At 37.8% G+C, this 141,728-nt stretch overlaps 12 protein-coding genes, 1 long non-coding RNA gene, 2 other non-coding genes and 5 pseudogenes across 32 annotated transcripts in view; 10 read left to right on the forward strand and 10 right to left on the reverse strand.

Annotated features, from left to right (window-relative positions):
* Positions 1-591, forward strand: part of LOC137738660 (uncharacterized) — a 1,338-nt gene extending 747 nt beyond the window's left edge. Inside the window, exon 2 of the mRNA XM_068478134.2 lies at positions 121-591. Within this exon, the coding sequence (XP_068334235.1) occupies positions 121-231 (111 nt within the window). The 3' untranslated portion in view covers positions 232-591. The remainder of the gene's footprint in view (positions 1-120) is intronic.
* Positions 592-11,898: 11,307 nt separating this feature from the next.
* Positions 11,899-13,907, reverse strand: LOC137738756 (GPI-anchored protein LLG1-like). Its single transcript, XM_068478231.2, has 3 exons — positions 13,645-13,907; positions 13,488-13,550; positions 11,899-12,419 (listed from the first exon to the last, which is right to left on the reverse strand). The coding sequence occupies exons 1-3, from the start codon at positions 13,721-13,723 to the stop codon at positions 12,055-12,057; spliced, it is 507 nt and encodes a 168-aa protein (XP_068334332.1). The 5' UTR covers positions 13,724-13,907; the 3' UTR covers positions 11,899-12,054.
* Positions 13,908-16,538: 2,631 nt separating this feature from the next.
* LOC137738710 (uncharacterized) lies at positions 16,539-22,353 on the forward strand. The gene is made up of 5 exons (XR_015966266.1): positions 16,539-16,839; positions 17,809-18,043; positions 20,261-20,326; positions 20,935-21,037; positions 22,110-22,353. It is a non-coding gene; the product is annotated as an uncharacterized LOC137738710 (long non-coding RNA).
* On the forward strand, positions 18,074-20,251 carry LOC148694441 (thioredoxin M2, chloroplastic pseudogene; annotated as a pseudogene).
* A 14,667-nt stretch (positions 22,354-37,020) lies between the features above and the next one.
* Positions 37,021-38,912, forward strand: LOC137739726 (E3 ubiquitin-protein ligase RMA1H1). Its single transcript, XM_068479409.2, has 2 exons — positions 37,021-37,187; positions 38,013-38,912. Exon 2 carries the CDS (start codon positions 38,054-38,056, stop codon positions 38,828-38,830), a length of 777 nt encoding a protein of 258 aa, XP_068335510.2. The 5' UTR covers positions 37,021-37,187; positions 38,013-38,053; the 3' UTR covers positions 38,831-38,912.
* A 4,114-nt stretch (positions 38,913-43,026) lies between these two features.
* On the reverse strand, positions 43,027-45,966 carry LOC137740802 (pentatricopeptide repeat-containing protein At2g20710, mitochondrial-like). 2 transcript variants are annotated; one of them, XM_068480602.2, is made up of 2 exons: positions 45,562-45,966; positions 43,027-44,598 (listed from the first exon to the last, which is right to left on the reverse strand). In XM_068480602.2, exons 1-2 carry the CDS (start codon positions 45,829-45,831, stop codon positions 43,324-43,326), a joined length of 1,545 nt encoding a protein of 514 aa, XP_068336703.1. In that variant the 5' UTR covers positions 45,832-45,966; the 3' UTR covers positions 43,027-43,323. The 2 variants fall into 2 exon arrangements, with proteins under 2 accessions (XP_068336703.1, XP_068336704.1); XM_068480603.2 differs by having other exon boundaries at positions 43,027-44,591; positions 45,562-45,929.
* Positions 45,967-47,617: 1,651 nt separating this feature from the next.
* On the reverse strand, positions 47,618-50,505 carry LOC137740826 (pentatricopeptide repeat-containing protein At2g20710, mitochondrial). The gene is made up of 2 exons (XM_068480634.2): positions 50,112-50,505; positions 47,618-49,300 (listed from the first exon to the last, which is right to left on the reverse strand). Exons 1-2 carry the CDS (start codon positions 50,400-50,402, stop codon positions 48,074-48,076), a joined length of 1,518 nt encoding a protein of 505 aa, XP_068336735.2. The 5' UTR covers positions 50,403-50,505; the 3' UTR covers positions 47,618-48,073.
* A 1,633-nt stretch (positions 50,506-52,138) lies between these two features.
* Positions 52,139-55,586, reverse strand: LOC137739182 (uncharacterized). Of its 7 annotated transcripts, none has more exons than XR_015966773.1 (4): positions 53,651-55,586; positions 53,209-53,466; positions 52,762-52,992; positions 52,139-52,663 (listed from the first exon to the last, which is right to left on the reverse strand). XR_015966773.1 is itself a non-coding variant. In XM_068478718.2 (4 exons), exons 1-4 carry the CDS (start codon positions 54,758-54,760, stop codon positions 52,616-52,618), a joined length of 1,542 nt encoding a protein of 513 aa, XP_068334819.1. In that variant the 5' UTR covers positions 54,761-55,580; the 3' UTR covers positions 52,139-52,615. The 7 variants fall into 7 exon arrangements, 4 of the variants coding, with proteins under 4 accessions (XP_068334819.1, XP_068334820.1, XP_068334818.1 ...); XR_015966772.1 differs by having other exon boundaries at positions 52,756-52,992; XR_015966771.1 differs by having other exon boundaries at positions 52,756-52,972; positions 53,651-55,516.
* Positions 55,587-57,147: 1,561 nt separating this feature from the next.
* LOC137739497 (cell division control protein 48 homolog C) lies at positions 57,148-62,838 on the reverse strand. Of its 2 annotated transcripts, XM_068479083.2 has the most exons (10): positions 61,793-62,838; positions 61,032-61,648; positions 60,741-60,893; positions 59,726-59,842; positions 59,479-59,583; positions 58,539-58,604; positions 58,375-58,439; positions 58,068-58,269; positions 57,764-57,901; positions 57,148-57,621 (listed from the first exon to the last, which is right to left on the reverse strand). In XM_068479083.2, exons 1-10 carry the CDS (start codon positions 62,751-62,753, stop codon positions 57,562-57,564), a joined length of 2,484 nt encoding a protein of 827 aa, XP_068335184.2. In that variant the 5' UTR covers positions 62,754-62,838; the 3' UTR covers positions 57,148-57,561. The 2 variants fall into 2 exon arrangements, 1 of the variants encoding a protein (XP_068335184.2); XR_015966766.1 differs by lacking the exon at positions 58,068-58,269 and having other exon boundaries at positions 61,793-62,833.
* A 2,997-nt stretch (positions 62,839-65,835) lies between these two features.
* Positions 65,836-71,474, reverse strand: LOC148694442 (uncharacterized). The gene is made up of 2 exons (XM_088699406.1): positions 68,859-71,474; positions 65,836-66,800 (listed from the first exon to the last, which is right to left on the reverse strand). Exons 1-2 carry the CDS (start codon positions 70,881-70,883, stop codon positions 66,201-66,203), a joined length of 2,625 nt encoding a protein of 874 aa, XP_088555532.1. The 5' UTR covers positions 70,884-71,474; the 3' UTR covers positions 65,836-66,200.
* A 19,098-nt stretch (positions 71,475-90,572) lies between these two features.
* Positions 90,573-93,008, reverse strand: LOC137740888 (CAAX amino terminal protease family protein). Its single transcript, XM_068480693.2, has 4 exons — positions 92,734-93,008; positions 92,392-92,550; positions 91,639-91,857; positions 90,573-90,985 (listed from the first exon to the last, which is right to left on the reverse strand). The coding sequence occupies exons 1-4, from the start codon at positions 92,962-92,964 to the stop codon at positions 90,644-90,646; spliced, it is 951 nt and encodes a 316-aa protein (XP_068336794.2). The 5' UTR covers positions 92,965-93,008; the 3' UTR covers positions 90,573-90,643.
* Positions 93,009-93,085: 77 nt separating this feature from the next.
* On the forward strand, positions 93,086-93,167 carry TRNAS-GCU (transfer RNA serine (anticodon GCU)). The gene has a single exon. It is a non-coding gene; the product is annotated as a tRNA-Ser (tRNA).
* A 1,213-nt stretch (positions 93,168-94,380) lies between these two features.
* On the forward strand, positions 94,381-100,845 carry LOC137740188 (pentatricopeptide repeat-containing protein At4g21300). 5 transcript variants are annotated; one of them, XR_015966462.1, is made up of 4 exons: positions 94,383-94,578; positions 96,260-99,081; positions 99,725-100,150; positions 100,363-100,845. XR_015966462.1 is itself a non-coding variant. In XM_088699889.1 (2 exons), the coding sequence occupies exon 2, from the start codon at positions 96,481-96,483 to the stop codon at positions 99,001-99,003; it is 2,523 nt and encodes an 840-aa protein (XP_088556015.1). In that variant the 5' UTR covers positions 94,381-94,578; positions 96,260-96,480; the 3' UTR covers positions 99,004-99,258. The 5 variants fall into 5 exon arrangements, 1 of the variants encoding a protein (XP_088556015.1); XR_015966463.1 differs by having other exon boundaries at positions 99,725-100,013; XR_015966461.1 differs by having other exon boundaries at positions 99,725-100,845.
* Positions 100,846-103,576: 2,731 nt separating this feature from the next.
* On the forward strand, positions 103,577-106,083 carry LOC148694443 (uncharacterized; annotated as a pseudogene). The gene is made up of 2 exons (XR_015966465.1): positions 103,577-104,503; positions 105,329-106,083. The product of XR_015966465.1 is annotated as an uncharacterized LOC148694443 (transcript).
* A 59-nt stretch (positions 106,084-106,142) lies between these two features.
* On the reverse strand, positions 106,143-108,747 carry LOC137740277 (UPF0481 protein At3g47200-like). 3 transcript variants are annotated; one of them, XM_088699892.1, is made up of 3 exons: positions 108,400-108,747; positions 108,235-108,331; positions 106,143-107,934 (listed from the first exon to the last, which is right to left on the reverse strand). In XM_088699892.1, the coding sequence occupies exon 3, from the start codon at positions 107,899-107,901 to the stop codon at positions 106,417-106,419; it is 1,485 nt and encodes a 494-aa protein (XP_088556018.1). In that variant the 5' UTR covers positions 107,902-107,934; positions 108,235-108,331; positions 108,400-108,747; the 3' UTR covers positions 106,143-106,416. The 3 variants fall into 3 exon arrangements, with proteins under 3 accessions (XP_088556018.1, XP_088556017.1, XP_088556016.1); XM_088699891.1 differs by having other exon boundaries at positions 106,143-107,937; XM_088699890.1 differs by having other exon boundaries at positions 108,235-108,747.
* LOC148694444 (pentatricopeptide repeat-containing protein At4g21300 pseudogene) lies at positions 108,413-113,267 on the forward strand (annotated as a pseudogene). The gene is made up of 5 exons (XR_015967035.1): positions 108,413-108,424; positions 108,632-108,653; positions 108,820-110,401; positions 111,698-112,252; positions 112,631-113,267. The product of XR_015967035.1 is annotated as a pentatricopeptide repeat-containing protein At4g21300 pseudogene (transcript).
* A 9,752-nt stretch (positions 113,268-123,019) lies between these two features.
* Positions 123,020-124,259, reverse strand: LOC148694445 (uncharacterized; annotated as a pseudogene).
* A 2,696-nt stretch (positions 124,260-126,955) lies between these two features.
* On the forward strand, positions 126,956-128,153 carry LOC137738637 (Acyl-CoA N-acyltransferases (NAT) superfamily protein). The gene is made up of 2 exons (XM_068478115.2): positions 126,956-127,320; positions 127,753-128,153. Exons 1-2 carry the CDS (start codon positions 127,059-127,061, stop codon positions 127,980-127,982), a joined length of 492 nt encoding a protein of 163 aa, XP_068334216.1. The 5' UTR covers positions 126,956-127,058; the 3' UTR covers positions 127,983-128,153.
* Positions 128,154-133,088: 4,935 nt separating this feature from the next.
* Positions 133,089-133,161, reverse strand: TRNAV-UAC (transfer RNA valine (anticodon UAC)). The gene has a single exon. It is a non-coding gene; the product is annotated as a tRNA-Val (tRNA).
* Positions 133,162-137,755: 4,594 nt separating this feature from the next.
* LOC137740723 (tetraspanin-19 pseudogene) lies at positions 137,756-139,402 on the forward strand (annotated as a pseudogene). Its single transcript, XR_015967036.1, has 3 exons — positions 137,756-137,869; positions 137,978-138,075; positions 139,148-139,402. The product of XR_015967036.1 is annotated as a tetraspanin-19 pseudogene (transcript).
* Positions 139,403-141,728: the final 2,326 nt, after the last annotated feature.

Genomic DNA, 141,728 nt, shown 5'->3' on the forward strand with positions numbered 1-141,728 from the left:
TTGTTTGTCGACTCCACTTGTCTTAGGAACTGTTTGTTAATTTTGTGTGTTTAAATAATATTATTCGACGTGTTTATACAATACTGTAATTAAGCAGGGATAAATCTATTGATTTTGTAGGAGACTGGGTGCAAGAGAAATCAAGAAAAATCGTCGGCTTCGACCGAGAAATTTGCGCCCAAGTTCGATGGGTTGAGATTTATTGAAACGCTGGTTACTGCTCATAGATAAGATTAGGCGGCCTCTATTTTCTATATGTTGTAATCTAAATATTTTTGTCTCCTTTGATGATTTGATCCAATCTTCCATCTCGAGAAAACAACTTCAAGATTGGATTTCGATCCTTTTGGTAATGGGATGAAGTTAGTACTAAGAACTACTACTTACATGGTACATGAAAAATATTAGGTTGCGTGTCAATAATACATTAGATGAGAATAAATTTATTTTGTATTATTGACATAAAACGTTAAGATGATAATGGGTTTATGCCAAATAAATCCTCTTAGAATTAAAAGAATTGTAACTGTACATTTTCGGGCTGCCCTTATATATTTACGTGGAAATTAATATAATATTTTTGACTTTGTTTTTCTAGTCTTAGTAATTCTAAAGTCATTTTTCCATTTGATTTTTTAATACAAAGATATCCTTACACTAAAAATGAGGGAAATAAAATTGTTATCCAACTCGTTACTTACATAATCAAATTTAAAAAATTTCATTTATTAAAAATTAAAAAAAAAAACTTTTAAATTGAAGTACTAAGTGTCACTAATTGACTAATGATTTGATGTCAAAGGATATGTGGTGTAGCTATTTTGATTTTTAATGAAATGATGTGGCAGAAGATAGTGTATGTATTTATTGGTTGTATTCTTCCCAATTCATCCCATTCTATTTGGATTAAGACACAAACTGTGGGCAAAACATTATCTATATTTTTATCCCCATTGGACATGACTCATATGTCACCATTTCCGGTGCAAGAAATTGCGTCGATCACCATCATTGTGCCCGAAGTATTTATCCATTGGTCCGAAAATTTCAAGTCATTGTTCAACAGCGACTTAAAAAAATAATATGCAACTTTTTCATCTTTAGTTTTGTACTGTTGTGTGAGTGATCATATGTTTTTTTTACATATATACACACAGTAAAATTAGAGAATTTTGAGAAAATTGATCGGACATGTTTATAGTGTGAGTTTACAATTACTCAATATGTTTTTTTGTAATTTTTTTTATTAAGTTCATTGTTGTACAGTGACACTCAAACAGAAAAATTTGACCGGCTAGTTGTTGGAAAATTTGGTCAACCGGTCTAAAAGAAAAGTTGGTAGGTCAAAAAAACGTGGTAGGATTAATTAGTGTTGATCATGTAAATTATTTTGAATTACAGTATGTATAGGATTGTTTTAGTTGACTTTTACATTAGTACCTAAACTAAAAACATAGTATTTTAGCTAAAAAATTTCTTAACCCATAGTCCAAAGCAGCTGTCAAACTAAAACTGAGGAAGTTGTTTTCATGTGATATATATTGGCAAGAATAACACTCTCTTAATATATGGACCACGTATATGCAAAATATGGATGAGATGCATCGTACCAACAAGTGGTGTCATCAATTTCATGTGTTTTAGTATGAATGAACGGTATAAAATTATATTTTAAAGATATATAATTAATAAATAGGATAATATTTGTGTTTCCTTTAGACTAACTCCAATGGTGGGCTAAAAGCCAAATTATCCTCCAAAATTCCCCCCCAAACCTACTCCAACCCAAGGGGAAATTTTGGGCTAAATGCTAAATGCTAAACCAATGCCAAATCCCCCCCAAAATTTAGCCCAGAAATCAAAGTGGACTCCACCCAATATTTATCGGAATTTAAATTTTTTTAGATTAAAATATTCATAAAATTAATTTACGATAGTCTACATATTTATTTAAAAAAAATTAATTTAACAAAAAAAAAAGCCTAAATTCATTCTTTAATAATCCCGGGCTAAAATTTTAGGCTAGAACGGTTGGAGTAGAAAAGCTATTTCTGGGCTAAAAGCTAAATTTTTCGGGCTAAAAAATTTGGTTTTTAGCTCAACCATTAGAGATGGTCTTATAGGGAACTTACTTGTTTTCTGTATATGATTAACATCTCTTCATCGGACAAACATGATAGCATCCATATGGTGGCTATATGTAAAAAAAATATCCATTCATTACGAAGGTTCTCTACCTTAGTAAGGATAGGTGGTGTAGGTTATCGTGCGGCCAATTTTCGTCAAATACTATTTGTGTTTAATTTTAAATAAAAAAAATTCAAATGATTTATGATCTTACGATGCACGATGAACGGTTAGGATGTGAGGATCCCTAGGATCCCCACAAAGAGGATCCTCATCCAATCAGAATCGTTCACTGTCTTTATTATCATCTAAAGATCATATCTGCAAAAACTCATTTAATTTAAAGATTCTTTAGCCATTAATATACATCAAACAGATAATGATCAATCATAAAAAAAGCTATTTGATACCAAAATCGCCAATCTCACAAAACAGGAGCTAATTGCAAAGTGCACCATTAAAATTTGGTGTCACTTTCACAAAAAAGAACACAACTTATTCAACTAGTTGTATATTGATTCATTGAATGACCATTTTTTTTTTTTTGAAACACCATTGAATGACCAATTTAGCGTGAGGTCATGCCACGTTTAGCCAACATTTTCTTTGTGTGAACCCAACAATCCTACCTTTTGGAGATCTGCTTTGCTTATTGCAACTATTAGGTATTTGACCAGGCATGCACCGTCCCATCCGCTTTGCATTATATTTTTAGTATTAAAAAATATTTTTGCACAACTTTTTTTCTTTTTTAATTATTGAATTGAACTGATCAAAGAAAAATTAAAAACAAGCTTTATCAAGCATGTTCTTATTTTAAGAAAATGCAAAGAATTTCTCTTGCTTACTTAGTACAGTTAATTCAACCATCTTATTAAGTCCTTAACACATACAAGAAAAAGAGAAAATAAAAAGCCGTAAGTTTCTATACCAGCGATTTATAGTCTTATTTTAAACTTTTGTTTTAACAAGATCATCCTGGTAAAAAATATGGATAAATGCAAATTAGATATTTAAATAAAAACTCTTGAGCAACTAGTGTGTGATCAAGATGATGTGCTAAAACGGGCATATTGCATTATTTGAAAGTAATTTCATTGACTAATTAATACTGAAGGAAAGTATAATATTGGTTACCACCAAGCACCAAAATCTGTCACCTTTTGGAAGCAAAGGTATAAAGCACTTTAGGTATTGGAGGCTTTGGAGCTAAAGTTTGACATGTAAAGTATATTATTGGTTACTACCAAGCACCAAAATCTGTCACCGTTTGGAAGCAAAGGTATAAAGCACTTTAGGTATTGGAGCTAAAGTTTGACAAGTAGATTAGGGCTGGAAAAAAATCCCAAATTACTTGAACCCGACCGAAAATTCCTGAATTCAAAATCAAAAAATCCTGAAAAGTTCGGTAACCCATATCGAAAAAATCCTATGGATTCGGTACGGGAATTGGGACTTGGTTTGCAGATGTTCGGTAATCCCGAACCGATTTGTATGCATATTATACATTTATTTATCATATATTATATATATTAGAATAAATTGTAACCGTTGGGTAAAAGACCTCACTCTCTCTAATCTTTCAAATGTGTCAGCACTTCCTCTCTCACTCAGACGGCCTGCACTCTTTCTCTAAACTCTCAAATATCTCCGTACTCTCTCCTTTCCTCCTCAGCTATGTCAACAAACTCAACACTCTCTTTAATCTCTCGAATTGTCTCTACATTGTACTCTCCTCCTCCTTCTCCCTTTTTGAGCAGACTCAGCACATCCGACCGACCACCACACCTTTATGACTCCTCCATATTCCAGATCCAGGCTTCCATGGTTCCACCTCGAACGACCTCCAAACCGAAGCTTCTCTAATATGATAATGAAGGTGCCAAGATTCATGAAATTACTGGACCTTGATTTTGATTTGGATTCCAAAATTGAGAAGGTTTTGAACTTTCAATTTGGAGACTTAGAATTAATGAAAATCCCCTTATTTCAATTACTGCTTGATATCTTTGTATTTGGCTTTCTGCTTTTGAATTTTGATCGAGGGCTTCTTCTATCTTTGTATTGTTGACTCTTTGAATTTTTAGGGTGTGTCTGCAAATTTGGGATTTGGGATCTGTGTTGATTCGATCTTCTAAATTAGGACTGCAGTCATTCCCTATCCCGAATCGAAAACTGAAACAATTTCAGGAATCCTGAAATTCGGGAACACCAAAATTTTAGTACGGTTTCGGGTTTAAGAATTGCATCCCGAAAGGAGTTGGTTTGGGATTTGGGCTTTGGGTTTCGGTTCGGGATCCCAACCCGAACCAGTCCTAAAGTAGATGACCAATTTTAGATTTTCGTTGAGGAATTTAGCCCTCACAAAAATATTCCAAACGCAACGATATGCAGTCACCCAAAAAGGATGATGAAAAATTGCACTCGATTTTTTCCACAAATATTTAATTCGTTTTTCTTTTGGTAAGATATTATCTCGAATTCTTGGCATACTTTTATTGAATGCAGACTACACCCAGTTTATGGGGTTTTATTTGACTGGACTAGAACTGGGTTCGACTATTTAATACTAGTCTCTATTTTTTTTTGAACAAACGATATTATCTATAGGCTTAGCTTTACAATGGGCTAGCAATAATGTAGCTTAAATTCACCTTTAGTGAGGATTGAACTTAAGACCGCTCACTTACAAGTGAAGAAGAATACTACTAGACCGTAATACTATATGACATTTAACAATAGCCTTTGAGTCTTGGACTAAGATTAGGTTCATTAACTGTAAGACATATACTCAACCCAGTTCATAGATCACAGATATGCCATTGAATCACGAAATATAAGAACAATGTTGCAATACAAGGATAAGGAGAAAACTTACCTGCAGATCTCATTGCAGAAGACGAAGCCATTGCAGCTTTGAAACTATTAGCCTTCTCCTCTTTGACAAAACACAATTGCTCTCCAAAGAATAGGTCTTTGGAACGAAATAAGCAGAGAGATTGCAAAAGCAGTGCCTAATGTTCATACATATACACATCGAATGTCTTCCTAACATATTCTCCTATTATAATCAGTATAGGAGATAATCTTCCAAAAGATATCAGCACAAGCAAGAACTTCAAACCAAATACAAGGTTAAGTCCGAATCCTGAGACAATTCTCAATACTAGTAATCCCAAATAGAATAGGATTACTGCAAGCTTATCAACAAGACTTTTCCATACACTATAACCGGTCCAATATGTCAAACTCATACTCACACTTTAACATTCTCCCACTTGAGTATGTGAAATGACAACTAGTCCTTGAAAAATGGAAGTGATCACTAAGTCTAAGTTAATCAAAACTTGAACTCACATTCAACTATACCTATGCATCTCAAAGCATGGAGCTCTAGAATCTCATCTGCACATCACATAACTAATTCAAGAACCACAACATACTCAATTTGCATTATGCAATCATGTGAACAAAAAATTCCAGTAATGTCCAAAAGCATTACTTCCACTCATTTAAGCCTATCTCAACACAACAAAGTTAAGACACTAGCTATTAGTAATGAATATCATCAACCAACCAATCTCACAAAAGAACAGAAAAATGATAGCTTGAAAGATGCTTCAACAAAATCACAAATCGATTTTCTAGCAAATAAACTGTCATTCATAAAATCATGTCTTCTTGAAAAAATTAATCACCTCAAAAGGAAAAATTGAATAACTAAAGAAAACCAAAATAAATTAAGCTAGAGAACTGACTAACAAGATTAAACCAGCTTATTAAAAACCATACAATAACTTATCTTCTCAGAACTGGTACTTCTTCAAAAACCATAACATAAGAAGCATCGTCAGCAATCCCAAATCTTCAATAGCTTAATCACTCCCACTGATCAAAAGATTCCAAAACTCCCATCTTGCCAACATGGCCTTTGAATACATTATTTGGAAGTGCCTTGGTTAAGGGATCTACTATCATTAGATTAGTTGATAGAAAAAGTATCTCAATTTCCCATTTCTTTGCAACTTCTTTGACTTTAAGGAACTTCACATCCATCAATCTAGAAACTAAGGTTCTTTTGTTATTCTTCGAGAAGAACACAGCTGCACTATTATTACAAAACATCTTGACAGGTCTCTTCACATATTCTACAATCTTCATCTCGGTGACATAATTCTTGAGCCAAACAGCTTGTTTCATACCTTCAAAACATGCTACAAACTCTACTTCACAATTGTTTGTTTAGCACTTTTCCATGAAATAACCTCTTTAAACAACATGAAAATATAGCCACCAGTTGACTTCCTCTCATCTACATCTCTTGCAAGATCCGAGTCTGTATAGCCTGTTATTTCCAGTGTATCATTTTTGTCATATACCAACATGTCTCTTTATTCTCTGTAAATACCTCAAAACCTTCTTTGCATAAACCCAATAAGCCTCACCTGGATTTGCTTGAAATCTTCCCAACAAACCAAAAATAAAGACTAAGTCAAGTCTGGTACATACATTGGCTTGCATAAGACTACCAACCAATGAAGCATAGGGCTTCATCTTCATTAGTTTAATCTCATGTTCACTTTTAGGACATTGATCTTTACAGAACTTATCACCCTTGTTGCAATTTTCCATATTAAACTTGTTAAGTACCCGATCAATGTAGCCTCTTTGTGACAAACCAAGAAGCTTTATGTTTCTATTTCTCACAATTTCAATTCCTAAAACATAATGAATTTCTCAAGATCTTTCATTTCGAAATTAGCACTAAGAACAACTTTTGTTTCCTTTATAACTGAATATCATAGCTTGCAAGAAGAATGTCATCAACATATAGGATCAGAAAAATGAATTTCGATCCTTTGAACTTGAGGTAGATGCAATCATCCATTTTATTCTCAACAAAGCAATATGCAATCATTACTTGATCAAATTTAAGAAACCATTGTCTTGAAACTTGCTAAAGTCCATAGATTGACTTACTAAGCTTACATACCATACTTTCCTTCCTCCTTTCAACAAATCCAGTAGGTTGAACCATATAGATATCTGCCTGCAATTCTCCATTCAAAATTGCAGTCCAAACATCCATTTGATGCAATTCTAAATTATAAGTGTTATTAAAGCCGTGATAACTCTCATGGAATCCTTGGAAGAAACTGGGAAAAATGTATCATTGAAGTCAATGTCTTCCTTTTGAGTGAAACACTTGGCAACTAATCTTGCTTTGTATCTTTCAATTCTACCTGTAGGATCCCTTTTGGTTTTATAAACCCACTTATAGCCTATAGGTTTAACTATTGAAGATGAAGTCACCAAAGCCCAAAGCTTATTCCTGTACATTGAATTCAGCTTTTCTTCCATTGCTTTCTGCCAGAGAACCATTTGTGCATTTTGCATTGCTTGAGTATAAGTTATAAGGTCATCTATGTCTCCTAAATCAAACTGTCTTTTGTAACTACACATAATCTTGTGAAATAGCCAGCTTCCTAGTTCTACCAGATTTTCTCAATATTGGCTGAAGTAGTGTATGGTTTGGTTCTTAAACTTGTTGCTCTTCATCTTGTATAGGTTGAACATTATTTTGAATAACTGTTTCAGAAGCTGCCAATGAAGTCACAATCTCATCCATCTCATGACCTGAGTCATTATTGGATACTGGTAGATTAGGTAATATTGGAACACATCCATAATCTAGATGTGATGAACTGTCATGTTGGTGATCTATTTCTTCAAAATTGAAACTGTCTTGGACCAAATCAAAAACATCATCTTGCTCAAGGAATGCTGTAGTATGGGTTTCTTAAATTCGAGTGTGTGCTCGAGGACCATAAAATTTGAAGCCCTTTGACTTATCAGAATACCCAATGAAGAAACAAGAATTGGTATTGGAATCGTGTTTTCTTTCATTAGGGTTGTAGAATCTGGCTTTAGCCTTACATCCCCAAACATGGAAATGATTGAAACTAGGTCTTCTTCTAATCCGCAATTCAAATGATGTTTTAGGCACAGCTTTGGAAGGTACTCTATTCAAAATGTAATTGGCAGTCTTCAGTGATTCACCCCAAAAGAAACCAGGTAATTTTGATCTCGAAATCATGTTTTTTACCATCCTTATCAAGGTCCTGTTCCTTCTTTCTGCCACCCATTCTGTTGTGGTGTACCTGGTGTTGTGTATTGGGCCACAATGCCTTGTTGCTCAAGAAAACTAGCAAAAGGCCCCTTCTGTTGACCTACTTTTGTGTACCTGCCAAAGTATTCTCCTCCTTTATCTGATCTAACAATCTTAATTACCAAGTTTAATTGTTTTTCAACTTCACACTTAAAAACCTTAAAACACTTAAGAACTGCAGATTTTTCACTTATAAGGAAAACATGGCTATGTCTAGAGAAGTCATCAATGAAACTCACAAAATATGAATTACCACAAATGGTTTTAATTGGAAAAGGTCCACAAACATCAATGTGTATGATTTCTAGTAGGTTTTGACTTCTTTTAGCATCTAACTTCCTAACATTAGTATTTTTCCTTTTAAACAGTCAACACACTCGGATGCATTTTTGAAATCAACAATAGGAATCAAATTTAGCCTTGACAACTGACAAAATCCTATCTTTTGAAACGTGTCCCAATCTTTTATGCCAAAGAATAAAAGAGTTTTCAAAACCATACATTCTTTTGGTAGTAATGTTCAAAACATGCAGAAGATTTTTCTTTATTGTGCATTGTAACTTCCATAAGTTGTCATTCAAAAAAGCTTTTCCTATTAATGAACCCCTTTTGAAAAACTTAATGCAGGTTTCATCACCAATGAAAACATACTTTTGACTACTTTTGATGCAGAAATCAAATTTCTTCTTATGGTGGGAAAATATAGAACATCATTTAATTGCATTATAAAACCAGTGTCTAATTTGAGTTTAACTACCCCAATAGCTTCAACATGCACTTTTGTTCCTTCCCCAACATAAACATTAAACCACCAAGAATTAGTTATATGGACTAATGAACCATGCAATGAATTAGTTATATGGACTAATGAACCAGTATCAAACCACCAAGAATTGACATGTATTTTAATGAGATTCGACCTCCTCACAAATATAGACATCAGTTCTACCTTTAGCGCTTAACCATTCTTTGAAAATCTCACAATCATTTATATAGTCACAATTGGTTTTACAGTGGTGACATCTAACTTTTTCAATGTTCTTATTTTTCACATTAAGGTTGTTAACACTTAGAGGAGAAAGAATTCTTAGCAGGCATCATAGATTTATCAACAGGTTTAGATTTAGAAGATTTACAAGGATGGAAATTCTTCCCTTTAGCAGATTACACGAAATTGACAAATTTAACTTCCTTGCCCTTCTTTTGTTTTTGTGAACTTTCCTCTTGCACGCATTGAGCTATAAGTTCATCCACTATCCAGCATTTGTCCTGATTGTTATAAGATACTTTTAGCTTACTATACTTCTGAGGTAAGGCTTGCAGGATCATGAAAACCAACTACATTTCACCAATTTTGACATCCATGGAGTTGAGTTTTTCGGCAGCATCTGTCATTCTCATTATGTGATCCCTGATTGAGATTGCTCATTTAAACTTGTAAGTAGTGAGAAGTGTCATATATTGTGCAATCTCATATTTCTGTGACACCTTGAATTTTCCCTTAATTGCCTTGAGATAATCAGATGCTAAGTCACACTTCTTGATGCCTTCACGCACAGTCTCAATCATTCCACTCTCCAAGATTGAGAGTGCAACCTTGTTTGCTCTTTTCCACCTTTCAAATTCAACATTTTCAGCCTTTGTGCTTTTATCATTGAGAGGTGTAGGTTGTGGAGTGTCCATTGCCATATCGTACTCATTAAGTGTCAAAAGTAACTCTATTTCTCTTCTCCACTTCTTATAGTTACTTCCGCTAGTGAGTATTGGCACATAAGACAAATTAATGGATTTGACTGAAACTGTAGAATTCAATAATGAAATCAGCAAATTGAATCTTGAAAGATCGATTTTCTTCCATTTCACCCCAAACTTACACCATGAATCAATTGAACCATATATATGACAATCTCTTTAAGAATACATGTTCAAGAGGATGGCCAAACAATCACATCACATGCAACAAATTCTGTTTAGTTTTTAGCATAATATTTTTCAATAGCAACGGAAGCAATTTTATTAGTTAATAATTGAAAACTTTCAAGTTGATTCAGCAATATTCGTTTGTAATTATGATTTTCCATAACTCACATTTGTCTAAATCTTGCTATCTAACTCAAATCTTTAATATAACAAACACAATATTTGAAAATATAAATTTTATAAAAACATACCTCTCTAAATCAAGCACAAGGATTTTCAGTATCTGATGAGAATCAATGGAAAAGAAGAAGATTTGTAGCATTTCGCAAAGAATGAGAAGCATGAAAACTTCCCAGCCAACACAACTGAAAAGCAAAGAAAGAAGAAAGCAAAGTGCATAGGCTGTTAACAGTAAAAAAATTTAAAATTTTATAATAAGCAACGACTCTTTTAGCAAAATGGTGTCGTTTATATCTTTAATTAAAATGATTTAATTAAATTTTTTATTTTTTATTCTTTTCTTGGGTTTCGACAGTTCATGATGAACACCCATGTATTACTCATCAATTCTTGAACAAATTTTTCGAATTCAATAGCGACTATCAATTAGGCTCTAATATCACATGTAAGACATATACTCAACCCAGTCCATAGATCACAGACATGATATTGAATCACGAAATATAAGAACAATGTTGCAATACAAGGATAAGGAGAAAACTATTAGCCTTCTCCTCTTTGACAAAACACAATTGCTCTCCAAATAATAGGTCTTTGAAACGAAATAAGCAGAGAGATTACAAGAGCAGTGCCTAATGTTCATATATATACACATCGAATCTCTTTCTAACTTATTCTCCTATTAGAATCAATATAGGAGAAAATCTTCCAAAAGATATCAACACAAGCAAGGACTTCAAACCAAATACAAGGTTAAGTCCGAATCCTGAGACAATTCTCAATACCAGTAATCCCAAATAGAATAGGATTACTCTAAGCTTATCAACAATACTTTTTCATACACTATAACCGGTTCAATATGTGAAACTCATACTCACACTTTAACATTAACAACATGTTGAGTTGGGGTTATCTTTCCCTATCTGGGACAATCTGATGTATTAAACGTGCCCTTAAAAGTATAATCGTTTGAGGAACTCAATTAACAAAATGACTATTTAGTTTCCACTTTGATAGTTAAGTGAGTTCTCATTTTTTTGTTGACTTCAACAATTTTGAGTTGACCCCTCGAAGTAACACCCTTACTCTCGACCTGGAATGCAAGAATGCACAATCTCTCGACATGAATGAATTGTATGCACTGATACCATGAAAATAAATTAGGGGAACTTGACGAGGCTGAGAACATTATATATTGTAGTCAAGGATTTACATTCATTATATGAAATATATTCTCAGGACTTGGGGTCCGTTTGGTACACATGATTTGATTGGAATGAAGAACTCTCAAATTTTAACTCATACTGAAGGTGGAAGTGAGTGGTTTTTCATTTGGAGGGGACTAGAGGATGATTAACTATGAAGAAAATCCAATCATATGTACCAAACGAGCCTTTAATGTGATCTCTCGTGGATTAATGGAAGTTAGATTTAAACTTGAGATGTAATTTGGGTTTTTCATATACAATGGCAATTATGCATCCTATAGGAAGCAAAAGAACTTGTTTCATACCAGAATTAGTGATAAACTGCCAAGTATATAACAAAATTATACTATTTGGGCAGTTTTATAATTAGAGATAAACGTTCAAAGCATACAAATTTTGGGGGGGGGGGGGGTCAGGTAGGGTTCTTTTCACACTTGACTTGACACCAGCTCAGAACCTATAAAAGGATGATAATACAAGCAAGGTAGCAGTTAGTGTTAGCATGATGGAGTGAGTAGCTGATATGTGACTTCTGCTGTTCTTCTGATCAGATTTCGGTGCCTCAGCGGGACATGCGAGACCTTCTTTCCCTTCGCGGCATTGAGATGCAAACAGACCGGGAGGGTACTTCCCGTAAATGTTTATGTAGCTGAACATGGTTGAAGCACAATCATTTTTCAAGTCATTGATTTCATTGGTAAAAGGACAAGCAAAATCCTTCAAAGCATCACAGCAGCTCTTTGCTGGGTAGTTTGGTCCTTTGCACTTGCTTGTAATGATTGTGTAGTTCTGATTCTCAAAGTTCACAGGACAATCTGCAGATAACCCAACAGAATACAAAACAAAAGAATGATGACCGCAACTTATAGAATGCCGATGAGACATGGCATGGATTTTATAATAGTACTAATCCTCATGTGTTGTTAGGTTAAAGAAGGATTATAGTTATGTTTTTAGTGAACCAAGGTTTTAAAATACAAAAAATTGTCAAATTTAAAAAGGAGATAAAAAATGCTTGATGAAATTATTTACGTGAATAGTCAAAAAATTACTAGAGAGTTTGCAACTTGTTTGTATTAGATATATCTATCATCGCGTAATGTTTAACGTACAATTGTTTAAGACCTTCTCCTAACATAAAATTAGGAATGGGAAATAATCCATGAATACAAGATTTGAAAAATCTCTCACTAGCAATATGGTAAGAGCTAGTTTTCATACTCAAACACCGATAATCAACGATTTCAGTGAGATTTTCAAGTTTGCAACGACTCCGATACTAAAAGGAAGAGAGAGATTCTTATTTAAGATTCCAAATAGAACAGATAACAGGACAACTAAAATTCAGTGAGATTTATTTAATGCAACAATGAAGCTAGTGCCAGTCTATTTGTTCTAATTGTATTTTGTTTGATGAATTGTCGTGTGTATTTTGGTTATTAACTAGTTATCTTGATGCGGAGACAAATAATATCACGAATACATACAAAATTGAACGTTTCTTGGTTATGTAATGTTTGTTGAACACAAAAGCATAGTTATTTATGCTTATGTTCCAACCTTATCTTCTGCAATAGACAACCACATTTTCGTAACCTATATATTCAACTAAAATTATGCATGAGGTGACAAGAACTAAGAGAATTAGAACATCCAACTCAAAACCAATACGCAATCAGTTACATTGGTTTCTCCGACGTTGGATAATACTCTTGACAAGACAGACGAAAAATATTAGCAAATTTATCAACGGTCATATACAAACGCATTTTTAGCACATTGAATTGATGGGCATGACGAACAAATTAATTATTTGAAAACTAAAGAAAATATGATAACATAAAATAGGTAATTAAAAGGAGAAATTAATTGTAATTACTTACTTTTTTGGGCCTGAAGAAGGGCACGTCCTCCGGTGGATGATCCACCTGACTCGAAGATATCATCTGCAACATTTATACAAAAATAATTAGATGAAATTGAATTGAATAAGTAGAAAGGAAATGAAAGAAGAAAAAGAAGAAATGAAAGGGGAATTACAAGAGAGAAAGGTGGTGGAGGAGGCAAAACCCAATACAAGGAACAAAAAGAAGAAAAAGGGTTGAGATGAAAACGCCATTGTAATAATAATTTCAGAGACCGCAGCACCAATGACCTATGTCAAGTGGTCGTCGTCGATCTCCTGCCTCTGGCGCCTCTCAGTCTCAAGTCTCAGCCCCACTTTTCCCCCCTTCTTTTTTGGTTGATGGTTTTGGTTCCCTCTATTTCTTTCTCTCTCTAGGTTTGTCTGTTTGTTTAAGGGAAGAGAGAGAGAGAGAATTGGAGGGAGGAGAGAAAAATGCTGCATGAAATTTTGGGGGGGGGGGGGGGGCGCAAAAGTGGCAACATACACCACTTCTATAGGTTGTTTTTTTTGTTGTGACAGTGTTCTTTCCATTAAGGCCATCTCAAACTAGGCCGGTCAAAGGATCATAACCTAAAATATAGCCATTTTGACATAAAATCTCCAATAAAATGCTGGGCTAAAATCCAGCCAAATGGCCACGGGTTGGTCAAAGATAGCCAGCCAGTCAGCCCGAAAAGTTAGGCCTAGCTATGCTGTTAGTTGACGTTATGTAGCTTTTTTTTTAAGACGAAATTAAAAAAAAAAAAAAACAATTAAAATCTTTTTTTTTTTTCCAATAATTACCTAAGCCATTTCTACACCCCTTCTCACATCTTTTTCACCCTTCAATACTATCTTACTTCATTTTAATGTCTAAGTTGTTAAGATGCAAGCAAAATTAAAATATTTATCAACATGAAACTTAAAACAACATTTAGTGATAAGTGACACTCAAAATATGTCCGGAAATCTTATTTTAATATAGTAGTTTAATTCAATTAACCAATAAAATTAAAGAACAAACTTAAAATAATAGAGGGTAAATTACAAAAAACTACCTCAACTATGGGTCGAAAGACAATCTCATACTTCATATTTGAAAAATGACAGTGTCATACCTCATCTTACAAATTCGTTTCAATGTCATACTTCGTTAGTTTTCTGTTAAGTTTGACTGTTAAGTTATGAGCTGGCAGGTGTGGGAACCATATCCTTACCCAACTAAATTAAAAAAATTAATTAAATACTAATATATATATATATATATATATCTATATCTATTTCAACAAAAAAAAAAACTAATAAATATAGAAATCATTTAAAAAAATTATTAAGAAAATGTGGGACCCACCCTCATCCCTTACCTTTTCCTGTCCCCTACCTATTTCCTTCGAAGATCTTCGACCTAAACAGAGGCCCAAGACCTCTCTTCCTCCAACACCCCATCCAAACCCTCACCCACTCCTCTTCTGATCCCTGCCAATCCCAAGACTCTTACCACCACTGCTCTCAGCCACCCTTAACTGCATCCCACCTCTGATGCTGACGTCATCCATGTCCTCAGCTATTCCAGTTGGTTTTCGCCGGACCACATCCACCACTGTGAGGTCCAATTCCTCCCGAGTTCTTCGATTCTCAATCCTTTTCGAAAAACCCTAGCCTCTACAAGTACTACCACAACACCATCGTCGCCGAATCCAAGGTCGTCAACCCTTCTCGGAAGCTTACCTTCACAGAGGCCCGCAAGTCTCTAGTTGGCGACATCAGCTTCGTTTAGAAGGGTTTGATCAATTACATTCCTTCTACGCTCAACAAACCCCTCAAGTGGGAGGACAACAGCAAGGCCGCCGATGCTTCTTCTAATGAAGGCGGTGAATCCCCCACCGGCGGTGCCAAGGAAAGCCCCAAGAAAAGGACCTGCAATGGCTGCAAGTCTGTTTGCAGCATTTCCTCAACTATGGAGATTTGAAATTGCCCTAAGAAGAGGACCTGGAATTGAGGTTTTCTGTTTGAAATTGGCTTGGAGATTTGAAATTTAGGGTTAGGGTTTGGGGGGAATTGGGTTTTTCTATTTGAAATTGGGGAATTAGGGTTAGGGTTTGGGTTGAAGAAGAGAGGGGGTTTTGAAACAGAAAGAGGGACAAAGGTAAGGGACAAGACGAGTGCGAGTGGGGAGAGGGACAGAAGAGGGATACCACATCCCAAATGGCTTGTGGGCCCCACTAGACAAGAAAGGGCCAAAGGGCCAACCAAGCGGCCCAAATGAGCTAGCCAACCGGCCCCGAGCTGGGCTAGAATTCAAAAAGCAACGGTCAGTTAGTCGTTATATTTGAATTTTTTATTTTTAAAAAAATTTGTTTAATTATAGGCCTGGAAAGTATGTTTGGTTGAATGTTTGGGTGTTCTTTTTATAGGCTTTAGCCGATGTGGGACTCCCACCCACTTCCTCTTTTTTTTTTTTTTTCTCTCTACTTCATCTCCCACACCCAATGTGGGACTTTCCCACCCACTTCCGTTTTTTTTTCCTACTTCCTTTTTTTTCTCTACTTCATCTCCCACACCTAATGTGGGACACCTAATGTGGGACTCTCCCACCCACTTCCGTTTTTTTTTCCTACTTCCTCTCCCACAGCCTATGTGGGACTCTCCCACCCACTTCCCCTTTTTATTATTATTATTTTTTTATACTCTAAATAAAACCTCTCACATTTGACTTGAAATATATAAGTTGTGTTTTTAAAATTTAAGTTGTTGTAGTTTTTGAATTTAAATAATAAATTATATTTAGCCCTGTAGCTTTTGGTTGGATATAGTTTTTAGTTACAGGGTTAAAACGGGTCATATGACTCTCGGTTGGAGATGGTAAGAAATATGACCATGCACTATTTATTAAAATAGCAACTTCTTGAAGAAGAACTAGAAGGTTAAAACGAGCCATCAGGTTAACCCTCGGTTGGAGATAAACTTTAAGTTTTGCTGTTGGGCCGCTCAAATATGAGAGTATAAAACGGTATTCTCCCTTTCCTATCCCCCGTCATATCATCCAACACTTTCCTTTCATGCCTTACTCAACACACTCCCACATCCGACGTTCATCTCTCTCCAATGTCGATCCACACATTTCTCTCTTCAATGTCGACCATAAATGAATCAATCGCTATATATTCTTCGGCTCCAACTTCATATTGCCGGACGCCGGTCATGTCACGGTGGGTGCGTTGCCGGAATTCATGGGCTTGAGGGCTGACTGCCTCACAAAAAAATCGCTCGCTTCCTCCATTTTCTAAAAGCCCGGCGTAATCCATCAGCTGTCGCCATTGTTTCCCACGCTTAGGACACCACTATCGATGGTAAGCGTCCCCCTCCCCCCGCGCGCGCATTTAAGTTTCCTATTAAAAATGTTGATTCTTTTAGTCGTGTTATTTTGGTTTGATGGTGTGTTATGGTGTTTTGGAAGTAATGTAGCACAATAAAAACAAGAAAGAAAATTGAAAGGGATTTTAGGGATTGATATTAGCTTTATGCGCTGTCGTTTTGCTTGATTGGCTGCATCTTTGCTCCATTGTCCATTCCTAAGCGCTGCTAAATGGACCTTTGACAATTTTATGTCATTATTTCTATGGATAGTTCAATTAAGTGGCCCCTATAAAACATACAAATTATGGGCTGATTATCTGTACCTAAACAAAAATGTCACCCCCATTTCATAAGTTGTAACAATTTTCAATATTTTCACCCTTGCTTCGGACCATAAAGTGGAGCAAGTCGTGATCAAATGAAATATCCGATTGTAAGTGTTATTATCTAAAGTTGATTGCGTTTGAAGAATTTTCCGCTTAATAGTATCAATAGTAAAACAAAATTATGTATCGGGCTTTGATACGAGAGTGTTCTCTTATTATGTTTGATATTATTGTGCAAGTTTCATAATTCCTATCTTTTGACAGATTATGAATGATAAGCTATTTTCAACCCTTGCCAACTTAGGAAGCAAACAGAGTTTGAATACTGATGTATTGTCCCAGTCCTTTTTGTCAAAATTAGTAAATCTAGATAGAGGTGTTTCTATGCATTGGCATTCCTTAATCAACGATAAGTTAATATATATATATATATATGTATGTATGTATGTATTATGCATATATCCTTCTGTCTGTAGAGAATGCAGAAACAGATAAGAAAGGTGCATGTAACCATACGTATTTTTTATGTACTATGCAACCCCCAAACATTCCCCGAACCAGAAAAGGTCTATTTCCATCCTCTGAGATTTGTCTCTTTCCTAAGTTGTAATGGAAATTGCGATAACTCTGTTGTAGGACTTCCTCAATGGCTGAGGCAAGGATCACTTGGGCAAGTTGATGCTCAAAGACCAATTCAAGTCCAACATTTGGGTCAGGCAGGCTGTGGGCCAATCCAACTTACCTTCCTTAGGTTTGTGTCAAATAAGAGTTGCGAAGGTTGGAAATAAGTGGATGCTCTCATTGTCCATGAGAAAATATGGGTTTGTTGGTAGAAAACCCCGTGGAACTTATGTCTCCCACTTCGCTAAATGTAAGTATTCTTTCTCATTAAATAGTCATGTTTTGGGTTCCATTTCAATGCTACGAGCATTGAATGGTCTGGATTCATGGGACCATAATAAAAGCAATAACCCAAACCAATCCAGGCCATCAAATGCTCGTAGCATTTAATGCTACATAGCATGGAAAATTTTCCATGTTTTGATGAAGATGTGCATGAACGTTTTATCACTAAGATGACCATGTTAAGATGAAGATGGTGTTTGAGATCATTTAGGATCTTAAAGAGATTAATCCCATTCACTATCCAAGAGAGTCTGTAATAGGGATGGTCCTTCATGCAGGTTGGATTAGGAACAAGCAAACCATTAGATTTTGGGGAACCTTAGTCATTGAGAGTTTAAAGTATATTGTCTGCTTCTTAGAACTGCCAATAAATGAAAGTATCGGTAGAGAAACTGGCCCGAAAATACATACTAGTTAGTACAAACCCACACATAGACAAATGATTCTGCTTCCATTTGGCAATTCAGATCTTTCCTTGATGGTTGGTTTAAAGGAAGCATTACATGTAAACTTTTGACGTTCAAATCTGTGTATTTCAAATATACCCTGAAGTTATGACTTCTTAGTTTCATCAATCAACTGGCTTAGTACTTGTGTGATGCATGTGTTTAATGATATTTAAAAAAAGCTAGCATATATTATGGTAAATTCCTATTTGATAAGATAAATGTGTACCATTTACATGCTGGAATTTTTTTTTTTAAAATATAATTTCAGTAAATTTCTACATAAAAAATTTAATGTGCAATTGTGCATACATTGATTTAGTATACATATATTTTGTATGTGCATTTGTGTAGCAGATGCCTTACATTGCTTTCGCAGTTTTTGGAAGGCATTGTATGCAATCGATTTCTCAATTTATCAACTTTCCAGTGGGTGTTTCTAGATGAAAATTTCTTATAAGTTGTGTTGTCTTTGTCCTACTTAATCGGAAGCTTCTTTTGTCAAACATATTTCCTCATTTAAAATCGATAGCCTCCAATCAATTCCCACAATGCAACCTGACAAAAATATTTTCTACCACTGTGCCAAATGCAATAATTAGCATGTCATCTGGCCTTTATGGTGGTGAAAAGTCATACTTGTTGGGTTTAAAGGACATGAAAGAAGATGCGGTTGGAATTTAATCTCTCGTGATTATTATATATGAGTTTGAAGTCATTTGATCAAGTATTCAAATATATGATGAGTTGTTCTCCATCAAAATTTATCTCATCATTTTTTAACATATCACATCTCTTAAATCACGGTACCAATAAATTCGGAATTGAATTTACCCTTTGAAATTTTCAGCATCACCTGATCCATTGTAGAAAGTCAGAGGTCTCAAATTAATTTTTACAGGTCTTTAGACTTCAGATGAAGTAATGTGAGGTTTGTCACACGTGATTTGTTTAAAATTGCAAATTTTTACACTAAAATGGTGAATAAATGAAAGAAAGGGTCTCAAATTTATTCATATGTGATTGGAAATGATATTTTGTTCTTATTTGATATAGTGACATGTGGAAAAAAACTAATACATGTCCTTATATTATTGGCATGGGACGCCATGTGGCGGTGAACCCGTGCCATGCAAGTCCTTCTCCCAAACATGGCATTCGGAGTGCCCCAACTATCATGATTTTCATCGTCGGTGAGAGAAGGGACACGATAATTGGTGCTGCACCTAAAATCACATTAACTAGCACCATAGAGAAATTTTTGTAGAGCTGGATACGGAAACCCTTTGCAAGATTTCTGTTTGTAGTATTCTTTTCCTGTTGTTTTTCTTGTGATGGTTACTACTTGATTAGTTTGTCAAATTCAGAAGCTTCTTTTATCTCGCTTTTTGTTGATTATATTATGTGTGTTGATCATCTGTGTTAGTATGCATCTCAAACTTCTCCAATAATATAGCCTCGCAGAAAAATTCTTACCCCACTAAAGTAGTGGAGATTTTATAGGGTCAACTTCTGCAACTCTGAAAATTTTCCACATAAGACCCTACTGTGACCCGGGTCCTGCCTTTATAAGCTGCTTTTTTCATATTTTCTACAAATCTAGAACTTTTGAACTTTGACGTTTCTTTTGAATCTAAAAGCTAAAACTGAACAGAGACCGTTCTTTTGAGTCATTGTTTATACGCACGTTGATGTCTTTGATCCGAAGACTAAGACTGTTTCTCTTGTATATGTAGATTCAATCAAACTGAGGACTTGATTCCTATTGGCAGCTGAATTATAAAGAGGAAATGGGGTGGAAGGTACTAGTTGGTTTGTTCTCAAATATAAGAAACAGGAAAGAAAGTCTATATGAATATGGAAACAACACCAATGAATCGGTCTCTGTTATTTAATTTTATTTCTAGCATCTATTTTGAGAACCATTTATCCTATTGCAGTCATTTTGTCGTTCATTTGAAAGTCTATAAAACTACAAATATTAATGTCATTTAAATGAACTAAAATCCCTAACGTGGCGTGCCCGATTCTAATGGAAACATGAGGAACCCTTTCAATTTTTCTATTAGAGTTGGAGACATTGTGTCTGGCACACCAAGCACATTTTGCTAAATAGATTGTGCACAAAACTAGATCGTTCTTTTTATCAAATACTAGCAGGTATGGGTTAGGAAAGGAACATGCATTATTACTTTGTTTTTTCTTTTATTTGTATTTGATCGATTTTCTAATCTAATATATACTGTGGGGAGGGGGATTCGAACTTGGGTGTAGAGAGGGAAGCATATTGTTGTAGCTAACTGTGACTATGGCCAAGTCTTCTATTACTTTGTTTGCTTTGAGTATGCCAAAAGTAGTCAAATGAGTCATATGTAAAATTACTAAGGTGCGCCTTTGTGTGATGATTTAGGGAATTCTGCCATGGATTTTACCAGTGGATTGCTATCATAACTGAGAAGCCATAAGCTGCCTCCTTTTGCTGGAAAGAAGAGGACGTTGTGAATAAATCACAGGTAATAACAAGTTGTTCAATTTTTTTTTCTTTCTCCTCTGGTAATGGGGAGGCATCTCACATATTTGAAAATTGTTTGGGCATACATCACAATCACAGCCAGTCAGCCTTATCTTGAAAGAATTATATAGAGATAATAATAAAAGTAAATCTAACAATGTGGAGACGGCATTGATGTGCCGGAATTAATTAATCGATTGATAATCTTTCCTTTATTAGAATTTTTTAATTGAAACCCCATATCTGAATACGTGCAACTTAAATTGTTGAATGGCATACCTTGTGACATCTTACCAAGTCCAATGTCAGATGACTAAAATGACGTGCGACCTCTAATAATTCTCTATTGATTTTGTTGATTAGTGCATTTAGCCCATATTACTCTTACGAAAAGAACCACTTGGATGTCTTGTCTGTTGATTCTACATAAACTCTAAACAAAATATGAGTGTTGCTGAAGCTCACTCGTTTAATTGGTGGTTTGTGTTTGCAAACCGAGAAAAACTTGTGTAGGGGCAGCCGGTTCACGTATACTGCCCTACTGCAAATTAGAAAACTTTGTGTAGGGGCATCAGACCGTGTGCAAGTCTCACGAAGCACACAATCACTGTATTTTGGTAATCCCATCCGACCTCACTAGTCTCACCCCCTTAAGAGCCGTCCAAATGCGGCAGCCCTACTGAATATTTTCTCGTAAAATCTGGGCTAGATTGATTACATTACTTGCATTTGTAAGTAGCCACTTGGATTGCACAAAACTACAGGCTAGGTTAAATTTCATGGAAAAGATTAGCACTGCTTTCTACTGTTTGAAGCCGCATCCGCTTGTGTATTAGAAAGCCAGCTAACTAGGTAGTAGCACCTTATCTGTTTTTGATATATATACATATACAATGTGTTGTGTGGGGGAAACATTGACAAGCCATGCAAAACCCAAAACCCAAAACCCAAAGAAAAATTAGTTTAACGTCAAGTTGTGAAGTTGTTGATTGGTCTATTCGATTAACCATTTAGAAAGACTAATGCTAGGTCCTATATAACAAGCTAACGTATTTTTTGATATTATGATGCAGATTCACAGTACAATAACGTAACATGTGGACCCATTGAGCACCATAATAGGTTAAATCGTTCGACATGATTATTCGGGATGCTGTGAGTTTGAGGAGGAAGGTCCTATAACCACCAGAGCATTCCACTGCTTGCGATACAAACAGATAGTTGCGTGCAAAAGTTCTTATATTCCGAACGAAAAGATAGAGACAACGTTGTTAACCAACTTTGGAATGAAAGGGAATGAATGATTTTGCAAATCAAGTGACGCTCTTAATCCTATAATAATCACATGATTGTCCATAATTAAGTGACTTATAAATTTATAATTCGATTCAAATACATTCGTATACGCTATGACGTCCCTGGAACTTGGATTGGAGATGTGGCGCTTCATTTTCACCACGCAATGAGCTTATCAGGTCTCACCAATATGTCTTTTTCCAACGAGATTGAGGGATATTTTACATGTTTTAATTACTCTCCACCAAATCCAAAAACTAAAATTCAAACATTTGTTGAAATTAACTTTTAAAACAAAAAGCCACACGGATGGACTCACAAAATGGGAGATAGGAGGCCGGCACCGGCAACGGCAACGGCAACGCACCGGGCCGATGGTAACATTTCATTGTGGTTTTTCCTCTCTTTGTTTACACAACCGATGCTTTATTTATTTTTTTGAAGAGAACTAGTTGGTGGCAAATTTTTTTTTTTTTTTTAAAAATAAAAATAAGTTCTTAAAAATATAAAACTCAAAATAAAACAAAGAAAAAGTTAATAAAGGATCAAAATCAGTATTTAATATTATACCCAACTTTAGTGAAAAATTACTTATTTAGGGATTATAATCTAGTTTCCTAAAAGAGAATCTGAGTTTGTTGCGTTTAATAATGGAGTATGGCAGAAAGGGTATTAACTAATAACTACCGGCCGGTGATGAGTACATTACTGTATTCCTTCACATAATTATATAAATAATCTGCACGTTAAAGAATAATAAAACAATTCCTCAGAGTCAGCCTCAGAGTGCAAGAGAGAGAGGGAGGAGGAAAGGATATTCAGCTGGGTCGGCGGCATAATTTGGGGCGGGAGTGGTGGTGCCACTGCCACCTCCTTTCCCAAGTCCCTACCTCGTGTAAATCCCTGTATAGTAATATTATAGGTGCAGAGAATATGTCCCCATTATCATACATTAGTGAATGAATCATGATTGAGTTGTTTGAAATCAACTTGTGAGTTATGATTAACATGTTAATTAAGTATTAACACATTACAGGCTAAAGACACTTTTTCAAAGTGAGACTCTCTAAGAACTTAATTTCTGCTATCACAGTTTAACATTGCTTTCCGTAGCAATGGTGCAAAAAAAACATAAGGTAACAAAGAGTTCATAAAAAATCTTAATTTTGAAAGAATCTCTTTAGAATTTTTCTTCTATGGAGTCAGTGAATCATGTGAGAATCAGTTTATTATATAATTTATTTAAATGACAATGTTATGTGTTGCATGTTATGGCTGCAGTAATCCGGAATTATTGCTTCCAATTGTCGTTTCGTCCATCCTTGGAGAAATAAATCTTATATTACTATTTACATTATGCATTGAATACAAAATTAATAACCATATATCTAGTTATCCTATCTTTTTCATAGAATTGCGGTCTGGTATTTTTTTTTCTTTACTCATATGTAAAAGGTCTTGCGTACAACTTGCATCAAAGTTAACATATTATATTTACATTGAATTTGAATCTAATCAGAATGAAATAATATGTAAATTTTTCAGTGTAGCATTTCGTAGAATAATCGGTGGGCTGTAGTTAGAGTCTAATTGCATAGTTATCAACAGATGTCGATAACTTTTGAGGAAGTATGTTGACATCTCTCTGAAAAGGTATGTCAACAGCAGCTTACGGATAGGGGCTGCCGGGTCTCAATTAGGAATTTTGTAAAACAACTTATATGCACAACTTGGTTACGAATAAGATAACATTAAAAAAAAAAGGATAGAATAACAATAAGGTACATTTATGAACAAGGCAAATGAAGGAGACAGAAGAGAGACATGGTCTGCAGTTTAATAAAACTTCATGCATGAATGATGGTCTTGGAAACACGACGAGTTTGCATTGCAACCGCAACAAATTATGGGATAATCCGGTTAATTAAGGGAAAATTATAAATAAATGGAATTTCATTCCTCTGGTTTATGCATATTTTAATTAGCTTGAACAATGGCTAGAGAGTTGCAACTTTTTCAAGTCAAACAAGTCAAATCAAGTTGCTCGTGCTAATGCTCTAACAAAACAACGAATATGAATCAAATTGTCTTACGATTCTGAACTCAGCTTGGATACCACTTTAGCGGCGAATGTGTTGAAAATAAATCTCATATCGATAAGATGAGGGATTTTGTATGTGCATATAAGTAGTTGGGCTACTATTTATATTATCATTTGGTTTTATGGTGGAATCTCAACTTTCTTTATGGTATCTGAGTGTGTTGTCACGCATGTGAAACCTAACAACCATACGTACTTGATGTCGCCCGAGTTGACGGCCATACGTACTTCATGTCACCCGAGTTGTGTTATCCACATATTAGGCTTGAAAATTTACCACATATAAAAAGACGTGTTGAGAATGAATCTCACATTGATAAGATGATAGACTTTGCATATGCTTACAAGTACTTGAACTATTCCTTATATTACCAATTAGTTTTATAATAAAACCTCAAATTTTTTAAGAATATGCCAACTATTAGAACATACAACAAGCCTAGTTGACAATGAGTTGATATTAAGGTGTCAGAATCTTTCCGTCAATGTGAGCTCTTGAATAAGACGAGCACGTTGTTCCTAAAATATTTTTCAGTCGGCAATGCCGGATCACTAATGCCGACACCATCCATTCGGCACTGCCGGATTCGGATTAAGAACCTCGAGTTCAGTTGAACAAAACTTACCCGCAATTTTGTTTAGGATGATTTTGGATGATGTAGTTGTCGTTGGGGTTGGTGCTGTTGCAAACAGGTGGGCCCTCGTCAATGCTTTTAGGACCACCACCAGTGTCATGTCCACATGTATTCTTCTAGACTTTCAACTCCAACACACAAAAAGTAACAAATGAGGAGACATTTTTATTTCTGTCTTCCAGAAGGTATTCAAGATTCTCGGCTGATCTCTTGGCACGTGAAACTGACCTCCACTTCTGGAATTGAGGAGCAAAAATTTGTTTCCGGTTGGTTCAAATTAAAGCGATTGTCAATAAATGGTCTGCTCGATCATTAACTTTTGAGTGGTCCCATCTTCTAGAAAGTCTATTTTATTGAAGCAATTTTTCAAATTTGTTTCGTAGTCCCTTTTACTTGGTTAATGTTTCCTTCTACTCCATTTTTTATTTTTATTTTTTTAACAATAAGCGGTATAGTGAATTTGTAACACATCCGGTCCTAGTCTACATTCCCCTACCTTGTTTGTTGTCTTCTCAATACACTTATCTTTACACAGTTCGACACCCTTCATCGAATTGAATTTGAATTGAGATCACCTTTGGTGACGACTTGGCTAATTGGCAACGACTTCTAGGACATCACCATTAGCATTTACGCGATCAAAATTCTCACAACCTTAATCTTAGAGAGCTTGTTCGGTGCTTCATTGGTGATTTGGTGACTTAAAGAATGGAGAGGTCTATCTTGAGATAATGAGGTTATAACCGAGTTGCGTCTATTCTTGGTTGAAAATTATTTCCAAACCACCTCTTTGACATTGGTTAAGCCTTGTGCATTTGAGAATTTATGGAAATGATATCTATACGGAGTAGTTCTTACTATAAGAAAAAAATATTATATTGTGCAAAAAAATATTTAGACAATTTTTTTAATTAATTATCAAACCTACATCAGTACAAAACAATTTTTTTTTTACAGAATTGTAGTGGAAGAATCTTATTGATTTGAGACACCTATTTTCAAGGATTACATTCATCGATTTTCAATTTTTGGGACCATCTTGATGGTGTAGTCAATTTCAGGGACCATTTGTGATAAAAACCCGTAAATCTTGTGGGACCCATTTATGTGCTAATCAGCAATTAACAGAATTTTTAACAGAATTGTGACAGAATGGCCACATTGATTTGCAACACCTATTTTTAGAGACTACATTGATTGATTTTTATTTTCATGGACCATCTTGATGATGAGGGTAAATTTTAAGGACTATTTGTGATCAAAACTCTTATCCAATTGAATTAAAGTTGAGAGATCATTGCTACAATTTATTTCATTTGTAATAAAAATTCGGAAAAGGATCCAGCGATGATCATTTTCCTGGGAATCTCGTGATTGTGTCTGTTTATCATACATCGTGCAGTTAGAAATCATGTAAAATTTAAAATTTAAAATGAAATATAAATAATACTTAACAAAAACTGACCGTATGATATATAATGAATGGACACGATCATTGAATCTTCCGGATTCTAAGAAAAAGAATCCGGCGATGATCATTTTCCTACAAATCCAAAAGAGTCGCTTGTCATGGATCTTTAATTGCCGGATGACCAAGAGACCCATGGACTTTAGCAAACACTGGTGTCGATGCGGTCAATTTGGATCCTCTCTTGAACTAGAGGATCCTCTTGACCAATCATCGTGGGCCGCTGAATTTTTATCCAACGGCTACAAATAGGGAGTTCCTTTAAAGTTATAATGATTGTAATCGTTAAATAAAAATCTAACGGTCCACGATGATTGGTCAGGAGAATTCTCTCTATTAGCTCAGGAAATGATCCAAATCCGTAAGTGACTAGTTGCAGACATGACACATGGTCGTATAAGTCCATCCTACACTATAGCATGGCACCCATTTCCACTTAAATGTAGTGCTTCTTTCTTGGTGATTTCTATTCCCCAGCCACTACCCCAAATTCCAATATTATATATGTCTAAATCATCTAGAAGGGCCAATCACATCTTCACGGATTCCTGTTACCTGTCGTGTTCTTGTATTGGTCTCGGATGTCGGTTGTACTCTGCTGCTACGTGTGGCTGTGATAAATAGGAACTCACTTTAAAATTTATAATAACTTCAACTGTTAGATCAATTTTTAATAATACGAATTTTATAATTTGATGGATTAGGAATTAAGAATCTAAAGAGGATTCCTTTCCCCTTTTTTTTCCTTTTTTTTTTTTTTCTCTTCTTGATATCAAATCATGCAACAAAAAGAGTAAAAACCAAAATAGTAAAAAGCGTAAAAAACGTTAGGTGTTCGTTGGACCGTAGATAGAAGTGTAGCTTTTAGGTATTTAGATGGAAAAAAAAAAAAGACAAAATAAAAGTTATCTATTTTTTTTAACAAAAGATAAGGAAATGTGCTTACAATTAAACTGTAGTACAAAACAACAAATGTTATTGATTTTTTATCTAAATAAAAATCATAAATTAAATGAACGCCTAAGCAGATTTAAGTTTGTTTTAATTTTTAAACACCTAAAATGAACCCTCGATAGCTCGCCTAAGTGAAATTTTTTAAAATAATGGTCAAAACCCTTATCAGACAAAAAAGAAAAGAAAAAAAAAAGGACAGAATCGGATAAATAAATAAAAGATAAGGGTAGAGTGGGAATCCCGATTTTCGTGTAGCAGTTACGTTAACGGTTAGCAGCCCCCCTGGTTGGTCTGCGGCTGTGATCTAGCCTCGAGATTTGATCTACGGTCTAGGTTTGGTCATTAAGAATAACACTGTATAAGGGCGAGTCTCACCTCTATTGAGCAATGTATTAAGATTTAGATCGTCTCCATGATATATGCATATCATAAAATTGTAAAAAGAGTCACGTCACAATGTTTAACGTACGTACGTTGAAACCATATCAGTCTTTCTTTTGGTGAATAGATTCAAAGCTCTAATGTTGATAGGGTAATGTGAAATTATTTAGTTGATTAACATTTACGATTTTTGTTTTTAAGGAAAATTAATGAAAAGAGCTTGAAAATTTTAAGTTTTAACGATAATGACAAAATAAATGGTAAAGTGAATAATACAAAGATTAATTTTTTAATGTAAAAATATGATTTATCGTTAAATTGAAAAATACCGAAGCTTTTTAGTAAGGTTCTTTTTCTTTTTTTAATGGCTTTGAGAAAGAGAAACAACGGTATAAAAGGCGTTGTCTTGCTTCCCCGGCCCGATGACATTATATATACACTTAGCACTAGTACTTGGTCATCAACTACTAAAAAACCCCATGCAAAGTAGTCAACTACGTGGAGTTTGCAAATTGTTCAAATTGTTTTCTCTTCTAACCGCGAAAACGATATCACTTGGCGTCCTATTTGATGCAACTGTGCATGCAACATGCAGGCAACAATTGTTCGACTTTATTTCTTAATTTATTTTGTATAGAGGAAAAAAGCATCGTCCGAAATTCCCAGTTGTGCTTTATATCGGTTTAGCGATTTACTCTTTGCGATTCATGCAAAATAATTCATCAACATGGTTGGTTGTACTGCGTATTTAGACTGGTATTTACAAAGTCCATAGACATGGATACGGAAGCTGTTCAATTGGAAGCACTTTAATAAATCCTAAAACTGCTTTTATATATACTTCTTCTTCCTACTCTTCGTGTTTTTCATTTTTTCCTGACCCTACAGGTTGGTCTTGGCCCTTGCCCATTGGGGATTGATGGGTTGTTTGTTTATTTATTTGTTTTGTCCTCAGAGGTGAATGATGATAAAACACTGTAAAAGTATCCGAGAAACTCCTTTGTATACGTACGTATTATTTTATATGTAATAATTTTTCCTTGCTTCTAGATGATCGGTGCTAAAGAAGTCAAGTTCCATTTAATTATTATTACGTCGGTGTACTATAGTTTATTCATACAAATATTAAACTGTTTACCAACTACAAAAGTAAAAAGCTTACGAAATTGAATCCTTGGGAATTAAGAATAATTAATACTGAAACAAATCAAAACTTGAACTTAGTAATATGGTAGATGAGTGGTACCGGCCGAAAGAAAAATTAACATTGTCACATAGATCTTCAAATTTGCATTTGATATTTTTCTTTTAACATCTCCATTGGCCAAAAATATGCCTTTCCTATAATTTTAATGTGCTTAATTGAATTAACGTTTGGATTTAAGTCTCAGACGGATCATTAAGACCAAAAGATGTCATATCCCAACCATTTATAAGGGCTGAAGTTCATATGTGACATTTCTCGTTGACCTAAACCTAATTAATAAATAAAAACTCGTTGACCTAGTCTAAAACAAAAATTAATTAACTCTTGATATATTCCTAGGTACGAAAGATTATATTGATCTAGTTTGTTAAAAAAAAATAAAAAAAAAAGTTTATATTGATCTTAAACTAAATTATTTTTCCCCCTCAAAACAATGAATATCTCAAACAACGATCCGAACGCCAATAGGTTCAAATGCTCTTGTATTTTTCCAAAGGAAGATGGTTTTATTAAGAGCAACTCTAGCATATCAAGGCCCCCTAAGGCAACAGGCAATTGAATAGCCTCCAGTGAACAATAACCACCTTAATGAACAATAATTACCTTTTGTATCTCCACCCCTAAACTGAATAGCCATGACAATATGCAATAAAATATTAGTATTTTTTATTGTCTAAAATAATAAAAAATAATTTTATTTCAAATTTTGGATATGATGTTTAATCGGTCTCATTGTATCACGTTTCATTAAATAAGAAATTACAACCCAAAGTATTTGAGAAAATATAAAATTATGGTGTAAGGTGGAAGATAATGATAAGATATTTATAGAAAAATTAAATTTTTTTCAGATTTTTTTATTAATTGTTTACATTTTTTTAAAATTTTTTTACATTTGACGTCAGCCATGCATCACAATGGCCTTAGGCTCTTGGGCCACCGATTTGAGCCGAGCCTCTCACTCGGGCCCCCCTCCCTCAGTCCAATCGCCCGCATGGGCTGGAGTAGGGAGAGGGAGGCAATTAGATGAAATCCTTGCCGGTCCATCGAGCTATGCACACCGGTGGAGCTGCTCTAAGTACATTTTATTTGAATTATAGGTAGTCTGTTCAAAAGTTTTTCTGTCAAGGAAAATATATCAGCATAAAATATAAAAAATGTGTCAGTTAATACAAGTGAGAAGCCAAATTAAACCGTCATTTAGATGAAACATGCATTTGTTTTCTTTTTAAGAAATATATGCCACGAGGTTTGTAGTTCAGTTGTTTAGTATCCACCTTTGTTTAACAAGGTTTTGGGTATAAGCAACTTTTTGGTGTGTCTAAAACATGATTATGTGATGTTACTATGTCACTCAAATTATAACATGTGTATTTGATTTTATTAATATCTTTAAAAGTGAGACATATTAATTACATCGTCTACTCTTACTATAATACGTAAAATAACATAACACATAACTTGTGTTCATGGTACTCTTACATTTTTTTTCCCGGATTCTCAATCTTCATTTTTGCTTATATCCATACAGCTTCGAGGAACTTTCGGGTCCCAAGAAAATCTACATTAAGAGTTAAAAGTTGAAAGGGATGTGCTATCCACACATCTTATTTTACTTCTCACACATCCCTTAATAATTTATATCCGTTGATCTTCTTCAATTCATCCGATTAGACGGTTGAAAATTAAAAATATATGTGAAAAGTAAAATGAGATGCTATCACACCCCAAGTTGAAAACATGTAGACTCAAGATTTCTTTTGTCACGTTGAATATTCTTCTTCTTCCTTCGTCCGAGTGAGTGGACAACTTTGCCACTTTTGGTAACACAGAGGAAATGCTCAATTGATGTAGACAAATCACCAACACAAGATGATTAAAAAAATAGAAATAAACAGATAAAAATATGCAAGATTACTTTCTTAATTTTAAATTAATAGCTCTAAATGTTAATGAGTTCTTTCGTGATTTTATTAGGGATATTTTGGTCCAGTCAAAACATTCAGCTGCTTTCGAATTGAGTACAATTTCAATTTCATTTGATTTTTTGTTACGTCAGTTTTGATCTTGAAAATAAAATATATTTAAAATTCTTACATTTAAATTTTAAAATTTTAATCTTTAAATGCCTTTATCTACAATAAATCTTATAGAAAAAAAAAATTTTAAAACTCGTTTGCAACAAATCTTGTAAGTTCATCAAAACTTAAAAAGAAACATTGTTTGAGGTAGATAAAAAAAAAAAAGTGTATGTAGTTAGATATTATAATTAATCTATGACAGAGGTAGATTATAAAAGAAATGTGACATAGATAGATCAATAATTTGTGTTACTGGTAGATTATGAACAAAAACATATCATATAGATCTGTACATGAGAGATGGATTATAAAAAAAAATGGTGATATGTAGGTAGCTAAAATACAATAATATGTAATAGATTTAGAATAAAAAAAATATAATGGTAAATTAATAACAAAACAAATTGTGGAAAGGTAGATTAAACCTGTGATGGGGTTAGAATATACAAAAATTAACTAGTTCGAATAAAAATATTTTCCCCTGCACTTATCAAATGATAGTAGTCAACATATAGCAATGATAAAAGAGGAACGACCATCAAAATTAACACAACAAAAACAAAGAAGAAAATTATAGGCCTTCTCAACCGAGTGGATAAGTGTGCAAGCCTTATTCCTCTCGGCTTCATCGGAATTAGCCGACATGTGGTTTCGTTCTCGGAGTAGTTTGGTTTAGCTAATTTTAATTTAGTTTAGTTCTATCGTCTCGCCTAGCAAGGTATTGTGTGGTTGGATATGGTTTTTGCATTTGAGTGATGTGTGATGTGGTGTCGTCTACCTATGATGACTTTATGTGGTTTTGCTTTTGCGATGACTTTATACGGTTCGCTATTTGGCGGTGACCTTTTGCAGTTGCCGATACAAGTCTGTTATACCTACTACCATCTTGTGAGCCTATGACAGTTTTTGTATGGGTGACATGTAAAGTTTTCGTTCATGTGGTAGCCGTTTAGAGGTTTACTATTGTTGTCATGTTTGAGAAAATTCACCTCCAGATTATTTTCTTGGTTAGTGTAATATTATACGCACTTGGCACCTATGTATTGTTTGAGATGATTAATAAAATACCATCCTATCGTTGCTTGTAAAAAAATATAAAAAAATTCTCATCTTCCCAACCGATGAACTCAAACAATCTCTCTCTTCTTCTATGCCATTTCAATACGACATCTTTCTCTATATTTATTTATAGATTCTTGAAGAAATGAGGAATTTGAACCTTTGAACTTGCTTCTTGCTGGAGAATGTTTCATAAATTTTTAATTGTAATTTTCTATGAGAATCTATTCAAAAAGTTGGTCCTCTTATGGCCGCCAATGGCCATATAATCCATGGTTACCGACTGGAGTTTTTACGATTATTGCCTCTGAGTCCATTGGGCATCAGAGATGAGACATGTAGAGAAGAAGAGAGAGAGAGAGAGAGAGAGAGAGAGAGAGAGAGAGAGATTGTTTGAGTTCATCATTCATCGTGTTAGGGTTAAGAGAGGTTAGAAAAGAGAGAACAATTTCAACATCTTTACTTTTATTTGAGTGGACCCAAATAAGAATATTAATTGCAGGATAAAAAGGACATGTGTTCAGCAAGACTCGTTTTTGAGACGAGTCTACCTAACATTTCTTTTTAGTGAAACACAATTCATACACAACAAAATTACATTAAACTTGTACATGTAAGATTAGTGTAATATTATAGCGTTGCATGCATATATGATATATCACATATTTATAAAAGTAAATTATGTTTCATATGACTTTTATCCGCAACTTTTCTATTATTATGTGTCACTAAAGCCCTACAATCACACAAAAAACCAAATACTCATATACATTCATATTTTGTTTTGTTTGCAATGCTTATTTCTTTGAAACGACTCAGAAAAAAAAAAACAATGAGTTCAAATTCGAATCACTAAAGAACTACAAACAATAAGACAATAATTTTTATTTTTTCCGTTTGACTAAAGAACGGTAAATTGAGTAAAAAAGCATTGCTTTTGATCTCTTTTATATCTATGACGTTGTTTGAACCAAGAATTGTAATTAATTGCTATGAATAATTCATACATAAATTACAAAATTGCATAAAGGAATATTCAATTTTTTTTTCCCCGGATACTCAATCTTCATTTTTGCTTGTATCCACACAGCTTCGAGGAACTTTCGGATCCCATGAAAATCTACATTAAGAGTTAAAAGTTGAAAACATCTAGACTCAAGAGTTCTTTTTTCACGTTGAATATTCTTCTTCTCCCTTTGTCCGAGTGAGTGGACAACTTTGCCTCCATTGGTAACATAGAGGAAATGCTCAATTGATGTAGACAAGTCACCAACACAAGATGATTAAAAATAAAAATAAAAAAATAAAAATATGCAAGATTACTTTCTTAATTTTAAATTAATAGCTCTAAATGTTAATGAGTTCTTTCGTGATTTTATTAGGGATATTTTGGTCCAGTAGAAAAATTCGGCTGCTTTCGAATTGAGTACAATTTCAATTTCATTTGATTTTTTGTTACGTCAGTTTTGATCTTGAAAAAAATATATTTAAAATCCTTAAATTTAAATTTTTAAATTTTAATCTTTAAATGCCTTTATCTACAATAAATCTTATAGAGAAAAAATAATTTGTGTTACTGGTAGTGTCACATCCCCGCCCGGGTAGGACCGCTTCCCTGACCCGCTCCACCACCGTAGCACGATATTGTCCGCTTTGGGCTTACCATTCCCTCACGGTTTTGTTTTTGGAAACTCACGAGCAACTTCCCAGTGGGTCACCCATCATGGGATTGCTCTAGCCCCCTTCTCGCTTAACTTCGGAGTTCCTACGGAACCCGAAGCCAGTGAGCTCCCAAAAGGCCTCGTGCTAGGTAAGGATGGGAATATACATTTAAGGATCACTCCCCTGGGCGATGTGAGATGTCACAATCCACCCCCCTTAGGGGCCCGACGTCCTCGTCGGCACACCACCGCCAGGGTTAGGCTCTGATACCAAATTGTCACATCCCGGCCCGGGACGGTTCATTTCCCGGGCCCACTCCACCACCGTAGCACGATATTGTCTGCTTTGGGCCCCGACCACGCCCTCACGGTTTTGTTTTTGGGAACTCACGAGCAACTTCCCAGTGGGTCACCCATCATGGGATTGCTCTTAGCCCCCTTCTAACTTAACTTCGGAGTTCCTACGGAATCCGAAGCCAGTGAGCTCCCAAAAGAACTCGTGCTAGGTAGGGATAGGAATATACATTTAAGGATCACTCCCCTGGGCGATGTGGGATGTCACAATCCACCCCCCTTAGGGGCCCGGCATCCTCGTCGGCACACACGCAGCCAGGGTTAGGCTCTAATACCAAATTGTCACATCCCGGCCCTGGTGGGACCACTTCCCGAGCTCGCTCCACCACCGTAGCACAATATTGTCCGCTTTGGGCTTACCATTCCCTCACGGTTTTGTTTTTGGAAACTCACGAGCAACTTCCCAGTGGGTCACCCATCATGGGATTGCTTTAGCCCCTTTCTCGTTTAACTTCGGAGTTCCTACGGAACCCGAAGCCAGTGAGCTCCCAAAAGGTCTCGTGCTAGGTAAGGATGGGAATATACATTTAAGGATCACTTCCCTGGACGATGTGGGATGTCACAGGTAGATTATGAACAAACATTTATCGATATAGATCTACACAAGAGATGGATTATTAAAAAAAAATGGTGATATGTAGGTAGCTAAAATACAATAATATGTAATAGAGGTAGAATAAAAAAAGGTAGTGGTAATTAAATAACAAAAAAAAATGTGGAAAGGAGTGGAATATACAAAAATTAACTAGCTCGAATAAAACTCTTTTTCCCTGCACTTATAAATTATAGTAGTCAACATATAGCAATGTATAAAAGAAGAACGACCGTCAAAATTAACACAACAAAAACAAAGAAGAAAATTATTGGCCTTCTTAACCGAGTGGATAAGTGTGCAAGCGTTATTCCTCTCGGCTTCATCGGAATTAGTCGACATGTTGTTTCGTTTCTGGAGTAGCTTGGTTTAGCTAATTTTAATTTAGTTTAGTTCCGTCATCTTTCCTAACGAGGTATTGTGAGACTGGATATGGTTTTCGCATTTGAGTGATGTGTGATGTGGTGTCGTCTAGCTAGGATGATTTTATGTGGTCTCATTTTTGCAATGATTTTATACGGCCTCACTATTCGACGGTGATCTTTTGCAGTTACCGATACAAGTTTATCATAACTACCATCTTGTGAGCCTGTGATAGTTTGTATGGATGACATGTGAAGTTTTCGTACATGTGGTAGCCGTTTAGAGGTTTACTATTGTTGTCTTGCTTGAGCAAATTCACCTCTAGATCATTTTTTTGGTCAGTGTAATATTATACGCACTTGGCATCTATGTATTATTTGAGATGATTAATAAAAAAACCAACCCATCGTTCGTTGCTTGTAACAATATATATATATATATATATATCTCACATCTTCCCAACCGATGAACTCAAACAATCTCTCTCTTCTTCTCTGCCATTTCAATACGACATCTTTCTCTATATTTATTTATAGATTCTTGAAGAAATAAGGAATTTGAACTTTTGAACTTGCTTCTTGCTTCTTGCTGGAGAATGTTGCATAAATTTTTTATTTTAATTTTCTATGAGAATCTATATATTCAAAAAGTTGGTCCTCTTATGGCTGCCAATGGCCATTCAATCCATGGTTACCGACTGGAGTTTTTACGATTGTTGCCTCTGAGTCCATTGGGCAGGAGAGACGAGACATGTAGAGAAGAAGAAGAAGAAGAAGAGAGAGAGAGAGAGAGAGAGAGAGAGAGAGAGAGAGAGAGAGAGATTGTTGAGTTCATCATTCATCGTGTTAGGGAGAGAGGTTATAAAAGAGAGAACAATTTCAACATCTTTACTTTTATTTGAGTGGACCCAAATAAGAATATTAATTGCAGGATAAAAAGGACACGTGTTCAGCAAACTCGTTTTTGAGGCGAGTCTGCCTAACATCTCTTTTTAGTGAAACACAATTCATACATAACAAAAGTACATTAAACTTGTGCATGTAAGATTAGTGTAATATTATAGTGTTGCATGCATACATCACATATTTGTAGAAGTAAATTATGTTTCATATACGACTTTTATCCGTAATATTTCTATTATTATGTGTCACTAAAGCACTACAATCACACAAAAGACCAAATACTCATATACATTCATATTTTGTTTTGTTTGCAATGTTTATTTCTTTGAACAACGACTTAGGAAAAAAAAAAAAGACAATGAGTTCAAATTCGAGTCACTAAAGAACTACAAACAATAAGACAATAATTTTTAATTTTTCCATTCCACTAAAGGATGGTAAATTGAGTGAAAAAACATTGTTTTCGATCTTCTTTATATCTAGATCGCTGTCTGGACTAAAAATCGTAATTAGTTGCTATAAATAATTCATACACAAATTACATAATTACGTAAAGGAATATTCAAATTTGAGCTAGAACAGAGAACCAATGCTTTAAGCTAGTTCGACCAAATTCATACACCAACTACAAAACAAGGTTAACAAAAAGAGAAAAACAGACAATAACATAATTCAATGGAAAGAATGAATAATAAAAAAATTAAAAAAATAAAAGAAAAGATTTTTAAAAGAAAAAGAAAAAAAGGATCATGGATGGGTGCCACGTATGTGAGGGAAAGAAGGAAAGGGGAAGGATAAGGGAACCGCGCGTGAAGAGCAAGGTGGCTGGTGGATTTTATAATTTTTTATTATCAAATAATGGTTTCTCGAAGACGCTGTGTTTTGTCTCTATATATATCCCTCTCCCCTCCCTCTTTCCTCCTCATCTTTCACCTTCCCATTCCCTTCATCCTCCCTCCCTCTCCAGTCTCCATATTCCAAGACCCATTACTCGCAGCGCTCTCTCTTCTCTCTCTCTGTTTCTCCATCGACGCTGTGCTTCCAAAAGCTCACAGAGAAAAGAAAAACCTCCAAAAACCACCTCTCGCATCTTGCTGGTATGCACTCAACTTCCCTCTATCTGTTCCTTGTTTTGTTTGTGGGGTTTCCTTCTTTGAATGGTTTTTCCTCTTGGGTTGTTGTGTTTTTGGATTCTCGATCTGATTAATCGCCCAGCGATTTCAGCTCAAGGATCAAAAGGGATTCTGGCCTCTTCTTTTTTGCTTTGGGTTTTTGTTGATTATATGTAAAGCTGGATTCTGGAACTCAATTACTTGTACAAGAAGAGCAAAAAAGTAACACAACTTGCATAAAGCATTAGCTACTTTGATCTGTCGTGTTTTAGGCTGCCTAGTTCACGTGTTTTCTCAAACAAGATTGTCTCTACTAGTCAACCTTAAGCATTGGCCTTTCTGTTCGTTTTCGATTACGATCTGGTTTCTGAACGTTTCTGCTCCATGAACATGGAAAATATTGATTAAATATTGAATAAATATTTGAGAGAGAATTTAAAATGTTTTTGTTGTTTAAACCCTTCTAGAAGGGCTGCAGATAATTGATAAATATACTCGATCTGATCTTACTGTTTGGTTTAACTTTTCTGTACTAATTTGATTATTTATATATTGGTGGTGTTACTTTTGTTTCAACTTTACCCTTTTTTTTTTTTTTTAATTTTTTTATAACTTTTGGTCCAATGGTTTTTAATCGCGTAAATTTTGATGCTTTCTTGCTGCCGTCTCGTTGCCATGATTGATCATTTGAAGTCCTGTTGATTGCATGTGGGCATCTTTCTCTAGCCCTTCGCAAGGACGGCGTTGAACTTTCGTTAGAAGCTGATTTTTAGACCATGTTTCTAACGTTCTTGTTTTTCCATGTCTCAGATTTACGCAGCTCCCAAATACTAGTTTCTCGATCGCTTAAGATGGCTACAGAGCAGCTTTTTCCAGAGGTTGTGGCTCAAGATAACTCCATTGGACAAGATAAATGTTCCTTTGAAAAATGGAATACCGTATCTGATGGAGTCGCGGACTCTGACAACAAATCCTGTGGCACCTTCGACTGCAGCATCTGCTTAGACTCTGTGCAGGATCCAGTGGTCACCCTCTGTGGTCACCTCTACTGCTGGCCTTGCATATACAAGTGGCTTCAGTTCCAAAGCCCGTCTTCCGAAAACCAAGATGAGCAGAAACAGCCCCAGTGCCCTGTATGCAAAGCTGAAGTCTCCGAGTCCTCTCTAGTCCCACTCTACGGCCGAGGACAAACAACCAAACCCCAAAAGCCCTCCAAGGGCAAGGCTCCTCATCTTGGTATAGTGATTCCGAGAAGACCCTTTCGTCCTTGTGGGGTTGACACACCGCGATCAGCCCGTACCCCCACCAGTCAATACGTTACCCCGCAACTTCATCATCGGAGTTCTCCTTACGGTTCACAACCAAACAGTCCCCTACAAGAACCAATGAATAGTCCTGGCATCGCCACAACCGCGATCAATCCAGTAGCTGACATGTTTGGTGAAATGGTATATGCAAGGGTTTTTGGCAACTCGTTAACAAACTGGTATACCAATTCGAATTCGTATAATCTGGCGGGGAGCGGTAGTCCGAGGGTTAGAAGGCATGTAATGCAGGCTGATAAGTCGCTCAGCAGAATATGTTTTTTTCTCTTCTGTTGCTTTATGCTGTGCCTTGTTTTGTTCTGAACAAATTTTTACCTCCCTTGCCTGATTGTACCCCTGTAAAAATGAGTAGAAAGATTATACGAAAGACGTGCTGATTCGACCACATGAGTGTGTTGCTAATTTCATGTCAATGGTTGAAATAGTTTCTATCTTCTTTTTTTTCTCTCGTCGCACGTTTAGGAGAAACCAGATAGCTCCGGAGTTCCGGGTGTATACGTCTGGTTACAAGGCAGATTCTCTACCGCGTTATTGAATTGTTATGCTCCAACATAAACGCTACAATGTAGATGTCTAATTTGGAATGATTAGATTGCAGTTTTGGTTGGTTTTGTTGTTGTGATGAATGCGGGAAGCTAATTCTTGCTTGATTGGGATTAGCTTTAGCTTCCGGGGAAAGAACGAAAAAGACAGAATATCCAACAAAAATTAACATTTAATTTAACAAATTTATTGTTCAACAAAAAAACATAAAAAGAAAAGAAAAGAAGACAAAATATTATGTAGAAAAGAAGCATTCTAGCCAAGTTTTAACTTGAGCTTGGGAGATTTCTATTGGTGAAAACTACGTGTTCTGACGTGTTCTGATATCCGACTAGAACTTCATTTCTTAACAATTTTTTTTGCACACTTCATTCCTTAACTATTTCTACTGAAACACATACATTATCGATAATATTTGATCATGAATAGTGCGGATTCATTACCTTAAGCACACGTCACTGTATATGAAGACTACAGATCCGCACATTGACTAAGTTATGTACATGTGGTCCATCCAAATGACATAATTCATGAGAATTGTGACCAATTGAGATGGTTAGATTTTCTTATATTAGCTAGTTTATTACCATAATTATGCTTCTTCAAAGTTAGTGTTGGAATTGAGTATTTAGATTGACCTTATAATTTCAATCTATAATAATTTGTGGTGCTTTGGAATATAAAAAATTAACGCTTAAAAACTTAAAATATCTGATACTTAGAAGGATCATAGAAAATCCTCTAACTCTAATCCTTATCCTTATCAAACCATCCGACGAGGCATGTCCTTTTCTTTCCACCACCTCTTTTCAAGTTTTCAAGTTACACATAGGCCCACCCATTTGCAACACAACCTAAAGCAAAACATACATACTCGTGGTGGACCTAAACATCAAGGGTGTTACCAAGAAATTATTTTGGTAGTTTAGTATATCATGTAATATACTGATGTGGTTCATAAGTTTATTAAAATTATAATATATGTACAAACCAAATTCTCATATGAAAAAATTACAGTTACGTCACGTGGTGAATCAGATACATACAAGAATTCTTCCGAGGGATAACCAGGTGGCAGAGAACCCTATAGGAAAAGTAGTCGACTCGTTTTGAAAGCCTTCAGCGACTTTGGGTAAATGACAAATCTACGCTTGGATGGTGCCAAAACCAAAAGGGCCACCAGTGGTTGTGGGCAAGGATATCACGGATGAGCACTTACTACATGCCCAGTAAGATGACAACCAAAATATTAAAAGACTTCTGGATCTAATTTGTGCTCTACAAAAACCAAAAACATAAAAGAGTTTTCTAACCGTGTATATCGAGAAGCCATGATGGCCCAGCGACTTGCTGAAATTCACGTTGAAATACAAAACGTAGAAAATGCTACTCATGATACACGAAGAATGTTAAATTTTATCTAGATGCATCTTTGCTCCGCGAATCTAGCTGTTATTGAAGAAAACAGGCGAAACTCACAGAAGAAGACATTAGGCAGATGGGGACGCGAGACCAGCATGCATTGGATCACCATTGCGAAGACGGAATTTTGAAATTCCTTATCCCCACTGAGGGAAGTAGCTAACCTAAACATACGTTTGTCTTCAGAGAAGACATGTCACCTAACAAACTTTTTTAACATCATCAGTGCTTGCATATTACTGTAGAATTATAAGAGAGACAGGGCAAAGGTCCACTTCCAGCAACATCGATATTATTCTTAACTTGTTAATTACCACCTGCACAATTCGTCAGGTACACCGATATTGTCCTCAACTTGTTAATTACCATCTGCACAATCTGTCAGGTGTGTAGTTTTATCACAAAAGGCCTCGGTGTTAGTTGGAGTGGTGTTAGGATATTTAAACTCTTTTTTTCTGAGAGATACGGTTGATGTGGAATATTTCATCAATTACTAGGTGTGTGATTTTATTACAAAAGACCTAAGTGATTCTAGATACAAATTTTCTACATATAACTTGTATGTTGTTTGTTATATCTCCGGTGTGTGGTTGTATTCTCCAATACAAGACTATTGTTAATGCATCAATCACATTATTAGTGCTATTTTGTTTTTGGTTCTTGTTTTCGGATGAACAGAATCAAAACCAATTGTGACAATGTGGCATATGAATCATTTTTTTCAGTCCCACCGGGGATAATAGAATTTGAGACTTATGAACAGTTGTTGCATGGTCACCTCAACCAAATTCCAACATAAATCTCTAATATAATTGCAGGCCCAGCTTTGAAGGACAATGATTTCGATTTCTGGCAAATGCAAGGATTTCAATTCAATGCAAAGTGGTTGAGAGGATTAAATCATCCGTTCATCACTTTATTCTTTCCGCAATATGTTATCCGCACATTTCTTTTTATTTTTTATCTGGTTGTTGAATTAAATAAATTAATAAAGATGACAGGGTAGAAGTTAATATGGATGTGTGAATGGCACTACTATTTTTATTTGACTAATATATGACGTCATTTCTCTTTACATGCAAATTAAAATACAGATACACGCACGCGCGCGCACACACACACTTAAGTTAGTTATTAAAAGTATAAGAAGAGAATGATTGCTCATATGTTTGATTTGTGTGTAAGAAGAAATAAAGAGTCTTAAGTAAAAAGTAGCAATGCAAAAAACATACGTCCCTCAATAATTTTAAAAATGTGTCGACAACATATCCATATTCTTATTTACGACTATATTATTTAAACACAAATCCATTTGATAGCGATCATCAAAAACATCTATTTTAGAAACGTAAGTGGATTGTATAACTGGAGTAAAGAAGTTGAAGTATTTATTGTGACAACAATTTTGAGTCTAGTGGGGTTTGGACCGTTTGATGTGCATTTGGAATCTATGGCGGTTTATGTTGCCATTTTCTCGTTCCCTCATTTGTGTTCGTTGCTTTTTCTAAATGCTATATCAGCCTAGAGTTTTTTTAATAAATCGATAACCTTTTTAAAAAAAAAGTAAAAATTTACACTAGACAGAGAACACTTTACATGCACAGATAGATTATTATGTGATGTTTCGTACCAATAAGAACATGTAGATAAAAAATTCACACATTTTTTTTTATGGCAAGACGTTACCGTAACAGTGTACTCGTGTCATATAAATTTTTCTCCACACAATAGTCCAACTTTAATAAATTAGTATCAAATTTGTTATAAACAAAATTCTAATCTAAAATCTCTGTCTTATAAATAAAAATAAATACGACAAAATGACTGCTTTTGAGTGAGTACACGATGATTAGCCATCCAACACTGATTTCGTCAAATGTCAAAAAATCACATCAATCTTATTTTTTGACTTACTGACCAAATTGCAGACTTTGATCTCCATGCAATAATGCCACTGGACCCGCTCCCCATTATTTCTGAAAGAATTTTACATAATTTCTTAACCCTGTTTTCCTCATCTTCTATGGGCCCCGGTTGTGTTAATTAAATGAAAACCTACGTCCAAGATGTTATTGTAACGGTAGCATAAACCAATAAACGCGGTTTCATGTTAACATGTTAAAGTACACGAATGAGAATCCTCTCCGGATTCTCTTTGTAAGGATCTTGAAAATCTTCAAATCGTATCTGTTTATTGTTGATCGTGCAATCAATTTTCATCAGATACTATTCATATTTAATTTTAAATACGGCGTCCTGCAATAGGCTTAGGACATCGTCTTCCCGGCATACCAGCTTTATATTAGGCACAGATTTATCTGCATCATTGGATATCCGTAGTGACAAACACCTCATATCATTCAGTATTTGCATTCTCTGAATCATTAAATTAAGCGCTATTGTGATTTATCCGAATGCGATTCTAACTTCTGTAAGTTTTAATTACAGAGCATGCATAAGATTATATGTTATAAGAACCAATTACGGACAAGAGGCAATATACGTTGTAAGAACCGATAACGAACAACAGGAAATGACGAAAAGAACAATCCACAGTTCATTTCCTCTTTCGCATTGTTCTTGATGTCAGCTTATTTTAAATTTTTGTGGTTAAATGAAAATCTGTACAAACGTACTTAATCCACCTGAAATACAACGATAACACGAAAGAGAACAAACCTTCCTTTCGTTCTGCTGAAAAAGAAATATGGCGTGGACGTTCGCCTTTTGTTGGTTATAGAACCAAACACCCCCTACAGAATGAAAACTGGTGCTATCAACCCCTCCGCAATAGTAGATTTCATCAAATCCTCCCAGATGACTATCCTCTTTCAATTTATCAATGTCATAACCTTAGATTCATCATAGGTGTAATCTTCAACTTTATCATATGAAGTGGTTGAAAGATGATCACTCCCTGTCAACAATCTCAAAAGTTCTTGTGATACTTCCCCATCTCTTCTATGAAGTTCACCAATAACATACTTATCTAATTTATCACACAAATCAGCTGAAAAATGATCTGTTTCTCTAATTAATCTCAAAAGCTCTTGCGCTACTTCCACGTCTCCCTTCTCTTTCAAGTATTCAAGACATGCAACCAAAGTTAGATGATTGAACTTCCATCCTGCTCGACTTGCTAATATTGCTTTTTTCATTGTTTCCACTGCCTTATCCATTTGACCATTCATATGATATCCGGTTGCCAAACGAGTCCAAATGCTTGCATCCAGCTCCTTACCGCTCTCTTCAAGCCGCTTTATATATAAATCGGCCTTCTCCAAAAGACCTTTCTTGCAGTATGCAGTGATCAGCAAGTTGGGAATTCGAATGTCAAAGAGCTTGGCCACAGATTCCCATTCCTCCACGATCATCTCAGCACTATCAATGTCACCCAGCTTTACTAATGAACTTAGCATACAAAGATAGCCAGAATTGTATAATCCCACCATATTTTTGTACATATTCCAAATACGATAAACCTCATCTTTATTCCCAATAGTAGCATATAAAGTGAGGAGGACTTCATAAGCAAATTTACTTGTTTTATTGCTGATGAGCTGCTCTGATCGCCTAAGCATTGTTGAAGCCTTCTCTAATAAGCCAGCTTTCAAGAACCCATTTGCTGCAATAACATAACCATTCCAGTCTACATTGACCAAAGGATCGGCTTCTATCTTCATTAAAAGCTTTTCCATTCTGTCTATCTCAGAAACGGCTGCATACGAATTCAATAGAATCTTCAATGTGTAACTGTCATAATCAATGCCCTTTTCTTCCATCTCCTTTACTAGAATATCTAGTTTTTCATGTTTACCTATCTGAGAATAGAGGGTCAGCACAGCATTATAAGCTACTGATCCCTTCAAATAACCTAACTCGTTCATCTTCTCGAAAATAATCTCAGCCTTTTCTGAAGATTTATTCTCTACATAGCTGAATAAAAGAGCACCATACACCTTGAAGTTTCTCAGTTGGTCTGGTATGCTATTGAAGTACGCCTCAGCTTGTTGTAGGCCATGAACTTTTGAGATCAAATCTAGCCGAACTGCAATGTCTCCCGGAGTTAGATACTGGTTCCGTGCATCACTCATCCATTCTGAAATCTAAAAGAATAACAGTTCAGGATCTTCCAGTTTTATCATTTATTTTATTATTGGTCACAATTCAGGGTCCTGTTTAATAACATGCAGAACACATACTATCAACTTGAAATGATTTGAGTTGATATTGCTTAAGCAAAAGCTTCCTAAGAATTCACAAGCACATGACCAGAATCATCTACCACGGTCATCAACACACAAGCATTCACTAGCATCCACAAAAGGAACTACATCATTATGGATTTGTGCTTCATATTATTACGTTTTCAAAGCATTGTCTTGAGAAACTTTACAGGCTGAAACGTGTGAATTCTAGTAGAATTGCATTCTTAGCAGAGTGATGACAGTTGAAAGTTATAAATATCACAAAAAGAGAGCATCTATCGGACACAACCCAAGTACACTTGAAAAGTATACTAATGACAACCACCCTAGAGATGATAATACAATCCAAATCTAGCAGTGTAAAACATATGTGCCAGAACAAGGTGTTGCTTTTACGACGCTTGTTCTTTAACCTCTTGCTAAATGGCAGTCTCTTTATTTGATAAGGAAACAAAGTGTTGTTTTAATGAAGCTTGTATTGTGTATACCCTGTATGGTACACGTAAACCGCACTCATCATATCTGCTTCTCCATCCAAACAATGTTATCTTTTGCTAAAAACGATTTAACGAATTCTCCGAAAATGATTATGGGTTATCAAAGTTCATTTCACAATCAATTTTCATGTCAACAACCTGCACTGTATATGCAAATTAGCTCAAACTTGTGAAATTTTATAAATTGGGTTATCTATATTCCATCATAATCTTTTCTATACGAATATTTCTACAAAATTTATTCTCACCGGATTCTGTGACTGAAATCAAAGGCTATGATTGACTCCATTTCACATTCATTCCATTTTCTATGACAATATCATACAAAAACTAGCATAAAATTTAAAAGTTATTTTTCTTTTACCTGGAGAGCGTGTCTGTAGCGGCGATATTTACGGAACAGCTTGATGAAACTCTGGAGTTCCCATTTCTTTACACCTCTCCCTTCTTCCACCCACTGATTGAGAATCGGTACAACGGAAACCCTAGGATTTCCGGCCCGGGAGATCCTAATGTACAAAGGCTCAAATGGGGGTTGGGAGGAGGCCGCGGCCTTAATTGAGCAAAACAGTGCACGAGAACTCCCAGAAATGGCATTGACACGCCGTGGATTTGAACCAAGAAGCTTAATCATCGAGCCCTAATTTCATAGAGGGTTTGGGAGAAATTGGGAATTTATGGGTTTAGGGTTTAGCAGTGGACTATGCTATCTCGACTTTTCTCATGTTTTATGTTTTCATGTTTGAGACTTCACTCCACATTTTACGGTAAACCGTCACTCGGCATATCATGTCAATAATATAACAATGTGTCAATTTTTTTTTTGTTTTTTTTTTTTAAACAAATGATATTTTATCTACACTAAACGAGTGAGGAAGTATGGGCGTGGGCTAAGCCTTAGGTTAATAATAATGTGATTCAACTTCATCTTGGCAAGAATCGAACATAAAACCTCTCACTTATCAATGAAAATAAATACCACTAGACTGTAGTACTAAGTGACGATAAACTATATTTTTTTTAAAATGACTTGAGAATGAAAAGAAGTATAAAAGCGTATGGTAAATTTTAATGTAAAAATATTATAATTGTGTATAATGACAAAAACAAATATGGTAGTTGGGATGACCACAATGATGGTTGTGGTAATGATGATGGTTACGGTGGTAGGTGGTGGTGGATAACGGTGATGGTTATAGTGGCAATAGCAGTGGCCGTGTAGTGGTAAATTATGGCAGTTGAGAAATCCCCTCATTCGTCAGGCACACCATTTTACAAATGTTGGCTCCACTTCCCGTCACACAACACCGACTCCAATTTATGCTCAGCTCCACGAGGAACTAAGCATCCTTTTTTGGACTCCCCGGCACAAATGGAGATATCACAATCTGTACTTACAGTAAGAAATGTGAAAGTTCATTCAAACTGGCGAGTTTTATGACTGCTGCCATCATTGTTACATTATTTACGATAATACAAACTGTTTCTTCGTATGTCATAGTAAGTGGCAAATCAATTCATTGAATTGTTAAATGTTACTCGTTAAAACCCATTTAATTTAAATCACCATTATATATAAGTGTGGTTGGCAGTGGTGACGATGGTGTAGGTGAAATCAAATTAAATGGGTATTAATGAGTATCCATTAACAATTCAATGAATTGATTTGCCAACAAGCCGCCAGCTTCCAACTGGTTTTCCAGTTTTGTTTTCTCTCAATCGCTTTGACAAGTTAGAAACTCTCTATTTGTTTCTGTTTGAAATAAAACCAACTGATATGCTGGCATGTTATGCAAGTTCGCAATTTCGCTTCCATTTCAGTCTTACCTTGAAAATAATGCGCTTATCCAACTGAAGTGGAAGCGAAACTGCGAAGATGAAATTCATCATTTTAATTGTCAACACAGAGAGAAAAATGCATTCGAAAAACAGAAGATTACACTAATGCACAGGTACTGACAGATAACATCAAGGATTCAAGGTGATATTAGTCACTACCTAGAAAACAATCATAAAGGATTTGCACCAAAACGCTGAGACCTCTAACTTATAAGATCGTAAGTGGGAGTTAAAGATTATACAGTACATTCATATATTCAATTTAGGCGGTTAGCATTGATGTTATTTTTATGAGATTAACTTGCGCTGAGTTGTTTCAGGTGGAGAGAGGTCTGAGAACAGGCATATAAACCAAAACTAATAGATCACCTATAAAGATCAGATTACTTTGACGTCTAACCTGAGTTCATGCACTGCATAATTTATCAGATTACAACAAAACAACTCGAAAGATTTACGATTAGAAAACCTAGAGATTGAAATGCGACCCATCATCAAAGGACAGCAGAAAAGTAGAAAGCAACTAAACTTATTTTTTCTTAAAAAAAAATCAACTATGCTTTCTGTAAGCCATTTGCAGCTTAAAAAAAAATCAACTGTGCTTTCTGTAAGCCATTTGCAGCTACCATGTGAGGAAATAAGTTCTCTACAGGACAACTACTGTAGTTTGTATAGAAAATACAAAAGACAGGTTGGAGTTGAACATAAATTACAACAAAATACTAACATGTAGATTTATAAAACACCGATAAAATTGAAAGGCGTTAACAATTAGGATGACTTACTTGATAATATAACCATAATAGTGAGACCAAGTACAGAATATCCCAACTCTAGTAAAAAAATTGAATTGTTTGACAACATTACTTGATGATCTGCAACCGGCTCGTGTCTTCATGAATTTGATGTGAATGTGAGATCTAGCAAGAAGAAAATTCCCACTGGAGTTGTTTAGCGATTGTTCTAAGGAATTTAAAGTTCTGCTGAATCTTTTGAAACTTCTCCATTTCTCTCACAATGAGAGGAGTTCCAAAAAGCTAACTTGGGCTTGTTTCAATGACCTTATATGCTTCTTCATCAGCAGTAAACCCATCCACTTTCATCTGATCAAGAATTATAGCAACTGATTTTCCAGCTGCAACACTAGCCCTCAGAAGTCTGTGATACAAATCCTCGGACAAAGGACCCAAGTTTTTTAGTAAACTTATTATCTCTTCAATTCCTTCAATATCTCCCTGCCCTTCCAAATAATCCAAACAGGCCGTCAAAGTTGGGGAATGCGGCACCCAGCCTCGCCTACCAACTGAGAGTGCCTTCTTCAACATTTCAACTGCTTTAGGCATTTGCTGCTTCTCTGTATAACCTATTGCTAACACATTCCATGTGCTGGCATAAGGGATTCTTCCTTCCGTGGCCTTGTTTACAACTGATTCTGCCTTATCAAAAAGACCCCTTTTGCAATAGGCAACAAGAAGCCTGTTCAGCACCCGAAAGTCGTATATTTTGCATTGTGACTCCCATTCCTCAAATATCCCTTCAGCCCCCTCAATATCATCCAACTTTGCCAGAGATGAGATCATGCAGCCATATGGTACATCCACTGGTTCATTCGATGGCTTGTATGTATCCCAAACTCTGTAGAGCTCCTCTTTATTGCCAGTACTTGCATAAAGAGTCAGAAGAAATTCTACTGATTTCCTCCCTTGCAGAGGCATCAATCCCTCCAGCATCTTCAGCATTGAAATAGCCTTCTCTGTTAACCCGACTTTTAGATACCCATTTGCTGCCATTGAATATATTTTCCAGTCGACAATTAAGTTTGGGTCTTCCTCCATCCTATTTAGGATAGCTTCCATCCCAGGCATGTCAGATGCTGCAATATATGCCATCATTCGATTTCTCAATGTGTACTTGTCAATTGGAATTCCATTCTCTTCCATTTCTTGCATCAGTATGTTGATCTTCTCATATTGTCCATTTTGGGAGTAAAGATTGATCAACATGTTGTAAGGGAATGAGGTTTTTGCCATACCCATCTTCTTCATCTTCTGCATGGTCGCTTCCGCTTTCTCAACAGACCGCTCTTGCACATAAATGCATAGAAGGGCGCCATATGCGTTAAGCGATTTTAAACTTTTTGACAGATTGTTGAAGTAATTTTCTGCATGGTCTAGTCCATGAACTCTGTGGATTAAGTTCAATCTAGCAGCAGCATCACTTGGAGATAAATCAAAATATCTATGATCCGTCATCCATTGGGATATCTAAATAACAAAAGGATGACACAGAATAATTAGAAGCTGGCAGCCTAAACATATTTTGGAAAGGCTAGATTTAATCTTGAGCACAATTCAACGACTGTGTGGTAAAATTCCAAAACAAACCCTCCATGTTGTTATTTGATAAATACAGAATCGTAAAAATGATTGAACCAAAGATATGTCATCTCATATGACTAAATGAGGAAACTATAAATTCATTTCATCTTAAAGTGACAAACTAGAACAGATTAGAATTGGACAGGTCCTTTCGGTTATTTGGCGACACTGCAATCTATCATTTGTAGCACCCAGTTCAACAAATACATATTGGATCTTGTGGTTCTAAAATGGTCCGAGATTTTAATATCTAGATTGCAGATGCCTTAATTTTCCCCCCCTAAGACAATGCTGACACCTGAACAACATAACATTCGCAATCAGATGACGAAACTTGCAAAACTGCGAGAACTCCGAAAACTTTCATGGACCGGGGTTGTCTACGACCCATTACAGACGAAATTGAAATAAGAAAATGTGATCACTAGGATTAAAATTCTGGAAGTCAAAAGTAAAGGACTGTCACATGCTAAGAGAGTTAATTTTGATTCAACAATTATAGCATTGAATGCAAACAAATGAATATAAACATTGAATTTGAAATCCCAATATTTATGATAAATAATAAAACCTATGGATACATAACAAAACAAGTTGTAGCAACAACAGCAACAACAACAACAACAAAAAATGTCAACAAAAGTAAAAATAAAAAGAAAAGAAAAGAAATTGGGAAGTGGGTAAGTAAGACATGAACCTCAAGAGCGTGATTGAAGCGTCTAAAGTCCTTCAAGAGCCGAACGAGCGACTGAAGCTGCTGCTTCTCAACAGCCTGACCCTCACTGACCCATTGTTCCAGCACCGGCAGAACTGAGGCTTTTGGGTCTCTGATGACCTTTATGCGGTCATGGAGAGAATTCGACCACGAAGGCGAAGAAGAAGACGAAGAAGAAGAAGAAGAAGGGCGGATTGAATTGAAAAGAGTGTAATTTTTTCGAGGGTTTTGAAGGGAGAAGGAGATGAGCTTGCTCATGCAATTAAGCTTCATTCTCTCTCTGCTAAATGCTAATGGGGAAGTGTGGCTTGGGTTTTGGGGGGTTTAAGATCCCTTCAGTTTCTGTTCACAGGTTCAGAGGAGTCGGGACAGGAATAAGGGCAGAAGATATCGTCCCTTGATAGGCCGTGGGCTGATGAGCCCAAAATTTTCAATTGATCTTTGTTGCAACTCCAATGACCCAATATTTTTGCTCATCAGCGTCTGACCCTGAGATGTGAATCATCCAAGCCACATTAGCATGACGTACTTCTCCTGTTTGAACTGGGGTTTGAAACCAAACTTCTACTCAGGAGGATAGATGGGGCGATTCAGGTGAGATCCAATGTAGATCCAACTTTCAACAATGAGCCCAATCATTTATACTATGTTTGAACGAGTAAAATAAACTTAAAATTTGGATAAAAGTCAGAATTTATAAAATGACACGCAAATTCCATTGTTCGTATTTGTGACCTCCAATTTATTTTTAAAATTTCTTCATGGAAAAAAATACTTGGAATTTATGACCTCCAATTCATAAGTTTAAATTTCATGTAAATAGGTGTGTCATTTTCCAATTTCTATGAGTGAGAGTTTAAAAATAAAAAAATTATGTATTCAACTTCCATTGTTTTTTTAGATTAACCAAACAAGGAAATTCACAAATTCTACAAAATAAAATCTCATCATTTCAATTTTCGTCATTTTAAAATTCCTTATCCAAATAAAGTGTTATGGAATTGTTTTTTGTTATTTTCGGAGTGATTTCTACAAATTTTTTCCTCGTGAACTATCCTTTTTATTATTTTATTTTATTTTATTTATTTATTTTTATAACAATGGAGATGGCTAAAGGTCCTAAAGGAAAAAAATGGTCTGATTTGTAAAAAGATTTATCTCTAACCGATGACTGAGTTATAATTTTATGGAGCCCACAAAGCCATTATTTGCCCAAAAGGGCATCAGGCTAGCAAAATGTGGCCCCCCTCTTAGCCCTTTTCTTGGGAGTCAACTCCTCAATTACAATAATTGATTTAAATTTAACAATTAGATTTGAAAGCATCTAACAGTAATTTTATTAAATCAACTAATAAATTTAAAATATAAACATAAAATTAATAAATTATCAAGGGGCTATTTAGCCCCTTCGATTGAAGATGAAAAATGAGTATGGCCTGACAATGTTCATATAAAAATAATTTTTTGCAGGCTATAATTCTGGACAATGCTATATTTAGCTCTTTCAATTGAAGATAACCTAAGGAGGAGGGGGAGGGGGAGGCTTAGCCTCACAACGGGCTACCAATAATGTGTTTCAAATTCGCTCATAGCACTAAGTGACATGAAACCTCTCACTTACAAGAAAAAAAATACCATTAGACCGTAGCACTAAGTGACTTTTATTTAAAATCTTTAAATTGAATAAATCATAATAGCTGAATTAGCGTACAAAGGATTTAGGCTACATAATCACGATACATAAATTGGAGTGTGTAAATCATTCCCCCCACTTTATCAAGAGTAATACAATTTTTTTTTGCAATCAACTTGTCTTATGTTTTTTCTTTTGTTTAAATAGGTGTGTAAATCATACCACTGATGGATACCTCTTCTTTTATGTTGGAGCTCTCAAATACAAGTGATACATAAAAGTTTTCACAAAATAGGCAGAGTCAAGTTATAAGTTGCAGCCTGGAATAAATTTGAATAGAGATAGCACAAAATAATACACTACTGGAAACGATGAATGATGAATACATGCCGTTTAATACTTGAAACGTCGATGCTATCTGTTAAATGCAGTACAAAATAACATACATACCTAGATACGAAAACATATATTGAAATTCAATAGTGTCCCCCAAATTGAATACAACATATATATCATTTATGTACCTGTGTTAGCAACAGGTATGTACAACATATCTCATTAAGCAAACTAATCCAAACTATCCACAAAAGCTAACTGTCACCACGCCACCACACCGGAACCCGAAGCCAGTGAGCTCTCAAAAGGTCTCGTGCTAGGTAGAGATGGGAATATACATATAAGGCTTACAGAATCCACTCCTCTGGGCGATGTGGGATGTTACAACCACCTACGCCTGTCTGTCCACTCCCAAGTCCTACTCATATGAACAACATGAGGCCGAGTGCAAACACACATGCCACCGTGAACTACATACAGCTACATGGTTTCCCAGTATTCTCGGCACCAACTCTATTCAATCTGCTCTGTAGAAACGCAGCAACTTCAACGGTTTCACCTTTTCCTAGCACAAATAAATCGAAAGACTAAAACTTGAATTTTCTATTGACTGTAGTTAATCTCAATTTTAAAAGGAAATCAGGTGCAGTAACCTACAGAAACCTCAATTCCTTCTTCAGATTGGGAAGGGAAGTGAAATCCCGTCGAGCAATTCTCCAACATTTCAGGACTCTTCATCCATGCTCTACGTGCATCACTCACCTTTATCTTATACTTGAATAGCTGTGATACAGACAAAATCTACGGATTAGACTGCTAAGGTCATTTCCCTGCCTAGCTCTCTTTGAGAATCATAAGTGAGTTTTCTGAAAAGCTGGATATCACGTGCATGCTCTGTCACATTACAGGCATGAAAAATATAATAGGTTTGGCTTGCCAAAAATTAATAATGAAATCTTTCGTCCTTAATTACCATTCCCCAAAACCGGGGAAGTAGTTTTCATGTATTTCAAACTTTAAGTTAATGTAGAAACTCGAAGGAAGCAAAAAACAAAGGAAAAGTATAATATAGTAGAATTCAACTACGTAATTGTCGTGCAATCCGAATACCTGAGACAAAGGGAGATTTGGTTTCTCCAGGTCATCGTTATCTATTAGGCTACCAGTGCCCTGACACTCTGGGCAGAATACAGAATTCATTTGTGAGCTCAAAGCTATCAACTGATCATCTTTTCCATTGCACTTAGCTGCAGTTTTTCTCCTAGATCTTCTCCTGACTTTTGAACTAGCGGACTGATTCGTGATCATCTCAACTTCACACAAAAGTATCCAGTGTATAAGGCAGGAAGTATGAAACACGTGAAAAGCCTGCATGTGCATAAATAAAAAATGATGCTAACTACTTTCTTTTGAGAAAGAAAGATAAAGAGAAACAAACTCTCTTGCAGAATTAAATACATAGATTTACGATATTAAAAAGATAGTGGGTCAAGATGGGTGGGGGTATGGAGGACAGGAAGAAAAAGAAGAGGATGCAAGTTGTGGGACTCACCCCATTCACATTTCGACTACTGCAAGCGAGCCTTCCTGTCTTCAAATTTATGAGAGTGGCTACATCTTTCCCAGGAAGCATCTTCTGTTGACAGATATCACACATTCTGCCCGAAGCTAAACGCTGTTGCCGTCTTAACTCTCTCCTTATAGACTTGTTAATAAATCTTGTGTGCAGAAGATCATCATACCGTTCTAAAAGCAATCTTGACGTTGCACCGCTGGAAGCAGATGAATCTTCCCCACATGAATCAAACTGATTACTTAGAGATTCGCTAATATCCTCAGGGTCAGAGAAGAATTTCTTTTTCTTACCGCTGCTGCATTCACCATTCTCTGTTTCTTCTGTAGGACTGGATGAAAGAAGCATCTTTACATCGTCAAGTAATCCCTTCCTACCTAAATCAATATTGTAACTGAAGGTAACGACCGCAAAGTCATGCTCAGGAACCTTGAGCAAAACATTGCTATCTGTCCTTTTCCCCAACCATTCACACCATATTCTACTAATACAATTTGACAGCTCATCCTTCTCGAGGAGCCTTGCAGCAATTTGTCCAAAGCCTACCTGCTTCACTTCTATGTCAGTAATTTCATCCCTAAACAGAATATGAGGAATCGCCACGGAGGAGTTCGCTCCATCAGAATGCTCATTACATTCATGACCATCAGCACCAAAATTCCCATTGCCATTAGATATCAAATTTTCCCCATATTTGACAACAGCAAGATTGTTTTCATTGTCATGAGACTCTATAATCTTACATTTATTGCCATCTGGAACCACCAACTGCTTATCAGTCTCATCTGAATTATGAAAGAAAACCATACCGTCGTTAAAAGGCCACGGGTTTGATTGCAAGAGAGTAACCTTAGCAGCAGCTAACCTGTCATTGTGAAGATTACCCTTCAAGTGATCAAACAGCACCTTATCACTATAACATGGCGCAAGGCACAAAGTGCAGAAGAAAATGAACTTTTTCCCCTTTTCTCGTAGCTCAACATATGTGTGCCCTTGTGACCTCACGTTGCGAAGAATTGTTCTTGTTGCTTGCTCTCTAAGACTACTAGCACTAGTCTTTGGAAACCCAACGTCCCACCTTCCCGCCATCAAAGTCTGCCGAAAACTAAGTTCAACTTCAAATGCAAAACCACCCTCAAAACCACCCAAAATTCAAGCTCAAATTCAAATATATCCACTGGTATCCATAGATGGAGAGCTTTCAACAACCATATGAAACTCGATTAAACTCAAATTACAAGAACTTCTTTATATTCCCAACAACTCAAAATCAAACTTTCCCTAGGGTTACTCAATAGGTAATAGCCCCGGTCAATTGACAATTCTAGTGAAAACCTAAAAAGCTCAAACCAGACAAGAATTTCTAGAAACCCTAGAATTCATATACGAACCTCCGTTCCTCACAAAGATAGACAGAACTTCCAAAAACAAAAATTATCCGAAATTCACCGAAACCCTAGAGTTTCCGTTCCCAATTCTTTAAATTCGAGGTCAAATACAGCAACACAGCAAGTACAACCCTAAAACAAGGAAAATCTAGAAATTAGCAGAAGAAATCCTAAAATTACATATTCGTAGCGTACTCTGTATAGGATCCTTGAGGAAGCGTGGAGTTCGTCGGTCGGATTGAAGCGCGTAACGAGCGATGAAGAGAAGCGAACGAGAGGTGGAGTCCTCCATGGCCATCTCCATTGCAGTCGAAGGTCGAACTTCGTAGCTGTTTGGAGAGGGAGAGAGTGGGGGAAATGGAATGGGAGAGAAGGAGGAGAAGGAAAGCAAGGCTGTTGAGATTTCAATTTCCAGATTAAACTAGTTTTCTGCTTCACGTTATCTTTTTTGAATAATAATTTGCGATGGTATGACATGATTAGTTAAAAATACGAACGGAGAGGAAAGGACAGGAAAGGACAGAGGTATATTCGAATTTCGGACAGAACGTATAAGAGTGAAAATTTTATTCTTTTTTTGTTTGTTTTTTTTTTTTTTCACAAGACGTAATTTGTGGTTAAGATCATTTTTAATTCTTGAGTTAAAATTTAAAAATTTTAATTTAAAAATAAATTTTCTGCTTCAACTGTTCTGGGTTAAAATTTTAAATTATTAAATAATGAATATAGGATAATTTTCTCTTAACGTAACTATTGAAAAAAAAAATTTATGTTAATTTAATTTTTTGAACATTTTAACTTAGAAATATTTAGATTCCAATAAATATTAAAAATTCATTAAATCGACATTATGAAAATTGTAGAACATTATACAAGAATATGAAACACATTTAAATTTGGACCATTAGATTATTTTTTTGAACATTATATTTAATCATATTAGATTTTAGTCGTTAGATTTAATGAATTTATAAATATATAACTAAAAAAACACATATATGATGGGCTGATCCCTAACCCAAAGGGAATTTTGACCTAAATTTGTCCCAAAAATTAGTGTTGGGTTAAAATTCATATTTGGCCCAAGGGATAGAGCAAGTTGGGATAGATTTAGAACCTAATTTGAGTTGGTTTGGTATTAATGTGCTTTGAAAAAAAAACTGCTTTTGTTATAATGTGAGAATAAGCTTATTTTTGCTGCTTCACATTTTCAGCTTTTTTTACCCAAAACTGTGAAAATAAGTTGTTTTTAAATGTTTACCAAATACCTTTTTGAGCTCAGCTTTTTTGATACCCACTTTTTATAAAAGCACATCAGTACCAAACTAGTACTTACTCTAAGAGTTGGAATAGATGCGTACTTTGTTTGGATTTTTTTATTTTAATTTTAATTTTTATTGCTAATTGCCTGCTTTTTTATTTTATCTCCACAACTTCTCTCCATCTTCCCTGATTTGCTTTGGCCCTTGATTTTTGGTCTCTTTATTTTGAGCCTGTGTTGAGTTTAGTTCAAAGCTTTGTCTTTAGTTTATGTCGGTGTTTGTCCCAGATTTGCGTTTTACGTCCTCATACTCGAATATTGCTTATTGTCATTTGTCATTCCTTTTCAACCATTAACCACTGTCAACATGTGAATTCGGGTTGCGTACGGCCTTTGGGTTTCTTGCTGGGTTTGCTTTCGCTTGATCGCTTTGATATTATTTGTTCTCGGTGCTGCCATCTAGGTTTTCGGCTTAGTAATTCTCTGTGATTTCCATTTTGTTTTTCCTCATCGTCTTCCTTCAAGAAAGAAAAAACGGTTTAGTACGAACGAACATAATGTGCATGTGCTCTTTATACATGAAATTATCAACATATATTTGATATGAAATCATTTTTTGTTATATTTGCCGGAAGTCTTTCAGGGAAGGGATCCTTTTTTCTTTTCTTTTCTTTTTTAATAAAAATGAGGATTAGTTGTAAGATTCACACCACATCGAACTTTAACGATCCGAACTATCTATTTTTCAAATTGTATCTCATAGATCATCGTTACAAAATATTAGCCAAATCGGAAATATTTAATACATCTAATTGAATTCAAAGAAATGAACGAATACTTTGTTATATAAGAAACAATGAAATTTGATCTTGATAATTAAATAAGCAAATTATTTCGAATTGAATTGAATTTTTGCAAGAATGATCTATGAATCAAGACTTACAATACAGATAGTTAGGATCATTGAAATTTAATGTGGAGTGAGCCCCACACCTAATTCTCATTTTTTTCAAAAAATGGAGTTGGTACGGTGTGGTTTTGTTGGATTTCTCCGTCCGCGTACTTTCACTGGCCCTTTGAATCGATCCTGAAAGACTCCCCCATAAAGAGAAGGTTATCCGCTTATCCCTTTGCATAAAAGGCCTGTATATTTGATATCAAAATTTGCTTTCTTCTCACACATTCTCTCACTGTTGCTCTAAGAACATTTACAACATACTCTTCAATGCGACACTTGTGGCTTATGTTTTGTTTCTTGGTGCTTTGAGGCTCTCACCAAATCTCTGGTAGTATTGCATTTGCTGTTTACAAACCAATGGAAAATGGAACTTCAATAATCGTGTTACGAAAAAGAAGAAAAAAAAAAAAAAGAAAAAAAAAGGAATTATTTCGTTGAAGGTACTAGGCATATGAAAATCAAACATCGGCACTACTTATCCGTACCTGGTCAGTTACAGATGGTGCCATCTTAGCCAGTGCTTGGTCAAAGTGAGATTCTTTTATCGTCCATGGAGATGCATCTGAACTCCTCTCAGGTAATGTCAATTTCTCTTCAAGAGCAGCCATAGCAGCTTCATTCATCTGCACCACTTGATACGTTAGAGAGAATCTCAATCGCATCTCATCCCCTTTTTTTCCTCCCCGCCAATCAAAGAGAGTCAAGCAAAACTCAACTCCAATTGAAATATTAAACTTAAACATCACAAACAAAAGAAAGAATAGAACAGATATTTAAGCATAGACGAACCAGTGCAGCAAGATCTGCTCCACTAAAATTTTCACATGTTTCCCTTTGTCCAATCTCCCTCAAATCTATACTTTCATCAATAGGCTTCTTCCTTGCAAGAGCTTTTAAGATCAAACCCCTTTCATCTTTTGTGGGAGGGGCAACATAAATAAGTTTACCAAACCTACCAGGCCGCAGAACAGCACGGTCCATTACATCGGGTCTGACACAAGGTATCACATATAAGAGTTGCAGAATGATATTCCTTCATATCAACTAAAACTGAATTATATCAACTAAACCTGAAGAATAAATATATGAGCTTTACCTATTAGTGGCACCAATTACAAATACACCTCGTCGCTGCTCTGCGCCATCTAACTCTATAAGTAGCTGCAATTGTAGGCAGTCAGTTCATTCTATTCATAAATGAATGAAAAACGAATAATTTTCTGGGCAGTCAGTTCCAGACTACCTTTGCAATTAATTTACCTGGTTCAGTAGCCGCTCAACAACCCATCCCCCTTCTTTCCCCCGCTTTGTTGTTAAAGCATCCACCTGTCAATAAGTGAGGGAAAAAGCTTTAAAAGGCTATGAAATGTAGGACATATTTTCCATGTCAAGATACATGAGGACATGAAGTGTAATGCACCTAGTTTCAAACAATCATCTGGATACCTCAGAAATTCAGTGTAATGTGTTCAGAAAGAGTGCTAAAACAAATGAGATATTAAACATCATTAGATAGATCTGTATCCTATATTCCTATATAAAAATTATAATTAAAAAAAACACGCACACATGCATTGTCCTCGTGTCTGATTTTTGTAAGTAGACAAGATGGACATCACATCAGTGTCAACACCCGGCAATAATGTAGATGCTCTCAACAGTATGTAGAAAGTTTAGTTAAATCAGTGAAATTAAAACAACTCCTGCTATTACACACCGTTCTCTCCAAGAAGGTTCCCCTGTAAGTTTTTACAAGAAGCTGCAAACATGTAGGTGAATGACACAAGAAGAACGCCAAATGTTCAGAAGGGTAATGTGCTCAAAAAAATTTCATTTGGTTGACTTCTCAACCAGTTCATTTGGAGGTCAGAATGGAAATATAAATATGGAGAACCACAACCATATCATATAACTTTGTGCAAAAGAAAATTTTCATAATGTCCTGACTCCTGAAATATTCCAAAGGTTTAGCTTTCTCAAATGATATGGTGATGTGAAATGAGGTTCATTCGAGCACTATGTAGGACCAACAGTTGTTAATGACACTCCAACGCAATCCTCTCTACATACAATTGAATCCAACTTCATCATGATAATCCAGTAATCTATTCCTTTATATAATTAAATGTTCAGATGAAATGATACAAGCCTACGGAAGCCGATAGTATTACTAACATTTGTCAATGACAGAATCACAAACCTCGTCAAAGAAAAGTATACACGGTGAGCATGTCGTCGCGCGACTAAACAATGTCCGAACTGCCAATTCACTTTCTCCAACATATTTATTCAAAAGTTCAGGGCCCTAACCAGTTAAAAAAGCCATGTCAACCAAATGGATCCTCTCAAATTATGCAAAAGCATACATTGAATGTCCACTGTTACAGCGACCTACATTAATAACCCAGTATTTCAATAACATTCATCGGGAAAAGTCAATGACCGACCTTAATGTGAATGAAATTTGCTCCTGCTTCATTAGCAACAGCCTTTGCTATCAGTGTTTTACCACATCCAGGAGGCCCATAGAGCAGAAATCCCGTTTCTAAATCTACTCCAAATTCCTGAAAGCACAAATCATTTCAAAATCATAATTAGCCACTTGACAGCAGACTTAAATAAATAGACAAAGGTACATGCAGGAGTATGAAGCAGTGACCCAACAATATATGCCATATAATACTAAATATTCACATATAGCATGTCGTGCGATACATTAATGTCTCAACCGAGGGTAATGTTTTTATTTAAGTTTCTAAAAGTTCAGAGTGTGTTTCAGTAAGAATTACATCAAATTTCTCTGATAGTTCTTCCTGGAGATAGTCATGTTTAAGCGAAGTGTGCAACTTTTTTGATAAAGTTAAAAACAGCTAATGAAAATGTTTGGCATTCTATTCTTTTCCATAGATTAGTAAGTTCTCCAAAACCTTGCCCAAGCAAGCCATTTCACCAATTGAGATATGTTTAAGGTGACATGTTAGGCTCTTTTTACTTGCAATTAGTGAACGGTATTGGCTTACTAAGGAATGTGACGCCATCCTGTAAATATTGTATTTAACTAGCCATAAATGCCGCAGAAAATATGTTCAGAAAGAAAATTGGGGTTAAAAGTACCACATACAGATGAAAAATAATTTTCTACCGAAGTATGCACCATAATCATTGAGCTATGAAGTGTGGAGAGTTGAGCATCATTATTAAAATTTAAAAGCAGAAGAAATGGGTAAAGGAGATTCATGTTGATCATCAGTGATTATTTCCTTAGATCTTTTAGATCATAGCAAGCCATTCCAAGGCACAATTTTTTAAATAAAAAATATAACTTTCTTCTACAAACACACAATGTACTAGCCATTCCGAGACAAAGTTTTGAATAAAAGAAACAAACATCTTAATTTGGAAACACATACACAGAGATTAGGAAAAAAAGATAAAACAACAGAAAATGAAAATATGAATTACCTCATAGTTCTCAGGATATTTAACACGCCTAACAATATAGCGATCAAATTCCTGCCTTAAAAGATCTAACCCACCAACATCTTCCCATTTTACATTAGGAATTGCAGAGAACCCTTCTCTTTTGGACGAGGGCTGAACCACTTCAACTGCTTCCTGCAGAAATGAACATGATAACACCATTACCACGAGAAATTTAATGCACAAATAAGAATAACTGGTTTTTACCTCAATAGGTAACTATGTTAGTCAAAACATGGGGAGAAAGGGTAAAGGTAGTTAATTTTGGAATACCTCAAAATCAGCCATAGTAATAGTGAGCTTTTCCATTTCTTCAGGCAACCATGGTTGCATCCACCACTCTTCATTGCATTCTTTGTCCATAGTATCTATAGATATATCAGCCTTCCTCTTGTGTATAATCCTTTTCATGGCAATATTACCGGCCCTGTCAGCCAGGGCTTTCAAATCAGCCCCAACAAACCCTGGTGTAGACCTGGCTATTTTAAGAAGATCAAAAGAACCTTCAAGTTTTAGATTGCGCGTAAGTACAGAAAGAATCTTAACCCTGGCATTTTCATCTGGAACGCCTAAAACAATCTCACGGTCAAATCGGCCAGGTCTCCTTAAAGCATGGTCAACAGCATCAGGCCTATTGGTTGCTCCAATTACAAGAACATAGCCAGACTTGTTATCTGAAATTTGAGAGTTGGAATCTTCATCAGCCGTTTGTACAAGCCTATGAGATTCATCCATACAAGTCATTAGTTGTGTGACAATTCGCCTCTCCATCTCACGCTGCAAACTCTCTCTTTTTGAAGCAATTGCATCAATTTCATCAATAAACACAATTGAAGGGGCAGTTCTGTAAGCTTTAGAAAAAAGATCTCGTATATTTTCTTCAGATGCACCTACAATTTATGATAGCCATGGCAACATATTACAAATTACAATTTTACAACAAAAATTTCACAAACATAAGAACCTTAACAGTACAACATTTTTCAGCTTGAATGATTCAGTCATTGAAACTATGAAGTGAGTAATGCTAAAACCTGAAACACCAGAGACTACTTCGGTGGCAGAAATCTTATAGAAGGGAATGCCGGTTTCATTGGCAATGGCATGAGCTAATTTGGTCTTGCCACACCCGGGCGGGCCATACAACAGAATCCCAGACATTGGCCTAACTCCGAGCCACTGTGGTAGCTCTGGATGGCGAAGCGGCACAATCACCTCCATCTTTAGCTCCTCTATCACCTTCTCCAACCCACCCAAGTCTCTAAACCTCGGCCCCTCACTCCCCTTCACCTCAACATCTCTGGAAACCGATCCCTTAGCTTCAGATTCCCGAAATGTTTCTCGCCCCCCTTGCCCTCCGTTTCCGCTCATCAACTTAACTTTCTCACGACCAGGAAGCTCAATTTCTACATTCTTCTCCTTCTGGTCCTCGGGCGCCTTGGGCTTCAAGGCGCTGTTGGATCCCATATATGATGCTCGGAGGCTCGATTTCATCACATCAAACTCCGGTTCCACTTTCTCGCTATATATGGCGTCGTCCAATGTCGACAACGCCTCCTCCTCATAATCATCATCAGACGATGTAGATGGACGGTCACCATGGCTTTGGCGAATCCTTCTGACGTGCGCAGTCTCTATCCGCTGCAATCTCTCCTCCATCTTATTGGCCCTCCGCCGTCTCTTGGAATTGCTATGGTCCACTTCTTCATCTTCGTCTTCGTCAGCGTCTTCGTCGTCTTCTAGGTCGCTGACATGGATTAGGGTTTTGGATTGCTTGAAGGAAGGCGAATCTAGGGTTTTCTGGACCAACTTGGTGAAAGACTGGAGCTTGATGCGGTGGTAGTCTTTGTAATTAGTGCGAAGTTTGCCGACGATTTCGTCGAGAGAGGAGGAGCGGAGGTGCTTGAAGGTCTCCAGACGACAACGGAGAACCTTCTGCTTTTGGTCGGAGAGGGACATCCCTCCTCCGTCGAACTTTCTTCCCGTCTTCTTCATCTCTACTTTGGCTATGTTGGAACACACACAGTGAACTCGATTGAAACGTGAGGCGCGCTTAATTAGGGTTTATGGGTTTAGGTGGCGATCAAAACGGTGCTGTTTGGTGGTTTTGTTTATATAATTTTTATTTTGACTTATTTTTAACTACGTTTTTGAAATTCGATTTCGGTCTCACTTTAGTTCTTAAAATTCAAAGGTTGTCACTTTTTACTTCCTAAAACTCGATTTTGATCTCATTTTACTCCCTAAAATTTAATAGTCATCACTTTACTTCCTGAAACTTAGAATTTTATTGCCTTGTTTCTATTTTTTTTGAAATAAGTTCATTCATTCAAAAATTTATAATTAGTAATTCTTCAAACTTCCCCCTGGAATAAATGAATAGTGAAAATGAACATAAATAATAAGGCCCAATTAGGGTTGGGTTTGGTTCAAAATGGTTCGGTTTTTTGCCATAATCGAAATCAAACAAAAACTTCGGTTTTTCCATGATTTTTATTTTTTATTTTTATTTTTATCTGGAGCTTGAAGCACATGCTTCCCTTCCTTGAGCATCCTCAGTGAGAAATCAACCTGCAACATGCCCTAATCAAAATATTTGAACTTCAACTGAGAAGTCAACTTAACTCATGCTTTTCAGTTTTCATCTCTGCATTACACAATATTATACAAAAGCTTAATACTTACAGATTGTAAACACAGTTGGAGCATTTGAGCGGAAACAAGAAAAACCCAATAGTAGAAAAACTAATTCAGAAAACACAAACAAAAAACTCAACCTAATTTACCAAATTAAAATCAACCAAAACGAAAAAAAATCAATCTTTTTTCTAAATTAATAGTTAAAAAAAGGAAGAGATTGTGAACCTGCAGAAGCAAGCATTGGAGGAGCAACAATGGCGGGTGCGCTGACAAAAAGTGTCAAGCCATTGCAGGGCCAAGTTGAAGTAATTAAACTCCTTCTGCCCTCATCCTCTACTTCCGATTTGAAAGGGGCGAGGGAAAATTATGGTTTGGAAGAAGGAATCCGCGAAGAGGACAGGAGAAGACTGGAGGGAAAGTGATTTGGAGGAAGAGAGGAATGAGAGAAAGAGACACAGAGGAAACAGAGAGAGAGAGAAAGAAAGCAGCGGAGGGGAGAGAGAGAGTGTTTAAGAAAATCAAGAGGTGGAAACTGAAATAGGAGAGAGTGACTGCTAGGGTTTGTAAACTTTAGAAATTTTACAAAGCATTAAAGATTAGAATACCTATAAATAACTTACTGGTACAATTATAGCAACACAAAACCTATAGTCAAGTTGGCTTGAAGCAAGTATCCTCAACCTAGAAGGAAGGGATTCGAATCCTCATGCCACCAGGTTTTGAGTATTTATAAGTGATTTTCATATATCGGTTCGGTTCGGTTTGGTCAGGTTCAATTTTCGAACCTCAAAAATCGAAATTGAACCAACCAGATTCGGTTTTATTCGGTTTGACAGCTTCGGTTCGTTTTTTTTCAGTTCGATTTTTTAGGTCTCGGTTTAGTTTTTGATCTTTTTTTTTTTCTGTTTTCGATTTTTCAAACCCACCATTTGGCCCAATATATGGTACAACGAAAGTCCCTCAAGTCTTTAATTAAGAGAGTATTTTGGCTGGAGACTTCAAATCCAATCTATGTGCGGGCTGAAATGACTAGATGTTGTCCAGAATCGGTACTCGACATGAGGCGGTGCTCAACGTGAAGCGATACTTAGCTAGAGGTAGCATATGTTGTGAGGCTGCTTGGTTAGAAACGGTGCTCGCAGCGAGGTGGTTACTCAGCCGGGGGTTATGCTCGTTGCAAGACAGCTCGACTCGCGGCATTCCTTGTTGCAAGTATCCATCTATGTGAGTGTGCGCTTAATATGAGTTAACTCTCAACATGACTTGGGTCCGCTTTTTGGGTTTGCATATTGGGTTTATGTGTCGGGTGCGCAGATCGAGTCCACACATTGGGTCTTTGAGTCGGGGTCATAATAGGGTCTTTGAATTGCGTCCATAAGTTGGGTCTGTGACTCAGGGTCCGTGTAACGACCCGTCTTGAATTTTACATTTTAATTAGCTAAATTTACAAAAATATCCCTAATGACGAAACCGTTGACTTTCGTTGACTCTCGTTCTATGATATGTAAGAATTTTTCTTTCAATTTATTCACGTAGCACTCGTTGATACAAACATGTAGGCGTGGGCAGAATTGATTTGGAATTAAAACGAAGTTTCTACGAATTTTTAAACGTCATGGGCATTTTGGTAATTTCACAATAGGAGATATTTCTCCACTTTGGACCATCCACAAGCTGACACGTGGCAGTTTTACCCCATTTTCTGGGGTGTTCTTTTCTGTCCCGTGTGTGTAACATCCTACATCACCCAGGGGAGTGGATCTTGTAAGCCTTATATGTATATTCCCATCTCTACCTAGCACGAGGCCTTTTTGGAGCTCACTAGCTTCGGATTCCATAGGAACTCTGAGTTACGCGAATTCGCGTGAGAGCATTCCCAGGATGGGTGACCCACTGGGAAGTTCTTGTGTGAGTTCCCATAAACAAAACTGTGAGGGCGTGGTCGGGGCCCAAAGTGGACAATATCGTGCTACGGTGGAGTCGAGCCCAGGATGTGGTGGGGGCTCGGGCCGGGATGTGACAATTTGGTATCAAAGTCAATCCTTGACCGAAAGTGTGCCGACGAGAATGTCGGGCCCCTAAGGGGGTGGATTGTAACATCCCACATCTCTTAAGGGATTGGATCATGTAACCCTTATATGTATATTCACATCTCTACCTAGCACGAAGCCTTTTGGGAGCTCACTGACTTCAGATTCCATCAGAACTTCGAGTTAAGCGAGTTCACACGAGAGCATTCCTAGTGTCACGGGATGACTCTTTAAGCCTTCCGCCCGTGCGGCACTTAGACTTGAAAACCTCGATGAACAAGCTAAGTAAGCCTTTGAAGCCTCGCTTCCCCGGATTGAATCACAAAGAAAGCTAAGATAGCTTGGAGAATGCTAAGATCACTTAGAAGATGGGAGAATGGAAGCTTTGTATTGAAACTTAGGAGAACTTTACAATTGCTTACAACTCTTGGATTCTTGGATGGTTTGGCCAAATGGCCTTGCCTCCTATTTATAGGCCTAAGTAACCTCCTCAATGGAGGGTTCTAGAATTCCCTACTTACATCCAAAAATATCTAGAATAGTTCTAGATACAACTTGCCTAATCTAGATTATTCTAGGTGAGGCTTAAATATCTACACTTGTGTGGATTATTCCGGAATGCCCTAGATCCTCTTGAATGCTCCGCCATGTTCTTGATTTCTCCGGGACGTTCCAGAATCTTCTATGAAGACAAGGCTTAATGGGCTTGGACATATAATGTCTTGGGCATTTTCTTTGTTTGCAACATACGGCCCGTGACATCCTCCCCCACTTAAGCCGTCGACGTCCTCGTCGACTCTTGCCTCTCGAATGCATTAATCAAGTCCTTATATTGCCATAAGGACGTCTCCTTCTCCCATGTCGCTTCGGAGTATGGCAGCCCTTTCCATTTGACAAAGTACTCCACATGCTTTGGTTGTCTTGGTCGCACCACGACACGCTTGGCTTCAATGCTCTCCACTTCTTTGTCAAATGCCTCCGTCATCAAAGGGGGTGCTCGATGAGACTCACCTCGGCTTGGTTCCTCATTGTCTGCATGATAAGGCTTCAAGTTGCTCACATGGAACACCGGGTGGAACTTGAGACGGGGTGGGAGTTCCACGACATAAGCGGCTTTGCCAACCTTCTTGATGATAGGGAATGGTCCCTCATATTTCCGCAACAAGCTCTTGTGCAAGCCACGAGTACTCTTGTGCTGAGACGCATTAAGCTTCACAAAGACTTGGTCGCCAGTTTGGAACTCCACATTCCTTCGCTTACGATCCGCCCATTTCTTCATCTTCTTTGAAGCCTTCTCCAAATGAGCTCGAGCAAGTTCGTGGGCTAATTGCCACTCCTTAGCGGTTTTGAAAGCGGCTGGACTATTCCCCGTGTAGCCAGTCGCGACCGTGTTCAGGGTCAAGGGTTGTTGCCCTATAGCCAACTCGAACGGACTTTTTCCCGTCGACTCCGAACGTTGCAAGTTATAAGAGAATTGGGCAACATCAAGTAACTTAGCCCAATCTCGTTGATTGGCACTAACATAGTGCCGCAAATAAGTCTCCAACAATGCATTAACCCGCTCCGTTTGTCCATCAGTTTGGGGATGAAAAGCTGTGGAAAAGTCTAATTTTGAGCCAAGTAGCCTGAAGAGCTCCTTCCAAAATCTACCCGTGAAGCGAGCATCTCGATCACTGACTATGCTCCTCGGAACTCCCCAATACTTCACCACGTACTTTAGAAACAAGCGTGCGGCTACTTCGGCTGTGCACTCCACAGGTGCGGGTATGAAAGTGGCATACTTGGTGAATCTATCGACCACGACGAGGATAGATCCACATCCATCAGACTTGGGCAAATGTGTGATGAAATCCATAGTTAAACACTCCCATGGTCTTGATGGGGTGGGAAGCGGTTCCAACAGTCCTCCCGGTTGCCTTTGTTCCACTTTGTCTTGTTGGCACACAAGACAAGTCTTCACGTACGAATCTACATCGTCCCGCATTTGTGGCCAGTAATAAGCATCGCTCACCAAAGCCAACGTGCGGTGAGTGCCAGGATGTCCTGCCCACATTGAGTCATGGCACTCCTTCAGGATTTCTTTCCTTAAGCTTCCCCACTTTGGGACGTAGATCCGCTTGCCCTTGGTGTATAGCAAGCCGTCCTCAAGCCAAAACCTTCTTGTCTTCCCATCCTTGACAAACTCCACAATGTTCTTGGCTTGGACGTCATGCGATAAACCTTCTCGGACACGGCCCAAGAGATGGCTTTGCGGCTTGAGTACCGTAGCCATTAACTCTACTCGTCTACTTAGAGCATCGGCCACCACGTTCTCCTTTCCTTGCTTGTACTCTAGTTTGTAATCAAACTCCGCCAAGAACTCTTGCCACCTTGCTTGCTTAGGTGTGAGCTTTTGTTGGGTTTGAAAGTAGCTAGTGGCAACGTTGTCCGTCTTGATGATGAAGGAAGTACCAAGCAAGTAATGCCTCCAAACTCTAAGGCAATGGACGATGGCGGTCATCTCCTTTTCATGGGTCGTGTACCTCTTCTCGGCATTGTTTAGCTTGCGACTTTCATAGGCTATCGGGTGTCCCTCTTGCATCAACACTCCTCCTATGGCAAAGTCGGAAGCATCAGTGTGCAACTCGAATGGCTTACTAAGGTCGGGCAACCTTAGTACAGGCTCCTCCATTAGGGCCTTCTTCAACCTCTCAAAGGCCTCTTGACACCTGTCCGTCCATTCCCATGCCTTGTTCTTCTTGAGAAGGTCCGTTAAGGGTGCCGCTATAGCTGAGTACCCTTTAATGAATCTTCGATAGTAGTTGGCTAGCCCCAGAAAGGATCGAAGTGTTGGTACCTTGGTCGGCGGTTCCCACTCTTGAATGGCCTTGATCTTGCCCTTTTCCATCATAAGTTTCCCATCCTTTATCTTGTGGCCAAGAAATTCTACTTCTTGGGTGGCGAAGGAGCATTTCTCCTTCTTGACATAGAGTTCATGTTCCCGAAGGGTCTTGAACACTATGCGCAGGTGCTTGACGTGCTCCTCCAAGGTCTTGCTATAGATAACGATATCATCGATGTAAACAACGACAAACTTGTCAAGATAAGGATGGAATACCTTGTTCATCAATGTGCAGAATGTTGCAGGGGCATTGGTCAGACCAAATGGCATAACTTTATACTCGAACGAACCATATCTGGTCACCATCGCCGTCTTCGATTCGTCTCCAGGGGCTATCCTCACTTGGTAGTATCCCGATCGAAGATCTAACTTTGTGAAGTACCTTGCTTCACCAAGTTGATCGAATAAGTCGGCGATCAACGGAAGTGGGTACTTGTTCTTGATGGTAATCTTGTTCAATGCTCTATAGTCGATGCACAGCCTTAGGCTACCTTCTTTCTTGCGTTGGAACAAGACGGGTGCACCATATGGGGACTTGGAGGGTTGGATGTAGCCAGCATCAAGTAGCTCGTTGAGTTGCTTCCTCAATTCCTCCAACTCGGGTGGCGACATCCTATAAGGTGATTTGGAGGGAGGCTTAGCACCAGGCTCCAACTCAATCGCATGGTCGACCTCTCTCCTTGGTGGCAACTTCTTTGGCAGTTCCTTAGGCATCACGTCCGCGAACTCCATAAGGACTGCTTCCACTTGTTTCGGCAAAGGCCCGTACTTCTCCTCCCCTTCATTCAACATTAGGGTGGCAAGAAATGTGGCCTCGCCTTTCTTCCAGGACTTGGCAAATTGCATTGCCGACAAGTGCTGGGTACACTTCTTGGCTTGCCTCTCCAATGGCACCAGGCAAGGTTGTCTTCCTTCGTCCAAGATACAGAAAATATTGTAGAAGGGAATGGGAAAGGCTCGTACCTTGTCCATGAACTCTAGCCCAATGACTACGCCATAGTCGTCCATCTTGACAATGGTGAAGTCGATTTTTCCCTTCCATGCGCCAATGTCTACTTGCACATTGCGCGCAATTCCGACGATGGGGGTGGCAGCGGAATTTACCGTCTTCACGCTACCGGGCTCCTTTGTGACTCGGAGGCCAAGCCTTATAGCTTCCTCCGACGTCATGAAGTTGTGTGTTGCTCCTGTGTCCACCAACACACGCGTCGTCTTGTCACCAGTCTTGACGTCGACGAACAATGATCCTCCCTCAACTTGAGCCTTAGGTTGTGGAAGGGTTGTTTGGATGGCATTCAGGAGACGGATGCATCCCATCCTTGCATCGTTACTCTCCTCAGCCTTGTCCTCCTTGAAAGCTATGGCCTTAAGGGCGTTCTTTTGTGGGCAATCTCGCATCATGTGAGGGCCGTTGCATAAGTAACAAGAGGGTTGCCAAGACTTACCCTTGCCTTTGTCATGCTTATCGGCTTTCTTCTCCTTCGGTTTGCTTGTCTCAGCCCCTTTGCTTGTCTCCGCCTTATCCTTCGGCTTATGTGCTCCCCCACTTTTCTCATGGTTACTCCTCTTCCCCGTGGACTTGGAATCACCTTGGTGGCTTGATCTAAACTCAATCAAGGATTCGGCGGCGGCAATGGCATCAGACAATGTTTGCACGTGCCTCCTTTGTAGTTCGAGTTTTGCCCAATTTTGCAGTCCACTCATGAAGTACATGAGCTTGTCTTCCTCTAGCATGTTGGGCACCTCGAATAACAAGCTCACGAAGGTGTTGACATAGTCTTTGACACCCCCCGTTTGCTTGAGCCACCTTAGTTTCTCCTTAGCTTCGTACTTGGCATTTTGGGGATAGAAGTGCAACATAAGATCTTTCTTAAATTCATCCCAAGTGGTGAGGGAGAACGTACCTTGTTCAATCTCCATGCTCCGGCGACGCCACCACATAAGGGCATTGTCAGCTAAGAACATGGTTGCCGTTGCGATTTTGGACTCCTCATCTTCAAGCTTCAGGTACTTGAAGTATCGCTCCACGTTCCACACGAATGTGTCGAGCTCCTTTGCTTCCCTTTTCCCATTATAGGATTTGGGTTTAAAGGAGTCGATTACCTTTGAGTCCAACGTCTTGATTTCCCTCGGCCCTTGCACGAATTGCTTCACAATTGCTTCTTTGCAAAACGCCACATCTCCCTTAAGTTCTTTTGTGTCTTTTACCTCCTCTTGAAGCGCCACAAGCCTTGCCTCCATGTTGTCAAGGTGAACCTGGACTTCCCTCCGCATCTTGTCGGCCATGGTATTGAGGGCGCCAAGGAGCTCATCTCGTAGCCCTTCCACCAAGCCACGTAGTTCATCCTTACCATCTTCCACCATGGTTTGGATTTCCTCCTTGTCGACAACGTCCTCATCAAGTCGAGTATCGAACTCGAGTATGGTTTGTTCCACCTTCTCGAGTCGCTCCTCCATGGTCTCCATTGATGCTTGCAAGTCCTTTAACTTTGGCTTGCTCTTGGCAACATCTTGCACCTCGGCAGTACGCTCCCTTGGGTCGGAGACTCCGGACACCATTTCTCCACTTGCCATATCTTACTTTCCTTCAAGTGATTCACGAGCTTGGCTCTGATACCAGCTGTCACGGGATGACTCTTTAAGCCTTCCGCCCGTGCGGCACTTAGACTTGAAAACCTCGATGAACAAGCTAAGTAAGCCTTTGAAGCCTCGCTTCCCCGGATTGAATCACAAAGAAAGCTAAGATAGCTTGGAGAATGCTAAGATCACTTAGAAGATGGGAGAATGGAAGCTTTGTATTGAAACTTAGGAGAACTTTACAATTGCTTACAACTCTTGGATTCTTGGATGGTTTGGCCAAATGGCCTTGCCTCCTATTTATAGGCCTAAGTAACCTCCTCAATGGAGGGTTCTAGAATTCCCTACTTACATCCAAAAATATCTAGAATAGTTCTAGATACAACTTGCCTAATCTAGATTATTCTAGGTGAGGCTTAAATATCTACACTTGTGTGGATTATTCCGGAATGCCCTAGATCCTCTTGAATGCTCCGCCATGTTCTTGATTTCTCCGGGACGTTCCAGAATCTTCTATGAAGACAAGGCTTAATGGGCTTGGACATATAATGTCTTGGGCATTTTCTTTGTTTGCAACATACGGCCCGTGACACTAGGATGGGTGACCCACTGGGAAGTTCTCATGTGAGTTCCCAGAAACAAAACCATGAGGGCGTGGTCGGGGACCAAAATGGACAATAATGTGCTATGGTAGAGTTGAGCCCGGGCCAGGATGTGACAGTGTGTCTCCTTCCCCCTTTTACTTTTCTTTCCATTTTCTTCTTCCCTTACTCTCCATCTTATCTCTTTCTTTCTCCCGTGCAACATCCCTTTCTTAACCGAAGAACATACACACCCATACATTAATAAACAAACAACAACACCAACCCTCCACCCTTCCTAGCCTTTATGGTGAGGTCTTGAACCAAAAATTTAGGAGAAAAACCTGTTGGAAAACCCTTTCCAGAGCTGCATTATGCAATGAACTTCTCCAGCGAATTCTGACCATTTCCGGCTAAGGTAAGCCTTAAAATTGGTCCCTACCGTTGTAGATCGTGTCTAAGTTCATGATTTGTAAGTTTTTGGGTGGTTTTGGTAGTGTAGGAACTCGGAAAACACTAGGGAAGTCACTGTGCAAAATCTGGAATTTCAAAACCGTGGTCGTTTGGCCACGTTCCAGCCATTTTTTCGGCTAACTTCGATCCCCGTTAGGCCTCTCTTTTCCACATTCTGAACTACATTTTGGCTTTTGAATAACTTGATTTGGGCTTGTATCAAGCTCGGAATGAGCTCTTGAAGTTGGTGGAAATATCTGAAAAAATTACAGAAAGGCGAGTACAAGTGTACTTGCTGCACGTGGAGTGCACGCCTTCGTCTGAGGCACTATGCTCCATTGCCGTCCACAATGGAGACCACAACGGCGCCGACGACTTTTTCAGCCAACCTTTATGTGACTCAACTCGACATGTGGCCTTCCTGGCAGCAATCCCATGCGGCGATGCGTGGGGGAACTCGAGGTCCCTTCTTAGGTTTTTCGACGTCCATTTTCTCAAATTCAATTATATAAGTAGGATTTTACTAATTGGTCCCTTTATATGCTTAGGTGCGTCGTTTAGTGACAATTTCATCTTCCCTAGTTCGAACGGCTTTTCGACCACGGAGTATTTATGAGTGGACCCTTTCTCAAATTGCATGTTTTTTTTATATAAAATATTAGGCTTGCAAGCATTTCATATTTCATGAATTGAGTATGTTTTATATTATGTAATTTATTTAATTCACTTTTATGAAATATTCTTGATTTGTCTATTTAAGGTTTATAAAATGGCATGTTTATATAAATCACGTTTATGGAATTTCTTATGATTTCAGATGATGAGGTTTTGGTATTCTACACTTGGTATGAGATTCTGGTTACATTTTTAGGTGCTTATCTAGTGGGTAATCATACAACATATACACACAACTTGAGTATGTATAAGTCTATAGCCATAGGACACAGTCAAGGAATAGTGAGATATTATTACATACTCCCAGCTTCACTGGCAAAACCAATGTCGGACAGCTTCACTAACGACGGCTAGTGTCGGTGTGTTATGTTATATTTCTTCCTCGGCGTAACTAGAGTCGTACAGCTTCACATTTGAGTGATGGGACCTACCGGATTTCTTCATTGGTGTAATCCAGTGTCGTACAGCTTCACCTTCAGATGATGGTTATGCCTTCGGGCAACTATGATACCCCTAATTGAGTACATCATTAATGTGATTTACAAAGGTTTTATGGATTTTCCTTTAGGCAACTATGTTACCATTACTGAGCACTGGTTTATAAGTACATGTTTTATGAACGTTTTCATGGCATGCTAGAGTTTTCAAAAAACCTATTATGTAATACTATATGAGTTTTCAAAACAGGGGGTTAGTGTGTTCAAAAGAAAAATGGTTTTACTTAGTATTATTATTATAAACTTTGGTCCACTCATCGTTTTGTTTTGCGCCCCCTTCAGGATTTAGAATCTAGGCGTACAATCCCGGCGTCAGGGCACTTCTGCATATGTATCTTCAAGTCTTCTTAGTGTAAGACCTATTCATTTGTTCGTACCTTTTTATAATAATTCTTTCCCATTACTCTTCATTAGTTGTATGCTCTTAACATATTTCCGCATTGGCATATTTCTTTCTAATTACATATTTTATTTGTATGCATATTTACAATTGTTTCGTCACCCTCTGGTGTCGGCTAGCACATGCCCATCATGGTGTTTGGGGATATAGGGATCGGGGCATGTCAGTACGAGCTTAAGAGTGTCCAAGCTTGTGGGTGTCCAATCTCGTCAGTGCCCGAACGAATAGGTGTCCGAGCTCGCAGATGTCCGAGCACATAGGTGTTCAAATGAGCGAGTATCCGAGCAAGTGGGTGTTCGGTCAAACAAGAGGTCACCGTTCCGACTAAATCTTTGCCACCATAAGTATATGGCTCAGTAATGTGAACTAGCATAATTTTTTTTTTTTTTTTTTAATTTTGGTGAAAAGTTGCTTTATTCCAACACAATAATTACACAAGAAAAGGCCCAGATGCATACACATAAACAAAAAGAATGACCTCAGAAGCAACTAAAAAGCCAAAAACATAGAAAATATTGAAACAAACCCTAGCAGCTTCAACTCGCCGTCGTCGGAAAGCCACTTACCAACTAATAGAAACAAACGTTCCCTGCACACACTTGAAAACGAGCAAAACAGAACCCCAAAACTAGAAGAAAATGGAGTGAAAACAGAACCCCAAAATAAATCCCTAAACACCGCCGAGCACCACACCGATAGCTACCACACATCGAAATAATCTTACGGGAAGAAGCAACCCATTAGAAACAGGGCCAACAAAGTGAAACCCAAAACGAAGGAAGCCAGTGGGAAAGAGCAACTCACTAGCAACAATGCCATCAAAGGCAATCCCAAGGAAGGTGGTGGTGTGAACACCCAAGCAAAAACTCTACACATTTTCTGGGAAAAACGCGAAAAATCACGGTACAAAGATGGAGAAACCAATCCAAGATGTGAAGTTGAAGAAGGATGGGGTAGATTAGGTGGAAGATAGAGTGAAATGTAGAGGAAAGTGGAAAAAAAATGAGAAAATGATGGAAAGAAGATGCAAAGAAATGGGAAAAAGAAGAAACGGCAGAATGAAAAAAAAAAAAAAAAAAAAAGAAAAAAAAAGTAAGAGGAAGGAAGAAGGAAAGTGGAAGGGAGGAAAGAAGGGAGAAAAAGGGGGGGGGAAGTGGAAGGGATGAAGGAAACCAAGGAAAGAGGGGCTACAGACAGAGAAATCAGGGGCACAAGAAGTTGGAAGAAAGTGACGATCAGGCCCCTGGAGAGGGGGAAACAAAAGCTCAAGGAAAAGGAAAGGAAAAGAAAAGTGGAAAAGGAAAATAAGAGGACTGACATCGACCCTGGCCATAGCTAGGGTCGATGGCTGCAAAAAAGACGAAACAGAGAACACTCAAACACTGTTGAGAAAAGCTCTCACAAGGAGAGAAAAGTTGAGAGCTTTGCCTCAAAATCGATCGCTGCTTTTCGAACAGTGAACTACTATAATTTTGGTTCCTGGTTAATCGATCAAATGCATGAGCATTGTCTATAAGCAATTATTTGTCAATGTGTACATATTGTGAACACTGTCATATGTGTATGCCTTAAATAGTGTGACTATACAATTTCATGCTATAAAATATAATAACATAACATGCTGAATGCAGATTCAATAAAATGTAGCAGGTTACATACCATAGAATGTATGTGGTGCCGTTGCCATGTCCCATGATGAAACTGTTATATCAATAGAACATTAATAAAAATTATAAAATAATAATTTATTTGTGTATTAGCATTTTATTTAATAAGAGGACAAGTCATAGAACTGTTATATCAAATTACACTTTACCACCTCAGGTTTTAGGTCTATTACAACCTTATACAACATCTTCAAACATTTCACTTTCATACCTCACGTACTATATTATTTCAATATAATATATTTGTTACATTTTCCATCCATTGATCAGTTAAGAGCTGACGTGGCAGTCACATTTGTGCCACGTAGCTGCCAAATTTGTGCCACGTGGCAAAAAAATAATTTTTATACATTAAAAATATTATAATATTGACCATATTTATAATAATTTAAATAAATAAATAAATAAAGCTCGAACAAACCCAGAAACCAAAAACCCATCTCCCACTCTACCTTCTCTGCTCTCATCGCAATCAACCCACAAAAGCCGACTTTACCCCTATCGAATCCCCATTTGACACTGTTGACGCCGTCGCCGATGACACCATAGACAATAGGGATGACGATGACGACAACCTATTTGTCCAATTCTGGGAATTCGACAATGCCCAGACACCCACCCTTCTGACCATCTTCCTTCCATCTCCCTGCACCTACCCTCTTCGCACACTATCCATCTGCCCATTCTTCTTCCACCTATCTGGGTATGACGCAGGCCTCACTATCGCACAGATGGGTTGGTGTTATCGAAGGTTGGGTAAGGTATAGAGGCTGCGGGGTGGGAAAAATTGGGTAAGGGGTGGGGTGGGGGGGGTGGTTGCAGTGGAATGGGAATAAGAGAAGAGGGCAGATGATGGGGGATAGGCTCGGGTGGGGAGAAGGGATGGGAAAGATGAATCAATTTGTGTTTTTATTTTTTTATTTTTAGGGTAAATTATTATAATATTTTAAATTAATAAAAAAAAAATTTTTTGCCATGTGGCACAAATGTGGCCACCATATCATCACTTAACGGATTAATGGATGGAAAATGTAACGGATGTATTATATTGAAATAAAATAGTATGTGAGGTATGAAAATGAAATGTTTTGAAGATGTTGTATGAGATTGTAATAGACCTCAAACCTGAGGTGTTAAAATGTAATTTACCCTAAAATAATAATTGAAAGAATCAGGTATGCGATTTGATCAACCTATGCCACGTCACTAGCAATTGTCAAGTATTAATAACAATAATAATATACATGGTGTAGTGAGTGTACAGATTAAAGAAAGTTTTAGGTGAATGTGATCAGCCTACCCATATGTCTATGGATTAAAATAATAAAAATGGTATGTGATGTGATATGTTTTTGGATTTGGATCCTCTCTTAAGCTAATGGAGAAGATCCTCTTGACCCATCATCATGGGCCGTTAGATTTTTATCCAACAGATACAAACAGGGGGGTCTCTTTAAAGTTATAATAATTGTAACTGTTGGATAAAAATTCAATGGTTCACAATGATGGGTTAGGAGGATCCTCTCCATTAGCTCAAGAAAGGATCCAAATCCTATGTTTTTGGTCAACATAATATTAAAATAATAAACAATGAGCTGTAATCGAAAAGATAGGAAGGTCTTATCTTCTTTGATGGGGGAGGCTAGAGAAGGAACGACATTGCCGATCTCGACAGAGACAGTGGTGGCGAGTTCGCCAACGTTGAAATCCAAATAGTATAGGAATTTGAAAGATCAGAGTTCCATGGCAAAGCTGCTCCGTTCGATTACCTTTGTAGTATAGGCTTCTGGCCCATTTTCTAGCTGATTCGCCTGGTACTTGTCTCCGCTCCCACTCGAACCCTCTGTCTTATTTCCCCTTGTTGTTTTCATTCTTTGTCTCACAAAACGTCATCCTGGTTCATGAACCGTTACAGAAAAATGGGACGAAACTAAGGGGTTGTGCGCGGTGTCGCAGATGGTGGGGTTACCAGTGATAGTACGTTGGTTTTGGAAAGAAGAGAGATGCATGAGGGAAGCTACAAAGGTTTTATGGAAAAGGCAAAGAGGGGGTTTTGGGTTCTTAGGTTTTGTAGATTCACGATGAAGTGTGATGGGGTTATGAGGGTTTCACGGTGGTGGGATGAAAATTTAAGAAAGAACCGACAGCTTTTCGTGTTGATTTCCACAGACGGCGTCAAATGTTGATGCACAAAATTGACTAAACTTTGGAACAACGTAAAGTGTCAAGTTTGTGACCTTCGCTCATTTGCTTCAATCACCTAGTGATGATAGTATGTAAAGAGATAGTGATAGGAAAGAAAACGCAAGATATACGTGATTTACTCTAAGTCTGACTATGTCTAAGGAGTAGAGGAGTTCTCATTAATAGTGAAGGGTTTACACAAATACATAAGTTTAAGCATAATCATTATTAGTGGGTTCTAATGATTAGTTTCAATACAATAATGACATTAGAGATTAATTGTAAAAGAATGATCTTCTTTTATGGTTGAGGAGAGTCTCTAGCTTTTATATGTGGTCGATGTGGGACTATATGAGTTTTATTCTGACGTTGACATGTGTCATACTGTGATTGGCCGGGAGGCTGGAGGAAAATTCTTGAGCTTCGACTGGGATGCCTCAACACAAACCCCTTAGTGGATATAGTTTAACAATTGGTCAAGTATGGTACAAACAACCTCCATTAAGAATGTAAGAAATAACAAAATCAGTGGAACTAATGACAAGGTGGCTAGAGATGGAGGGAGAAGGGATGAATGTATGGACAATTATTAAAGAGAGTGGTGGAGAGATGAAACTCAGGAATTATTGTTGCTCGTTTTTCTTACTTTTTCTTTGTTAAATATGTATTACATTGTTTGAATTTTTTTTGTATTTTTTTTTTTTGTTTTATATATGTGACACCATTTGATGGATATGTGAGCACGTCAGTTATAAGTGGGCCCTAATTATGTCACACAAGTAAACTTAATGGTTATTTAAGGGAATACACAAAAACATGTCAAAGTTGAGTGAATATTGAGTTTTAGGGAGTGGAGTGGCAACTTTTGAGTTTCAACGGAAAAAGCAGGAACTAAATCGAGTTCAAGAGAGCAAAGTGGCTAACTTTTAGTTTCAGAGGGCAAAATGGGATCCAAATCAGGTTCCAGAAGTAAAATGGTGATTTTTGAGTTTCAAGTAGTAGGATTGAAATCGCAAGTAACGTAGTTAAAAATAAGTCTTTTATTTTTCAATGAGTAATTTTAATGTGAATTTTAATTTGTGACCAAATTTTAAAGTTTTTTTTAGCAATGTTACCATTTAATATAATACATATTTTTCACGTATTATATTTTTATATATTTTACTTATAGTAGAATATATTATTTTGTATTGGTAATGGACACGTTAATGTGACATATTGAAAATGATGTTTTCTGGTGTAATATTTTTTGCAAATGATATAGTGTTGATAGATAAAATGGGAGGAAGTAAATGCGGAGATAACTTTTGACGGAAAGTGTTGGAATCTAAAGGTGTTCGCCTAAGCAGGTCAAATACAGATTATAATTATATGAAGTACAACTTCGACGGAAATGGGGGCTCCAATGAGATAGGGATGAAGATTGGAGATCAAAAAGTACCAAAGAGTGAACGTTTTCGTTATGTTGGATCTATATTGCAAAATAACTTAGAATTTGATGAAGATCTCAACTATAGAAGATAAGCTGGATAGATGAAGTGGAAGAGTTCATAGGGTGTATTATGAATCATTGTATGCCATTAAAACTCAAGGAAAATCTTTATAGGAAGTCAATAAAGCCAACAATGCTTTATGACACGTAGTGTTTAGTGGTCAAAAAGCAATACGTCCAAAAAATGAGTAGTGAAGATGAAAATGCTTCATTGGATGTATGGGCATATAAAGATAAAATGAGAGAAAAACGGTTAAGATAGTTTGGACACGTGAGTTGAATACCTATAGATGGTTTGATTAGGAGAAGTGACTATAAGACGGAGGCTCAAAGCAAATGGGGTAGAAGAAGACCTAGGAAGACTTGTAAAGAGATCATAAGTATAGATATGAAGTACTTAGAGCTAATAGAAGACTTAGTGCAAAACTGAGCGCAATGACGTTTTAAGATTCATATGGCTGACCCCACTTAGTTGGATAAGACTTGGTTATTATTCTTATTATATAGTAATTATTACATTATGCCTTGTGAGAACGATATCTCCTCTTCATCCTTTTATAGTCGAAAGAATGGTATTTTCTAGTTAGTACGAAAAAGTTAATGAGAAGAAGAGGCTACTCCATTTCATGATCATCACATACTACAAGCCAGAATTTATAGAGGAGTCTCAACCTTTTTTTATTTTTATTTTTACATTTTGCCACCGAGAGGGATTTGTCAACAATGAAACTCGAATTTAGGTCTTAATCTAATGAAGATAACAATTCTTACCAGCTCAACCAATTTTCGTTGGCGAAAAAAGGTACTTCCAATACATTGTGCGATCGTTGAAATTACCTACCCATAGTAATCAAAATATTCTTAACAAGATATATGGGCATCTTCTTTAGTCCTAAATCGGCATGGAGTATGGGGTTCAATAATCTTTTGGTTGAATCTGATTCTGTTGTAGTAGTCACTCTAGTTTCAAGCTTGAATGGAGAATCATCCACTTGGCTTTTTGGTTTTGTCTTGTCGGATCTTATTCCTAACTTTAGTTAGTCTAAATGTCTCCGGCTAGAGCTGACTAAGCCTTAACTAAACGCTAGACAGCTGGTTACTAGCACAATTAATCTTAGGCAATTTACAATAAAAAACGACTCTAGATTTGCTTAAGTGCCCGCCTAGACACCTTCCTCTTTTTCAAGGTATGCATCAATTAGGCTAACTATGTGTTATTCTTGTTAAGTTTCGTGAAATTAACCGTGTATCAAATTTACAACCACATAATCAGCTTCAGCTGCCAAACACCCCCATCCCATGCATCTACTTTGCTTACCAAATTAAACGAATCGTGCTGCGGATGACCCTTTAATTGAGGGAATTTTTCATTTTTCTATAAAAATGTTTGGCAAAGCAGACTGAATAATTCTACATCAACAACTAACCATAAAAATTAATAACATCTCAACATAACATAAGCCCCAATCGAAGAGATTCAATCATTCAAAAAACGAAATTCATATATATAATCCAAATTATAAAAAACAATACAAAACCAAAAGACCACAAAATCCAAGAAAACAACCCAAAAAAATTAAAAAAAAAAAGAAAAAAAAAGAAAAAAGATCCAGATCTTGTTTACATCAAAATCAAGTCCTACAAATGGAAAAGTTAAAGACTGAAATAATCATCAGTATTAATCTCATAATTAGAAATAAAAAAGATTGAGATCGATCAGCCTCTGATGTGCTTAATCTTGAACCAGCCCTTCTTGCACGAATTTCCAACGATCCTCACTCCTTTCTTCACCAAGTGTTTCAGCTCCCTGGCCCTCTGCCTCACCTGGTTCTCAAACCCTGCCATTCTTTGTTTCTGCTTTCTAGAGAGAGAAACCACCAAAAGTTTTGGAGAGAGAAAGAGAACAGAAAGAGAGTAGAGAGTGGGGTTGGTGTGGGGGGTTTTATCGGGGGAATTATGGCGCTGCTGCTGCTGGAAGAGGAGCTGCTGTTTTTGTGTGGTGGATGCGGTCGCGTATTTTAAAATGGAAGGAACCGCGTGGGCCAACCCACATGCACACGTGGCGGAAATCTAACGGGGTGGGAACGGTTTGATCGTGTCATGCGTGATTAGCCGAAGTTAATTGCGAGATAAGAATAAGGATGAGCTGGTATGTGACATCTGTGGCCTTTAAATTTTAATCGACATTTGAAATGTGGACACCTCCTTGGGGGCCACTCAATTTTCATGGGACCACTCATTGACTTGGAAACATTTCAATGTGTCCCACCGTACACTATATGTCTTTATACAAGTAAGATTTTTGTGTTTAAAAATTAAAAATTATTATTAGTTTTTTAAAATTTTTATTTTACATTTTTTATAAGTGATTTTTCTTTTTAATTATAGATAGTTTAAAGTGCATAATAAGACTTTTTGAACGTTAATAACAATTCTTTAACAATTAATAATATAAAAAGTAAAAAACTTTACCACTTAAATAATAATACGTGCTGTATTATTTGTGTTGTGAGTAGAAGGAAAATTTTCTCCCTTGACTCGGCTGATTTTCCCCTTCTAGGTGCTTCTATTTTTTGTTTTACATGTGCATAATTGGGTCTGATCAATCCCTTCAACTTATTTTAATTGTAATCATTTTACTGTTTATAGATTCGTATTCTTTATTATAATGGTGGAACCATATATTTTTCTATTTTTGTCCAAAATGGTGGAACAAGATTCTCTCTGGATCACTTTTGTGTGGAACCTCTTGATGCATCAATCCGGTTCGTTCAAAGGAAAATCGAACGGTTAGAAGACTATCAAACTGAGAAGGGGCTGCGATGGTAGCAACGCCCTTGGATCCTCTGCCTCGTGATTGTGGGATGGTTGAGAAGGGGGTGAATGTCTGAGAAGACGACAACGTCGTTGGGATCGTAGTCGTGATTGACCAAGTAGAACCGCAGAGGAGAATTGAGGAAAAAAACACAGCAGAATCGACGAGAAAGAAAGAAGAAGAAAATTTGAAGAAGTTGCAGCACAATTGTAGAGAATAAAATAGAGGCAGCATAGCAACAAAATCGTAGAGAGAGGAGAACAAACTTGTTGGGGGCAAGTTTTAAAATAGAGAACTTTAACGAAAAGCTTCCGGTACTGTTCATTTTAACAAAAAATCACGTTTTTACACTAAAATGTCAATCCTAATACTATTCACTTTATCTTTTATTTTGTCCTTATCGTTAAAACTCAAAGTTTTCAAGTCATTTTCATTAGTTTTCCTTTTAAAATACTAGGTATCAAACTTAACGTGAATATTATACGTTTTTGCCACTATATGAATTGAATATAAAATCTCTCACTTAATTAACTTCTCTGCCTTACAGTAAGTGGGATTACTATTATACATCTATCATTTACTCTTTATGCAATTGTGCTGAGCCAACCTTTATTTTTTGTATTTGCATAAACCCTTCTCTATTGGGGTTAATCTTATTTGTAGAAATTAATTTTTTTTTTTTAACAAACGATATTATTTACATTAAAGAGAAGATAATGGGTTAGCAATAATATGATTCAAGTTCATATTTAACGAGAATTAAATTTAATAGTTAAATTATCGTTAACATTTAGTGTCAGGTAACATTGGATATTCCATGTGAATTGTTAACTGAGCCACTGGCACACAGCTAGTCTCCAAACTACCATCTGGATAAGCATAACCAAACTAAATGGGATTGGTTGAGGCTTTTAATACTTTGAGTTCCATAAAATAATCATAGATTCGTAACACACTAATTGACAACATAAGTATATTATTATTTGAATACAACCATATATTTAATCTAATGAATATTGTATAATAATTTAGGATGGATTTCAATGTTTCAGAGATTCGAACCTAAGACCTACATATAAAAAAGAACATTATTAAATTGTAGTACTAAATGATGACATATGTATACTTTGCGGTTTAAAAAATTCTCATTTTAAGAAAGAAATTAAGTTAAATTGTAGAAAAGAAAGAAGAGGAAGTGGAAGAGGAAGATCTGAGGTACTTATGAGGATATGGCGGTGGTCGGTGGGATGGTCCGCGAGGTCATTGAGCATGACGAGAACATGGTAGGGAGTGGTGGGTGACTCTGGATTGGTTGAGTAGGATGACGCGAGAGACAAGACGGTCTTAGCAGTTCTCTGGCTTTTGGGAAGTCTCGCAAAGACCCTTTAGCGATCCTCTTAGTTGAGGTGAGTGAAATCTAATTTCATTGAAGCTAATTTCAACGTGTAACAAACACACAACTACTCTAAAATTAGTCCAATTTAGTAAAACCTTGTGACGTTAAACAAACACAGCCTAAAAGCACTTGTCAATCCAAATTGAGAACTTTATATTTTCATATGGGACCACGACTTTTGAAATTTATATGAAGTGGGTATTGTGGGTATGTTGTTTAATCCAAAATTTAAAATCTCCATTATTATAATGGAGGAGGATTCTCTACCCTCCTATTCTCATCTCCTTCCATCATCTCATCGCACACATTGCTTTTTGTCTTATTGTCTCTATAAAAGAAATCAATATAAGATGTTGACGTGATTTAATCGTGACCGTTCAAATAAAAGGGCATGGAAGGGTAAAGAGATTAGGAGGGCAAAGAATCATCCTCCTATTATAATTGAAATCTGACTGTAAACCAATTATATTATGACAGAACTTTGACAATAGGTACAACTTTGTTTGTTTTGGTAGAAAAATGGGCCAATTGTTGAAAATATTTGTGGGTTAATGAATGCCCACACAGTAATATTGACTAGGGAAATGAATAAGGATTGTATTTTCAAAAGGTGTGTGCTGTAAATTTCAAGGTGTAATTATTATGCTTGTTTGGAGTTGCTTTATAAATAGAGTGCTTGGTGTGCTATCAAAATAGACTTAAAAGAAGAAAAGATCAATAACATTAGTATCTATCCCTCCCTCTTTTATTCGTCATCCCTTTGTGTTATAGTTATAGTGTAATATTTTACACCTGCTTTGCTCCTGTTACTAGTAAAGGTTATCTCTCTAACTTTTATCTATTTATAACACGTTATCAACACGACTCTCTAACCATTTCTCATTTCTCTTTGCCGAAAGAAAAAAAAAAGTTTCCTCTAAGGATTTTACTGTTCTTCTTCTTCCTCTGCCTCACCTGCTGGATATACCCTCGCGAAGAACTGTTTGCACCATGCCTACTTCTAGTTCTCAACCTAACAGTTACTTATTTCTTTGATTTCTTGTTTGATGTAGCTCCTGACTACTAACCTAGTGTTTATTTATGTTAATTTTACTGCAATCCAAGATGGTGCGGTACAATCGCCCATCTTAAACTGCAAATTTAATCTTACTGCAATCCAAGATGGTGCGGTATCATCACCTATCTTGGACTGCAAATCTAATTTTACTGCAAATTTTAGGTGGAGCGGTATAATCGTCCACCCTACCCTGCATATTTAAATTTGCTTGCTATTTAGTTTTATTGCAATTTTAGGTGGTGCGGTATACCACCCACCATACTTTGCGTATTTAAATTTTCCTGCTACTTGAGTGGTGCGGAATAATCGCACATCCTATGTTATGAAAATGGTGCGGTACAATCGCCCTCCTTATTCATCATGTAAATCTCGAGCCAGAAGTTTCGAGTGCTTATCATTTTGGCCTAAAGATCAAAATAAAAAATTTGTAAGAATCAGAAGTTCTAACATTACATACCTCCAGAATACATATTATTGCAAGTTCTTACACATCTCAGTTTTCTTTTAGAAAAGAAAATGACGAACTTGGCAAAACTTTATTTTGTTGCCTTGAACATTACTGAGAAGAACTACCTTACCTGGGTAGTGGATACCAAAATCCATTTGGAGGCAGAGAATCTTGGAGAAACAAATAAGGAGGAGAACAGTGCATCTTCTTAAGATTGAACAAAACAATGAGCTTCTGATGAAAAATTATCAGTCCCGACCTACTGGATCTGCATCATTCCCAGAAGTGAATGCTGCTTCTCTTGAAGTGAATGCCACACCCTCTGGTGGCAATAGTCCTAAATGAGGACGTGGCCACATGCGAGGATGGTGGAATGGGAGGCGCAAGAATCATGGTTACAAGTTTCACAACCAGGTTTCAAGACATAATTCAGGCTCGAGCTTCAAAAATGTAAATCACCACAAAGGTAAAGCTCATATGAACAATGCTCATAAAACTCTAAAGGAGCCTGCCACAGGTATAGTGGCAATGGGCACTGGGCGCGTACTTGTCGTACCCCAAAACATCTGGTGGATCTATATCAAGCCTCTATCAAGGAGAAGGGTGTTGAGACCAATTTTCTCGACCAGGCTAAACTAATGGATATACCTGATCTAGTGTGCGACTTATCAGGGCAGTTGAACACAACACACCTAAATGTCTCGAACTTCAATGTAGAAAGGGGGAATGAAATGTACCGGTCCGACTAAATCATTTATTTTTAATGTACTAAACTTGTAGTTTAAAACAAGCATTTCAAATTCAATAAAAATGGCATTTAAATTTCCTATTATAAATTGCTTTTAACCATGATCCCCTTTACTCAGAAAGCATGGATAAAAATTATGGTCATTCTCAAAACATGAGAAATGACAGAGATATTTGTCTTGCATATAGCGCAACCACGCATACAATACTTCGAGATCGAAAATATTTCTTAAGATTGATGCTTACAAAAGTAAGGGTAACAACAATTTCAGGCCAACCATATGTAATTGAAGGCTCAGGGAAAGCCCAGATTATGTTACCAAATGAAACAATATTGTCCATACAGAATGCGTTGTACGCTACTCGATCTACTTAAAATTTGTTGAGTTTCAAAGACATATGTTTAAATGAATACCACATTGAAACAAAAAGTGCAAAAAATTTGGAGTATCTATGCATTACCTCCAATGATACCCAGAAGTGTATATTGGAGAAGTTGCATGGTTTGACGAGTGGATTGTATTATACATACATAAAGATAATTGAATCACATACTGTCATGAACTAGAAGTCCATTGATTCAAAAGTTTACATGCTTTGGCATGATCGTCTGGATCACCTAGGATCTACCATGATTCATAGAATCATTGACAACTCTAATGGACATCCATTATTGAGCAGACACATTGTTATCTCAAATGATAACTCTTGCAAGGCTTGTTCTCAAGGAAAGTTGGTAATTAGACCATCACAACTAAAGGTTGATGCTATATCCCCATCATTTCTGCAAAGAATTCAAGGGGATGTTTGTGGGCCTATTTAACCATCCTATGAAACATTCTGATATTTTATGGTTTTGGTTAATACATCTACCCGATGGTCACATGCTTGTCTCTTGTCTACTCGGAATGTAGCTTGTGCGAGACTTCTTGCTCAGATAATTAAGTTGCGAGCACAGTTCCTAGATTACCTCATTAAGTTAATTCGACTTGATAACGCTGGTGAATTTACGTCTTAAACCTTCGATGATTACTGCATGACATTGTGTATTGATGTTGAACACCCTGTTCCTCATGTTCATACTCAAAATGGTCTAGCAGAGGCATTTATCAATCGGCTTCAATTAATAGCTCGCACTCTGCTCATGAAAACAAAATTGCTAGTCTCTATATGGGGACATGCCATCTTACATGCTGCATCATTGGTTCAATTGAGACCTATAGTCATCCATCAATACTCCTCAGTGCAACTCGTGTTTGGACATTAGCCAAACATTTAACATTTACGAGTTTTTGGTTGTGCTGTTTATGTGCCTATTGCACCACCACAACGCACTAAATTGGGACCTCAGTGCAAACTGAGAATTTATATGGGTTTTGATTTACCGTCTATCATTAGATATTTGGAACCCTTGACATGTGATATGTTTACAACTCGTTTTGCTGATTGTCACTTTAATGAGATAGTTTTCTCGTAAGCTGACATGGATTGTTCCCACTTTATCTCATTTTGATCCACGTAGCACCTAATGTGAAAATTAAGTGAAAAATATTATTCATCTTCAAGGTATTGCTAATCAAATGCCAGATGCATTTAATGATGCTATGAAAGTGACAAAATCACATATACCAGCTGCAAATGCACCTGTAAGAATTGATGTCCCTGTTGGACAAAATAAAGTGGTAGCAAAAGATTCATCTGGTGCACGCCTGAAGCATGGTAGACCCACATGTTCAAAAGATTCAGCCCCTCGAAAGAGAAAGACAAGGGCACATGTACCTGAAGAAAAAATGAAATCATTCAGGAATAAAAAATGAATGACAAATCCATAATTCATGATTATGTACTTTCAGAAAAAGAAAATGTCCGTGATAAGACACATGTACCTGAAGAAACAGAGGTACATGAAAGTAAAAAAATCTCCATAAATTATGCTTGTACTAATGAATTGTGGGATTAGAATGAAATAATCATCGACGACATATTCGCATTTGCAGTAGCCATTGAAATCATATTAAGTGATGATATTGAAGCACACTTTGTTGATGAATGCAAACAGAGACAAGATTGGCTTAAGTGGAAAGATGCAATCCAGACATTTTTAAATTCCTTGGAAAAGCGAAATGTTTTTGGACCGGTAATCCAAACTCCACTTGGTATAAACCCCGTGGGTTACAAATGGGTAATCATAAGAAAGCGAAATAAAAAAAACGAGATTGCAAGATATAAAGCATGACTCGTTGCATAAGGCTTTTCGCATAGACCTGGAATTGATTATGATAAGACATACTCTCCTGTAATGGATGCAATTACGTTTCGTTACTTAATAAGTTTAGTGGTTTCAGAAAAAACTTGACATGCAACTTATAGATGTCATCACCGCATATCTATATGGAGAATTAGATACTGACATATATATGAAAGTCCCTGAAAGACTTAAGTTGCATAAAACAACTAACAAACCATGAGGTATGCTCTTAATCAAATTAAGGCGATTGTTGTATGGGCTGAAACAATCTGGACGAATGTGGTATAATCGTATCAGTGAGTATTTGATCAAATAAGGGTACACCAAGAATGTCATTTACCCTTGTGTGTTCATTAAGAAATCCAACTCTGGATTTGCTATAGTGGCAGCATATGTCGATGATATAAACCTAGTTGGAACTTCTAAAAAACTCAATAAAATTGCTGAATATCTGAAAAGCGAATTTGAAATGAAAGACCTTGGAAAAACAAAATATTGTCTCGGCTTGCAGATCGAGCATTGTGCTAGTGGAATTTTGGTTCACCAATCAGCTTACATTGAAAAAATCTTGAAGCGATTTGGTATGGACAAGACTTATCCACTCAACATGCTAATAGTCGTTTGTTCTTTGGACATTAAGAAAGATTCATTCCGTCCAAAAGAAGATGATGAATTGGTCCTTGGTCTAGAAGTACCATATTTAAGTGCAATAAGTGCTTTATTGTATTTAGCACAATGTACTAGACCAGATATAGCTTTTTCAATTAACTTGTTAGCAAGGCATAGCTATGCTCCAACAATTTGTCATTGGAAGGGAGTCAAAAATGTATTGCGATATCTTCATGGGACAACAGACATAGGTCTATTCTACTAAAAGAAATCCACAAATGACCAGGTCCATATTGGATACGCATATGTTGGTTTTTTTTCCTGATCCGCATAAAGCCCGCTCACAAACTGGATATGTGTTCAATAATGGAGATACAACAATCTCGTGACACTCAACAAAGCAAACATTAGTTGCTACATCTTCAAATCACTTAGAAATACTTGCTTTATATAAAGCAAATTGTGAATGTTGTTGGTTAAGATCAGTGATCCATCATATCCGGAATTCATATGGTCTACCTTCAAAGATAGACACTCCAACTGTCATCCATGAAGATAATGCAGCATGTGTTGCCTGAATGAAGGAAGGATTCATCAAGGGTGATATGACTAAACACTATCTCCAAAGTTTTTCAGTACACATGAGCTTCAGAAGGCTAAAGTTATTGACGTCAGACAAATCCGTTCCAATGAAAATCTGGCAGACCTGTTCACCAAAGTGCACGTTTCAGAAGTTAGTGTAAAGTATCGGATTACGTCGACATACCAATTAGATAAATTTGAAAAATACGGAATCAGGAGGAGATGCATATTAGGAGGAGCATCCATGAAACATGCATGTTGTACTCTTTTTCCTTCGATCAGGATTTTTCCCACTGGGTTTTTCCTATCAAGGTTTTAACGAGGCAACATAAGCATACTTAACACTATATCAACAATCCAGGTAAAGTTGTACTCTTTTTCGTTCGCTATGGTTTTTTCTCATTGGGTTTTTTCGAGCAAGGTTTTAACGAGGCAACTGATGTTGATATGTGAGCATCCAAGGGGAAGTGTTGAAAATATTTGTAGGTTAATGAATGCCCACATAGGAATATTGACTACGGAAATGAATGAGGATTGTATTTTCAAAAGGTGTGTGCTGTAAATTTCAAGATGTAATTATTATGCTTGTTTGGAGTTGCTCTATAAATAGAGCGCTTGGTGTGATATCAAAATAGATTGAGAAGAAGAAAAGATCAATAACATCAGTATCTATCCCTTCTTCTTTTATTCGTCATCCCTTTGTGTTATAGTTACAGTGTGATATTTTACACCTGTTTCGTTCTTATCACTAATAAATGTTATCTCTCTAACTTTTGATTATTTATAACACCAATAAAGTATATTAGTGGAGAATCTTATCTTTAGGTCAGTGGTTTGAAAAAAAACAAACTTTATAATATTTATTTCAGAATGTGGATGCTAAAAAAAAGGTGCAAAAAAAGAGAGGCTGGCAAATACAGATAAGAAGAATATGATGATTCCTTCAAACTTCATTTCTGTTGCAGAACATAATTGTGACTTGTTGAAATCACCATGGCCATGGCCCCATTGAAACTTCATCATAACAGCTTCAAAATAAGGGGACATACAGCTTCCTTTTCGGATGTCACTTGACTATTGATGTCGGGTAATATTAGGTAGATCAATTTTTTAGATTAAATTTATAAATTATGTGATGTGTCACTAATAAAAAATAAGCATGTTAATCAATATTTAAGTAATATTCAATCATCAACAACTATGTCATATGATTTATAAAATATGATATAAATAAAAGGTCTGCCTAACACTACCCGCTTCTGTTTCCCCTTAATCCTGTCGTCACTTGATTGATGTCATCTTTATCTGAGATATGCGAGTCTGAGGAACCTACAGCTTTTAGACAAGCAGCTGCTAGTCCCCATTAGCAAAAGGCCATGAACATGATGCTTTAAAAACTCAAAAAATTAAGAAAAGTGGTTTATGTAGGAAGTAAATGGGTTTACAAAATTAAGAAAAGCCCTGAGGGTAGTATATCCAAATACAAGGCAATAGTATAACAACTTTGTGCATCACCACATAGGGAAGTTGATAGTGTCGTGTTTAGAAAGCAAGAATGCTCCTCTTGTACAACATCTTTGTGAGTGCGAATCCGATCTTGTTGGAAAAATACTTGCAACAGAAAAGAATTTCACCTTAGAAGCTGATCCCAAGCGGCCAACAGTTCCCGATGAGCGTAGATCCCTGCCCAGGATGGGAATACTGGACACTTGACGCGTATATCCAACAAAATCATTCAACATAAACAAGTGGACTGGAAGAGTTGAACGCTAAATCTTGAAGAGACAAAAGAAAAAGAGTACGGAAAACAAAATCTTAGAAGAGTTTTGTACCGGTTTATGTTCTTGAAGCTGAAATTCTCAAATATAGTGAGTTAATTACAAGGGTTATGAAATTGAGCGAGAGCTCAGGACAAGAATGTTATCATTAGGGTCCTGGCGTTGTACAGAGAATGTATTAAGATGGGACAGCTCAAGTTTCCAGTCCAACAATAAGAGCATCCAAGTACACATCCAATGATGAACAACTGTAAGGAATTCTCACCAGATAAGTGAGCTGCACTAAAAATAGCCGAGCTTATCAAAACTGCAGACTGCCATTTCGTAGTGGACAAAATTGACGCCAATAAAAATCCTCTGTAAACAGTTTCTTCCAGCACGGGAGTGATAATGCAGTATACGAGAACACAAGCAGCTTGTGAGATGTTGCTGCTCAACAAGATTTCCTTCAGAACAGGGTTGTTTATATCCTGCAACGACACGGTGTAAAATAAGTTACTTGAAAGAGAACAGCATCTTCCAAAACATTGTTAAACCACCGATCTATTCATTTAGAGAAACATGAATGAGATGTAATAAGAATTTGACAATGGAAACATATTCGACTTGTCTGATGCAGATTTGAAATCATTTTAACTTAGTACCAAATCCTATTTCTAATCATAGAAGCCCTATATGACCCAAACTAGTTAAAACCAAACCAAAGCCAATTAAAAGAGTAATCTCAGCCACTGTTTAAAAGCAATATGGACCACTGGATCATTCAGTTAGTAAAGATACTTCGATGGCTGTAGAGCGAAAGCTAGGCTAAGATATTTGTCAGGATCTTTCAAAGTTATCTTTGGCTTATTTTGTTTATTATCATGAGCATTGAATCAATTAAATCCATTCTTCTGTTATCATTCGCCGCTACCTAACACCAGCCAACATAAAAAATGCTGAGATTATGACATCTTATTATCTGAAACATGTTTTTACCAAGCCATCAGGCCATGTAGCAAAATATATGCATCCAGGTTTCTGATTGCGGTCTTGTTTTTGGGAAGCTTACCTTTGGTTCACTAAATATGATAATAAAAACCAGAAAACGAAGGCAGATAAGTAACAAGTTTATTCTGCCAACCTTGGGGCCAACGACTCTATCAGCAAGTAAGGAAGTTAGGAAAACCAACATGAACAGAAACCCAAATCCTACGACAGATGCCAACAGCCAGCTCCTCTCTTTTGATAGTTTTTTAGCTTTGAAGAAATCCACAAACTTATATTGTGGCTTGGCAGTACTCTGCAGAAGCAGCAGAGCCGCAATGAGCTCTAGAGTTTGAGCTCCAAGCAATGATATTGCCTGCACTACCAAAAAAAATAAAAGATCAATCGACAGTGTGCAAACTGCATACTTACTAATGCAAAGTCAAGCTTCTTAAAATTGAGAATTGCAAACAGTTCCATGTGCCTTCATAGCCATGCTCCCTTGAAACAAAATGAAGCATAGTTTGATGCAAACAGTGGAAAGGATAAGCTAATTGATTACGCAGCGGTTCATCTTCATCATCCTCTATTCACAGCATATGCCAATCCATATCAAAGCAGAAAGTGGAACAACTTTTACATCCAACCCCTAACAGACTACACCTACACTAAAATGCTAAATCATGAAAAGGGAAAGAAGATTGACTGGCTTTTTGCGCACGCTTACCTGTATATCACAATCTAACACATATAGGCGAGTGATTCATTAACAAATATGCCTGTACGCAAGTGTCAATCCGTGAACATGTTCTATAATTTTCCCTCACAATTCCCATTCTTCCAAGGATCAAATACTGTCAAGGCCAATACGTCTCAACGATGATAACAAAAAATAAATGAACAGGCTCACCTCTGTCTGTGGATCAAGTACAGGTTCATGCAACAGATGAGCAACCACAGACAACCCTCCAAAACTCAGAGGGATGTGCAAACTGAACATATAGAAAGCCATAGTGCTCCACACAGTTCCATTGTCCCATGGAGCATCTGCTGCCAGTGCCGAAAACCCCTACAATTTACAATCACAAAGAATCCCATTTCATGTTTTTGATAAAGTGATATTCTAAACTACTTTAATCTACATGGAACGGATTCGAACTTGGCTGCAATGCAACAATGAACCCAAAAACATATATTTCACCCCCATTTGACTGAACATACTAAATTTCGGAGACTCGAAAAGGAAATTCACCCGGGAAGAGGGTTCATGGGTGCTTTCAGTTTTGTCACAAAAGCACTTGAAACAATGTTTGGAGCTGCATAAGAAACTGGTGGATTGGAACTTGGTGTAAGAGAGAGAAGTATGGGGAGAAAGAGAGGAAGTTAGGGGATTGGAAACATGTCCTCCAAATCCAATGAGTTTTTCAGGTGCTGCAGGGTATACAGTTGCAGGATGCCACAGTCGCCACTGACATTCTATCATTTTGTTTCTCTTCTCCCAAACCTATTGGTTTTTCTGGTTTTCGTCGTCCGATCGCCGATTATAAATGGCTAGCGGCTCGTTTTTGTTTATTTAAATTAAAATGAGGATGGGATTAACAAGAGACGCTTTGGCCGAGTGGTTAAGGCGTGTGCCTGCTAAGTACATGGGGTTTCCCCGCGAGAGTTCGAATCTCTCAGGCGTCGTTTCAATTTTTTATTTATTTTTCTGGTAGAAATTGAATACAAAAGTTATAGACGATTGAGTTTTTGTGGGTTTGTGCGATTTTGCTGGGTTTGTGAAGGTTGGCATGCGTATGGCCTAGGGGTGGTTCGGTATGGGATACCATACCGAAACTAGTATCCCGAATTCCAAACCGAAATTTTTCGGGACGGGAATTTGAAGACCAATCCCAAACCAAATTTTTGGGAATCCCAAATTTCGGGAATCCAGAAATATTTTCGGGATTTTGGGACAAATCGGGAATCCCAAATTGAAATATGAAATTATGAATTGTTCTTCAAATATATAATTTAAGAACACATTCATGAACTAGGAATTTCATTTCATTCACACTACCATTTAATTGAACACTGGCATGCTGGACTCTTTTTATCATAGTCAAAATTCAAATTAATTAAACTCTTTTTGCAATCTGTTGAGAGACAAAAGAATCAAGCCTTCTGAAATCATCAGCCATGGCAGCACACATGAATACCAAACAGAACATGAAAAATATGCAAGGTGTAGGGCATTCTAGGTTGCTGAGCATGAATTAGAAACTACTAGCATCAATTATAAAAGAATAATATATATATATATATGTATAAATATATATAATAATTAATATTATATATTTTCGGTTTGGTATGGGATTCCCGAAATATCGAGAAACCAATCCCGAATCCCATACCGAAATTTTGGGATTGGTTCGGGATAGCATCCCGAAAATTTCGGGAATTTCGGTTTGGGAAATTTTTGGTTTGGGATCGGGATTTTTTCGGTTTGGTTCGGGATTTTCGGGAATTTTTTCCACCCCTCTATGGCCAGTTGCAAGGGAGGTGAAGATGGCAGAGGAGAACGTCCACCGCCTTGGCCAGCCATCACCGCTTTCTCCCAAACCTGTTAACCCTTATTTATTTGTTTATTTATTTATTTTGGTAAATCTGGGGTTATTTATAGATTCAAGTGGATGTGTTTGTGTTTTTAAAATGACTATCATTTTTAAAAAAAAATGTTTTTGAATTCTAATATTTTTGCAAGAAGTACCAATTTTATTCTTTTTTTTATAAAGCATTTAAATGATTTTTTTAGTATTTACTTGTACTTTTATTATAAGAATTGATTTTAAAATATTTTCTTCGCTGAAAACACTTTCGGCCATTTTTAAACGCACGTCAACTATTATGTATTTGTGTATTTGTTTCTATTTAACAAACAGGGAAAATACCGCAAATATGAAATTGAAGACTAACTCATAATGAGGATGCATACCGCCTTTTTTTTTTTTTTCCCAGCAGTTGTTCATTCATCTCCGAAATTTCTGTCGAGTTTCCGGAACCATCTCCTTCCTTGGTATAAGCCTCACATCTCTCTCACTCCGACTGACTGACCCAGGTATCTCTTATCCTCTCCTCTTCTTTCAGTGCCGATTTATTAAGAGGATTTTAATTTAAGGTTTAATTAATTAGGGTTTTAATTAAGGGTTTGGTTGTACCGGATTCTGTATGTTAGAGTTGGGCCAAATTCCAAACTAATTCAATACATGGTCTTTCTGCAATGCAAATATGTGGATAATTGAATAAATGTAGACAAGGATACAACTCTAGTATTTAATTTTCTACATGTCTTGCATGTTTGTTTCTTGTTTCTCTTTCCATCTGTTTTTATTTTTTGTGTTTTGTTTTTTCATTGTATGCGTACGCATTTTGGTTATCAATAGTCCAAGCCTCCAAGGTTGTTTATTATCCAAGATATCTGCATTAGGTTCCTGGAATCTTGTTGGCCGCGTTAAAATTACCTTTGGGGGAGGTCTATTCGATATCCAATATCTGCTCAGCCACAGTTCGGGCAAGTCGTATTGTTTTAACAGGTTCCGTAAGCTTGGGAAATTCCAGAGAAACAACGGAACTGCAGTTTCTAGTTTCTGGCTTGGAAAAAAGAAACTTAGGGGCCCGTTTGATAACCATTTTGTTTTTAGCCTTTAGTACACTTTATGGTTAGAAATGAAGGAGAAATACAAGGAAGAAGAAAAGATGAATAAGGATAGAGGAAGGGCGGTGAGAAGGATGTGGAAGAAATGCACATGGAATGATACGCAATATGAAAATAAAAAACCAAACAATTTTAAGTAGGTTTTCATTCTGATGTCATTTCATGTGCATTTCTCCCTGCTCCTTCCTAAGTCCTACCACACTACATCCTCCACTGTTCCATCCACTATCACTCTGTATCTAGTGACAAGTGACAAAACCAAAAACTAAAACTAAAATGATTATCAAACGGGCCTTAATTTATAGTTTCACCCCATCCCACTATGGAGTCCTGCCTCTATCCCTGTCTCCTGTTTAGCTTCAATTTGTGAATTTGTTCCTCATCTTGATGATTATAAGTTGCATCCTCAGATTTGTTTTCTTTTTGTTGAATGCCATAGAGCTGCATGTAAAGTTTGTTGTAGTCCTACATTATCCGATCTAAGTATGTCTTCAGGCTTAGATGTTCTTCTGTAACCTCATCCATTTTGGCTCTTGCACATTCAAGTTTACAGTCATATATATGTAGAATGTTAAAAGTTGGGTTAAATTTGGCCGCAAGCTCAAAATATGCTACTCTTCAGCTGTGCTATTCCTGGATTTACTATAATTTTGATTATGCGCTCTTAAGATTTTTGTTTGTTTATTTACTTTTATTTTCATTAGTGTTTTTGGAAATCCTCAATTTCAAAATAATGCAAATCTCTTTATACTGTGCTTCTTTGTTGGTTACAATAAATGTAACTATTTTTTTCGTTTTTCATTTGAGAGACTCTAAGAAAAGACTTAGAGTACTTGGATCAAACGGAGGACATGACACAAAACTGAGCGCAATGGCGTTCTAGGATTCATATAGCCAACCCCACTTAGTGGGAAAAGGCTTTGTTGTTGTTGTTGTATTTGAGAGCCATTTTTTATGCTTTTGAAGGTGCTCTGTGAAAAGTGTTACTACGTGAATTGGTAACAAATAGTGAAAAGTAGCGTAATAGAAGAATATTATGCCACCATTGTGCAATTTTTTCACATGCTTCTGCTGACATACATAGGAACTTGCAACAATCATGAGTTGGATTTTTGGTGTACGTGGCGACTAGGGAGGCAGCTAGAACACATCAAAGTAATCCAATAAAGGTGGGCTGTTGGTGCTCAAGCTTTCCGCTGAATTTTGTATCAACTGCGTAGTCTTCACTCGTCAAGTATATAGAACAATAAAAAAAAATATGTCGGAGGCTCTCTAAACAAAGATGATTCTCACAACGCAAAAGACATGTACAATAGATTTATATGTCCAGTCTATAAACATTTCATACACAATACACCACAATGGTCCAAGTCCATACATACAAACTACAAAACCTCCCTTAATTTGGAAGGGGCATTGGCAAGCCAGTTTGCTTCAATCGTGCAAGCTTGTAGTGATCATTCTCTTCTCCAGCAAGGTAGACAAGTTCATGCACATGTCATTTGCAGCGGACTTGTCAAAAACAGCCTTGTTGGTACAAAGATCCTGGGTATGTATTTTCTCTGTGGGAGCATTATAGACGCCAAGAACATGTTTTATCAGCTTGATTTGAAATATACTTTGCCTTGGAACTGGATGATTAGAGGGTTTACATTAACGGGTTACTTTGATTATGCCTTGCTGTTTTACTTTAAGATGTTGGATTCTGGAGTTTCACCCGACAAGTACACTTTTCCGAGTGTAATTAAAGCTTGTGGTGGTGTGAATAATGTAAGATTGGGCAAAGCAGTCTATGATACTATCCAGCTTATGGGTTTTGGAATTGATATATTTGTGGGCAGTTCTTTGATTCAACTGTATGTGGACAATGGTTGTATCCAGGATGCATGGCACTTGTTTGTTAAAATGCCTGACAAAGATTGTGTTTTATGGAATGTTATGCTTCATGGCTATGTTAAAAATGGAGAATCAAATAATTCTGTTAGAATGTTCTTGGAAATGAGAAGTAGTGAAGTTAAGCCAAATGCAGTGACATTCGCTTGCATTTTGTCTGTTTGTGCGTCAGAAGCTATGATTGGTTTTGGTACTCAACTTCATGGGCTTGTTGTCGCTTGTGGGTTGGAGTCGGATTCTCCAGTGGCTAATACATTGTTAGCAATGTATTCTAAATGCCAGTACTTCTCTGATGCCCGCAAGTTGTTTGATATGATGCCTCAAACTGATTTAGTGACATGGAATGGAATGATATCTGGTTATATACAGAGTGGGTTCATGCTTGAGGCTTCACGTTTGTTTCAGGACATGATATCTACAAGTGTCAAACCTGATGCAATCACATTTGCAAGTTTTTTACCTTCTGTTGCTGAACAAGGTAGCCTCAAGCAAGGTAAGGAAATTCACTGTTACATTGTAAGGCACTGTGTGCCTTTGGATGTGTTTTTGCAAAGTGCACTTATTGATGTATACTTCAAGTGTCGGAATGTGGAGATGGCGCGCAAAATTTTCAACCAAAGCACCAGAACAGATGTTGTCATGTGCACAGCTATGATTTCAGGGTTTGTTCTCAATGGGATGAATAGTGATGCATTGGACATTTTTAGATGGTTACTTAAACAGAAAATGAGACCAAATTCTCTAACAGTGGCAACTGTTTTACCAGCTTGTGCTGGTTTGGCTGCTCTGAAATCCGGAAAGGAAGTGCATGGTAACATCCTCAAGCATGGGTTTGATGGGAGGTGTTATGTGGGTAGTGCCCTTACAGACATGTATGCAAAATCTGGAAGACTTGATCTTGCTCATTGTGTTTTTCAAAGACTGACTGAAAGGGATGCTGTTTGTTGGAACTCAATGATAACAAGCTTTTCCCAGAATGGCAAACCAGAAGAGGCGGTTGATCTATTTCGTCAAATGGGGATGGGAGGTGTCAAATATGACTGTGTAAGCATTTCAGCTGCGCTATCTGCATGTGCAAATTTACCAGCATTTCATTACGGGAAAGAGATCCATAGTTTCATGATTAGAAATGCATTTAGCTCTGATCTGTTTGCTGAGAGTGCACTGATAGACATGTATGCCAAATGTGGAAACTTAGATCTTGCTCGCCATGTGTTTGACATGATGGAAGAGAAGAATGAAGTTTCGTGGAACAGCATTATTTCTGCTTATGGGAATCACGGTCACCTTAAGGAATCTCTTGTTCTATTTCATGAAATGTTGGGTAATGGGATCTTGCCTGATCATGTCACCTTTCTTGGTATATTATCTGCTTGTGGTCATGCAGGCGCAGTTGATGAGGGAATTCTCTACTTCCGTTCCATGATTGAGGAATATGGGATCCCAGCTAGGTTAGAGCATTATGCTTGCATGGTAGATCTGTTAGGGCGTGCTGGACATTTACATGAAGCATTTGAAACAATAAAGAGCATGCCATTCTCCCCAGATTCTGGTGTCTGGGGAACAATGCTTGGAGCATGTCGGCTCCATGGCAATGTTGAGCTTGCAGAAGAGGTATCAAGATATCTTTTTGAATTGGCACCTCTAAATTCTGGCTATTATATACTCTTATCAAATATACTTGCTGATGCTGGAAAATGGGGGAGTGTGCTTAAGGTTCGAACTCTGATGAAAAACAGAGAAATTCAAAAGGTTCCTGGGTACAGTTGGATTGAGGTGAACAACAACACTCATATGTTTGTTGCAGCAGATGGGAGTCACCCAGAGTCTGCTCAGATATATTCATTGCTCAACGGTCTTCTTCTAGAACTAAGAAAAGAGGGTTATAATCCAAGGCCTTACCTTCCAATGCATCCACAAACGTTGGGGGTATAATTACTGGAATGTTTTAGCTTCTCTCCTACAATTGTGGCTACTTCAGGATTAGGAATGTGTTGCTGGCTTGTGAGTAAGGTAAGCCAGGGACCTTGTTGGCAACGAATTCTGCTATATCTTATTCTGGAAACATTTTCTTTGCATACTCAGATCTACAATTGTCACCTGTAATCAATAAAACAAGTTTTTATCATGTACTTTATTGCATTACTTGAGGCACGCCAATGAATTACTAAAAGGTTCTTTCTATCAAAACTACTAAGTTAAACATGCTTGGGCGAGGTAAACCATGAATGGTGGCCTCTTGAGAAATTTGCCATTGCACCCACACAATTTGTACTTTTGTAAAAATATAATCTTCCATGAGTAACAAGTCGAGTAAGTACACATTTCATGTCTTCCACATTCTTATGTGCATTATATAGGACACAGATAGTCGTGCATTATATATATATATAGGAGCATGAAATGATTTTTCTATGAAGGTATGTTGCTGTTTTAGTTTCCTTTTCTTGCAATTTTGTTCAGAGTCTTTTAAAGAAAAAGAAATAATCATTTAGAAAATAATAATAATTTCCTACAACATGGTTATTGTCATGAATAATTGAATATCTAACTTTGCGTGTGTACTAAAAGTTGTTTCTCTTTAATCATGCTATAGATCTGGAATAATTTTTTGGAAGCTTTGGGATTGAAAATTATTGGACCTACCTTTGTGCAGGAAATAAATCAAATTATTGATGCCCCATCAAATAGGGGCATTTAATCTGTACACGAGAAGGCAAGAGATGTTCACTGCACATTATTGAGTTGGTAATTGAATTGGAATAACATGTAAGCTTGTCTCCTTAGAAAAGAGAAGGAAAAAGGGCTTCAACTCTCAAATTAGAAATCTGAAAAACTACCTAATAATAGGTCCCCTCTTGATTATGCCTCGACTTTGAAGATAATTAAACAAATTGGTTTTGGAACCTTTTGCTGCTTACTTGAGGATATTCTCAGCTATGAAGGTGCGTTTTTATCTCCACTGGTTTCCAAGGCCAAGCTTTTTTCTTACATTGTGGTCAGTTTGATCATATATACCCATTTTTCTTCGTTGACAAATCGTTCCAGCTTGGCCAGATATATGTTTATTCCTAACTCTTAGGTAAAAGCTAATTACAAGACTATACTTTTTTTCCCTCTTGATTATTACTCTGTTACTTTATAGGCAGAAAATCCCTGAGGTGTGAATCCTTTTTTCTGTTTTCTTTGGGCATATTCAGCTTCGCAGTTTGAGCTTCAAGTTGGTTTCTGTGTTTTGTTAACCCCTCTTTTCGTGTTATGTGACAATCTCTGGAAATTGTCACGATTTTGTAGAGTGGAAACAGCGGTTTGTTTTGCAGGAGCGGGGCAACCATGTGGTGGTTCCCTATTTTGAAGGTTCTGCTGGAGAATCCATTTACGGTTGTGGGTTTTGTTGCTGAAGATCAATTGGCTTACAGCTATGCTGTCAAAGCAACGTGTATATGGAGATCTGTCTGGTATGTGTCTCACCTATGGTTTAGGATAAAATACCAAAGAAAGACTTTTGGCTTTCCCATCCAGATTCCAGACTAATATCAATTGATAGGTTCAAGCCTTCAACAACTGGAAAGATTAAATACTTGAGACGCCAATATTTGCTTAAGTTATATGATTATCAAAATCCATGTTTAGTAGCTTATTCCTTTTTTTTTTAATATACCTGCAAGTGAAGGGAATGTATAAGTGGGTATTGTCATTTGAATAACTATTTGATGATGGAACCACCTCAACATGGATTCAGAATAATTATTTGATGATGGAACCACCTCAACATGATTCATTACGGTAGGGTTGACACGGGCTGGGCCGGGCTCAAATTTGGAGGGGCTGGACATAATTCGTTTTAAAATGCAACGGGGCGGGCCAGACCAAGTAATAGAAAATAAAAGGGTAAATTACACAAAATTACCTTAACTATTGGTTATGAACAGTTTCATACCTTGTCTTCAAAAAGTTTCAATGTCATGCCTCATCTACGAATTTGTTACAATTTCATACCTTCCATAAGTTGTTTGTCAATTCCTTCATTAAAATGCTGATGTGGCAAGTGACGACATCCCTTTTTTATTAAAAAATTAATTAAATATTTTAAAAATATTATTTATAAAAAAAAAACCTCAGCCATCTTCTTCCCTACTCCCACCCCCCCAACCCAAAAACACGGCTCACCCAAAACCAGAACCACCCCACCAGATCCCCAAAACAAAAATCAAATCCCAAATTCCCCCAATTTTCAAAATTCAGAAACCCACAAATTCCCCCAATTTTCAAATTTAAATCCCTTTTCTCCCGGAAGAAGAAACCCAGTCCCACATCTGTCGCCATCGCAGCACCCCACCCAGCCTTCACCCTCATGCACTTGCGATCCCCTTCTTTCCACTCGCACACCCAGATTGTTGAGCTCGACCAGGCCATCATGAGCAGCCTGAGCCAGCCGGCCTCAGGCTTCGGATCCGGTTCCTCTGGACCACATCTTTGGGGTTCGACGCTCACCGCCTTTGGCTCGCTTTCATGGCGCTCTCCCTTTCTCCCTTTGCTGCACAATTTGGGATTTGCTTTTGGGGAAGAAAATGTGTGAGGAGAGAGAGAGAGAGAGTTGCGAGGGAGGTGGGGTGGGGTTCTGGGTTTGGAAGGAAGGTTTTAATAGGCATGGGGGGGGGGACAAGTCGAATGGGAAGGGGATGGGGATTTTCCCCCGGGGGGGGGGGGGATGTGGGGAAAGGGATCTGGTATGGGTTTGGATTTTTTTGGTTTTTTTTTTTAATTTTAATATTTAATTATTATTTTTAATAGAAAATGGATCCCGTCACTTGCCATTTTCTAATATTTATTTTTTTAATTATTTTAATATTTAATTCAGAAACCCACAAATTCCCCCAATTCTCAAATTCAAATCCCTTTTCTCCCGGAAGAAGAAATCTAGTCCCTTATCCGTTGCCACCGCAGCACCTTATCGAGCCTTCACCCTTACGCACTTGCGATCCCCCTCCTTCCATTCGCACGTCCAGATCGTCGAGTTCGACCAGGCCATCATTAGCAGCATGAGGCAGCTGGCCTCAGCCTTCGGATCTAGTTCCTTTAGATCGTGCCGTCGGGGTTCGGCGCTCACCGCCTTTGGCTCGCTTTCACGGCGCCCTCCCTTTCTCCCTTTGCCGCACGATTTGGGATTTGTTTTTGGGGAAGAAAATGTGTGAGGAGAGAGAGATAAAGAGAAAGGGTTGAGGGGGAGGTGGGGGTGGGGTTCTGGGTTTGGAAGGAAGGTTTTAAGGGGCGTGGGGGAGAGGGGGAACGGGTCGAATGGGAAGGGAATGGGGATTTTCCAGGGGGCGGGGGTGTGGGTTTGGATTTTTTTGATTTTTTTTCTCTTAATTTTAATATTTAATTATTTTTTTAATAGAAAATGGGTCCCGTCACTTGTCTGGTCAGCATTTTAACGGAGGAATTGACAGACAACTAACGAAATGTATGAAATTGTAACAAATTTGTAGATGAGGTATGACATTGAAACTTTTTAAAGACGAGGTATAAATTACACTTTATCACCTCAGGTTTGGGATCTATTTCAATTCCTAACAACATCTTCAAAACATTTTAATTTCATACCTTAAGTACTATTTTATTTCAAAATAATACATCCGTTACATTTTCTATCCATTGATTCGTTAAGTGCTGACGTGGTTGCCACATTTGTACCACGTGATTGCCAAATGTGTGCCACGTGGCAAAAAGAATAATTTTTTTTAAACCTGGAGAGAAAAAAAACCTAATTTAAAAAAAAAGAAAAAAAAAAGAAAGAGAAGCAATGATCCCCGCACTCCCGCCAGAAGCAAACCAAGACACATCCAAACCCCCCCCCCCCCCCCCCAACCCCAAAAAAAACTTGCAACCAAACCCAGAAAACTCCCCCTCCCAAACATACCCAGATCCGAACCCTTCCCCCCAAAAAACCTGGACCCAGTGCTCCTTGACGCATTGTCGAGTGGGCTCGTCGATTCGTCAATCGGCTCAGGCAACGAGGTATGTATTCAAATTTTAAAATTTTTCAGTGCTTGGTTGGTGGTGGTTTGAATGGAATTAGGTTTGCTAAGGATGGGTGGGGTTGTAGATAAGAAAAGGTGAGGGTGGGGTGGGATGGGATGGGAGGTGAAGAGAGTGGAGGGAAGGGAGGTGGTTGGGAGGCTTGGGAGGGAGAAGAGGGGTGGGTTTCTTCGTTTTCAAGTTTTTTTTTTTTTTTTTTTTTTCAAGTTTTAAAAAAAATAATAAAAAATTATTCTTTTTACCACGTGGCATAAATGTGGTAGCCACGTCAGTACTTAATGGATCAATGGATGGAAAATGTAACGAATATATTATTTTGAAATAAAATAGTACTTAAGGTATGAAATTGAAATGTTTTGAAGATGTTGTAAGGAATTGAAATAGATTCTAAACCTGAAGTATGAAAGTGTAATTTACCCAAACTTTTAATAACACAATAATTGAGGTAGTTGTGTAATTTATCCAAAATAAAACTTGAAACCGGACCTATCCCTGCCCATTTGAAACAAGCTGGTTCCTATTGGTCGATGAGTCCAATTTTAATATTTTTTTTGTTTTTTGTCGGCACAGAGTGGCGGCAGCCAGGGTGGTGTTCGACAAAGAAGCCGGCTCCTCCACCAACGCCCTTCCGCCTTCCCCACCCCCCCCCCCCCCCCTCCAAACCCAACAAGCTCTCCTCCCACCCAAAACTTTTGTCAACGTCTTCATTGCCATTGTCAGCGCTGGCGTGCTGGTCTACCCTACACCTTCAAGAAAACTGGCTGAGTCTTGGCTACCTCATGCTCTTCTCCATCGCTTTCCTAACCTACCACTGAAGTAACAACCACAGATCCAAATCCAAGTCCCTAAATCCCTAAATCCAAACAAGCTTAAGGCCATAACCCAATTACTTACTCTCTCTAATCCTCATTTTTAATCTACGACAACAGCATTTCCCCTCGCAACCATGTCGTCCTTCGACTCCTTCCCCAACGACGACTAATCCCACGACCCCCGCTGCAACTCCCCTACCGGCCGGCCCTTCGACGACGATGCCTACATGGGCTACGACCCGGCCTCCCTTCCCAAAACTACGACTTGTCGTTCAACCCTCCCACCCACCACCACGACTTCTCCTCCTCTGTCGATCCTTCCCCTCCCCTCCACTCGTTGTTCTCCCCTGTGGGTACAACAACCCCAACATTGATCTGCAGCTGCAGTCCCCCGAGGTCTACAGCTTCGGCATTTCCACCCCTAACCCGGAATTCGTGTAGCCTTTTGATTCGGCGGTGCCTGAGGATAATGGCGTAGGCGGGTGGCGGCGATGATGATGATGGGGACATTTTCGCCTCTAGTGAGCCGTTGCTGCCGCCGCCCGAGGAGATGCGAGAGGAAGGCCTTGCTCGCCATGAGTGGCGTGGGTGAGCTCAGATCCTAATTTGTTGGCTTCTAATCATATTATTATTAAAGATTGGAATTTTGAATTGAAGTTATTTGCTTACAAAATAGCGACTAATTTTAACACGATTACATTAATGATTTGATTAAGTTGGATTTAAATTCTGTGTTAATAATGTTGTGCAATGTGCATGCATGGGATTCAGGGGCTTAATAGCATCCAGTTTAATTTGATTTCTGTATCTGTGATTCTGTGTTCATTACGTTTTTGGGGTCTGAATTAATGATGTCGAGATTTGTCCTTGTATTTGGTAATCGGGTTATGCCTGTAAATCGCATTTGCTATGTCTCAGTTTTGTGTTTGTGTGTGTGAATTTGAAATGGGGAAAATCAGCTTAGATCTTGACTGAATCATTGCATTAGTTTTTTCGTCTTTCCCGTTTGAATTTCTTCGTTAGCTAATTCCAGTCGTTGCTATGGGAATCAATGGCAAGTCACTGACCATCATATAAGATGGATGGATTGCAATGTCTCCTCTAGTCTTTAAAAGGAACCTAAGATTCACTTCTGCTTCACTGGATAGAAACTAGACATCGTTAGCTGGTTAACCAAACAAAATAAATGTGTGTAAATATTATGTCATATTTTCTTTTCACTTTTTCATATGCACTGTTTAACGCATTGAAATATTTTGATATGACCTGTAGGCTTCAATGTTCTACCTCTTCCGTAATCCTAATTCTCTCACCCTCCCTCCCTCTCGCTTGCTTGCTTGTACATGCATGCATTCTACGATCATCATCAGTGCTTCAAATCCAAGACGTGAATTTAACTTTCTGTGCAGCTGTACCTGGCCAACCAACAGAAATTCCACAAAGAAGCTGACAAACATTACTGGAATGCAATAGCGAAGCTGATTCTTTGTGAGGTTCCTAATATTGAGAAGAAGAGAGGGAAGAAAGATCCTGACAAGAAGCCGTCAATTGTTGTCATCCAGGGCCCAAAACCTGGTAAACCGACTGATCTTTCAAGGGATGCAGTATATTTTCCTGAAGCTGAAACAGAAGCCTCTGCCACACATGTGCCGCCCCCACCTGCCAAAGATGGCAAGGATGCAAAGGGAGGAAAAGATGGAAAGGATACAAAGGATGAAAAGGATGCAAAAGATGCAGAGGGAGGAAAGGATGCCATGGAAGGAGGAAAGGATGCAAAGGAAAGAAAGGATGTGAAGAATGGAATTCACCAACTGCAGCTGGAACTGCAGCTGCAAGGGCATCTGTTTCCCCTGCCAAAGATGTTACTGTGAATTGTACTCCTGGCTCATCAAAACCAGAGGCTCCTGCTGAACCAGAGGGTGAGCAACACTCAGAAACCACGCCAACTCCTGCCAAGTAATGACCCTTCATAATTTTTTTATTCTTTACATTATCTTCGAATCTACTGCTTAGAAATTACTAGGAAGAATAAACACAATCATTTGTCGATGATCCAGAGTCTGCATCATGGAATGCAGACTGCAGAGATTTTCTTCCTAACTTGCTCTAGGGTTTTGTAGTCTTATCCTTTTGAAATTGCACATGCTCTTATATTGACACCCAATTTATCGTGTAAGAACCAATTTTGTCCTTACAGTATTACCAATTATCAAACTACATAAATTTCCCAAAAAATGAAGTGTTGAATGATCATAAAATGAATACCAAATACTTTTACAAATTATCCAAAAGTTGAAAACAATAAATGGCCAGATAGTTCCAAATTGTGTAGTACTTTCACACATAAAAATAATCAATTACATCACTGCTTTATTTTATATAGAAAATAAGCAAATATATACAAACTCAAAAGGGTGATTATTTCATAACTTTGCCTGCAGTTAGGAAAGTCTTGTTCATTTTTAGGCCCTTGGGCGAACATTGACCGATTGGAAGGTTATGACTTCTGCTTGTAGTAGGCGAGAACACTATATACGGTTTGAGTGGCAGTAAGAATGAGAACAATGATGATCGCATTTGAAAGTGACCAGATTGATGATGGATTGTAGAGATAATCGTTCTTGATCCTTGCAAGCCAATGCCTTAGCCAACGTTTTTCATAATATTCATTCACTTGCCAGGTGAGTTGAGAGTAAAAGAAGGAGATGCGTTCAGTGTCATTGCAAAGCCTGTTGAACAAACTAACAGTGTCCTCCTTGCTCAACTCGGTGTATATAATTTGTTTGTGAATGAGAGAGTCTAAATCTTTGGTAGACTTGATAAGGTGGTTGAAGATCATGGCATAAGACAAAATGCGACATTCATGGTGCCTCGCTGAACACTGTTCGTAGGCTATGAGGTTTCTGTAGACAGATTCTGTCTGGACTTCAATTATCGTACGTGGAATTTCCATCACTCCATTTTCCCTGTTGAAGGTCATGTTTAACGGAACTTTCTCATCGGATACAAGAAATTTGACTCCAATTTCCTCAAGATGTGTCACTGGGGGAATAGGAGTCCAATAATCATGATGGTCTGTACTCAACGGTGATGATCCAACAAGCAAATCTCTTAGTTGGTCAAGAAAATGTCTGATTTCCCTCGTCTCAGTGGGATGAGGCCTAATGAAGAAATATGAGAGCCGAGACATGCTAATATTAAATTTATGCAGAGAAGGATCTCCTGGTTTTGCTGTGAGGTTGAATAAACAGTCGACAACTTTCCACGGAAGCTGGTTTTCAAGCAGCAACAAGTCCTTTTTAACTGCCGAATACACCCCCGGCACACTGAAAACAGGATCATCAATACCAGGATCTTCAAACGCATTATCCATGCGGAGGAACCGTATAATAAAGCAACCATCGACCACCATCATTTTCACAAACTCATAGCTATTCAGATCAAGCTTTTCGTCATAGCAGCTACGAAGGAACTCTTCTCTGCTTCTAATTTCTTTGACCAACTTCACCAAACTGGTGTCTGGAGTTGGTTTGCGGTCGAGGAGGCCTTGCAAATACCATTGCTTAATTTGTTCCATGTGTTGCAACTTTTTATTTCCGTGGTGATAAGGCCCGATTGAAACCATTTGTGGGGCAAAAACATTTTCATTGTCCCTGACAAGTGTCTTAGGGACCCTAAATATGCAAGTAGGATTTAGTTCAGGACGTTTCACGGAAAGCTCTATTTTGATCTGGGACGCAAAACTTTCGTCTTCATCTTCTTCGTTTCCGCTCAAAGTTTGGTTACCCGCATGACTTGTTTCTCCCTCAGATCTCTCTCCGCCCTCTCTTACTTGTGTTACAGAGTCTTCATTTTCTTCGTTTCCGCTCAAGATTTGGTTACCTGCATGACTTGTTTCTCTCTCAGAACTCTCTCCGTCCTCTCTTACTTGAATTATGGAGTGGTCACCGTTTGCATTGCTCTGACCAGCTGAGTCTGTCATCGTCAACTTTTTCCAACTCCAAACGTGACTCACCTACTTAAGTATTATATGTTAACAAGAACAAAAATTAAAATTCTAGCTGAACTACATTAAAATTTCAAAATTTCACCAAACGGATATCAAAATTAGTTTAGAATGAGTCCCGGTCAAAACCCAAAAAAGTAACTGCAAGGAATATAGAAATTCCATAAAATATTCTAGGAATATTCCTGTTGCCGAAATTTGGACAACTCGTCGCAAAACTCAGTTTGGTCGAATTCCTGCATAATCTTTAAATCGTATAACTTTGTCAATACTCAATGAAATTCAGTGATTCAAATACGAAAATCATACCTCAGAATGAGATGAACAAATTGATACCCTTCTCAGCGGTTGATTCGTCGTGGTTTGCTCGGAAAAATAGCCTGAAAGCCACTGATCTAGCCGAAAACTAGGGAAAGTTCGAACGGTTATAACTTTCTCATTTCTCATTGGGTGATTCAAAAACAAAAATCATACCTCAGAGCGCGAGATGAATAGAATGGTATCCTTCTCAACAACTAACTCTCGCCGTGGTTTGACAGGAAAATAGTTAGAAAAGTGGCGGCCCGTTTAAGTTTCGATCCCAACTATCTGAAAGGAAGTTCGAGGTGAGATTGGGTGTTCTAGGCTCGTGAGGAAGAGGCGAAGCTCATGGTGCTCTTGGTTTGGGTGGTGGTGGTCGGAAAATTTGTGCACCTTCTGTGCACAGTGTGAAAGGGAGAAAGAGAGAGGTGAGATTAGAGTTAGCAGGAAAGAGAGACGAGGGAGTTCGAGAGAGTTCCCCCCGGACTGTGGGAGAAGAGATACAGGGAAGAGGGGAAAAAATAGTTAAGTGGGGTGTGGACGGCCACAAAAATTCCACAGAAAATATTAAAATAATTAAAATATAATCTTCAGCTTGGATTTTGTCCGTTTGTGCTTCAGAAGCTATGATTGGTTTTGGTACTCAACTTCACATGCTCGTTGATGCTTGTGGGTTGGAGTCGGATTCTCCAGTGGTTAATACATTGTTAACGATGTATTCTAAATGCCAGTACTTCTCTGATGCCCGCAAGTTGTTTGATATGATGCCTCGAACAGATCTAGTGACATGGAATGGGATGATATCTGGTTATATACAAAGTGGGTTTATGCTTGAGGCTTCACGTTTGTTTCAAGACATGATATCTACAAGTGTCAAACCTGATTCAATCACATTTGCAAGTTTTTTACCTTCGGTTGCTGAACAAGGTAGGATCAAGCAAGGTAAGGAATTCACGGTTACATTGTAGGGCACTGTGTGTCTTTGGATGCGTTTTTGCAAAGTGCACTTATTGATGTATACTTCAAATATTCGGAATGTGGAGATGGCACGCAAAATTTTCAAACAAAGCACCAGAACGGATGTTGTCATGTGCACAGCTATGATTTTGGGGTTTGTTCTCGATCTTGCTCATCGAGTTTTTCAAAGACTGACTGAAAGGGATGCTGTTTGTTGGAACTCGATGATAACAAGCTATTCCCAGAATGGCAAACCAGAAGTGTCGGTTGATCTATTTCGTCAAATGGGGATGGGAGGTGCCAAACATGACTGTGTAAGCATTTCAGCTGCGCTTTCTGGATGTGCAAATTTACCAGCACTTCATTACGGGAAAGAGATCCATAGTTTCATGATTAGAAGTGCATTTAGCTCTGACCTGTTTGCTGAGAGTGCACTGATAGACATGTATCCAAATGTGGAAACTTAGATGTTGCCCGCCGTGTGTTTGACATGCTGGAAGAGAAAAATGAAGTTTCGTGGAACAGCATCATTTCTGCTTATGGGAATCACGGTCGCCTTAAGGAATCTCTTGTTCTATTTCATGAAATGTTGGGTAATGGGATCTTGCCTGATCATGTCACCTTTCTTGGTGTATTATCTGCTTGTGGTCATGCAGGCGCAGTTGATGATGGAATTCTCTACTTCCGTTCCTTGATTGTGGAATATGGGATCCCAGCTAGGTTGGAGCATTATGCTTGCATGGTAGATCTGTTAGGGCGTGCTGGACGTTTACATGAAGCAGTTGAAACAATAAAGAGCATGCCATTCTCCCCAGAAGAGGTATCAAGATATCTTTTTTAATTGGCACCTCTAAATTCTGGCTATTATATACTCTTATCAAATATACTTGCTGATGCTGGAAAATGGAGGAGTGTGCTTAAGGTTCGAACTCTGATGAAAAACAGAGAAGTTCAAAAGGTTCCTCGGTACAGATGGATTGAGGTAAACAACAACACTCATATTTTTGTTGCAGCAGATGGGAGTCACCCAGAGTCTGCTCAGATATATTCATTGCTCAACAGTCTTCTTCTAGAACTAAGAAAAGAGGGTTATAATCCAAGACCTAACCTTCCAATGCATCCACAAACGTTGGGGGTATAATTACTGGAATGTTTTAACTTCTCTCCTACAATTCTGGCAACTTCAGGATTAGGAATGTGTTGCTGGCTTGTGAGTAAGGTAAGCCAGGGACTTTGTTGGCAACGAATTCTGCTATATCTTATTCTGGAAACATTTTCTTTGCATACTCAGATCTACAATTGTCACCTGTAATCAATAAAAAAGATTTTATCATGTACTTTATTGCATTACTTGAGGCACGCCAATGAATTACTAAAAAGTTCTTTCTATCAAAACTACTGAGTTAAACATGCTTGGGCGAGGTAAACTATGAATGGTGGCCTCTTGAGAAATTTTCCATTGCACCGACACAATTTGTACTTTTGTAAAAATAGTCTTCCATAAGTAACAAGTTGAGTAAGTACACATTTCATGTCTTCCACATTCTTATGTGCATTATATAGGACACAGATAGTTGTGCATTAATGATGTTGAGATTTGTCCTTGTAAGTTTTAATTTGATTTCTGTATCTGTGATTCTGTGTTCATTATGTTTTTTTCCTAGTTTGGGGTCTGAATTAATGATGTTGAGATTTGTCCTTGAATTTGGTAATTGGGTTATGCCAGTAAATCGCATTTACTATGTCTCAGTTTTGCGTGTGTGTGTGTGTGTGTGTGTAAATTTGAAATGGGGAATATGAGATTAGATCTTGACTGAATCATTGCATAAGTTGTTTCGTCTTTCCTGTTTTGAATTTCTTCGTTAGCTGATTCTGATAGTTGCTGTGGGAATCAATGGCAAGTCACAGACCATCATATAAGATTGATGGATTGCAATGTCTCCTCTAGTCTTTATAAGGAACTTAAGATTCACTTCTGCTTTACTGGATAGAAACTAGATGTCGTTGAATTGCCAATGGATTCCGTTTTAGTTGGTTATATTGTTTATCTCGGGAATATAGGCTTTGAAGCACTAGCTTTTCCTAGATTCCATACCATTGTAGTACGTTATGCAACATTTTATACTACTTTTTCCTATTGCGATCTTCCCATCGCTTGGATATTCGTACCTTTTTGGTTAACAAACATTGGAGTTCCTTGTATGGTTGGCCAAGAGAGCCTGAGAACATAGTGAAATCCTAGGTCTCTGCATTATTGGTTTTAGTCATTAGCTGGGTAACCAAACGAAATAAATGTGTGTAAATATTATGCCATATTTTCTTTTCAATTTTTCGTATGCACTGTTTAATGCATTGAAATATTTTGATATGACCTTTTGGCTTCAATGTTCTACCTCTTCCGTAATCCTAATTCTCTCACCCTCCCTCCCTCTCCCTTGCTTGCTCGTACATGCATGCATTCTACGATCACCATCAGTGCTTCATATCCAAGACGTGAATTTAACTTTCTGTGCAGCTGTACCCGGCCAACCAAGGGAAGCTCCACAAAGAAGCTGACAAACATTACTGGAATGCAACAGCGGAGCTGATTCTTCGCGAGGTTCCTAATATTGAGAAGAAGAGAGGGAAGAAAGATCCTGACAAGAAGCCGTCAATTGTTGTCATCCAGGGCCCAAAACCTGGTAAACCGACTGATCTTTCAAAGGATGCAGTAGATTTTCCTGAAGCTGAAACAGAAGCCTCTGCCACGCATGATGCCACCTCCACCTGCCAAAGATGGCAAGGAAGCAAAGGGAGGAAAAGATGGAAAGGATACAAAGGATGAAAAGGATGCAAAAGATGCAGAGGGAGGAAAGGATGCCATGGAAGGAGGAAAGGATGCAAGGGAAAGAAAGGATGTGAAGAATGAAAAAATTAATTCACCAACTGCGGCTGGAACTGCAGCTGCAAGCGCATCTGTTTCACCTGCCAAAGATGTTACGGTGAATTGTACTCCTGGCTCATCAAAACCAGAGGCTCCTGCTGAACCAGAGGGTGAGCAACAGTCAGAAACCACGCCAAGTCCTGCCAAGTAATGACCCTTCATAATTTTTTTATTCTTTACATTATCTTCGAATCTACTGCTTAGAAATTACTAGGAAGAATAAACACAATCATTTGTCGATGATCCAGAGTCTGCAGCATGGAATGCAGAGACTGCAGAGATTTTCTTCCTAACTTGCTCTAGGGTTTTGTAGTCTTATCCTTTTGAAATTGCACATCCACTTTTATTGACACCCAATTTATCGGGTAAGAACCAATTTTATCCTTACAGTATTACTAAATATCTGTAAACACGAAAAATTCCTGAAACAAGAGACAAGAATACGTGTACAAAATATATTTTATGTTTAATGATTTTGGGGTTACAATCTCTTTGTAATTTGATCCTCTGATTCTATCTTCGTAGGGTGTAGGTTTGTGGATGAGCTGTTGATCCAAAGGGCCGTCGGGGCTTGATCTAGGGATGAACAGTTGATGAACGGATCTTCGAGGGCTTTTGAGCTTGATCTTGAAGACTGGGTGTATGGATTTCTTCAAGGGGCCGTCGGGGCTTGATCTTGAGGGTTGATGGATGAGCGGATCTTCAAGGGCTTTTGGGCCTAATCTTGAAGACTGATTGGATGTGTGGATTTGTTGAGGTTGTTGATCCAAAGGGCCGTTGGGGCTTGATCTTAGGACGAACGGATGATGAACACTTTCTTCAAGGGGCCGTCGGGGCTTGATCTTGAGTCGGCGGAAGTTCTTCAAGGGCCGTTGGGGCTTGACCTTTGAAGGAGGATTTGACGAAGAACGAAGAGTGTTTTCTTGATCCTTCGGGATTTGCTTGAGAGCTTTAGAGTTTCGAGGCTTCAAGGTTTTGGTGTGATGTAAATTCCCTTCTTTCTTTCTCTTCTTCCTTTTTTTCTTTCTTTCTTCCTTTCTTTCTCTCTTTCTTCCTTTCTTTCTTCCCCTAAATGAATGCCTTGGCTTCCTATTTATAGAATTTCAAAACTTGATTTTTGGATTTAAATAATCAGATGAAATAAATCATTTCTGCCAAGTAATGACACGTGTCCTATTTGATGACTTTTCCAATTTATTTCGATTTTTCATTGAGTCACACGCTACATGTAAAATTTATGTGACACGTGAGTGTTGAAATTTTAATTATTGGTCAACATTCATTTCACCGAAATTTCGATGTCCACAAATGCCCCCACTTCAAGGCGCGTCGTAGACATGTGCTTGTCACGTGTAGAAGATGCGTTTTGAAGTCCCTTAATGTAGATGTCAACCCAAGGGCCGTCGAGGCTTGATCTTGAATTGAGCTGGAAATTTCTTCAAGGGCCATCGAGGCTTGATCTTGAGTTCGACTGGAAGATTTTCTGGTTTCCTCCAATCGTTGATTTTCCACAAGCTTAATCTTGAACTGGGCTGGAAGATTCTTTTGGTCTCCTCCGAAGGTCTGAACTTACTCCTTTTATCTGGAGTTGAATTTGATTCAAGGGTGGTGAACACTTGATTTTGAATCGGACTTGTGATTTCTTCAAGGGCCATTGAGGCTTGATCTTGAACTGGGCTGGAGGATTCTTCTGGTCTCCTCCGCTCGTTGATTTTCCTTTGTGCTACTCTTGAACTGGGCAGCAGGATTCTTTTGGTCTCCCCCCGAAGGTCTACGAGCGGTTTCAGGATATGGCAGGCAAGTACGAAGTGGAGGTGCTGACCTGTTTCTTTGTTCAATCTTTCCAATTCGTATTGAAGAGGGTTGGAAAGATTGAAGTTTCCTTGTCCCTTCTTTGGCAGTGTATCAACCGTTGAAGATGACTACTCGAGAGCAATACTAGGTAAGCAATCAGGAATAGATTCCAGGTAGTCGGTTCCAGATCGGAAGACTGACTCCAAGTGCCGCTGACTGCTCTCTTTCACTTTGCCATGCGAGTAATAACAAAGACAAAGGAAAAGACAGGGAAAAAGCATGATATGAGATACCTTTGCTTTCGAAGAAGCAGCAAATGAATCAGCACATATATTTGTTATGCTTGTCTCCACATGCTTCGATGTATCATTTTCACTTGCCTTACTTGCTCCCCTTTGCAGAAGTGGTATTTCCTTATGCAGGTTTAACATCTTTTCTTGTAGTATTTGTCCTCCGATGCAGGAGTTGAATGCAACCTTTGCATTTAAATGGTGCTTCACTCCTTGGTGGCAACTGGTTTGAGTGGAGGTTCCGACATATTGCTTTCTTTGTCCTTGTCTTGGCAGGTGAGAACAAGGGCAAAGGAAAAGATAGGGAAAAAGCATGATATGAGATACCTATGCTTTCGCCCTTAATGATATGAGATACCTTTGCTTTTGAAGAAGCGGTGAATGAATCAGCACATGCTTCAATCTATCGTTTCCTCCTGGGTCATCTGTACTCCAGGCATCTGGTATCTTCAAAGGTTGAATAGGTTTTCTCAAAGGAAGAAGAAGAATTGTGTATTTCGAGAGGCTTTGCTGGGAGTGCGCCCTCAGAGGTGAGGAAGAGTTGGGCATTTTCTTCAGGTCTGCCTTGCCATAAGAGACGAAGGCCGACACATATAGGGATTTCTTAATAGCAAGTGGTGGTCTTGTTCTTTTACCCTTGTCGACAAACGTCTCTTCGATATCTGAACGACGCCTCTTCGATTTCTGAACGACGCCTCTTCGATTTCTGAACGAGCGCCACTTTTGACAAAGTTGCACGCGTTTTCTGAAAAGCAGAGAAAGCGTTGCCGAACTTTGCGCTTGTCGGCTAAAGACGTGTAGTTGCGATGATGGCCTCCACGTGTTCTCGACTTTGTCAGATATCTTTTGACAAAGTTGAACGCGTTTTCTGAAAAGCCGCGAACGCGTCGCCGAACTTCACGCAGGAAAATCCGGATTTTTGAATCGGTGGTCGTGTCGCTTGGCTTTTTACAGAGGTATCGATCACTCCAACATACACACTCTGAAAATTGCCCATTCTTGAAAATCGTCTCCGGCCTTTTGAGAATTAGCTCCATCCCTTCTCTTTGAACGCCTTTGAAAAATGACTAACTCATCGAACCTTTGCTTAGATTTGAGTCTCAGCAGCGATCCGGTTGTGCCCCGTCAAGGTAATGTATGGCGCCCTTCTTTTTTATCTTCTAACGGTCCTCTTACAGGTGAAGACTCTGTGATGAAGGACGCAACAACAGCTACGATAGTAGCTAGGAACCTCCTCACTCCTGAAGATAGTCGGCTGCTTTCAGGACGGTCCGATGAGTTGGCCGTTCAAGAGTCCCTCGCTCTCAGCGTTCAGTGTGCAGGCTCTGTGTCCAACATGGGCCAACGCCTACTTGCTCGCTCCCGCCAAGTTGAATCCTTGATGGCGGAGGTGGAAAGTCTCAAACAAGAGATCAAGCAGCTGAAGCATGAAAATAGAAGCTTGCACGTGCTTGCAAACAACTATTCGACGGGCATGAAGAGGAAGCTTGATGAGCTGCAAGAGTCTGAAGGTCGGATTCAGAGTGACCGTCAAAGGTTTTCGTCTTTCCTCCAGAGGCACCTTTTTCCTGGGTCTTCCAGCGTTTGGCCAAGTATTGAGGCCTGGAATGCTCTAGCTTCAACGCCTCCCGCTCCGATGCCTTCTGCTCCGATGCCTTCCGCTTCTAGAGTTTTGCCAAGTAATGGGGCTTCACGTGAACATCCTTTGTGAAAGCTCCATCTTTTTTTTTTTTTTTTTTTTTTTTTTTTTTTTTTTTTTTTACACACTTGTAATTTCTTGGAGATTAATGGACATACTTTATTTTATTCAGTGTATTATGCTAAATACAGATAAAACATATACATCACCGTCCATCATCATTCCTTTTTATTTTTTTATTTTATTATTTATTATTATTATTATTTTTTTTTTTTTAACTTTTCTTTGCTTTCGGTGGCACTGATCCACCATTCATTTATATATATATATATATATATATATATATATATATTTCAGATGGTGCCAGAAGCACCATCATATTTTCTCTTTTTTTTTATTATATATATATATATTTTTTTTTTCTTTTTGCACATGGTTCCAGAAGTACCATCATTGTTTTTATTATATTTTTTTTTATTTCTAATTTTTTACTCTTCTTTTCAAAATGGGCTGATGGATTCCACCATTACCTTCTTCTTTCCAGACTGGCGTATCCCTCTTTTTTTTATATATATTCCCCACATGGTGCAGGGAGGAATGCAGAAGAGCTTAGAGCAGCATGAGGCAAGAGACGGAGTTGCAGCTGAGGCAAGCAGATGTGAGTTGACAAACTTTGTTTTTGTTAATCACATTCACAGTCAGCAGCAGAGGCAAGCAGACGGATGAGATCTTTGGGTGTGAGTTGACAAACTTTGATTTTGTTGATCACATTCAAAGGCAGCAGCAGAGGCAAGCAGACGGATGAGATCTTTGGGTGTGAGTTGACAAACTTTGATTTTGTTGATCACATTCAAAGGCAGCAGCCATGGCGGAGGTGCAGAAGCAGCCATATCTTGAGGCAGAGTGTAAGGCGTCGAGTTTGAAGACCGGCTAGTCGTTTGACAGCGGTCAATGAAGCTCTACGTTGATTTTGATCATGGTGGCCAGAATGACGAGCTCGAGGTAGTGCAAGGCGTCAAGCCTGAAGTGGAGGAATTACTGCGGCGCCAGGTGATGAGCAGAGGGCAGATCACAGCCACTGAGCACAGCCAATAGACTCCCATTGCACTACCTGCCGTCGTGGACGAAGCGGACTTATTCTCTTCACCTGTGGTACACCTGTTAATGATCAAGCTCCCAACATGCCATTACTGCTTCCATTGCGTCAACTCGAACATGTTGCCGCAATTGATTTTTTTTTTTTTTTCTTTTTTTTTTAAAAAAAAAAAGGAATGAAGCAAATCAAGGTCTTTCTCATCAATGACTCCAACATCCTCATCGACTCCCGAGTACTTGTCGACCACGCTCTATGACTACACAAGTTGCTCGTTGATCTTCGACAGCTGATAGACCAACGTCGCGATCCTTAAGCACGACACGTATACTGACACAAAATGCTTGTACAGACGATGTTCCACGATGTCTGCTTTGAACTCCATCAACCGACTGTGATACAGACTTAAATTGCAGACTGTTGTCATCAGGCCGAACCCTAGCAACCATGGTAGGCAGACTCTCCAAGTTATTCTCGAGATTTGATGGCTGGAAAGACGGTGCGATTGTTGGGCTTGGGGGCCTTCGCGATACTATCTGGATGTGCTTGTACAATGGCACTCCCTTTGCTCCTGCTCCCGCTCTACACACGCTCAAAGATACTCCCAAAATGGCATTGGCCCCCAGTTTCGACTTGTTTGGGGTTCCATCGATTTCCAGCATAAGTGCATCGACCTCATTTTGATTTCTGACATCGACGCCAATGAGCTTGGGTCCCAAAATCTCATTGATATTCTTCACAGCAGTGAGCACACCTTTCCCCCCGTAGACCGCTTTGTCACCGTCCCTGAGCTCCAACGCCTCGTAGATTCCGGTAGAAGCGCCACTGGGCACGGCCGATCGATACAGATCGTCGGTGACCAGATCAACCTCGACGGTCGGATTGCCCCTGCTATCAATGATCTGCCTCGCCTTCACCGACTTGACCTTGTACTCCTTGGCGACCTTGGAGGCCGCGGTGGGCGCGACGGCGACTGAGCACTGGACGGAGCCTGAACGACACGGGGCCGGGCAGGGGACCACGGTGGGGAGCTGCTGGAAAGTTCTGGGCTTTAGGGAGCGGAGATAGAGATTTTGGCCAGGATTTTGGTGCGGGGGAGGAAGGTCTGGGTCGTCGATGTTGAAGACGAGCTTCTCGTTCCGGTAAGGATTGAGGTCTTTGGGCTTGGTCTGAGTCCGCTGCCGCTGCCATCACTTTTCAGATTGTTTGACTTAGAAGCAATTGGGGGATCCACAAGACTTGAAAACACCGCTTTGCTTGCCCGAATCTCCAGCGGTCTGAACCTGGCCATCTGGAATCGAGTACGACAGGCCCATCTTCGAAAAGTAATTAACAAGCTTCTCAAGCACCAGATTGGATGATGCAGCTTTTAAGCCAATTCAATAGGAAACTTCGGAGCGAATTCACGAAGTGACTCTGGTTCAGACTTCAAAACTTTGATTCATCATCGTCGTCATCAATTTGTTGATGGGGGTTTGATGGTTGTTGCGTTGAGCGACATTACGGCCAAGCGGACGACCAAGAAGAAGATGGAGGAGGAGAACGACGGGCCCCTTTCGGATACCTATGTCGAGAATGATTTAGAAGATAGGGCCAGAGCTGGGTGCTTCAATAAATGGGTCTTCGTCTTCATCAATCCAGCCCACCATGAGAGATTTGGGCTTGCCTTGCTGTTGGGGATGCCTTGCTGGGCCATTTTCAGAACAACCATTCCATCTCCATCCCCATTCCACCACTCTGCATAGCTGCTGCTTATCTGCTAGCAAGAGAGAGACGGTGTTTTTGTGAAAAGAGAAGAAAAAGAGACCTCGATTTTCAGAAAAGGAAAAAGAACGAGGACTTGAAAAGAGAAAGAGCGAATCTTTGGGGCTCTTTTACGAGCAGAGACCGAGAGAGAGAGAGAATCTGCCTTTGGACTTTGATGAGGGCCTGGATTTGTATATATATTGTATATATTTCCTCTTTTTTTTTTTTTTTTTTTTTTTTTTTTTTGAAGTGGACAATATATATATTTATATTTTTTTAATACATAGTAACATATGTATTTTATTTTTATTTTTTCTGTTCTTTTGTAATAAAATTGACTTTCTTTAATGAAACATTTATTTATTTATTTTGATGTGACTGTACTTGAAGTTTTGAAGCTTCAAGTTGCCTACGTACTCTTCCAAAGAAGAGATCAAGTCATAACGTAGTTCAAATGAGTGATGGTTTTGATGATGATTTTGGTGATGATTTAGCCATACACAGTTTATGCTCTTGTGGGCCAGGAGCGTTTGGTGCCATTTGCAGTTTCAGCTCATGCAGACAAGGAGCTTTTGTTGTCACCTTTTAGGCTCGTGCGAACGAGGAGCTTTGGTTGTCGCCTTTTAGGCTCGTGCGAACGAGGAGCGTTTTGAATTTGTCAAACGATCCTAGAGAGGCATTCCTTGCAATCTTCATAGCAAGGAGTCTTGACTGAGTGATTGAAGAAGTCTTTGGGGAAGAAATCGCGCATCGTGATGGCAACGGGCGATCTTTGTGTCATAATTTCATCATCCTCAACATTTTCATGTAGCTTTGAAGGTTGACGGTAGCTGCTTTGCCCCCTTTCCGATTGGTGAACTTGTGGAGGAGACCTATGTTTCTTGTGCATTTTCTTTGGAGTGACATAAGTCCATCCTTCATCTTCACTTGACTTGACTGACATGGTTTTGGAGCATGCCCCCAGCGGTTGAGGTGAAGATTTTGAGTTCAAAGAGCCAGAAGTGACGGTGGTATAGTTTGACTTCACCACATCATTAAGATCTAGCTCGATGATCCCTTTCTGAGCCAACTTCATGATGAGATCTTTTAGCACAAAGCACTTTTCCGTCGGATGACCAATGAAGCGGTGGAATTTACAGTACCTTGGACTGTCAGTACGGTTCATCTCTTCCGGCCGTTTACACTCAGGTAGGTTGATCACCTTTTTTTCCAGCAAGTCATCTAACATGGCAACCACGTCAGAGTCGGGGAATGGATAAGTCTTCTCCTCAAGCTCCTTCAAAGTGTGTCTACGTATCTCTTGATCACGAAAAGCTTCGGTTTGAATCGCCTTGCCTCGTGTATGGGTTTTGACTGGAGTTGTGTTGAGCGTCATTGCTTCCTTGGTGGGTTTCCACGCAGCCTTATCCACCTTTGGCCCCAAAACTTTGTCATTCTTGTAGTCGGCGATCTGTTCTTTCTTCCCATGACGGGTGATGCTTAACTCCATATCATGGGCGCGGGTGGCTAACTCCTCAAATGTTCGTGGTTTGATGCCTTGAAGGATGTAGTGTAGTCCCCACTGCATGCCTTGAACGCACATCTCAATGGCAGAGGTTTCAGAAAGTCGATCTTTACAATCCAGACTTAAGGAGCGCCATCTATTTATGTAGTCGATGACAGGTTCATCTCTCCACTGTTTCGTACTGGTCAGCTCTAGCATGCTTACAGTACGACGAGTGCTGTAGAAACGGTTGAGGAATTCCCTTTCTAGCTGGTCCCAACTGTTGATAGACTCAGGTTCGAGGTCAGTGTACCAGTCAAAAGCGTTACTTTTCAGCGAACGCACGAACTGTTTGACGAGGTAGTCTCCCTCTGTCCCAGCATTGTTGCAAGTTTCAACGAAATGGGCGACATGTTGCCTCGGCTTGCCTTTTCCATCGAACTGCATGAATTTTGGGGGTTGATAACCCCTTGGCATCTTCAAAGCATCAATCTTCTTGGAGTAAGGCTTTGAGTACAGTACGGAGTCATGCGAGCTTCCTTCGTACTGTGTCTTGACAGTGCTTGCGATCATCTCCTGTAGCTGCTGGATAGAGAGAGATCCCATGAATGCCGTTGCTTGGTCTAGCTTCGACTTCTCTTCATCTTTCTCCGCTGGTGGCTCCTCTTCTTCGTCGCCGTCTTTCTTTAATAGGCCAATATTTGGGTCGACTTTCACGTCGGGCAGCGCATCTAGTTGGTTGACAAGTGCGGCAATCTGCAGGTCCTTCTCTTCCACAGTCCGTGTGAGCTTTGCGATTGCTTCATTCATCTGAGCTAGCTGTTCTTCAACAGAGGTGACGCCGATGGTCATGACTTGTGCAGCCAATAGACATGACTTTCCTTCAGACATCCATAGTGCTGATGAAGAACCCCATTGGCCATTTTGGGGTGTCATCTTGTGTGCCTCAATAGCATGCTTTGGTGCCCCTAGCAAGGTCAGGTGGATGACCGACTCGCTCCTTTGATGCTGCTCTTGCTTGCTTAGCAGTACCAACTTTGCAGCGGCATGTTGAGGAGTGGTTGTGGTACCAATGGATGCTCCATTTGTGGCGGAAGTGCTTATGCTTCTTCCCTTGGTGGTTGCAAGAACGGCTTGTCCCTTGCTTGATGCCATTGATTTTGGAGGTGTGCTTTGGTTGTTGTCAACTCCGTAACCATGCTCCTTCAACTTCTTTTGAATTTTGGTGAGGTCGTTATCTTTGTCGTTGACGGTGTTTGAAACCTTCTTTCCAAGATTTGAAGAGGAAGCAAAGTCATGCCTAGCCTTTGACATGAGTTCGTAGGCATTTGGGTTGAAGCCTTCTTCGGTCCTCTTAGTTGGAAGAGAGCTTGGTTTCACTTTGACGCCATGTTGCGCCTCCAGACGGTTGATGAGTCCGGCGGTTTGCAAGTTTTTCTCCTCTGCAATCTTTATCAGCCTTGCAATTGTTTCCTTCATCTGAACCAGCTGTTTTTCAATGGAGGTAGTGCCGATAGTCATGACTTGTTCTTTGTTTGAAGCCATGGACTGTGCTTGAATATCTTGAACGGAGACAGAGATGAGAGGTAGAGATAGTCCCACCGGGCGTGCCAAATTTGTAAATACGAAAAATTCCTGAAACAAGAGACAAGAATACGTGTACAAAATATATTTTATGTTTAATGATTTTGGGGTTACAATCTCTTTGTAATTTGATCATCTGATTCTATCTTCGTAGGGTGTAGGTTTGTGGATGAGCTGTTGATCCAAAGGGCCGTCGGGGCTTGATCTAGGGATGAACAGTTGATGAACGGATCTTCGAGGGCTTTTGAGCTTGATCTTGAAGACTGGGTGTATGGATTTCTTCAAGGGGCCGTCGGGGCTTGATCTTGAGGGTTGATGGATGAGCGGATCTTCAAGGGCTTTTGGGCCTAATCTTGAAGACTGATTGGATGTGTGGATTTGTTGAGGTTGTTGATCCAAAGGGCCGTTGGGGCTTGATCTTAGGACGAACGGATGATGAACACTTTCTTCAAGGGGCCGTCGGGGCTTGATCTTGAGTCGGCGGAAGTTCTTCAAGGGCCGTTGGGGCTTGACCTTTGAAGGAGGATTTGACGAAGAACGAAGAGTGTTTTCTTGATCCTTCGGGATTTGCTTGAGAGCTTTAGAGTTTCGAGGCTTCAAGGTTTTGGTGTGATGTAAATTCCCTTCTTTCTTTCTCTTCTTCCTTTTTTTCTTTCTTTCTTCCTTTCTTTCTCTCTTTCTTCCTTTCTTTCTTCCCCTAAATGAATGCCTTGGCTTCCTATTTATAGAATTTCAAAACTTGATTTTTGGATTTAAATAATCAGATGAAATAAATCATTTCTGCCAAGTAATGACACGTGTCCTATTTGATGACTTTTCCAATTTATTTCGATTTTTCATTGAGTCACACGCTACATGTAAAATTTATGTGACACGTGAGTGTTGAAATTTTAATTATTGGTCAACATTCATTTCACCGAAATTTCGATGTCCACAATATCAAACTATATAAATTTCCCAAAAAATGAAGTGTCGAATGGTCATAAAAAAAATACCAAATAGTTTACAAATTATCCAAAAGTTGAAAACAATAAATGGTAAGATGGTTCCAAACTGTGTATTACTGTCACACATAATAATTAATTACATCACCGCTTTATTTTGTATAGAAAATAGATGGTAAGATGGTTCCAAACTATGTATTATTGTCACACATAATAATCAATGACATCACTGTTTTATTTTATACAGAAAATAAGCAAATAAATACAAACATAAAAGAATTTGATTATTTCATAACTTAGCATGCAGTCCAGGCAAGTCTAGTTTATTTTTTGGGGCTTGGGCGAACATTGACCGATTGGAAGGTTACTGCCACTTGTAGTATGCGAGAACACTATATACGGTCTGCGTGACGGTAAGAATGAGGATAATGATGACCGCATTTGAAGCTGACCAGATTGATGATGGATTGTATAGATAATTCGTTTTGATCCCTGCAAGCCAACGATCTTGATGATATATATCCACAGATAGGGCGAGGTCAGAGTAAAAGAAGGAGATGCGTTCAGTGTCATTGCAAAGCCTGTTGAACAAAGAAACAATGTCCTCCTTGCTCAACTCGGTGATTATAATCTTTTTGTGAATGAGAGAGTCTAAATCTTTCCATCACTCCATTTATGCAGTCGAAGGTTATGTCCAACGGAGCTTTCTCATTGGATGCACGTTGAAATTTGACTCCAATTTCCTCAAGATGTGTCAATGGGGGAATAGGAGCCCAATGATCCTCCTGCCGTCTCTCTACACTCGACTGTGATGATCCAACAGGACAATCTTTTGCATGGTCAAGATAATGTCTGATTTCCCTCGTCTCCGTGGGTTCAGACGTAATCAAGGTACAAAAGCCCCAAGATAAGCAAAGATTAAATTGATGCAGAGAAACATCTGGTTGTTTTGATGTGAGGATGAATAAATGGTGGACAACTTTCCACGGAAGCTGGTTTTCAAGCAGCAACGAGTCCTTTTTAACTGCCGAATACATCCCTGGCGCATTGAAAACAGGATCATCAATACCAAGATCTTCAAACGCATTATCCATGCGGAGGAATTGCATTATAAAGCAACCATTCAGAAGAACAAGCTTTTCGGCATAGCAGCTACGAAGGAACTCTTCTCTGCTTCTAATTTCTTTGACCAACTTCACCAAACAAACTGGTGTCTGGAGTTGGTTTGCGATCCAGGAGGCCTTGCAAATAACATCGCTTAACTTGTTCCATGGCTTGCAAATTTTTTCTTCCGTGGTGATACGGCCCTATTGAAACCACTAGTGGGACAAAAACGTCTTCATTGTCCCTGACTAGTTTCTTAGGGACTCTAAATATGCAAGTAGGATTTAGTTTGGGAAGTTCCTCGGGAAGCTCTGTTTTGATCTGGGACGCAAAACCTTCGTCTTCAATTTCTTCGTTTCCGCTCAAAGTTTGGATACCCACATGACTTATTTCTCTCTCAGATCTCTCCCCCTCCTCTATCACTTGAATTATGGAGTGGTCACCGGTTGCATTGCTCTCACCAGCTGAGTCTGTCATCGTCAACTCTTTCCAACTCCAAATGCGACTCACGTACTTTAGTATTATATATTAACAAGAACAAAAATTACAAATAATGTCAATACTTAAGCTGAACTACCAAATTTAGTATTGGAAGCTTACAGAAATTTTAGACCATAATAAAAGATGAAAATATGAGTTTACCCCTTGAAATTCATCTTTTTTTTTTTGTTTTTTAATAAATAAACTTAAGGAAGTTGGGTGGACAGATGTCACTAAATTATAATAGTCACATAGAAGCCTCATTTAGGGGATGTATTCAATTGGAATTTTGAGAGATTTTAATTATTTTAATGAATCTAGAAGTATTCAATGAGGATTTTAAGTGATTCTTTTAAATTCAAGGTGTATTTAATTAGAATTTTAAGATAATTTAATAAAATCTTTAGAAATCCGAGTGTATTCAATTAGGATTTTAAAGAAATTCATAACATTCTAGATGTATTCAATTAGAAATTTATTTTAAAGAATTTGAGAAAGTTGAGAAATTAGAGGGAATTGGAGAGATTTCGTAGTGTATTTTAAGCATCCATAAATCTCACATTTTCCCATGAGATTTTGAGGGAATTAAATTAAATTTTTATATGGAGTTTCTATAAATCAATTAAACTCCATAAAAATCCATAGATTTATAAATCTATTAAAGTCTCTCAAATTCTCAATTGCGACAGAGATTTGATAATTAGGTTGAGTAATTAGATTTGTTTGACATAATTAGGGTTTTGTACCATGTAAATATTTAAAATAATAACGCACTTATTTGTCTACATGACATCTTATTTTGTTGGTGTGTGGGGGAGGATCTCTAAATAACCCTATATAGGACAGAAATTTCAATAAAAAATGTGTGCGCAGTTGGTAGGAGAAACTCACCTGCAGGATGATCCAACTTTGATGCAGCAGCTACTGTTATATGTTATTGGAACCTTACTCATATATATGTATATAGAACATATATACATATAGTGGATGGAATCAAGAAACTTAAGAGGTCGAAGAAGGAATTAAACATATTACGTGCTGTCAAATTTGAAATGCTTCTTTTGAATCTGACATTTTTTGTGAGTGCTTTTTACACAACGATATATATAGTAAATGAAATGTTCTGTGAAGCATTTTCCATTCAGTATTTAGATCGAGGTTCAACTTTAATATTATGCATATATAACCCCTTTTTTGAGAGGCAATGGAGCTTATATATTTCATTCAACACCAATACAGTAAAAACAGAGTCTGGGCTCAATTGTTATTCAATTGTTAAAACTTAAAATGTTGCCCTCACTTGAAAATGTTTTTGGCTCCGTCCCTATTCTTAGCTAAAGCTTTTTGGTTTCTTGCAAATAACTTCTCTTGAGTTGGCAACGTTCTAGTGGCGATGAAATAACACAAATAAAAAGTATATCTTAAAAAGATAAAGAGAGGCTTTTCGTTCTCCTATACCCGTTCTCCCATACCTCATTATGAGGCTATGCTCACCTTTATCACCTTTAGTGTAAATAATATCGTTTGTTAAAAAACAATCATTTGACAACTAATTTAATCACATTATTATCCACATGCGAATAATTTTTTTAATAACCGGCATTACACGCCTCTTAAGATGTTTTGAACGTATTTAAAAATAGAGAAAATAATATTTAATGAACAACTGATTGATCACATTATTACTAGCCTATTGTGATGTATTAATTATATATATAAATAAATAAATAAATAACTGTACAAAAAAATCTAATTATTAAAAAAAACATTGTTAAAATGCCGAAAATACTCTTGCCGCATTTGATGCTTTATTTTGGGTTGCTTTTGAAGTTTTTTGTTTGAGGGGCATTTCTGTCCAATTATTTTTGGTGAAGCTTGTGACACCAAAAAACACTATTCATTGGACTTGTTGGCTTTATATATAAGATAGTCCAAAAAAATTATGATCACTCACCGTTCGATGTTAATTCATCAGTAGGTGGTAGTAGAGACATAAATTAACCACATCCAATAAGAGAAAGACACATGAGCTATATGCTTTTTATGACGTTTTTACCGTGGATGTCGTGAGCAGACCACAAACCACTCCAGGTAATGCGATGTCTGTATTTCCTCCATGAGGGACCGTGGCTAGTGCCTGCCCTATGAGTATTAGGCCTTTGGGCCTCAACGTATCGAAGGTGCTTCAAGCCCATGAAATGTCTTGCCACCAAGTCATACCCAACCCAATGGTAGCAAGAAATCAACTCTTTGGAGTCTCCCTTTAGGTATCTAGAGTGCCTGTGCTCCAACCAACAGGAATGTTCAAGACTATTAGCTGGCAGGACTGCGGAGACTCGTCTACGCAATCACTAACTTTGATTAAGTTGTTCACAATTACAGGCTCACCCCTGATCTAACAGTACAAATTTTTCCCTGATTAACAAAATGAGCACCACAATGCCACATTTTAAGCATGTCCGTACAGTACTGATTAATCCTTCACATGACAACGTAATATCATTTCATTATACAAATCGTCATAATCCAAATTGTTCATTCTCTTTATCATTTAAAGATCAACTTTTGGAAATTAGTTTGATTTGGAGACCGTTTCCGTTGGCAATGATGTGTAAATGAATTATTTTAAAGATGATTGTTAAATGATGAAAAAAATAATAAACGGCTCAGATTATAACGTTTGTAGGAAAGAATAACGGTATTTGGTCGTGTAGGGAGAATTGCTTCTTAAAACAGAGTCATATATACCGAAATAAAGAAAAACAAAACCTCAAACTCCTCCCATATTCTTGCTTAATGGCGGCAGCTACAGGGGCCATCGTGGAGCTTCAGAGAAACTCTCCCAACTGGGCGACGATAGTGGAAGAAATAGTGAAGCTAGAGCGGAAGATTTTCCCGAAACACGAATCCCTTGCCCGAAGCTTTGACGAAGAACTGAGAAAGAAAAACAGCGGGCTTCTATATTACAGGGAACAACAAGTAGATGGTGAAGAAGTTGCAGGCTATGTCATGTACTCTTGGCCTTCTTCCCTGTACGCTTCCATCACAAAGCTGGCAGGTTTCAAATCCCTTCTTTTTTCTTCAACTTTTCATCCATGTCAGTTCGCTTTTTTGGGAGAAACCATGAAACCAATTCGTCAAGTATCAAATTGCAAATTTGGGCCAGTTTTTTAGATCACTAGATTCAACTCCCAAGTTAGAAATGCATGGTAAGGGGATTTCAGATACTCGATATGGTTTCGGTTTGCGGGAAGTGTAGACATGCTCATTAGGTGTTTGATGAAAGTACCCATTGAGACTTTAAAAATAAGCTCAATGCGCAAATGCTACTATTTGGAATTTTATCTTTTTGGTTCTTTTTTTATCGAATTTCTGGCAAAATTTCGTATATGCGCCATTGTTTAAAGCTTTAGAGTGCTAATTTTTTCCTTGATCTCATATTCACCAAATAGTGATTTCTTGTACGCATGTGGATGTTTTGTTTTCGTAGTGAAGGATACTTGTCGGAAGCAAGGCTACGGAGAAGCACTACTGACAGCAGCCATTCAGAAATGTAGAACAAGAAATGTCCAGCGCATAACACTTCACGTTGATCCCTTGAGAGCTCCTGCTGTGAATCTTTACAAGAAATTCGGTTTCAAAGTTGACAACCTCATACAAGGTTACTACTCTTCGGATCGAAATGCCTATAGAATGTACCTGGACTTTGATGCCAGCTAGTGAAATACAGATGATAAATTAATCCCAAGATTTTGTTGTGATGTGATGTAGTGGCTCAAAACACTTTGAGTTGTGTACGGGTTTGAGATCAATTCATGACCAACATGAAGGCATGTAGTCTGTCAATCTGTTACGATACTAAAAACTGCACAATTGAAAGCATTTTCTCAATCTGTTTTCTCTTAAACAATGTTATTTTGCTTAAGTTGCCACTTGTTTGAGGAAATGAATACCACTCTTGATGAAGCAATCTAGCCTTTAGATACGCTAATCTTGCCTCACTTTGCTGAGGTAATCTTGCCTGTAGTGTCAAAGTTTTAAAGCATCCCTATTTCTTTCTTTCTTTCTTGGAGTGTTGTGTCACTATTTCATTATTTCTTTGTTTCTTGGTTTATTATTAGGATTAATTAATAAGTTAATTAATCATATGAGTAAGTTCATAACAGATCTTGAGTTAGTTTTAGACTTCAAGGCCCAATGGGCTTCGAATTGTCAAGGTCATTAAGTTAAGTTGTGTGACAACTTAAATCACAAAGGACACAAAAGCCCACTAACTCAGAGGCCGGCCATAAAGACTAGAGAGAGAGCTTAGGATTTTTATTTTTGTTGGTTCAATACAAGGGACTATAAAGGAGTTATAAAAGCAGTTCTAGTGTAGTAAGGCTCCTCTAGGCATAGGCAACTCAATCCCCATAAATAAATAATAATTGCCTGCAACTTAATCCCCTTAAATATTAGTATTTTTTATTTTATAAAATAATAAAAAATAATTTTATTTTTAATTTTAGATTATGATTTTTAACCGATATCATCACGCCATGTGTAAGGTGTAACTCCATTTTTTATAATCAAAATTGTTCATATTATAAATCACTTTATAAAGATTTCATCTGTAAAAAATCAATTACAACTAAGGTTGTTTAATCATTGAACTGTATAAAAACAAATGAACGAAATTGGTAAAAGCATTACGAACCGTTTATGTATTTGTTATAACAGATTAACTAAACGACCTTAGTTTTAGTTCATTTTTTACAGAAATGATCTTTACAGTGTGATTTATAATATGAACGTTTCTGATCATAAGTACAAAGCTCTGTTATTCGAACATGAAGAATTTTGAGTAAGAGTTCCAACTCATTTCTTAGTAGCCAAACATTGTTTGGAAGATAATGGTAAGGTATTTATAGAAAAAAAAATTGAATTTTTTAAAGATTTTTAATTAATGTTTAATATATATTTTTTAATTTTTATTAACTTAATTAATTAGGAGCATTGGATTACAAAAAAATTGAAATCCAATCGTCTAGATTGTGACATGTGGCAATGTGGCTCAACGGTAACATTTCTGATTTATTTTTTTTAATTTTTAAAGCAAAAAACATGGACTGTTGATAAGAAAATCAAACGGTCCAAATTGCGCCACATCATTTGGCTGTTAGGGGAGATTCGAAATTTTTTTGACTTTTGGAAATCCAACGGCCCAGAAAATATAGCCGTTGGAAATTCAACAGCTTAGAAGTAGCCACGCTGCTCCAAGGTAATAGTAACCGAGTGGGCTGCCATGCGGGCCCTACCTTTTGAAACATTGTTGAAGATGCACCTCCACGTGTGCTTGTTGTCCACGTGCATGAAGCACAAAAAAAATAAAATCAAAAAAATAATAATAATAACGTGGCTGATGTCAGCCTTGTGTCACATTCACTCAGGTGCTCAAGCCTCGGATTTTTGCTTAACTTCTTCCTCAGGCTTGCCTTGAGCCCAATTGCCTAACTGGGATGGAGTGTTTTTTTAGGGGAGGGGGGGGGGGCGGGGAGGCAATGGATTTCATTGCCCATCAATAGGGCAATTGCCCATGGTGAAGTTCCTCTAACTTTGCTCATTTATGGTTTTGTGAGGGAAAATGAGAAACAACCCTCTCCTCTCTAAGAGGTCAGCCACCAAGGGAGAAGAACACTAGCATTTTCCCCTCCCTTGCTTACTTGTCTTCTCTTTACATCTATCTATAGTGTGGAGAAATTAGAGGTACCATCTTTTGGGAACTTTGGAGATTCTATTCCTCATCCAAATCCAGGGTGTCAAGGGGCAAATGAATGAAGGCTCTCTCTTGGGTGATTACCTTTCGTCTATGCAAGGATGAATAAACAAAGATATAATGAATTCTCAACTCTTTCTTGTGTTGAGTCATGGTTCACCACAACAACTAGGCTTTAAACTTATGGTTAAGATTTGTTTTGAGTGCATATGAATATGCTTCCTCCTTTTAATTGTTAATAGCTTTGTGTATGATGCTCAAATAATCTTAATTTTGCCAAAATATTCTTTCAATTCCTCCTACGATTCTAATAAAATTCTATCATTTTTCTTTAGACTTAAAATAGATTGTCTAAGGCCTAACATGCTGAAATCACTATGAAAGACTGATGGGTATTTAGTTATAGAATAAATGAAAAGTGCACAATCCATAATTTAAAAGTACTTTATGACGTGGCAATTGTGGGTGGCAAAAACTCTCTTTCACACATAAGGAACATTGCTCAGTTGAATTTTAGAGGAAAAGTACTTTCCAGTGGTAAGCTCGTAGTTTCAAGGGGATAAAAGCTCGATATCCAAGTAAAAACTCATCCTCTGAAGCAATAACATTAGCCACTTGGATCAGGGAATGAATTGAAAGAGAAAGGTACTCCAGAAGAAAGAAGCGGTTCTATAAAAAGCAGTAGAAGGGAAACTCAACGCAGCATACAAAAAGACTTCAAAGCTCTAGAAGCCTACTTTTCATATATTCTTTTTGTAGTTCAAACACTCTTTATATTTATAGCTCTGCTACCTTCCTTGTATTATCGATTTCTTGTATTGAATTTCCTTTCTCAAACACATCATGTACTTGCAAGAACTTCCCTAACTGGGGATCAGTCTTCCCCGAATAGGTTTAAATCTTACCTGATTGCTTGTATATATCATTTATCTTCAAGTTATTAACTTTCATGCAAGTTATTATTTTGTTGATTAAATAGTCAACTTGCCTTTACATTTCATTGCTTGTAATACTTTACTTTCCAAGCTAATTTGTCTCACTTTTTGTCTTTACATTTACATGAGAATTGCCAACTGACTTGAATATAGTTTGATCAATTTGTGGTTTTCCCTTGGCATCAACATAAAGAAAATATAAACCAAGCATAAAAAGGAACTTAACATAGATTTAACCATCTAACACAATCCTTTCGATAATGAAGTTGAATTACCAAGGTTCTAAAAGACAATAGGTACTAGTCAGGCAGTAGACTGGGGTCTAGCGCCTAGGTGGGCTAGACAGATTTAAGTAAATTATTATAAATTAATTATATACTAGAAAAACAAACATGAAAAATATGTTATTTGAAAAAAAAAAAAAGTATATGTGATGTTAGATTTGGATTTGGATCCTCTCCTGAGCAAGGGAGACGGATCCTCATGACCCAAATACACGAGCTGATGGATTTTGATCAAACGGCTACAATTATTATAACTTTTAGAGGGGCCCCTTGTTTGTAGTCGTTAGATCAAAATCCAAAGGCCCATGTGTTTGGATCAAGAGACTCTGTCTCTTCTGCTCAGGAGAGGATCCAAATCCGTTAGAGTTTTAAGTACATAGTTTGGTGTGGTGACTGCGGTCTTAAAAACAGGGAAACTTAAGTCACAAAAATTCTCCGTCTCTATTTGGGATTTCCAAAACAAAGCAATCTAATTTTTAAGAATAAAATAATATAAGATATTTTGAATAAATTTGTATTTAATGTTTTTTTTTAACCACGTGGTTACCCTCCACCACAATCACCCTCACATCATCCAAGACCCCAATCCCATATTAGACATAAAATAGTGTAAAAAAAATATTAAAAGAAAATTTAATGATAAGAATGTAGTGTGTGTTTGACGCATTGGAAAGCGGAAGGCATTATTTAGGGGTTTTCAGCAGTTTCCTCTTTCTCTTCCCTCACTTTCATCTTCTATTTTTCTTTTGCTTTGTAAATTTCCTCCTCCTTCTGATGTATTCAAGGTTTGCATTCTGAATGTTCTATCTCTCCTAGACTCCCTCTTCTCTTCAAATCTTCTATTTTTTGCTAAGAATACGATGACGACTGAAAATGCAAGATGCGACGCCCTGACAGCAACCAAAGACTAGAGGGTTAGCATGCCGGAAAAAAAAAAAAAAAAAAAAAAAAAAACTACCGCCTTGTCCACCGCCTAGAGAGCGTCTAGGCTGACACCTAACTCCTACCTGATTTGGCCAGATGATTTGGTCCAAATCGCGGCGGCACTCCATCACCTAGAGCCTAGGTCGATTTTTAGAACACTGTGAATTACTCGTGGTGCAAGCAAGCAACCTAAAACAAACAATCAATCAATCAATCTGTTGGTTTTGGCCAACAATAGCATGCCTATAATCATTACCCAAATCTAGTTGGTTCATGAATATCATTTTAACCCTTGAAACTAGTGTGTGCGATCTCAGCAAATGCACTTTATTCAGTGTTGTATCATTACATGTTCAAACCTCAACATTGTTTAGGCATCTTCTTTTCAGTAAAGCACCCTTTTTTTTTTTTTAATTAATTTTTTTGCCAATATTATAAAATATTGTGCAAAAAAAATGAAGTGACATAAAGATCATGAAAAATTCTAATTTTAAGAGTCCCTTTAGCATTTCTCTACAGGATTACGTGGAGAAGTTGCTTGCTAATTAACGGAAAGGTGTAAATTTAATTTGAAAGAACTACATTTACATCTTATTTTTCATTTTTAAGATGTATAAATATGAGTTCTACTATATTTCATAGGGTGAATGTAAATTTGAAATCTAATTTAGATTTCTTTCTTTAATTTGCGACCCACCTCCTTAAGATATTTTCTAGCCGAAATGGTATTTACATGTCGGGCGTTGGAGAGGGATTTCAGGTGAAAAAGAAATATAAAATGCCAATTCTAAAACATTTTTGCATCTCCTAACTCCTATTAGAATGAGCACAAAAGTTGGTGTGAAGTTTGGAGTGCCTTGACGACTCTCGGATGGAAGATGAGAGATCCGAATAAATAGAAAGTCAAAAATTAAAATTAAAGATAGAATGATGCTGCCCAGGATCGAACTGGGGACCTTCAGTGTGTAAAACTGACGTGATAACCACTACACCACAGCACCCTTATTATTGATGATTTTATTATCGTTTTATATAAACAAAGTATTAAGGAAAATACAAAAAACAAAATTTTCATGGAAGCTGAGATCAATCCATCCAACACCAAAACCGAAAAATTCGGAAACCTTAAAATTATCAAAACTGAAACAAAACGATCCTCCTCTTTGGCGTAGCTTCCAATTTCAATTTTGTTGGGTCCCCCCCAAATTTTTGTAATTTTGGTGAATTGGGTGGGTGGTGGGGGCAGCGGGCAGAGACGGACGGACAGGATGGGAGGGGTGGCGAGGAGCTGCGTGCAGTTAATGTTGAAGTTGGTCAATTGTATGATTGGGATGGTAGGCCTGGCCATTATTATGTACTCCTTGTGGTTGATTAGGGCGTGGCAGAGGAACATGCCCCACTTCCCCCCACTTTTTGACCACTCTCGCCATCATCATCCTACACTTGACCTTGGTATGTAAATCTGTATAATCTTGGCTCTTCTTTCCTTTCTCTGGATTTTCTCATTCAGGGTGGGTTTGTTTATTTCCTGAGAAAATGTGGGAAATGCAAGGGAATCCATACTTTCAAGCCTTTCATGCTGTTGAATTGTGTATTATTATTATTTTATTTTTTTTGTTTTTTGTTTTTTTTCTCATTGTCTTAGATTCTTAGACAATGTGTCTGTCAATTATTTCTTTGTTACAATTAGATATTGAATATCTTTCTGATTTGGACGAATATTTGTGAGGGTGATATATGAATGTAGATCTAAAACACGAACGGTGAAGGAAAAATATTGTGGCGTGGGCTCAAACTTGTGGTTACTGGTCAGTGCCATATTAAGTTACTAGTTATCACTTAGCACTCTTGATAGTGGGAGGCTTGTGCATTAGAGAGGACTAGGAGTTAACTGACATTCAAGTCTAAAGTCTAACAATGATGATCAGAATCCACACTAATTGGCCTAAAAACAAACATTGTTCTGCGAAACCCCCTTTTGCTGAAAACTGTAATCACATTCACCTCCAGTGGACTTGTCCCCTCTTGACACCCGAAAAACCGTAAACTTTGCTTCCTCACGTTTGCTATGGAACAAACCAACTCAAATTTGCGCTCATTGACAATCCCCACTCCAACTCCAATCCATTCGTGAAATGAAGAAACAAATCGTCAGCGTTTTCCACCTCCCCCTTGCACACTACACAACAAAAGGAGGAAACACTAGCGTTAGGGGGAAGAAACACTAGCGTTAGGTATTCTCCTTTGAACCATGACAAGTGATTACCTCACCACGATCAATGATCCTAGCAAGAACTCATACCTTAAGTGGTACTTTGGTCTTCCAAGTGCTGGAAGACAAATAGAAAACAATTTGATTTTAATACAATTTGCATGCAAAAAAACTTGTTTCGAATTAATTTGCAAGTAAGAACTTTCAATAATCCAACCTCTAGATTCTCTTGTTAGGTCTAGACAGAAATGAAGAAATATGGCCTAACGAGGAGAGCGAAAAGGAAAGCTTCACAACCTCAGAGTCACTTAGATGTCTGCAAAAGATATAATTGCAATTGGTTGGAAAACAGGTTTTCCATGCATACTAGCAATAGAAATCTAGAAACATATGAAAGATCAACAGTCTGAAAGTAGAGGAACATAGGTGATCTCAAAATACATCTTCCCAGAGTCTGATCGTTAATTTCCCCATTCCCCTCCATGAAGTAGTTTCAAGACAAGAAAGAATTAAATCCTTGAGAAATATCTTTGTTCATTGGACAGCAACTTGGACCCCTAACCATAAGTTCATAACCTCGGAATCCCAACCCTTGGCATGTAACCCGTAATTGCTTCTAATGACATCATCCCATAAAGAATCCTTCTAATGGTGTCATCCCATAAAGAATCCCTCTTCAACGAAAAATCTGCTATACAACAAAAAGCTTGTGATACTTTTACTATTTGTCACCTTCTCCCTTTTTGGCAAGGAGAGGGAGAAAAGCTTTATGATACTTGCAATGGTAAATACTTGTGTTTTATTACCAATTTGTTATAAGACCAGATTTGGGTTCGTTTGCAATGCACAAGCACAGAAGGAAAAGAGGCATGAGAAGTTGAATATTAGACTGCACGATTAACAAACGAACAAACTAACTATAAACTAATATAATTTTATTAAGTGAACGAAAGATTGCCGTGACGGCTACATAATCTAAAAGGCTACATTGTGAATGACTTGATAAAATAAACTAATACAATCACTACTATATATAGTGAAAACTAAAGCAAATCCCTAATTCTTAACGGGCAAGAAACTCTAACATCCTTGGCCCACAATAAAACCATAAACAATAATAAAATAATAGCTAATTTTCCAACGCCCCGTCAAACTCATGGTAGTACACATCATGAGTTTGCCAACAAGCAGATGCAGATGCAAGCTCCGTTAGGCGGACACGACAAAGCAAGTTCCGTTAGACGGACACAACAAGACAAACTTCGTTAGGCGGACAAGACAAGGCAAGCTCCGTTCGGCAGACAAGACAAACGAGCAAGCAATCAAGCGAGCAAACAGGCGGGCGAGGGAAAGTATTCCAAGTGGTGCAAGTGTAAGATTCCAATGCTAGTGCGAACGTCCAACCAACTTTTGAACAAACAAGCAAAAAATTCCAATTTTCCACTTATATAGTGTCATTGAAGTGGTCACTAGTTCAATCACTTGAGCGATCATTGTAGAAGGCAACAAGAAGCTACAGAGAAACAAGCCCAATAGCAGCATCACGTGGGCCTCAAAACCTCAAAACACAACAGCCATATTTTTTTTCCTTCCTTCTTTTTCCCTTTTTTTTCTTCCTTATTCCTTCTCCTGTTCTCCAAACAACATTAATAATGGAACATGCAATCTGGGTTCGCAGCAGCAACTCGATGTCGGTTCGAGAACAGTCGTGGGTCGAAGGCGGTCAGCAGTAGGGGCTTGGTAGGAGTAGTGGTGCAGGCGTGACTGGGTGGCAAGGCGATGACGCAGCGGAAGGTTCAGGCAGGCAGCGAGGTGTGGGTACGATGCGGGTCTGGTTCATGGTGCAGCAGAGTGCAGGTCAGAAATAGCGGCGGTGGCGGGTGGTGGTTGAGCAGCAGCGGTGGTGGATGGTTCTGCAGATCAGCACACGTGGATGGTGATGCGGGTTCGTGGCGGTTGTTCCGAGTGTAGAAGAAGACGATGACGTGAGGCAGCAAACAGATTCAATTTTTTCTCTCTTTATTTTTAAGCAACAAAAACCTAACTAGGGCACAACGACAGACCACAACGAAGAAGAGGAACGTGACAAGACAAACAAACTAGCTAACAAGAACAGATTCAACCCTGAAGGATCAAACCTGCTCTAATACCAAGTTTAATATCAGAGCGCACGATTAACAAACAAACAAACTAACTATAAACTAATATAATTTTATTAAGTGAACGAAAGTGCACTTTTTATTGCACATATATTAGGTCCACACAGTATTTTTTGTGGCTCAGTTTATAGTTGTCCTGGATTGATCTTGAAAAGTTAAATCACCTTCTCTATCTTTAAAACAGTCAGAAGAGAAGTGGAAGATTGCTGTATTGCATTGCTGAGGAGTGGAGTATATTGGTGTTTATATGGAACACAAATCCATAAATTCCCCTTGTATTCTGCTGTAGAAATCAGCGTTAACAAGGAACATAGACAACCTTAAGCTTACACACTCAACCTTAAATTAAGCAACTCTAACAGCCTGTAAACAGCATAAGGGTCTGTTTCTGAGTGCCTCCGCTGGAAGTGATTTTCCACAGTGCAATTTTGCTGATAGCACCGTTGTCAGAAATATACTTTTTTGTAGTTTTGTTTTCAAATTTTTTGTGCTTCTTGTAAGTACACTTGGAAGTGCCTCAAAAGTGCTTCTTAAGAAAGCTCTAAAATGGGCTTTATCTGACCCAAAAGAACACTAGTTATAAATCAAAGAGTTTATTTCTCTTCATTCTTTTGCTGCTTATGCTTTTCCTTTTTTGTTCTATGATTTAAGTAGTGTATTTTTTTGTATTCTTTCCCTGTCAAATCAACGTCTTTTAATTATAGTTATTAGGCTTGCAACAGGGTCCTTTCTTTCTTCCCTTACAATTTGTTCACTTCTCATTACATATGTCATTATTAGATTCTTAATATTCTGTTAATGTGTATTCATGTGCATCATTTCTTGACAATACTTATGTGCTTAGCTACACTTCTACTCCTATGAAGTATGAAGAGAGGTAGTAGGGGGAAAAATAATCTACGTGAGATAGATATTGCTTTAAACGCTAGATAGATATTGCTTTAAATTCAAAAGGCATATTTTTCAAGTAGTTCCATCCAAAGTGGGGAGGTTGAATTATGAGTGCTATTTATCATCATAGCATATGGACTTGTCTTTCTGTGGAAGTTGATGGATTTTAAACTAAATTGTCAGCTCCATATTTGCCATATCTTTTCAGATCATTTAGATTCCTTTTGTTTTAGATGTTGATATTTATAAAACATTTGTAGAAATGAGTGCAGTTCAATGGGGTTTCACTTTCTTTTATTTTTTTAACTCTGTTATCTTTAAGTATATTTGACAAAACTGTTTGTGTTTTACCTTAATTGCTTACAGTACATGGTGTTTGTCTTCTTACTCTTCATGCTTGAAGCTGGAGTGACTGCTGACATATTTTTAAACCGTGACTGGGAAGAGGTATATCGAAGAACAGTGTAGTTATTTTTGTTTAATGGGTTAATGACTTAGAGAGAAGCATATTAACGATTTGGTTATAATGCTGATAATTTTTTGACTTGTGGCCAGGACTTTCCAGATGATCCAACTGGGAGATTTGATCAATTCTTGTAAGGTCGAACTTTGATATCTGCAAATGGATTGGCTTGTCAATCGCGTGTGTACAGGTCTCTCTCAACTTTCTTTTTGTGTACTGCATGTTTGTGCATGCTTGTTTGAAGAAATTAAAAGTTAAATGTTCAATGAGTCTCACTTAATGTCTTACCAGAACTAGTAGAAGCTGCAGAAACAGTCGACTGTCTTAAATATATTTCAGGATAAACCCACACCAATGCCCCTGAAACTTCGACCCATGTCTCCAGTGGCGGACAAAACATAGGCCCAGGGGACGCTTGGTCCCTCTCAAAATTTCTTTTTGAGGACTGTTTATATTAATCTAGTTAAAATAGTTCCAAAATTCATTTTGAGTTGTGAGTTCCTCTACATTCTCTTTGGTTTCTCACTCACTCATGTCAAAAACCCGATTTAGTTGCATATATTTTGTTAATATGAATGACTATTAGATTATTGATACAAGTAAAGAAAAATTTAGAGGAGAGTGGTAAAATTAGGAATGTTGTAACAACTTGCAATAATTAGCCTAGTTTTTCCAATAAAAGTACTTGGACTTTTACAGCTCCCCCTCTCTAGTTCTTGACTTTCAGTTTGTGTGTTAAAATGGCTCCTGCCGTGGGATGTGCTATATTTTCCCTGAAAACTTGTCATGTGCTCGGCACTATGTATTCAAAGGTTTGTTCGTTTATAAACCGTAAATACCAATTGAAAGTTAAAATACACATAAGACAACAGTTTCCTCACATTTCTCTCTCCTTTCGCAAAAATGGAGACCAGGAATCAAGTTTTGTGCTGTGAGCTTGTTGAGGAACCACAACCTAGAAGTTGATATTACCTACGGACACAAGATTGGAAATTCAACTCTACAATCCTCCATGTTATAGTTTCATTAGCGTGGCCACAGGCTCTCAAAATCCAATGCAAAAACTCGGGATACCATTTTAAAAGGTCAAGATTGGAGCGTGATTTGCATGTTTAATCATGCCCATCTATCGTTTCCTACAGGAGTCTAGTGTGTGATACAATCAAGTCTTATAAGGGCTATCTGGTTTGCAGATCATGGCCATTCCTTTACATCTTTTCTCTGTCCTCTTTCTGTTGAACGTTCGTTGTCTTCTTTTGCAGGGGCTGTCTTTGTTATTGGCAATGATACTCAAAGCTCTTGGGCCACATCCGTATTATGATAGTGATGATGAGTATGTTCCTGAGAGGGTTCCACTCCTAAAGAGTGCTGTTCTTCCACCTCCTTATGTCGTTGGTAACCCCGTATATGGTTCCAAAAGTGATTCATGGAACATAAGGATCAATGGCAAGGTAGAAACGTTCGATTCTTTGAATGGGCCATGTTCTATATCTGCTGCATTATATCTTACATATTAAATCGAAGATCCTGATTTCGTTTCTCAATTCAAAAAACTCTGTTAACGCTTTTTCATCTATCTTGTTCTAATTCTTGTGCCTTAATCTTTGTTACTTTTTTTCACTAGATTATCTATAAAAAAGAAAAAGATCCTGTCTGAGTCTCTAATGATTCATTCAGATCCTGTAGGACAGCTGAGAGTGTCATAAGTAGTGCCACTTTTATGGAAAGAGCACACACACATGGACATGTATACATATATATTGTTAGTATAAATGTTATATTTTGATTAGTAATACCCTTTTCAAACTGTGAAAAAGCCCGTTGATTAAGTGAAATCATGTCTTGTAACATAACATGCCCCGTAATTATCAGAATTTGTTTCGTAATGATATGTAGTATATAATATATTATGTATAATGTATATTTACAGTAGCAGGCGCCTTCGTGTGGGGATCCCCATTTGCAAGGATCACATTGTACTCGCATACTTCCACCGTGAAATGTGGTCCAGTAAATTAATCTATCCTTTTTTAAGGTCCTCATTGAATGATGATCCTTACAAAAGAATGGCTATAATCTTACAAGTGACCTGCAACTGCAAGTGGAGAGAAGGGCAGGGAGGTTGTGAACTGTAGTAAGGTTTTTGCTGCTAAGTTGGGTTGTCACCGCAATTGTGTGGATTTTTGTTTTTGATTCTTTCAGTTTTTCCCTTTTCTAAATCAGACAAACAGGTAAATTGGTTGCATCAGCTCGGCTTCTACTTGTGGATGGATGGTAGTGTGGAGACACAATAAGAGTGGAAGAACTGGATCCGAAAAATGAGACATCTGATGTCGGTTGACCAATTGAGCACTGGAAGTTTTATAAACTCGAGCAGATGGAAGGTGGAATTAGTCACGTACGTACTTTAACTCTCACTGTATACCTGAAGGCTGAACCTCATGAACTGACAGTTCATCGCTGCGTTTCTGTATAGATTGTTAAACCATGCATAATATATATCGATTCATTTATAAGCTCCATTCAATCATCTTGTCAACTTTTGCATGTTTCATGTGCAGACATCCCCAATTTCGGTTAAAAGTTGTTCTTTTCAGTTTCTTACAGGAACTTGGAGGTTTTTAGCAGTTGGATTTGCAAGTACTTGGCATGATTTCTCTGGTCATTACTTAATTTATCAAGTTGCATAACTCCGTGGGAAGCATCATTATTACAGATGAATGGAAGACCTCTAATTTTGTTTAATTTTAAGATAATCAAGATTATGAATGTTGTGGATATTAAACTTGAGCAACTTGCCGAAACATTATACAATTTACGAAGCGGGTAAACTACGGTTTGACCCCCAAAACTGTTACCCTAGTTGAAATTGAACTCCAAAACTAATTTTTGGTAAATTAACCTCCTGATTAACCCCTTACCGTTAGATTATGTCCACTATTTCGTCAAATTCAAGGGTAAATTAGACTTTTATCATTAATTATTACTTTTCAGTTATACCCACCAATAAAATAATGTCATGTGGACATATAATAATTCAAAAACTTATAGCATAATAAGAAATATAAAGAAACCAAACGTTTACATAACAGATTATTTCACATTGTCATTACACATTATTATGTGTCCACATGTCATAACTTTATTAGTGGTTATAAGTGACATGTAAGAATTGATGGTAAAAAGACTAATTTGTCCTTGAATTTGACAGAATAGTGGACGGAATCTAATGACAAAGTGTTAATTGGCATATTTCAAATAGTTCAGGAGATTAATTTATCAAAAAAATAGTTCAAGGGTCAATTTCAACTAGAATAATAGTTCAAGAGGTCAAACAGCAATTTACCCTTTAGGAGGCACTACTGTATGACTTTTACATAGCCTTCCATGAAACCACATCTTTTTTTTCCTTTCTCTTTTTCTAAAGTTTGGGGGAACATTAACGAAAAGCTCCCGGTACTGTTCACTTTAACGAAAAATCACATTTTTACACTAAAAAGCCAATACTGGTACTATTCAGTTTACCCTTTATTTTGTCCGTATCATTAAAACTCAAAGTTTTCAAGTTTTTTTCATTAGTTTTTCTAATATTTGGTTTACTTTTCGTCCTCCCTTACAAAGGGGTGATCTCATCTCAATTATTTAACATGTATTGTTTCTTTTTTATATATGGGATCAATGGATTTGAACTTGACACCTCTTATCATGTTGGAAAGTGAAACATTGTTGGACATGTTGTATTGTTGGACTTGTGAATCATAACCGCAATAATGTACATGATTCAATCTAATTGATAGAAATTATTTACAACTTGACAACTTAGCATGTTAAAATCTGTGTTAA

Source organism: Pyrus communis, chromosome 9 (genome assembly GCF_041283825.1).
Source record: "Pyrus communis isolate YQ-2024b chromosome 9, ASM4128382v1, whole genome shotgun sequence".
Lineage (NCBI taxonomy): Eukaryota > Viridiplantae > Streptophyta > Magnoliopsida > Rosales > Rosaceae > Pyrus > Pyrus communis.

Excerpts from the sequence above, each read along its gene's own strand:
- LOC137739182 (XM_068478717.2), bottom strand. The coding sequence starts at position 54,760 with ATGGCGGGAAGGTGGGACGTTGGGTTTCCAAAGACTAGTGCTAGTAGT. Across the intron at positions 53,467-53,650 it reads GTAGTCGAAATGTGAATGGG|GCTTTTCACGTGTTTCATAC; the intron begins GTGAGTCCCACA and ends ATGCACATGCAG. Across the intron at positions 52,882-53,208 it reads CAAATCTCCCTTTGTCTCAG|CTATTCAAGTATAAGATAAA; the intron begins GTATTCGGATTG and ends TCTGTATCACAG.
- LOC137739497 (XM_068479083.2), bottom strand. The coding sequence starts at position 62,753 with ATGAAGAAGACGGGAAGAAAGTTCGACGGAGGAGGGATGTCCCTCTCC. Across the intron at positions 58,440-58,538 it reads TTGAGCGGCTACTGAACCAG|CTACTTATAGAGTTAGATGG; the intron begins GTAAATTAATTG and ends CTACAATTGCAG. Across the intron at positions 57,902-58,067 it reads GAGCAGATCTTGCTGCACTG|ATGAATGAAGCTGCTATGGC; the intron begins GTTCGTCTATGC and ends CAAGTGGTGCAG.
- LOC137740826 (XM_068480634.2), bottom strand. The coding sequence starts at position 50,402 with ATGAAGCTTAATTGCATGAGCAAGCTCATCTCCTTCTCCCTTCAAAAC. Across the intron at positions 49,301-50,111 it reads GCTTCAATCACGCTCTTGAG|ATATCCCAATGGATGACGGA; the intron begins GTTCATGTCTTA and ends TTTGTTATTTAG.
- LOC137738756 (XM_068478231.2), bottom strand. The coding sequence starts at position 13,723 with ATGGCGTTTTCATCTCAACCCTTTTTCTTCTTTTTGTTCCTTGTATTG. Across the intron at positions 13,551-13,644 it reads CTCCACCACCTTTCTCTCTT|ATGATATCTTCGAGTCAGGT; the intron begins GTAATTCCCCTT and ends TAAATGTTGCAG. Across the intron at positions 12,420-13,487 it reads CCTTCTTCAGGCCCAAAAAA|ATTGTCCTGTGAACTTTGAG; the intron begins GTAAGTAATTAC and ends GGTTATCTGCAG.
- LOC137740277 (XM_088699890.1), bottom strand. The coding sequence starts at position 108,372 with ATGAGAAATGAGAAAGTTATAACCGTTCGAACTTTCCCTAGTTTTCGG. Across the intron at positions 107,935-108,234 it reads TTTGTTCATCTCATTCTGAG|GTGAGTCACGTTTGGAGTTG; the intron begins GTATGATTTTCG and ends ATACTTAAGTAG.
- LOC148694442 (XM_088699406.1), bottom strand. The coding sequence starts at position 70,883 with ATGGCAAGTGGAGAAATGGTGTCCGGAGTCTCCGACCCAAGGGAGCGT. Across the intron at positions 66,801-68,858 it reads AGCTACTTGATGCTGGCTAC|ACGGGGAATAGTCCAGCCGC; the intron begins ATCCAACCCTCC and ends GCGACTGGCTAC.
- LOC137739726 (XM_068479409.2), top strand. The coding sequence starts at position 38,054 with ATGGCTACAGAGCAGCTTTTTCCAGAGGTTGTGGCTCAAGATAACTCC.
- LOC137740888 (XM_068480693.2), bottom strand. The coding sequence starts at position 92,964 with ATGATAGAATGTCAGTGGCGACTGTGGCATCCTGCAACTGTATACCCT. Across the intron at positions 92,551-92,733 it reads CCCATGAACCCTCTTCCCGG|GGGTTTTCGGCACTGGCAGC; the intron begins GTGAATTTCCTT and ends TGTAAATTGTAG. Across the intron at positions 91,858-92,391 it reads TACTTGATCCACAGACAGAG|GCAATATCATTGCTTGGAGC; the intron begins GTGAGCCTGTTC and ends TTGGTAGTGCAG.
- LOC137740188 (XM_088699889.1), top strand. The coding sequence starts at position 96,481 with ATGTACAATAGATTTATATGTCCAGTCTATAAACATTTCATACACAAT.
- LOC137738637 (XM_068478115.2), top strand. The coding sequence starts at position 127,059 with ATGGCGGCAGCTACAGGGGCCATCGTGGAGCTTCAGAGAAACTCTCCC. Across the intron at positions 127,321-127,752 it reads TTCCATCACAAAGCTGGCAG|TGAAGGATACTTGTCGGAAG; the intron begins GTTTCAAATCCC and ends TTGTTTTCGTAG.
- LOC137740802 (XM_068480602.2), bottom strand. The coding sequence starts at position 45,831 with ATGATTAAGCTTCTTGGTTCAAATCCACGGCGTGTCAATGCCATTTCT. Across the intron at positions 44,599-45,561 it reads GCTACAGACACGCTCTCCAG|ATTTCAGAATGGATGAGTGA; the intron begins GTAAAAGAAAAA and ends TTATTCTTTTAG.